The sequence below is a fragment of the Dasypus novemcinctus genome, chromosome 6 (assembly GCF_030445035.2).
Source record: "Dasypus novemcinctus isolate mDasNov1 chromosome 6, mDasNov1.1.hap2, whole genome shotgun sequence".
Lineage (NCBI taxonomy): Eukaryota > Metazoa > Chordata > Mammalia > Cingulata > Dasypodidae > Dasypus > Dasypus novemcinctus.
The window spans coordinates 105500918-105645096 of NC_080678.1; the positions used below are offsets into that span (position 1 = coordinate 105500918).

At 41.6% G+C, this 144179-nt stretch overlaps 1 protein-coding gene, 1 long non-coding RNA gene and 2 pseudogenes across 2 annotated transcripts; 2 read left to right on the top strand and 2 right to left on the bottom strand.

Annotated features, from left to right (window-relative positions):
* Window positions 1-7412: 7412 nt before the first annotated feature.
* LOC131278780 (uncharacterized) lies at window positions 7413-15583 on the top strand. Its single transcript, XR_009186214.2, has 3 exons — window positions 7413-7543; window positions 8081-8119; window positions 14210-15583. It is a non-coding gene; the product is annotated as an uncharacterized lncRNA (long non-coding RNA).
* A 10302-nt stretch (window positions 15584-25885) lies between these two features.
* LOC131278779 (putative zinc finger protein 487) lies at window positions 25886-82984 on the top strand. The gene is given in 7 exon segments (XM_058299244.2): window positions 25886-26154; window positions 27394-27453; window positions 29867-29902; window positions 75536-75628; window positions 80123-80470; window positions 80473-80568; window positions 80571-82984. Coding segments are annotated over 6 exon segments (1236 nt in total). The 5' UTR covers window positions 25886-26154; window positions 27394-27416; the 3' UTR covers window positions 81197-82984.
* Window positions 57200-57703, bottom strand: LOC139439182 (transmembrane protein 144 pseudogene; annotated as a pseudogene).
* On the bottom strand, window positions 61057-65201 carry LOC139439183 (RNA polymerase II elongation factor ELL2 pseudogene; annotated as a pseudogene).
* Window positions 82985-144179: the final 61195 nt, after the last annotated feature.

Here is a 144179-nt window from a genome sequence, read left to right on the forward strand (position 1 = left end):
CATCTATGAACACAGCATGTCTCTTCATTTACTGAGATCTTCTTGGATATCTTTCATAAGCTTTTTGTAGCTTCCAGCATGCAAGTCCCATCTATATTTTATTAGATTTATATCTAAGTTTTTAGTTTTTTTGAGCAATTGAAAATGGTTTTGTATTTTTAGTTTAGATTTACACATACTTTATTGCTAATAGAAATACAATTGGTTTCTGTACATTGATGTTGACACCTTAGTTCCCTAGGGCTGCCTAACTTAAGTATCACAAAATGGGTGGTGCTGCTGAAGGCGGCTTAAAACAACAGGAATTTCTGGTCCCACAGTCTGGAGGCTTGAAGTCCAAACCCAGGTGCTGCTGGCAGAGCCAGGCTCCCCTGAAGTCGGTAGGGTTCTGCCCGGCTGGTGGCATAACTCCATCCCTGCCTCCGTCACATGGCTCTCTTCTCTCTGTCAGAGCCTGATCCAGATTGGTCTCATCTTAAGAAATCATATCTTCAAAATCCTGTATCCAAATAGGGTCACGTTCATGAGACTGGGGGTTGGGATATGAATATGTCCTTTTGGAGGACACAACTCAATCTGTAACAGTTGATCTTGTATCCAGTGACCTTGCTTAACTTATTTGTTCCAGGGGGTTTTTGTAGTTTCTTTGGGATTTTCTATGTAGTACAAGGGGCTCTCTAATGTCTTCTGTTCCAATCTGCCTTTTCATTCCTTTACTTGCCTAATTTGGCTGACAGGGACTTCCAGTACAATGTTGAATAAGAGTGGTGAAGTGGACAGCCTTCCCTTATTCCCAACCTGGGGGGAAGCATGCAGTTTTTCACCATTAACTATGTTAGATGCTCTTTATCAAGCTATCAAGTCGAGGTGGTCCCTCTAATCCTAACTCGTTTGGGGTTATCATGAAAGCTTGTTGGATTTTGTCAGATGTATTTTCAGTGTCAACTGATATGATTATATGATTTCTCCTTTTTAGCCTGTTGATCCTCTAGATTACATTGATTATTTTTAAAAAATTTTTAGTTTATTCATTCCCTGTTCCCCCCCCCCCCCTGTTGTTTGCACTCACTGTCTGCTGCTGTCCGCTCTCTATATCCATTTGCTGTGTGCTCTGTGTCTGCTCATCTTCTTTAGAAGATGCATTGGGAACTGGTTCTGTGACCTCTGATGTGGGAGGGAGGTGCTCAAACACTTGAGCCACCTCAGCTCTCTGCTTTTCTTATATCTTTCCTCTTTGTGTCTCCTGCGTTGCGTCATCTTGTTGAGTCAGCTCGCCACATCTGCCCATTGCTCCAGCTCACTGTCTTGCTGGTCTTCTCCAGGAGGCACTGGGAACCTAACCCAGGACCTCCTATGTGGTAGGCAGGAGCTCAATCACTTGAGCCACATCTGCTTCCCTGCATTGATTTTTTTTTAAGGTTTATTTTTTATTTATTTTTCTCCCCTTCCCCGCTCCCCCCTAGTTGTCTGCTCTCTGTGTCCATTTGCTCTGTGTTCTTCTGTATCTGCCTGTGTCAGCGGCACCCAGAATCAGTGTCTTGTTTTTGTTGTGTCATCTTGTTGTTTCAGCTCTCCGTATGTGCAGCACCATTCCTGGGCAGGCTGCACTTTTTTCACGCTTGGTGACTCTCCTTACAGGGTGCACTCCTTGCATGTGGGGCACCCCTATGTGGGGGTGCCCCTGTGTGGCACGGCATTCCTTGCACACAGCAGCACTGCGCATGGGCCAGCTCCATACAGGTCAGGAAGCCCTGAGGATTGAACCCTGGACCCTCCATATGGTAGACCGACGCTCTATCAGTTGAGCTACATCTGCTTCCCTCTATTGGGAATTTTTGCCCCCTTTTTTCCATTTTCTGGAGTAGATTGCATAAAATTGGTTTAATTGTTTTTTAAATATTTGGTGTAATTCTCTAGTGAAACCATCTGGGTCTGGAGATTTTTGGGGGAGTTTTTAAAATTACAAGTAAATTTGTTAGTAACTTGAGGGCTATTTAAATGATCTATCACATGTTGGTTATAGTAGCTTTTTTTTTAAGATTTATTTATTTATTTCTCTCCCCTCCCCCCCTCTGCCCCCGCCCTGGTTGTCTGTTCTCTGTGTCTATTTGCTGTATGTTCTTCTGTATCTGCTTCTGTTGTTGTCAGCGGAACGGGAATCTGTGTTTCTTTTTGTTGCGTCATCTTGTTGTGTCAGCTCTCTGTGTGTGTGGCACCATTCCTGGGCAGGCTGCACTTTGTCGCTGGGCGGCTCTCCTTACAGGGCGTACTCCTTGTGCGTGGGGCTCCCCTATGCGGGGGACACCCCTGCATGGCAGGGCACTCCTTGCGCGCATCAGCACTGCGCATGGGCCAGCTCCACACGGGTCAAGGAGTCCTAGGGTTTGAACCGCCATCCTCCCATGTGGTAGATGGACGCCCTATCCACTGGGCCAAGTCCGCTTCCCATATAGTAGCTTTTGAAGTGTTGGTAAATTTCACCAGAATTGTCTAATTATGTAGAAATTGTCATAGTTTTCCCATATTACCCCTTGAAGTCTTTTTCCAAAATTGGAAAATTTTCTGCTATTATTTCTTTGAATAATTTTCTAGCCCCATGTTCTTCCTCCTTCCCTTCTGGGACTCTGATGACATGAATGTTAGATGTTTTGTTGTAGTCATACAATTCTTTAAGGCTCTGTTCATTTTTCCTTTCTATTTTTGCTGTTCAGATTGGGTAATTTTATTTTTCTATTTTTCACTGATTTTTTTTTTTTCCTCCAGCCTCCATCCTGTTTTTAAGCTCATCCAGAGACTTTTTTTATTTCAGGAAAATTTTCAGTCCTAGAATTTCTGTTCAATGCTTCCTAAAATCTTGTATCTTTGCTGCGGTGATCAATTTTTTTTCATTTGTTTCAAGCATGTTTATAATTGCATTGCTCATTAAAGCATTTTTATTATGGCTGCTTTTAGAATCCTCAGGTATTCTAATATCTTGGTGTTGATGACTGTTGATTTTCTTTTCTCATTTAAGTTTTCCTTCTTCTTGGTATGATGAGTGATTTTCATCTCAACTTTCTAGTTTTCTTTTCTAAACATTTGACTTGGGTCTTTTTGTATTTTCCAAGCCTGTACTTAACTTTTTGAGTATATAGAATATAGTTGTAATAACTGTCTTTATAAGTCTTTTTCTGCTAATTCTAGCACCTGCATCTGTCTGGATCTGTTTTGATTCATTCATTATTCCCCTCACTAAAGGTTATGTTTTCTTGTCAGTTTGCATGCTTCATAATCCTTTGTTGGATGCTAGACATTGTGAATTTTACTTTGTTAGATGCTGGATATTTTTGTATTACAAAAAATCTTCTTGAGCTTTATTTTGGGACATAGTTAAGTTACCTAAAAACGGTTTTGTCCTCTTCGGTCTTCCTAGTCTTTGTATGATTTCTTAGGGAAGTCCAGTGCATTGCTCAGGTGAAAGTTATTTTCCCCCACCTCTGAGGCAAGCTCTTCCTGCAAACTCTACCCAGTGGCCTATGAATTATGAAGTTCTCCCACTGCAGGCACTGTTCCAGGTCCTCCAAGAGTCCTGGGTATTGTTTCCTCCAATCCTTTTGGATGGGTCTTTGCCTGAGCCTGAGTAATTTCCTGATCAGTACCGTGCTAAATGAATATTCAAGGGGACCCTCTGCAGATCTCTGGGGGCTCCTCTCTGTGCAACACTCTCCCCTTTGATACTTTATCCTATGAACACTGGGTAGCTGTATTGATCTCCCCACACTCTCAATTCCATCTCCTTAACCCAGGGAGTCCTCCAGGCTCCATCTTAACTGTCTACCCTGGTACCACAGGCTAAAATCTCTCTCCAGGAAGTATGCTGGGCCAGTTGTAGGGCTCATCTTATTTGTTTCCCATTTATCAGTGATATTACTATCCTTCATTGCCTGAAAACTGTTGTTTCGTGTTTTGTCAATTTTGCGACTATTTCAGGTGGGTAGGTTAACCTGGGCCCTGAAACTCCATCTTGCCCAGAAGTGGAAGACTTCCATATTTGTTTTAATATAAATAAATACGTTCTTTATTTAGCTATTACATGTATTTTTTTTTATTTGAGCCTCAGTTGTATAGACAGTGAGGAAATTTTTTTCCTTAATTTAAAAATACTTATGGTCATTTTGTTGTATTTATGTTCTTAGTTCCATTAATTCCCGTATCTTACTTCCATTCCCTGAACTCATATAGGCAGCAATTCTAATGTGTATTGTGGATATCCTTTTATTTATATGTGAACTTGTAAAATGTATAATTTTTTTAAAACATACTTTTAGTTTTACTTCAGCCATGTTAGGTTATTCGTGAGCTGTGAATACTGGCTATGCTACTTAGTAATAAGCCCATCGGTTCTACAAACTACATTGTAAGCTTGATCTCTAGTTATAATTTTTTTTTAAGATTTATTTTATTTCTCTCCCCTTCCCCTCCGTTGTCTGCTCTCTGTGTCCATTTGCTGTGTGTTCTTCTGTGTCCACTTGCATCTTGTCATGTGGCACTGGGAAACTGTCACTTTTTTTGTTGTATCATCTTGCTGCGTCAATTCTCCGTGTGTGTGGTGCCACTCCTGAGTGGGCTATGCTTTTTTTACGTGGAGTGGCTCTCCTGGAGGGATGCAGTCCTTGCGCATGGGGCACCCCTACGTGGTGGACACCCCTGCTTGGCATGGCACTCCTTGCATGTGACAGCACTGCACATGGGCCAGCTCACCACATGAGTCAGGAGGCCCTGGGTATCGAACCCTGGACCCTCTATATGGTAGGCAGATGCTCTATCAGTTGAGCCACAACTGCTTCCCATCTAGTTATAATTTTTTATGACCACTTATTTGTAATGAACATAACCAAGATTCTACTGGTGGTTTTTTGTTCTTTTGTCACTTATGTTGCTCTATGTGTATTCATTCCATTCAGACTGCTTCTAATTGATTCTTTCTCTGTCTACCACTTTTAATTGATGCTCTTTTATCTGCCTCCTGCCTTTCACTTGTGAGAATTCCTCTTGGGCACATTCACAGCAGCAGGATTACTAGGTCTCATATTACACACATGCCTGCTCTACATTCTATTTGATAGCTTCCATGTGGAAATTATTTGCAATCTTAGTTTTGGAATTTTATTTTTAAAAATCTATATTTTAGACTTGTCAATATCTTTTTTTTTACATTTATGGCATCACTGTTGTTTAATGCCATGTCTTCCTTTTAGAATCAGGTTTTTAAAAAATTTCATTGGTTTAAAAATGTATAGTAGAGAATAAAACAATTTAAAGTCATTATAAATTTACAGCACATTTTAATGATTCTAAATGATTTATTTTGGTGATCCTAAGTGCAAAAACCTGAGAGTTAACAGTTTTCATGTTGGCTACCCAATCTATCCAGCCTTAAAATCCAATAATGTTTAAAGTGTGCAAATGCTATGAAGGTGGAAAGACAGATTCCCATTTACTGAAAAGAAAATTAAGGCACAGACGAGACTCAAGATCATAGCACTTGATCAGTGGCACAACTACATTTATAAACACTCTTCGTATACAGGACAGGAATTCCTGTTGGCAGATTTACTTTCTTAACTGCATTTATATATGATCCAAGCATTAAAAAACAAATGTGAATTCTTGAAGTCTGGAAAACAGACTCCCAACTATAAGAATGATGAGGAAAATTCACAGTGTAACCTGGAATGGAGAGGGGGTCGATGCTAGGTGTATTAGTCAGCCAAAGGGGTGCTGATGCAAAATACCAGAAATTGGTTTTATAAAGTATTTATCTGGGGTAGGAGCTTACAGATACCAGGCCATAAAGCATAAGTTACTTCCCTCACCAAAGTCTACTGTCACGTGTTGGAGCAAGATGGCTGCCACGTCTGCAAGGGTCCAGGCTTCCTGGGTTCCTCTGGCTCAGCTCCTGTTTGCTCCACAAGGACAGCTGTAGATTATAAGGCTCTCTAGGCTTTGCGTCCCTCCACAAGGACAGCTGTGGACTATCAGGCAAACGGCTCTGTCTCTTTCCATGGGGCTCTTACACTAGACTTCAGCATCAAACTCCAACATCAAAATCCCAACATTAAGAAACCCCCAACTCTGTTCTTTGCCATGCTTTTTATCTCAACTCCCTAATCATAACTCAGTTTTGCACAGGTACAGATCAGAATGCAAACATAATCCAATACCTATTTTTGGAATTCTTAACTATATCAAACTGCTACACTAGGAAAGGGGAAAAATGATTTGAAAGATCATAATATGGCAAAGTTCTGCCAAACATAACCTAAACTAGGAGAAAGAAAGGTGGCCTACGCTGGAAAGCCAATATTCAGACAAAGGGGGAGAGAAAGGTGTTAAAATAGGATAGGAACTTATTTATCTCAGTATCTCCCAAGTGTTTGGCACACATCTCCATATGAATAATCCTCCTATTGAGGTAGAAAAATATTGGAAGTGAACTGAGTTTATGTTAAAAAAAAAAAAAAAAGAAACAACAAGCCCTATTTTTAATGCTATCCGTAACATTCACATTATCTGGAGGAATCCCTTTCAGGAAAGTAATTAGATGCCATTTTATTCCTACATTTACAGGTTTTGATATTAAGTAGTATCTTATAACCGAAGGAACAAAGCCAAGTTGGATTTAAAAACAAAAAACAAAAACCCACCGAAGTTCTCAGCAGGTCTGTGACACACGGTGCCTAAGGACCCTGCTTCCCTCCTCAGGGCCTAGCAGGCTCCTGCTGGGGTTCCCGCCTCCCGCCTGGCTCGGGGCAGCGCTCCTCCTGCCCAGGGCCGGCCGGCGCCCTCGGGGCCGCGATCGCAGCTGGCCTCCCCGTGGCTGACAGCCACTCAGGGCCGAGGTGGCCTGCCTTTCCTCTTTACCTCTAAAGGACCTAGCGCTCAGAGGGAACGCAAGTTACACAGCACGTCTGACTCGTCTCCAGCAGTTCATTTTACCTAAGGTGAAAAAACGTTTCCAGTTTTTCTTTCACACTTTTAAAATGAAAGTTAATAGAGCACAAAGAACGTTACATTAAAAAACATACAAAAACCATGAGGTTCCCATATACCCCACTCCCCACCCCCACCCCATCATTTCTGTAAATTGTATTTTTTTAAAGATACACACATCACAAAAAAATGTTACATTGAGAAATATAAGAGCGAGGAGCGTGTTAAAGGGCCAAGATCGTTCGTGGCTAACCGCGCCGGGCGCTAAACTTGCTTTGCCCCCTGGAGGGGCCGCCCACGCGGCGCTGCCTGGGGCTGGCCGCGGCGGCACGGTGGCGTCGCGGGACCAGCCCACGGGCCCGCGCCGAGCGCGCGGCCCCGCCCTCCCATGTGCGCGTGCGCGCCGGGCCGCGTGGCCGCCCCAGCCAGGCTGGAGAGGGCCGAGGCTGGGGGAGGACCGAGGTTGGGGGAGGGCCGAGGTTGGGGGAGGTCCGGGTTCGCGGAGGCGGCCTTTCAGCGGGACCGCGGGGAAGGGGTCCGGCAGTGGGAACAGGCAGGCGCGAAGTGGGAGGTGCGTGGGGAGGCGGGAAGGGAGCCCGGGTCCTGGAGGGTGGGCAGCAGAGGGGCAGGGAGGGCGCGGGCCCTGGGGGGGTGGGCGGCAGGGGGGCGGGGAGGGCGCGGGCCCTGCGGGCTTGTTCTTCGCGCACCGGGCTTCCCGGGCTGGGGGTGGGGGAATGAAAAAAATGTTCTGTATCCCCCACACCCCACTCCTCCCGCACCAACAACCTCCCTCATCATTGTGGCACACTCATCGCACACCGCCAACACATTTTGGGGCACTGCTGCGCCACATAGATAATAGTTTACCCTGTAGTTCACCCTCTCTCCCAGTCCATCCAGTGGGTTATGGCAGGATATAAAATCTAGCATCTGACCCTGCCATATCATTCAGGACAACTCCAAGTCCTGAAAATGCCCCCACATCACATCTCTTCTTTCATCTCCCTGCCCTCAGCAACTACTGTGGCCACTTTCTCCACATCAGTAAGTTTGCAGTTCTTCCAATCAAATATCCTCTCAACCTATTTTTGTTCCCATTTTCCCCCAGGAAGAATTAGTCGACCAGGAAGAATTAGCAGTTATCTAGGTGAGTCCCTCTTTCTAACCTCATTTTTCCAGAATTACATTTATTTCATTAAAATATCCTTGGGGTGCAGATGTGGCTGAAGCAGTTGCGTGTCTGGCTCCCACATGCCTTCCCGCGGGTGCCTCCTAAAGGAGAGAAAGGGAGCAGACAACTACCGTGAACAGTGAGCAGACGGATGAGAGGCCACGGGGGACAGGGACGTGGAATATCCTCACGTATTTACAAGTAACAGTCCCCCGAAGGCAACAAAACGTGCTTCTTAATAATACAAAAACAAATCTTTATGATATTAGATTAGGTAAAAATAAACATTCTTGTAGCTGAATTTCATTTTTAAGAACCTGACCATGAATTTGAGACTAAACTTCCACTTGAAAGACCTCCAAGAAAAAACTCATGAATCAAATGAAGGAAAATAGCTACTCAAAGGAACGTCCTTTTGTGCTTGTTTTGCCTCCGTTTCTGCCATGCAGATTGCTCGAGTCTTGCTACCCACATCTAAGAAATGAGATGAGTGGACAGGGTGCAGCTCGGTGCTGAGCGTGACCTCCTAGGAAAAAAGAAGAGATGAGGTGAAACTTGAGCCGCAAGCTGGCTGGTGCGCACAGAACAGACGCCAGTGCGTCCCACTGGGGCACGGCCACGAGTAAGATCAGCTGTGCCATCACCCAGTACTTCCCATCCGGTGAATGGGACCCAAGAAGGTCCCTTTCCTGTGAAACAGCCCAGGCTCCTAACCATTCCGCAGTGTCTCTATCAAACACTTGGGTTCTTTATTTCCTAGGTCATTTGTAAAGATCTCCTGTGCCCTCCACATATAATTCTGCAGGGTTGTCAAGTAGCAGGGGATTCAAACTCAAACCAGTGCCCCCACCCCTTTCTTTTTTGAGACCCCGGAGCTGGGGATTGAGCCTCGGACCTCGAACAACCACCCCACCCCCCCCACCCCCCAGCCACAGGGGCTCTTCTGAGTTGTTTCCCTCATTGCTTTGCTCCTTTTGTTCTTGGAGGCACCGGGGCCTGAATCGCACCTTCCAGGTGGGAAGCAGGCGCGCCACCCTTTGCGCCACCTCCTCCCCCCAGGGCCCTTTTGCCCGGCGTGCCCGACACCTGAACAAAATCACCAAAGGAATCGTACTTTAACAGCGCGGCCGGAGGGGCCTTCCACCAGCCGTGCTCCAGACGGAACGCCCACGCGGGGCGCCAGCCGGAGTGTCCAGGCTCGGGAGTGTCCAGGCCTCCGCGGGCACGAACGCCCCCGGGCGCTGGCCAGTGTGCCCCGGGCCGGCCGGGGAGGGAGCCAGCTGCCGCACCAACCCGGCTCCGGCGAAGGCTCAGTGCTCAGGCCAGCCCCCGCCCCGCGGCCAGGGAGGCTTTCAGTTCCACAGGGAGTGTTAGGAGCAGGGCTCGGTAAATCTTAGGGCCGCAGCACCGCGGCGGCAGGGCGGGCGGCGCCACGAGGCCGGCACCGCCGGGAAGCCCCGCCGCCGCGCACGCTCCGGGCCTCCCGCGGGGCTGGCGGGGCGCGCGGGACCGCGGGGCGCGTGGGCTGGCGGGGCGCGGGGCGGCGGGGCGGCGGGGGCGCGGGGGCTGGCGGGGCACGGGGCGGCGGGGGCGCGGGGCGGCGGGGGCGCAGGGGCAGCGGGGGCGCGGGGCTGACGGGGGCGGCAGGGAGCCTGGCAACGCCCACTCAGCCCGCGCCGCCCCCAGCCTTGAGCGCCCTTAGAATCAGTTTTCAGTTTTGGTACTTTACATCATCTAATGATTCTTTCAAGTAGTGCTCATGGGTTGAAATAAATCTGCGTTTATAGGCCTTATACTTAATTTTTTTTTTTTCTAATTGAGAATTTTAGGATCCAAATTACATTCCCTTAGCAGATGGAAGCCATTGCTCTCTTGGATTCCCGGAAAAATTGTTGCTGCCTTATTTTGGTTCCTTTCTATTTTATTGTTATGTTTTTATCAGAAAGTTATATCCATTTACAGTTGAGAATAGGTTGAAATCGTGGTTCCTTTCTAGAGCTGCCCAAAAGTCCTGTTGTAGTCGTCATTCATTTTCACCTTAACCAAAATTTCTTAAAAGGGTAAAGCAGGTGGTTGCTCCTGTCCACAAGGCACATTATTTTATTGGTTCTGTTAATTATGACATGATAAAAAGTCCTAGACCGTAGGTAAAAATTGAAAAGGTTTGATCAAGGTGAAATTCAACTTCCATCACCAATTATATTCTGTGAAAATATTCCTCCTAACATAAAATATGGAAGCAAGTATTATTAACTGCAAGTTTTATTATACTTAACAATTATAATTAAGACTATCACAGAAGAATAAAATTATCAAAAAATTTTTTGATGATAATATATGGAATGAATATAAACCTAACAAGAAAGCACCCTTGTCTTAACCTGACTTGTATATTCCTACTATGTTCAATAGTCTCCTGTTTTAATATAATAGTACATATAATCCAGGGGATCATATTTTTTCTCCAGTTTGGAGAAATTATCTTACTATTAAAGTACTGCCCCAGTGCATTCTCTTCTCTCTGCTTCTAAAACATTTAGTAGTTGGCCACTAGAAACCTAGCTCAGTCCCTTAAAACTATAACTCATGCTTACTCTTCTTTCGCACTGCATTCTGGAACATTGACCAGATCTTCCAGCTCACTGTCTTATGCTTCAAATTTTCTTCTTCTTTGCTATTTCGTTAATATTATCTAAATTTTTTTTTCGTATTTTGACCTTTTTAACATCTCAGACTCCTATTTTTTTTTTTTTTTTTTTTTGAGTTAACCGGGCTGGGGATTGATAACCTCATATGTGGGAAGCCAGTGCTCAACCACTAATCTATACCAGCTCCCCAGAGGTTTTTTTTCCCTCCTCCATTTGTTTGCTTTTTGTTATTGTTTTAGGAGGTACTGGGGATCCAACCTGGGCAGGCGCTCAACCACTTAAGCCACATCCGCTCCCCCTAATTCGTTCTTTTTCATAATAGGCATTTCTCCTTTTATAGATGTCTTGTCTCTCATTTCTTTGGCTATGTCAGGTAAACATCTTTCAAAATCCCCATTTTTCTGTACTGGCTACGTGTTTTCGGTGTTAGCTCTTGTCCTTCTGATTGGCAGCCGCCCTTTGGGGTGCTGGTTTTCCTCGGATGTTGTGCTTGCATTTCTTGACTGGAAAGTCCTGCCACTGACTCCAAGTCCTCTATTTACCTGTTTTCTTCTTCTTTTTTTATCTTTCTATGGAATTAATTCATTACTTTAATATATTTAAAAATTTACTTTCAAGGGGTTAAAAACAACCAAGAAAATAGAATAGGAAGAAGAGGCCATGTCCAGGGGAGCAGATGTGGCTCAAGTGGTTGAGCATCCACTTCCCACATATGAAGTCTCAGGTTCAATCCCTGCTACCTCAAAAGAAAAAAAGAAAGAAAATTGGTGCACTGATGGCCTTCATCTACTAAATTATTTTTATTTTTAATTTTCAAATTTACTTTTGAGGTACTGGGGCTGGGGTTTAAACCTGGGACCTCATTTGTAGGAAGCCAGCACTCAACCACTGAGCCACGTTGGCTCCCCGAATTATTTTTAATCAATTTTACTGATACATATTCATAAAGCATACAATCCATCCAAAATGTATAGTCAGTGGTATTTCTTGTGATCACAGAGTTGTGCATTCATCACTTCAATCAATATTAGAGTGTTTTCATTATTCCAATAATAATAATAAAAAACAGACAAACCAAAAACTCTACCCCTTAATCTCTCTTTCCATCCCCTGCCGTACATAGCTGCTATTCTGTTTCCATCTCTCTAATTTATTTGTATTTATATTTTGTATAGATGGAGTCAAACAATTTGTAGTACCTTTTTTTCTTTTTACCCTTAATAGAAGATTGTTAATAGATTACTACACACTATTTTATTTCTTTATTCCCCCTCATTGTTTACGCTCGCTGTCTGCTTCTGTGTCTCTTTGCTGTGTGCTCTTTGTCTCCTCCTCTTCTCTTTAGGAGGCACCAGAACCGAACTTGGCATCTCCCACGTGGGACAGAGGCACTCAGTTGTTGGAGCCATCTCACTTCCCTGGTTTGTGGTGTCTCTCATTGTCTTTCCTCTTTGTGTCTCATTGTTGAATCATCTTGTTGCATCAGCTCACTGTGCCTGCCCATCACACTAGCTCGCCTTTTTCAGGAGGCACCGCAAACCAAACCTGGGACTTCCCATGTGGTAGGTGAGAGCCCAATCACTTGAGCCACATCCACTTCCCCTATTAACATTTTGCATCCTTTTTTTTTTTTTCTTTTTTACCCTTAATGGAAAATTTTAAGTATATTAGTATACACTATTGCCCATAGTTGGCATTGGTTGTATTTTTGTCTAGTAACATCTTTTTTTTTTTTTAAGATTTATTTTTTTTTATTTATTTCTCTCCCCTCCCCCTCCCCACCCTGGTTGTCTGTTCTCTGTGTCTATTTTGCTGTGTCGTCTTCTTTGTCTGCTTCTGTTGTCAGCGGCATGAGAATCTGTGTTTCTTGTTGTTGCATCATCCTGTTGTGTCAGCTCTCTGTGTGTGCGGCACCATTCTTGGGCAGGCTGTACTTTCTTTCATGCTGGGCGGCTCTCCTTTGGGGCGCACTCCTTGCGCATGGGGCTCCCCTACATGGGGGACACCCCTGCGTGGCAGGGCACTCTTTGTGCACATCAGCACTGCATGTGGGCCAGCTCCACATGGGTCAAGGAGGCCCGGGGTTTGAACCGAGGACCTCCCATGTGGTAGATGGATGCCCTACCCACTGGGCCAAGTCCACCGCCTCTATTAACATCTTGTAATATTAATATATATTTGTTCTGTTTCAAAGAAAAATAGTGATATATACGCAATGTTAACCCATACTCCTATTTCACATGAGGTTTTGCTACGCAACACAGTCCTGTGTTACTTTTTTTAGCTTTCTTTCTAGTAATGTATATGACCTTAGACTTTCTCTTTCAACCACTATCATACCCATATTAACACCGCTAGTTACACAAATGCTATGATGTGCTTTCACCATTTCTGCACATTTCCAAAGATTTACAAAAACTTTTTAGCAATTCTGTGCAGATTAAACCTCAACTTTCATTCTCTAACCTCATTCTCTTTTCTGGTGACCTATATTCTAATTATTAACTCCATGAGTTTGCAGTCATTACCTGGGTTGTTGAATAGCAGGATGGGACATTCAGTGGGGTGTGGGGTGCCAGGGGGCAGTGTAATGGCATGGGACTCCCAAGGTGCCTGGCTGCTGGGGGAGAGGGGGCCACTGCCGCTGCCTCATTGGCCACCCTCAGCCTGCGAGTGAGCAGACAGCTGCCTCTCCAGGCTCAGGGAGGAGGGAGCCTCAGGGCTCGGACCGCCCATGGAGCTTCTCGCAGCTTTTCAACTGTCATCTCCTACAGCGTTCTGGGTGATGGGTCTAACCCTATGGTCATCCTATCTGAATTCTTCAAAATTTTATGTACATTGAGGGTGACCTTTCTCATTTTCCAGCTATGATACCCATTTATATTTTTAAAATATCTTTTGTCATTTCTATGAATTTTTGTCAGAGAGGGGACTGCAGTATGTGCTCTGAAAGTCACTTTGATTCTGTTTAATTGTGCACATCTATGAGAAGTGTTAGGTAGTTCTTGGGGGTGGGGTAAGAATGGTTGTACAAGCTTTGGAATCAGGGAGACCTGGAATTAAATCTCAGCTCTAAAATGTCTTTTTTTTTTCTTAAAGATTTATTTTCATTTATTTATTTCTCTCTCCATTGCATTGTTTGCGCTCGCTGTCTGCTCTCTGTGTCTATTCACTGTGTACTTGTCTTCTTAGGAGGTATGGGGAACAGAACCCGGGACCTCTGGTGTGTTTGGTGGTCGCCCAACTTCTTGAGCCACATCTGCTTCCCTAAAATGTCTTCTTTAAGGCCTTTGTTTAATATCACTCAAACTTACCTTCCCCACCTGTAAATGAGGAAAATAGTGTTTATTATTTCTTCTTATTAAATTTCCATTATTAAATGGAAAAGTTTGTAAGGTAGTTTTCTCTTTCTTTTCAGCCACAGGAACCTGCACACTGAGCTGGTTGACACCTGCCCTGTCAAGTCTCCATGATGCTGGGTCCCGAGGGAGGCGAAGGATTCGTGGTCAAGCTCCGTGGCTTGCCCTGGCCTTGCTCTATTGAGGATGTGCAGAATTTCCTCTCCAACTGCTAAATTCAAGATGGAGCGTCAGGCTTTCATTTCATCTGCACCAGGGAAGGCAGATGGAGTGGTGAGGCTTTTGTTGAACTCACATCAGAAGATTATACCAAGTGGCCTTGAAAAAAGGACAGAGAAACCAGAGGACACAGATGTACTGACATATTCAAGTCTTAAACAGAACCAAAATGGGTGCTGAAGTACAGTGCTGCATTTAGTACTAGTTAAGACAGTTCAAGTTAATACAGCTTATTTTCTAGGAAAACCCTTCTTTTGTCTATGCAAGGAACAGTAAGTGGTTATTTTTTATTTTTTTAAAAAAATATTTGTGTATTTTTAAAGATACATAGAGTACACAAAATATTATTTTTTACAGAAGTCTGTACTTTATGCAGTTACTCACAGTTACTATGCTATCATAACTGAAATTTCAGTTGTGTTGTTGGGAGACTGATATTTAATTGATGCCTTCTCTGATGTGGGAGTCCACTCTAGCAGGCCCCTTCAAGCATTCTGTCAACCCTGGATGTTGACTTGCCACCTGTTAGCTATAACTTGGATATTTACATTTCTTAGCGCTTTGAGACTGTGTATTTTTTTGTATAAAGAAAGCAAGTTTTTATTCAATAAACTTCTCCTAATATTGAAAAAAAAACCCAAAATCCTGAGAAAGCAAGGATTACCTCTGTAATATAGTGCTGTCACATTTTATGGAATTTAAATCAGGATTCACTCAAATTTAAAATAATAAGAATAAATGTTTGAAAGTTGTAGGTAGTTCTCTTAATCTTTTAAAAATTGTCAGGAATCAGAATTTCAAAACACTCTTGAATAGTAAAATGGGGGCTATGTTGTTACTATATTTGGTCCCTTTAACTAGCACTCAAAACTTCAGTTCATTGCTTGCCTGTATCCTGTAAATGTTTTGTATGGCTTTGACAATTCTGTGACTGATCTGGTGACTTGTGTTGCTATTTTACTACTCAGTGTTGTTATAATTCAGAATCTTTTAAAGGTATCCATTATTATGATTTGTTGGAAGAAAATATTTCTCTTTAATAAAATTCTTATTTATTATGAAAACTAAAAAATAATTCAGAATCTTTTTTTGAAAACCGAGCTCACCCAAGTATTCATTTAGTAGTGATGTTAATGATGATTTTGTAAAATGTGAAAATTGATAACTCTGGAATAGATTTTGATTTTTAATAAAATTTGATTTTGTATATGGTGCTGTTAAAATGATAGTCAACTGGGAAATCCTGGGGAAATAAAAAGCAGATTAAAACAAAATTTCTTTACAACATTTGTAGATTTATGTTCTTTGAGGGTGCAGCCTCTCTACATTATTCCCAATAGGAAAATTAATAAGTACATAGGGAGTGACTCTTGCCATGTCTTCAGTTACACATTCTGTACTTTGCTGCTGTGTATTGTAACATGGGTTTTGTTGTTGTTTTTTTCATTTTGGTTTTAGACTTTAGAATATGCATGTAATTTTCACAAGAATGGGAGCATGCCTTAATTATTCATGTGTAATATTCTACATGATCCAGTGAAACTGTCTCTTTTAAAAATTAATTAAAAATTTTTTTCTGAATCATAAACTGAAACAATGTTTATAGATCTTTGGACAATTATGTTTGTATATAATCTTAGAAATAGACTTGGCAGGTTAAAAGTCCATTTATATTTTGATACCCAGTAGCCTCCCAAAGTTGGAGATGGTTATGGCCAGGAATAGTTGCCCAAACCTATACCAACCATAGATAATGATTATTCTTTTTAAACTTTTCTAATAAGTCAAAATGGTATTTTTGTGGCTTTTTTACATTTGCATTTAGTTTTCAATAATGAAATTTATCAGTCATTAACTTTATTGTTTCTGCCTTGAATATTAGGCACATTCCACCTAAATACTAATATTTTACATTATTCACTTTAAGAACAATAATTTACTTAAAAACTTCAAAAACTGAACTGATATAAAATTCTTTTTTATTATGGATGAGGTACAGGTACAATCTTATTCCAGATGGTTTGTTGTCCTAACAAGATTAATTGAATTCTTTCCCCATAGCTTTGAAATACTTTTATCAAGTAAGAAATTCCAGTGTTCTTCATTCTGGTACTTTTCTTCTATGGAAGCACTACCAAACAGGTTGGAATCTTACAGTAGTATATTTACATACCTACATATCATTGTATACATCATTCATATCTCACCATTATTTTATATTTTTTTCTTCTGATGAAGATTATAATTGTTCTATTTAATAATTTCACTAAAGTTGCTTTTAAAAATTTTGCCATTATATTTGGAAACTGAAATTTAAAATACAGTGACATTGATAATCACTCAAATAAGATGAACTACTTAGGTATAAACCTAAGGTGTAAACAAAACAAACCTTAGGTGTAAACAAAACAAACATACCCCAGGACTTTTATGCTGAAAACTACAAAACAGTGATTGAAAGATATCAAAGAAATTCTACAGAAATGGATCTAAATACTGTGTTTGTGGTTTGGAATACTCAACACAGTAAAGATGTCAATTTTCCTCAAACTGATATACAGTTTAATACTGTTCTCATAAGTCTGGCAAGAGATTTTGTAGCCATCAACAAGATTATTCTGAAGTTTATATGAAACACAAAGAAATTAGAATAGCTAAAATAATTTTGAAAAAAGAAGAATAAAGTAGGAGGAATCACTTTACTCAATTTCAAGACTTATTACATAAGTATAATAATAAAAACTGTGATTTTGGCAAAGGGAGAGATATATTGATCAATGGACAGAATAGAGAACCCAGAAAGAAGCCCCATAAAAAAAGTGCAAACGCATGGAAGGATAGGATTTTATCATGGTGCTGAAGCAATTGGTTATCCAGAGGCAAAACAAACGAGAACAGCAACCCCAAAGTGTCAACTTAAACCTTATTATACCTTATTCAAGAAATAACAAAATGGATCAAAGACTTAAATGTAAACTGTAAAACTGAAAAGTTTGGAAAAAATCTAGGAGAAAATCTTTGGAACCTAGAACTTGGTGAGTAGTTTGTAGAAATGACACCAAAAGCTTAACTCATAAAAGAAAAACTAAATAAGTTTGACTTTGTCAAAATAAAATACTTTTGCTCTGTGAAGGACCCTATTAAGAAGATGAATAGAGAAGCTACTGATGGGGAAAAACAGTTGTATGTCAAATATCTGACAATAGACTCATATCTAGAATATATTAATCATTCTTAAAACTTAACAGTAAAAATCCAATTAGAAAATGTGCAAAAGACACAAAGAGACATTTCACCAAAGAGGATATAAAGATGTCAAATAAGCATGTAAATAGATGTTCAACATCATTAGCCATTAGAGAAATGCAAATTAAGACCACAGGAGTTATCATTACATACCTATTAGCATAGCTAAAAAAACAACAGTGACAACATGAAATGCTGGGAAGGATGTGAAGAAACTGGATTTCATATGTTGCTGGTAAGAATGTAAAATAGTACAACCACTTTGGAAAATTGGTGTTTCTTAAACAACAAAACATGAAATTACCATGTGACCAAACAACTGCTCTTCTATGCATTTACCCCAGAGAAATGAAAACTCAAGTCCTCCCCAAAACCTGTATTTGATTGTTCCTGGCAGCTTTGACTGTAATACCTAAAAACTGGAAACAACCAAAATCCATTCAAGAGGTGAAAGGTTAAACAAACTGGTATATCCATACCATGGAATCCTACCCAGCAATAAAAAGAAATGAACTATTGATACATGCAACAAATTGGAAGGATTTCAAGGGCATTATGCTGAGTGAAAAACAGCCAATTTCAAGCAGTCACATAATGTGTGAGTCCATTTGTATAACATTCTCAAAATGACAAAATTAGAGCTGGAGAACAGAAGAGTGTATGCCAGGGATTAGGGAGGGTGGAGGGTGGGTGTGACCAAAAAGGGGACCCAAGGGAGATCTTTGTGGTGATGGAAGAGTTCTGGATCTGGATTGTAGTGTTAACAGAAATCTATACATGCGGTAAAATGACACAGAACTACACTCATACTTTATACCAGTGTCAGTTTCCTGGTTTCAATAATGTACTCCAGTTAGGAAAATTGTAAACTATGGGGAAGTGGGTCCTGAAAGACCAATAACTGAGACTCAATATCCCTCCCAGAGATGGCTCCCTTGCCTGTTTGCTTGTTGTCTGTTTTTGTTTTTTTGTTTTCCCCTTTAGGAGGCACTGGGAACTGAACCTGGGACCTCCAATTGGGAGGTGGGTACACAACTGCTTGAGAACATCTGCCTCCTGCTCGTTTGTTTTTGCTCATTGTCTTGCTTGTTGTTTTTGTCCTTTTTTTCTCCTTGTCTGTTCTCATTGTCCACTTGTTTTTGCTCAATGTCTGCTTGTCTGCTCACTGTTTGTCTTCCTTAGGAGGCACTGGGAACCAAACCTGGGACGTCCCATGTGGGAGATGAGTGCTCAACTGCTTGAGTCACATCTACTCCCCCTCAGTATATATTTTTAAAAGTAGTTTTATTCACACACCATACAATCCACCCAAAATGTACAATCAATGGCTTTCAGTATAATCACAGTGTGCTTTCATCACCACAATCAATTTTAGAACACTGTCATAGCTCCAAAAAGAAGAAATTCTCACCCCTGATTCTCTCCTGTTATTGACACTTAGCACTGGTGTGGTACCTTTGTTACAATTGATGGAGGAATATTAAAAATCACTGTTAACTCTAGACCATAGTTTGCATTAGGTGTATCTTTTTCCGTATACCACCCTATATTAACACCTTATAATTTGTTCCAGTTCATCTAAAAGTCAATATTAAGTGCTGCCTTCACATCTGGTAAAACCAGGAGGGCCTGGAAAGACCTAACCTAACTCTGTTCCTGTGGATAAGATCCTAGCCAAGCAACTCTCCTTATCACGAGACCAGTCACGGCATCTGCTTATCCCCCAGTAATGGGCTCCAGTCCCCTGCCAGTCCAGGGAATTTTCCCAACAAAACAATTACACATCCAGCAGGAACCAAACAGAGCCTGCCCCCCACAGCCCCTCCTTGCTCACTTTGCTCCCTAGTGCATCCCCCAGGTAGCCCTGTGTAGAACCTGATATTCTCTTGCCCAGTCTGTGTATATATGGCCCAATAAGCTGCCACTGATGGCGTCTGTCCAGTGGGAGGTGTCGTGTATTCTGCCTTCCCTATAACCTGAGGCAGGAAGCCATACCTCACCTAAAGAGTGAAGGGAGGTGAAGGACACAACTGGGTAAGGGTATGAGGGAGCTCTGGTTACAATCTCTGTAATTCCCTGTGAATCTATAATTATTTCAAAAATAAGTTAAATCTATCATTTAGACTATTTGGAAAAGAGGAGCATATACAGTGTTTGCTAGAGCTAGCTTGTCCTGACAGGCTTGTATTGATTCCTGTAATTAATTTCAGGAATTTTGTTGGTTGCTAACCAGCCATTATTAAAATGTTAATGAGGGCATATGGGAATCTCCTCTATTTTTTCAAGGTAACATTTTGTGTGATCTATGTATCTTTTAAAAATAAATAAAAAATATACTAAAAATGTTAATGATATAAATTTACCATGGAATAAATTATATTTAAAAACATTTTTACAAAATAAAATGAAACAGCAAGGTGCAAAAACATATACAAAAACCGAAAACCCTGAAGACATTTGATTGGATTAAAACAGTCTTTTCATTTAGGAAAGTGGTATGTATTTCTATTCATTCAAGACTTCCCCCCCCCCCCCCATGTAGCACAGTCCAGCTTATAATTTTCTTTGGAGGTTTAAAAAAATTTTAATGCTAACTAATGTATATGTTTGATGCTACTGTGAATGAGAATTTATATTCTGGCTTTTCTTAAAGTAGAAGAAATGATAGATGTTATATTGGTCATCTCTCAATAATACTATGTTTGATTAATTGTTTTATGATATTTTCCATCAGAAAGATACTTTGTTTCCCTTTGAAATTAGGGGCGATCCTTGACATTTTGAGAATGACTTATTCTCCAATAAATTTTACTCTGATACTTTACGCTTATATCAATGATACTTTCCTCAATCAATTATTACATTGGAGATTGCAAAGTGGTGTTTTCTCATTTTGTCTTCCTTTTGCATGCATTAGCTGGTGTTCTTTCAAGAAGAGGTGTTCTTTATTTTCTTTCTCATGTGTATCACTATAGACTTATGGATTTAAAAAATTTATTTATATTCAATATGTTACAATCAAATGTAGTCTTCATTTTTAAAAAGTCTGTTATTTTATGTAATTGTCTTAAATATCTCTACATAAATTGAGAAACACATGGAACAATATTATAATTATTGCTTCAACCATCAAAATCAATTTAGAAAACTTGAAAGGAAAGTCTGTTGTACTTAATCATATTTTTACTCCTTTTTTCCCTTCTTTTTTTCACTTCCTTTTGCTTTCAAAAACTTACTTTAGTTATTTTTTTAGGTTAGGTCTTCTGGTGACAAATTCTCTTGGTTTACCTTTGTCTAAGAATTTATTAAATTTCCATTTATTCTTTTTTTCTCTCTATTTTATTCTTTAATGAATTGTTTTTTTCTTGATGCTTTCAATAATTTTTTTCTTTATTTCATTTTCAGTGATGTGTTCTTCACTATGATATGTGTTGGCATGGATTTCTTTAGGTTTTTCCTGTCTGTGGTTCAGGCTGTAGACTTATGTCTTTTGTCAAATTTGAGAATTTTTCAGCCACTATTTTGCCAAATGATTTTTTAGCTCTACCTTTTTCTCGTTTTGGGACTCCAATGATGTAAATGCTATTATTTTTCCACATTGTCCTAGTAATTTTTTCAGTCTACTCTCTTTTCAGATTGGGCAATTTCTACTGTTCTGTCTTCAAGTTCACTGGTTTTTTCAGCTGTCCTCTCTATTCTACTGTTGAAACCACCACTGAGTATTTTATTGCACTTGTATTTTTTTCAGTTCTAAAATTACCATTTGTTTCTTCTTTATATCTTCTCTTTCTTTATCAAGACTTAATTGTTCATAATTATTCATTGAAGCATTTTATGATAGTTGCTTTAAAATCCTTGTCAGATAATTCCAACCTCTGGTTCATCCCACTGTTGGTGTCAGCCTTGATTGCATTTCTCATTCAAGTTGTGATTTCCCTCATTCTTGGCATGATGGGTGATTTTTTACTGTATCCTGGGTATTATGTTACCAGACTTTGGCTCTTATTTAAATCTTTGTTACACAAGCCCCCTCTGATGCAGCACAGGCCAGAGAGAGGGGTGCTGGTAGGGGTGAAAGTTGGGGTTCTCCTCTTAGCCTCCATCGACAGCAGGGCAATAAATATTCCTCAGTCAGACAGGGCAGGAGTGTGAGTCCAGGCTCTTCCCTGAGGACACCACATGGATGGGAGAGGGAGAGGGGCCTAGTCGCTCCTCCGCAAGTCATCTACACTGACATTTTAGAGGAGGTGTGGGGCTTATTGCTAGAAGCTCATGAAAATCCTAGCTTTACACTCAGCCTTTCTTGACACTGTTGGAGGAGGGAGCTAGCTATAATTATGTAAAAGGATGGAAGGCTAAGCTCCCCACTGGGTGGAGGTAGGTCTGCAGCTTTTATTATTATTATTACTACTACTACTATTGTGTATAGTTGAATATATCAGCTATTGTCTAAATGTTTTCTGTCTTACTATGTTGACCTTTTCCTTGTCCTCTGGTTAGAGAACTATGACTTTTGTTGGGGATGGTCTTATCTGTACCTGTCAGTGTTTCCAGATTGCCTGCTTCTCCAGGCCCCAGTTTGGGATATATGATGCAAAAAGAAAATGCTTGGAACTCACTGCTATGTTTTTCCTGTTTTTTATTTGAAACAAGTCAATTTTATTGATGCATATTATTTCCTGGGGTTTTCAGGTCCCTGGCCATCTGCCTTCTTATCCCTGACTTTCAGTCTTATTGTATATAATGTCCATGACTATTAGCTTAGTTAGAGGAATAGGAGAAGTGTGTCTACTTAATTTCCTATACTTTCTACTTAATGCTCAAATTTTGTCCAGTGGGAGCCACTTCAAATTGGGTCTGATTTCTTATTTATTTATTTATTTATTTATTTATTTAATCTTCCCTTGCCCCCCCCAATTGTCTGCTCCCTGTGACCATTTGCTGCATGATCTTCTGTGTTCAATTCCATTCTTGTCAGTGGCATGGGGAATCTGTGTCTCTTTTTGTTGCATCATCTTGCTGTGTCAGCTCTCTGTGTGTGTGGCGCCATTCCTGGGCAGGCTGAACTTCCTTTTGCGCTGGGCGACTCTCCTTATAGGGCACACTCCTTGCACGTGGGGCTCCCCTACTTGGGGCACACCCCTGCGTGGCATGGCACTCCCTGTGTGTATCAGCACTGCACGTGGGCCAGCTCCACACTGGTCGAGGAGGCCCTGGGTTTGAACTGTGGACCTCCCATGTGGTAGGCAGATGCTCTATCCGTTGAGCCAAGTCCGCTTCCAGGTCTGATGCCCTTTTGACGTGACATTGTTATTCTTTTTTGCACTTCCCTGTACTTTGTCAAATCACAATGTCTCAGGCACACCTTCTACTTTCTTTGTCCTCCTGAACAAGATAAAGGAATGTCACAAAAGACAAAGCAGGGTGGTGATGGTAGCACAACACTGTGAATATAATTAGCAGCACTAAATTATATATTTGAAAGTGGTTAAAAGGGGAGATTTTAGGTTGTATATAAGTTACTAGAATAAAAATAAAATAGCCCAAAAAAACCATAGGACTGTACAACACCAACAGTGAACCCTAATGTAAACTATGGACTATAGATAATAGTACAATTATAATATTCTTTTAGCAATTATAACAAAGCTTCCACACTAATGCAATATGTCAATAATGGGAGGGAAGTATATGGGAACTTGGTATTTTCTCCATGATTTTTCTGTAAACCTACAACTTCTCTAATAAAAATTTTATTAAAAAAATAAAGCAGTGGTAGCAGAGTGAGGACTGTTTGGAATTTAAAAAGGGTAAAATGATAAGTAAACCAAGTACAATGTATAATTCTTTTTTTTTTAATGTATAATTCTTGACTTGATCCTGTTTTTTAAAATAACTTCAAACATCTTAATAAAAGTGTTGTAATAGAAATTCTTGGGATAACTGGGGAAATTTGAACAGGAACTTGATAGACTTTTTTTTTAATTTCTGTTCAATTTTATAGGTGTGATAATGGTATTGTGATTATGAAGGAATATGTCCTTAATTGTAAAAGATTCATGATGACATATTTAGGGCTGAAGTGTCATCATGTCTGCAATTTATTGACCAAGATTGGTTTTCTCTTGAACAGGCTGCCGGCCTTGCTCCTTGCATGCCCCTACAGTCTCCCTCCTCCAACCTGACTACTTTGAAATTTATCTGGCAACTGAAGGACTGCAGAGAAAAACAACTCAGACTGCAGGGGAAAAAGGAGGGGAAAGACAAGTTCAGATACTAGCTATTCCAAGCTATCAACCTTGGCCCTTCCTTCCCCCTCTTCCCTTCCTCTGTCCCAGCTCTTACAGATGACAGGTGGCCTAATTACTGCAGAGTAAAACAATCTAACCAAGTGCTCCTAACTCCACTCTCATTAAACTACTGCCAATGTCAAAGATCAAACCTCTACCGTCCTCCAAGCCACACGCAGCCCTTGAAAAGCTTGCTGTCCTTTTTATCAATGGAGTTGAGGTTTACTCTCTCTCCCCTTCCTTGGTAGCTATGAATAAAGTCATCCTTGCCTGTTTCCCACAGTCCAGTACAGCTTTTTTTTTTTTAATATTTCTTTCAAATGGCTCAGCACAAATAAAAATTAGTATATACAAATAAAGAAAATATGTCAAAATATTAACAACTGGTGACTCTAGGTAAGGTATGAATACATCTATTGCTCATTGAATTCTATTGCATTTCTATTTGAAACGTTTGTAAGAAAATGCCAGGTTTTGTTTGACCAAGAAAAAGATAGTTGTTTACTGAAACAAGCTACGTAACACTTATGCCCTTCAAATCGCGTTTTTTGTGAAATGCTAAAAGGTTGTATACAGTCCTTTTAAGAGTGACAAGGCTGTGTGAAAATTTTCTCATAAAACAGACTAAGTAAACTACAGGAGTGTGTGTGATAAGCTCATGTGTCAACTTGGTCAGGTGATGGTGTCCCGTTGTTTGGTCAAGGCAAGCACTGGCTTGCCTTGTTACTGTGAGGATATTTCATGGACTTAAATAATCAGTAAGATGATTGCATCTATGGCTGATTAGATCTACAATCAACTGAGATAGCTTTCAATGAGGAGAGAAGTTTGAGCCAATCAGTCAGCGGCCTGAAAAGGAGAGGTAATGGGAAGCAGATGTGGCTCAGGCGATGGGACTCCAGTCTACCATACAGGAGGTGCAGGGTTCGATCCCCTGTGCCTTCTGGTGAAGGTGATCCGGCTGGAGTGGCAAGCTTGCCCAAGAAGAGAACTGACTTGCATGGCATGCTGGCCTGTGCAAGAGTGCTGGCCTGTGCAGGAGTGCTGACGCAGCAAGATGATGCAACAAAAAGAGATGCAGAGGAGAGACAGTAAGAGATGCAGCAGACCGGGAGCTGATTTGGCATAGGAGAATGAGCACCTCTTTCCCACTCCGGAAGGTCCCAGAATTGGTTCTCAGTGCCACCTAAAGAAAAAACAAGCAGACACAGAAAAACACATAGTAAATGCACACAGAAAGCAGAGAGCCAGCACAAAAACAATGAGGGGGCTAGAAAAAAAAAAAAGTATAAATATAAAAAAGGAGATGTGATGATTTTAGCAGCCAGAAGAGAGAACTCCCATTTCTATTTCTGCCAGCCTGGGAAATTCATTGAAAAACTTTCATCAGAGTTCCCAGCCTGCCCTACAGAATTGTGCATCCCACAGTCACTTGAGACAATTCATATAAAACTCTAATATTTACACATATTACCTGTTGGTTCTGTCTCCCTAGAAAACTCTAATACAAGGAAGGATCCTTTCAGTTGGTGTGCATGAGACACTATACTAGCTTTACAATATTTTATCAACTCCACTACTTCTGCTACCCCACCAGCCTTGTGCGCTTTACTGCCAGGAGCAAAGCCCTGCTGTCACCGCGCTGTTCCTCCTTCCAGCTCTTTCCGCTTATAGAGTCCGAATAAGGCTTTCCACGTGGGGTCCCGCCCGCTCCCTGCCGCCCCCTGCCGCCCTCTGCCGCTTCCCTGACGGCCCCTGCCGCCCCCTGCCGCCCCCTGCCGGCCCCTGCGGGCTCCTGGCAGTCCCTGCCGCACACCGCACCGCGCCGAGCCCAGGGCGCCAATCAGCCGCTGGGGCTGACGGGAAATGGGCCTTGGTCCCCGTTGCGCCGGAAACGGGTAAGGCCCCTCTGCGCATGCACCATCTCGCTCGATCTCGCGGGCGCTGGCGCGGGCGCTGGCGCGAGCGGGGTGGCGCATGCGCGGAAGAGCTCGCGGAGGCTGGAGAGGGCCCTGCGGCTGAGCCGGAGGCGGAGCCGGGCTCTCAGGAGAGGCCGCCGCGGGGCGCTCTCGGGCTTCTTTCGGGTGCTCTTCGCTATGCCCTCCGCCCCTTTCCGGAAGGACCCTGCGTGCCTCAGAGAGGTGTCGCGTTGAGCCCTCGCCCACCGGGAGGTCGGGAGAGTCCCTTGCCACAAGTCGAGGGCCGAAGCGCGTTCCCCCGGAGCCCCCAGCCGCAGGGGACGGGCTCCGGTGAGCGCGTCCACGGCGACCTCCCTTCCCGTTTCCTCCTTCCAAACAGCGATTCTACCCAAACTCAGCATTGTGTGCTTCAGGGCAGGAGCTCAAGGACGGCACTGTCCTGTGTCAGATGTGGCCTCTGTTTCATTATGTGACCATTGTGTTTCTAGGTCCTTGGTGTCCTATCAGAGCGCTACTATCCAAGGGTTCTGGGCCTGAGCGGAACCGGCCAGTCTGTGTATCCCCAGAGGTCCGGGTTTATTTGCTTTTTTTGAAAGACTAGCCTGAGATCCTGGGGTCAGAGAGCTCCAAGGTTTGGAGCTCTGATACCTGTTCCGACTCAAATAATTTTGTCGCTTAGGCCCAGGTCCTGGTTCCTGGGAACAAAGCAGCTCTTGTGCGGCCAAGAGGGAACCTTAGGAAGAGAAATCCCACCTGGAAGATGGCCCACCCTCAGAGCTTCAGAGCAGAGGCAGAAGAGCCAGAGAAAGCGAAACCTACCTGTGAATGGCTAGAAGCAATTTGCAATCCTTGAGCTCCATCCAGAAGCCACCCCAAACTATAATAGGAGCTTTGAGCCAGATTTCAGAAGAGACATGTGAGCTGGGGCCAAGGCAGAGGGGCCGGCCTGCCCAGGAAGTGTTGCTTCATTTGAGGATTTGAGAGGGTGTGGTCTGGGGGTGGAAAAGAAGTGCCACCTACTCTAAGGAATTTCCTCTCAGGCCTCCCTAACTGCCCTCGACTCCTTTCAAACGCCCCACTATTTGCAGGTGACCAGGGGGCCTGGCTCCATGCCCCTTAGCAGACGGGGCGCTGAGAGATGCTGCTTCCATCCTGACTCCTGGGCTCAGAAGGTCGTGGGGGAAGGGCATCCTGGATTGCCAATTTCTGCCTAACATGAAAGATGAGAACTGCTGAGTCCAAGAGGGTGAATGTGCAGTCAGGTTTTCTGGTATAGTTAAGTAAAAAACCAGTTTCTTTTCTTTTCATTTTTATTTAAAGGTGGTACCAGGGATTGAACCCAGGACCTGGCACATGGGAAGCAGGCGCTCAGCCACTGAACTACATCAAAACTGGTTTCTGTCAAAAGATGGAGAAACTGCTACCAACATAGAGAAGGGCCAAAGGACATTTTCCTATGGGAGGGCGTTCTATTCACCTGGCAGGTGGAGCTTTTTAGGCAAGAGAATCCAGGAGGGGAAAGGCAGGTTAGATTTCTTGTGGTCTCATTCTTTCTTTTTTCTTCCCCAGCTCCCCCCTTCATTATTCTCTACATGTTTCCCAGAGCAGCAGAAAATGGACAGATCTCAGGTGAGCTGTTTATTTTATTCCTTACTTTGTTTACTGTGTCTTGTACGAGGTCTTTAAGGTCTGTAGTTGAGAATGGGAATGCAGAAATGGATGGAAATTAACATCAGGAATAATACACGGAAGGCTATCAATATCAGGACAAAGTGGAATACAGAACTATATAGGCGCTATGATGTTATAGCTGATTTGTCTGATCTTTTTCAGGGCATAGCAATAATGCAGACATTATCTGGGATGTGCTTTGCATTGACCATGGAAAGAAATCATGCTAAATCCTCATGAGGCATTTAGAGCTCTTGGCATTGAAGTCTAGACAATGTTCCTTTCCTGGTTTTTGTAAAGGTAACATAGACATGCTTTCTAAGTGAGTACCTGAAATCAGCGCAGCCTGCAGCCTGCCATTGATCCTCAGGGGAAGCATGGCACTGTGTCAGAGGTGAACTCAGCCAATCCAGGTTTCCAGGGGCCAAAACACCTTGGTCCCGTGGATTGCTTTCTGATGGTCCTAGTTGAGCCAGGCATAGAATTTAGAATATCTCTGAAAAGAAAGACTTGTATCACCTTCAGATAATCTCTGTAAATATTATGTATACATGGTGCAGGAGATAGATTTCAAGTTGTGCGTTCTGGCAGATGTTTTCCCATTTCCCTTTGGCATTTTAAACTGCTTCACTTTGTGGATCTGTCTGATGAGGGACACCAGTGACCTTATTATGGCAAGGTTGTGGATACTTTAGTGCTTGCTTTAATTGAGCTTTCTGTCCAGTTGGTGCTCATGTCCAGTCTCTCCTAGAGTGTTGTCTTGGCTGGTTTCTGGTTTTTTCCTCTCTCTGTGATTATTTCTTTTCACTTCTCTCCACGGAGCTATCTTCCTCTTGTGCCTTTCTTAATTGCTTCTCCCAAGGTGTCCATTCTTGATCCTCTTTCATCCTTACTCTCCCTGATTCGCCTCTATGGGAAGGCATTATTTGCCGGACTGCTTGGCTCTGTCTTTCCCCTACTTTTAGACCCTAAAGGCCACCACTCTGCTGTATATCTCTGTAAGTATCCAAAGGCTCTTTAAACTCCATCGATTCAAATAAAAGTATTATAGCCCCCGACTCTTTCCCTTTATTTCCCATCCAATATGATCACCAACCAGCCTGTCATCCAAGTGAAGAATGGCATTTATCCTAATGGATGTCTTTTACCTGCTACACAGCCAGTGATCAAGTTTTATTACTTTCAAGTTATTAATTTTTGTTTTTTTGATTGAGTTAAAGGGCACAAGGCCCAGGTGAACTACTTGACAAATTTTTCTTGTACATAGATAGCTGTCACTCAGTTCAAGATATGGGGCAGAAAACTATTTTGTGTTCTCTCCAAGACCTTACTTCCCCCATTGCCACTCAAGGGTAACCATTATTTTGCCCTCTATCGTTATATATTATTTTGTCTGATTTTAAACTTCATATAAATAGAATCATACAATATATATTCTTTTTAAAAAATATACTTTTTCTTTTTTCTTTTTCTCCCCTTTCCTACCCTGCTGTTTTTTGCTGTCTATGTCCATTCGCTGTATGATCTTTTGTATCTGTTTCTCTTTTGGTCTTCTCTTTTTTCTCCTCTAAGATTCACTTGGATTCGATCCTGGGGACCTCTGATATGGAGAGGGGTTCCCTGTCGCTTGTGCAACCTCAGTTCCTGGTTTCTCTTGCGCCTCACCTTCATTCTCCTCTTTGTCTCTCTTTTGTTGCATCATCACCTTGCTGCGTGACTCACTTGCGTAGGCACTGACTCGCTGCACGGGCACTCAGCTTGCTGTGTGGGCACTGGCTTGCCAGGCAGGCCTGCTTTTTTTTTTTTTAACCAGGCTTTAACCTGGGTCTTCCCATGTGGTAGGCTGAAGCCCAGTCACTTGAGCCACATCTGCTTCCCAATAGATATTCTTTTTGTGTCTGATTCCTTTTATTCGACATTACATCTGTGAGATAGCCATGTTGTTGCATGTTGCAGGAGGTTTTTTCCCCCATCATGTGACGATACCTCAATTTATCCATTCTAGTCTTGATGGACATTTGGGCTGTTTGTAATTTGGGTGTTTGCACATGTTCTTTGGTGTACATGTGCATTTGATTCTGAGGGATGTAAATCTGGAAGTAGAATTGATGGCTTATTGCACATATATATGCTTAGCTTTGATAGATTCCACCAAACATTTTCCAAAGTAATTGTATTATTTGATACAAATGATATAGTCAGCCATATGCAAGAGATCCTGTTGCTCTATAGCCTAGTCAGCACTTGGTTTTGTTGGTGATGCTTTTTTTTTTTTAAATTTATTTATTTCCTCCCCCCATTGTTTGCATTTGCTGTCTGTTTGCTGTGTCTGTTCATTGTGTGCTCTCTATGTCTCCTCGTTTTCTTTTAGGAGGCACTGGAAACCCAACCTGGGACCTCCCATATGGTAGGCAGGTACTCAACTGCTTGAGTCACATCTGGCCTTAGGCTTTCTCTCTCTCTCTACCCCCTTCCCCTCCCCCTCCACCTCCCCCCCCAAACTTGTGAGTGTAGTGGTATCTCTCTCTCTCTTTTATTTTAGGTAGATACTGGGGATCAAACCTGTTACCTCATACATGGGAAGCAAGTACTCAACCACGTGTGCTACATCTCCTCCCCTCATTTTGTTTTTTTCGTTCTTTTTTAAAAAATTTTATTTTATTTCTTAATTATCTTCTTTAAAGTTAATAGATCACACAAAATATTACATTAAAAAACATAAGATGTTCCCATATACCCCACTCCCCACCCCCACCCCCATCATTTTTTTAAGTTGTATTTTTTTGAAGATACAAGGTCACAAAAAATGTTATATTAAAAAATGTACGAGGTTCCCATATACCCCCCCCCCACTCCTCCCACATCAACAACCTCTTTCATCATTGTGGCACATTCATTGCAATTGGTGAATACATTTTAGAGCACTGCTGTACCACATGGATAATAGTTTACATTGTAGTTTACACTCTCCCCCAGTACATTCAGTGGGTTATGGCAGGATATATAATGTCCATTATCTGTCCCTGCAATATCGTTTAGGAAAACTCCAAGTCCTGAAAACGCCCCCACATTACATCTCTTCTTCCCTCTCTCTGCCCTCAGCAACTACCATGGCCACTTTCTCCATAACAATGCTACAATTTCTTCCATTACTAGTCACAATAGTTCTATAGTAGAGTATCAGTAAGTCCACTCTAATCCATATTTTGTTCCTCCATCCTGTGGCCCCTGGGAGGTGATGTCCAGTCCACCTCTATATTGAGAGGGGGCTTAGATCCCACATGGATGATCGTTGCAGTTCTTCTGCTTGTGGTTGTAGGCACTCTCGTTTCCCTTGTGTGGTTGTTGACCATCTTCACCTCCCTGTTAGCTGATCTGGGTAAATCCAACGAACCAGAGAGTAAGAGTTGAAACTCTGCTGAGGCTCAGGGCCCAGCTGGCACATGGACAGTCCAGAGATTCAAGTCTCCTGAGTATACACCAACCCCAGCACCAACCACAGGTTCAATAAGTGACAGAAGAGCTCATTTTGGTTTTGATTTGCATCTTTCTGATGCCTGATAGTATCAAACATGCTTTCATATATTTCCTGGCCATTATTTTATCTTTATCTGATTTTTGGTTAAAAAAAAAATCTATTCCGGTCTTTTGCCTATTAAAAAAAAAATGGTGTTTGTCTCTGCCATATTAACTTGTAGGAGATCTTTATATATTCTTTATATGAGTCCTTTGTCAGATAGAGGTATTGGAAATATCTTCTTTGAGTCTGATACTTGTTCTGAATTTTAATGAAGTCCAATTTATTTTTTTTATGTGCTCTTAGTCTAGTCTTTACTTCTGTGTGCTCTTTATGTTCTGTTTAAAAAAACTTTACACCAAATGCAATGAACGTTTCATGATGATGGAGGAGATTGTTGTTATGGGGGGAGGAGTGGGGTGAGGGTCGTTGGTGGTGTATGGGGACCTCATATTTTTTGAATGTAATATTAAAAAAATAAATAAGAAAGGAGAAAAAAAAACTTTACCTATTCCTAACTCAAAAATTCTATTTTCATCTAGAATTTGAATGTTTTAACTTTCACATTTAAGTATGATACATCTTAAAGTATTTTATATACATATACACATATGCATATGTATACTTAGATACACATATACATATGTACATACATATTTTGATATGAGCTATGGCTATCCATTTCCTCCAGGACCATTTATTGAAAGACATTCCTTTCAAATTTGCAGTGGCGTCTTTGTTGAAAATCAGGTAGCCATCTACTTGTGGGTCTCTTTTTGGATTCTCAGTTCTATTGCAGTTGTCTCTTTGTCTAGCATTGTGCCAATATTTCCAGCCCCTGTTACTGTAGCTTTATAACATAAATAATATGTGTAACATATTGAATGATTAAAAAAATTTATGTGTCCAGTACATTTAATTGAGAAATGTATGTTTTTATTCAACTGTTTTCTTTTTCAAGTTATTGTCTATATTTTCAATTATTAAATGTACAAATATATTGAAAAAGGAAAAGCATTTGCAGGGAACTGATATGGCTCAAGTAATTGAGACCTGCTTCCCATATGGGAGGTCCTGGTTTGTTTCCCAGTGCCTCCTAAGAAAAACAAACAAATGATAAAACCAAGCAAACATGAAAAGAAACACTTCAGCTTAGGGGCCGAAGTGGCTCAGTGGTTGAGCACCGGTTTCCCACGTGCAAGGTTCCGGGTTCAATCCCTGGCCCCTGGGTACTTGAAAAAAAAAAAAAAGGGAAAAAGAAAGAGGTAATTGCAGTAGTTCAGATGATGCAAGGTGGTGGTGGTGGCTGGAGGGCAGAGAGAAGCCTGGAATGTTAGCAGAGCCAGGTCCACTGTAGGCCCAGCTCAAGTGTTCTTTTCACTCCCCTTCACATAATATCTTCAGAACCATAATTACTGGCACCGCAGTCTTAGACCTGCCCTTCTGCCTTCTCCTTGCCCTTCCATTTGACGTCAATGTCTGAACTAGGTCAGAGGAAAAAAATTATAATTTTTTGAGACTTTGTCCATATCCCAAATTCTCTGCAGAATGTAAAGAAGTAGGCAAACTAAATTTATGCAAATGCCATTATTTTTTTCTTGAGATATAATTCACATATCCAAGTATTCACCCTTTTAAAGTGTACAATTCAGTGACTTTATTATATTCACAGCTATGTACAACCATCACCACTATTTAATCCCAGAACATTTCATCACCCCAAAAAAGCCAACCCAGTGTTACCATCACCACCATCCACTACCAAAACTTAGTGAATGTAATTAATATCACTGAAATGTATACTTAAAATGAGAAATGTTAATCCTGTGTGTATGTTACCACAATAAAAATTAAAGGAAAGAAGCCCCATATCCATTCATAGCCGTTAACCATGCCCCTGTCTCTAGCTCCTGGCAACCACTAATCTACTTTGTCTCTATGGATTTGCCTATTCTGGGTGATTCAAATAAATGCAATCATACCAAAAAAAAGTGTTCATATCTGTGGATATAAGTTCCCCACCTTTGTTTTTCAAGATAGCTTTGGCTTGGGGGAGTGGATGTCACTCAGTGATTGAGCACCTGCCTCCCACACATGAGGTCCCAGGTTCAATCCCCAGTACCTCCTGAAAGTAAAAAGTAAAACAACAGCAGCAACAAAAAAGATTGCTTTGGCTATTTTAAGTTCTTCGTATTTCTACATAAATTTTATGATCATCTTATAAATTTCTCCCCCAAAAACTTGCTGGAATTTGGTATTGCTTTGAAAACCAAATTGATCTGTAGATAGTATAGGTCATATTAATATTGACCTTTCAATTTATGAACATGGTATTTCTCTCTATTAGGTCTTTAATTTTTCTCAGCAAGGTTTGATAATTTTTCATGTGGAGTCCTTGTACTTCTTTTGTTAGATTTATTAATAGGTACTTGAAAACTTTTTCCCTATTTGTGTGTTGCTTGTATGTAGAAATGTGGTTGATTTTTTTGTATATATATATATATATTTTTAAAGATTTATTTATTTATTTAATTTCCCCCCCTCCCCTGGTTGTCTGTTCTTGGTGTCTATTTGCTGCGTCTTGTTTCTTTGTCCACTTCTGTTGTCGTCAGCGGCACGGGAAGTGTGGGCAGCGCCATTCCTGGGCAGGCTGCTCTTTTCTTTTCACGCTGGGCGGCTTTTCCTCACGGGTGCACTCCTTGCGCGTGGGGCTCCCCCACGCGGGGGACACCCTTGCGTGGCACGGCACTCCTTGCACGCATCAGCGCTGCGCATGGCCAGCTCCACACGGGTCAAGGAGGCCCGGGGTTTGAACCGCGGGCCTCCCGTATGGTAGACGGATGCCCTAACCACTGGGCCAAAGTCCGTTTTCCGATTTTTTTTGTATATTGACCTTGTATTCGGTGACTTTACCATTTATTAATTTTATTATTTTATCTGTAGAATATTTTGGATTTTCTACTTATGCAATTATCTATTAATAGATGGAAATTGCTTCCTTTCTAGTCCTTAAACTTTTATTTTTTTTTCTTTCCTTCTTGCAGTGCCTAGGAGTTTTAATATACCATGAACTAGAAGTAGTACGTCCTTGTTTTCTTCCCAGTCTCAAGGGAAACTTTTCAATATTTTATCATTATGTGTGATTTTTGCTGTAATTTTTTTGGTGCATATTTTTTGGGAAGTTTCATTATTTTCCTAGTTTGCAAGGAGTTTTTATCATCCAAGGGATGCTGCATTACTTATTATTAAGATGAATATATAGTTTTCTCCTTTATTCTTTTAATGGATTAAATAATATTGACATATTAATTGAGGTAATTCTACTAATTTTTTTTTTTAGATTTTTTTATTTGTTTCTCTCCCATTCTCCCTCACCCCCCTTTGTCTGCATTCTGTATCCATTCACTGTGTGTTCTTCTGTGTCCACTTGCATTCTTGTCAGGTGGCACTGGGAATCTGTGTCTCTTTTTGTTGTGTCATCATCTTACTGCATCAGCTCTCCGTGTGTGCGGTGCCATGCCTGGGTGGACTGCGTTTTCTGTGCATGGTGGCTCTCCTTGTGGGGCGCACTCCTTGAGTGTGGGCACCCCTACACAGGGGTCATCCCTGTGTGACACGGCACTCCTTGTGCATGGCAGCACTGCTCATGGGCCAGCTCACCACACAGGCCAGGAGGCCCTGGGAATCAAACCCTGGACCTCTTATATGGTAGGCGGACATTCTATCAGTTGAGCCACATCCGCTTCCCTCTATTAATGTTTTGATTTTCAAATGTTAAACCAATCTTATTTTCCAGGAAAAAATCCAACTTGATTTTTGATGTTTAAAAAAAAATGTAATTCATGATTATTGGTTTAGAATTTTTGTCTTTATTCATGAGATAAAGTGTAATTTTCCTTTCCTATGTTTTTGTCAGATTTTATCTTAATTTTATACTAACCTTGGAATACATCTTAAGTGTTTTCTCTTTCTCTATTCTCTGGAAGCATTTGTGTAAGACCAATGTTATTTATTTTTTAATTGTTCCTAAAATTTCACCAGTGATCTCATCTGGATCTGGATTTTCTTTGTGGAAAGTTTTAAAATTATTGATTGCATTTCTTTATATTAGGGAAATTATCCTTTAGAATATGATATAAGTTCAGTTCCTTCTCAGCTCATCTTTTCTCATCCCCAGGTGTGGGAGCAGGTGCTCTTTGTTCCAGGGAAAGCTTGGGAAAAAACAATGTTGTCTATCAGTATACCTGCCTACACCTCCAGGCCAAAGCCATGGCTGTACACATGACAGTTCAAAAATAACCACATTGGCACCCAGGATTTCTGTTTGCTTTGCTCTCTTTCTTTACATTTCTCTGGATTGCACTTGTGCTAATTTAGCATCTTGATAGGAACTAAAAGTTTTAGTCCTGTCCTACTCTTAATATTTTAGTCAAGGGCAGCAGTGACTTCCACGTCGCTAAATGCTAAATCCAGTGGTGAATTCTCAGGCTTCGTCTTGCTTGACCAGTTAGCTGCATTTGACATTGTTGATCACTTTTTTCCTTCTGATTTAACTTTCTTCATTTGGCTTCCAGAATACAACATTCTTTTAATTTTCCTTCTCTGATTGCTTGCTCCTTTTCCTTTGCTGGCTCCTCCTTTTCTTCCTACCTCTTGATGTTGGAGAGTCCCGAAGCTCAGCCCTTGCTCCTCATCCTTTCTCTATCTGTGACCTACCCTTTGGTGTTCTTGTTGATTCTCATAAGTATTTCTGTGGCCAATGATTCCTCATACTCTTTTAGTTTCCTAGGCTGCTTAAGCAAATACCATGAAATTATTTGGCTTAAACAATGGGAATTTATTTGCTTAAAGTTTTGAGGCTAAAAAAAGTCCAGATCAAGACATCATCAAGGTGATGCTTTCTTCCCAAAGACTGGCTGCTGGTGTTCCTTGGCTCCTCTGCAACATGGCGAAGCACATGGCTGCATGTGCTGGTCTCTCCCTTCTTTTCTGGGCTTCATTGATTTCATCTTCTTGCTTCTGTGGCTTTCTCTCTCTCTGTCTGAATTTCATTCTCTTATAAAGGTCTCTAGTAACAGGAATAAGACCCATCCTGATTGAGGTGGGCCACACCTTAACTGAAGTAACCTCATCAGAAGGACCTACTTACGATGGATTTACATCCACAGGAATGGATTAGATTTAAGAACATGTTTTTCTGGGGAATATACAGCTTAAAACCACCATACCCAGACCTCTTCCTGCACTTAAGAGTCATATATCTAACGGTCTACTCTACATCTCTATTTGAATGTTTAATAGACACAGCTGAACATGACTGCAACTGACTTACTGGCCACTTCCTTCCCAAACCTGTTTTATCACAGCCTTCCCCTTCTTGATTGATAGCTAACCCTTTGGAATCATCCCTGACTTGTTTTTCCTTCATGCTGTACATCTTACTTATCAGCAGAACCTCTTGGCTCTAGATCCAAAATATATCCAGAATCTGACCTCTTCTAATCACCTGCAATTACCCAAAACAACCCTCAGGCATCTCTTGCCTGGATGATGTCAGGGGACACAGAGCAGTTCTCGCTACCTGGGGAATGAGTCAGGTATGGCACTCCTCTGCCCAGCATTTCATTTTCCTCTGAGTAAAAGCCAGAGTTCTTCCAAAGGGTTATGTGGCTCATTACTTCTGTATCTCGCCTCCTCCTCAGCCCTTGATCACTCTGCACCAGCCCCACTGGCCTTCTTGCTGTTCTAGAAACATACTGGGCACAATGCCATCTCCATCCTTGTGTGAGATTTACCTGCTGCCCGGAGTGTGCTCTCCCCAGGGACCTTGTGGCCAACTCCCTCTCCTCCTCTGGACCATGTTCAGAGCCCACAGCTCAGGCAGGTCTACCTGGACCCCGAGTTCAAAACTGCTGCACTAATCCCTAGCATTCCCACCCCCCGTACCTTCATCTGTTTTGTATTTTTGCCATAGCACTTCTCACATGAAGTTTGCTCATTACTCTTTTTATTGTTTTTTTTTTTTTGGTAAGATTTATTTATTTATTTTTTTATCTTTATTTATCCCTTCCCCCACCTAGATGGTTCTCTCATCTTCTACTCATTGTTTGCTGGCCTTCTCCAGGGGGCACTGGGAACCGAACCAGGGACCTCCCACATGAGAGGCCAGTGTCCAGTGTCCTGAACTACATCTGCACCCCATGGGCTGTGGTGTCTGCTGGCTTGTGGCAGGGGTGGCATTCTAGCTTTTTGTGGTGAGGGTCGCATCTGCTCGTCTTCTTCTAGGAGGCACTGGGACCTGAACCTAGGACCTCCCATGTGGTAGGAGGGTGCCCATCTGGTTGAGCCACATGACTTCCCTGTTTATTGTTTATCATCTCTTATTCCCCTCTTGAATGACTATAACCTTCCTGAAATCTAAGGGAGGGGGGTAAGAAGCTGTTGTTCACTGATGTTTCCCAAGTATCCAGGACAGTTCCTGGCACATAGAAAGTATTCAGAAGTTGTTGAATGAATGAATGAATGAGTTTTTGTGTGCCATTTATTTTCCTTTGTAAGTACGATGTAGCTTAATTTTAAAATCTTAACCTAATTTTTTTTTTTGCCTTTAGGATTTTTTTATTGAAGTATATCACTCATACATAAACATACATAAACAATAAGTGAATAGTAGTAGTTTAAACTTACAAAACAAACATATATAAGATCATACAGGACTCTCACTGCCTCACCCTACCACCAATACCTTGCATTGTTGTTAAACATTTTTAACTAATGATTAAAGAGCATCGTCAAAATGTTACTACTAACCAAAGTATTTTTCCCCCAATCCACCCTATTATTATTATCTTTACCTAATTTTTATATGAATATACATAAACAATAAGTGTATAGTAAAGTTGTGAACTTAAAAGCAAACACGCATAACATTATACAGGGGTCCCAACACCTTGCATTGTTGTGAGACATTTGTTACAAATTATGAAAGAATATTGTCAAAATCTTATTACTAATTATAGTCCTTATCTTACATTTGGTGTATTTTTCCCCCAATCCACCCTATTATTATTTTTTAAATATATTTTTATGACAGAAGTTGTAAACCTACAAAACAGCCATGCACATTTGCAGAATTCCCAAACAACACACCTCTATCAATATACCACACTATAGTGACACAGTTGTTACAGGTTATAGATAATATCATCCGATTGTTACCATGTCCATAGTGTAAATTTCTCACACATTGTACATACTGCCTCATTATCAACACACTATATCTTTGGCATAGATGCAAGAATATCATATTATTACTGTTAACCACAGTCCATAGGTCACTCCAGTTATATCTTTCCCATGCTTTTCCACATTCCCAGCATGCTTCAATAGTGATGTACATTTGCTCTAGCTAAAAAAGGACACTCTTGTATCTGTACCCTTAACCACAGTTCTCATCCACCTCTCGGTTTACTGTGCTATTCAGTTCCTAGATTATTCTCTAGCATTCTGTCAATTGGCATTTATATTCCTAGACTATCATTTTCAGTCACATCCCCATTTATGAACTAGCTGTTACTCACTATGTGTTACCATCCACTCTATACATTTCCACACTTTTACAGTAAAGCTAATTAAAACTTCTATATATTTTAAACATCAGTAGTCCATTTCAGTCCTCCTCTTATCTCCTTTAAGAATCCACCACCTACCACCACGTTTTGAAGATATTTTCCTACATTTTCTTCTAGAAGCTTTATGGTTCTTTTATATTTAGGTTTTTGATCCATTTTGAGTTAATTTTTGGATAAGATGTGAGATAGGGGTCCTCTTTCCTTCTTTTGGCTATGGATACCCAGTTCTCTCAGCACCATTTGTTGAATGGGCTGTTTTGCCCAAGCTGGGGATGTGGGTTTGACAGACTTGTCAAAAATCACTTGACCATACATAAGAGGATCTGTTTCTGAACCATCAGTTTGATTCCATTGGTCTATGTGTCTGTCTTCATGCCAGTACCATGCTGTTTTTACCACTGTAGCTAGGTAAAATGATTTAAAGTCTGGAGATGAGTCCTCCAATTTCACTTTTCCTTTTTAAGATGTTTCTGGCTGTTCAGAACCCCTTACCCTTCCAAATAAATTTGATGTTCATGTTTTCAATTTATTTTAAAAATGCTGGTGGAATTTGTATTGGGATTGTGTTGAATCTGTTTATCAGTTTGAGTAGAATTAACATCTTAATGATATTTAGTCTTCTAATCTGTGAGCATGGAATGTTCTTCCAATTATTTAGGCCTTTTAAAATTTCTTTTAACAGTCAGTTATAGTTTTCTGAATACAGGTGCTTCACATTATTGGTTAAGTTTATTATAGATTATTTGGATTTTATCTGTCATATTTTATTTTTACCACTCTTTTGACCCTTTTAGTTACTTTTATTGATATAATAATCTTCATTTTTAGACTCTCTTTCAGGTCTCTCTTCTGTCTTTTCTTTTCAGGCTCTAGCACACCCTTTAGTATTTCTGAAAATCTGGTCTCTTGGTTAGAAATTCTCTAATTTTCTGTTTATCTGTGAATATTCTAGACTCGTCCTCATATTTGAAAGATTATCTTGCTCGATATAAGATCCTTGACTGGAAGTTTTCCTCTTGCAGTATCTTAAATATATCATACCATTGTCTTCTTACCTCCATGGTTTCTGGTGAGAAATCAGCAATTAATCTTATTGGGTATCCCTTATATGTTATACATTGCTCTTCTTTCTCTGTTCTCAGAATTCTCTCTTTGTCTTTGGCATTTGATATTCTGATGAGTATGTGTTTCAGAGTTGTTCTATTCAGATTTTCCTCAGATAGGAGCTGTTGTGCTTCTTGGACATGGATATCTATGTCCTTCCATAGGGTTGGGAAATTTTCTACCATTATTTCTTGAAATATTCCCTTTGCCCCTTTTCCCTTCCCTTCTTCCTCTGGCACACCCATGACACATATGTTTGCACATCTTTTGCTGTCATTTAGTTCCCTGAGGCCTTGTTCAATTTTTTCCATTCTTTTCTTCATCTGTTCTTTGGTATGCTCACTTTCAGAGGCCATTTCCTCAAGCTCACCAATCCCTTCTTCTGCCTCCTCAAATCTGCTACTATATGATTCCAATGTATTTTTTTAAGATTTCTCTTACCTCCCCCCCAAGTTGTCTGCTCTCAGTGTCCATTTGCTGTGTGTTCTTCTGTGTCTACTTGTATTCTTGTCAGCGGCAGCCAGAATCTGTGTCTCCTTTTGTTGGGTCATCTTGCTGTGTCAGCTCTCCGTGTGTGCAGAGCCATTCCCAGGCAGGCTGCATTTTTTTCTCACTGGATGACTCTCCTTACAGGGTGTATTCCTTGTGCATGGAGCCCCCCTTGCGGGGGACACCCCTGCGTGGCACGGCACTCCTTGCGCACATCAGTATGCAGTGTTGGCCAGCTCATCACATGGGTCAGGAGGCCCTGGATTTGAAACTTGGGTCTTCCATGTGGTAGGTGGATGCTCTGTCTGTTGGGCCAAATCTGCTTCCCCCAATGTATTTTTAATTTCATTTATTGTGCCTTTCATTCCCATTAGGCCTGCTATTTTTCTATGTATGCTTTCTTTCAAATTCTTCTTTGTGCTCATCCAGGGTCTTCTTTTTTTTTTTTTTTAAGATTTACTTATTTTCCCCCTTCCCCTCCTCCTACCCTGCTGTTTTTGTTGTCTGTGTTGTCTTCTCATTTTCTCTCCTCTAGGACTCACTGTGATTTGATCCTGGAGACCTCTGATGGGGAAAGAGGTTTCCTGTCAATTGCACCACCTCATTCCTGGTTTCTGCTGTGCTTCACCTTGACTCTCCCCTTGTTTCTCTTTTGATGCATCATCATCTTGCTGTAATCACTTGCGTGGGCACTGACTCACCATGCGGACACTTGCATGGGCACTCGCACGGGCACTGGCTTACCACATGGGCATTTGTACTCTCCACGTGGGCAGTTGCGCTCACCGGTTCACCATGTGGGCACTTGTGTGGGCACTGGTTCGCTGTGTGGGCACGCCTTCTCTTCTTTTTCACCAGGAGGCCCCAGGGATTAAACCCAGGTCCTCCCATATGGTAGGAGGAAGCTCTGTCACTTCAGCCACATCTGCTTCCCCCAATATCTTCTTAATATCTGTAATCTCTTTAGCCATCTTATTGAATTTATTAAGGAGATTTGTTTGAACATCTATGCTTAGTTGTTTCAACTCCTTTATGTCATTTGGAGACTTATCTTGTTCCTTTAACTGGGCCACATCTTTGTGTTTCTTGGTGTGGATTTTAATTTTTTGTTGGCGTCTTGGCATCTGGCTTACTAGAGTATGTATTCTGGGTGCAGTTTTTCTCTTTAGTTTAGGGCTTCCTGCCCCTTCTCCCTTGCTGGTTGTGCAGTAGGAGCCAAAGATGTAGTTGGTGCTATTAGCTGTAGCGGCACAAGCAGCTGTCATTGCCTCAGGGACTGATGAAGTTTCTCCCAACTTTCTCCTTTGCCAGTGATAGGGGCAGAGTCACAGCTGTGTGGAATAATCGAAGTTGTGCAGGGCTAGACTGTAGTTGCCCAGAAAGACTGATGAAACTTCATGTTCCTTTCTGCCCTCCCTGGAGAGGGGATGGAGCTGCAGTCTATGCAGTGTGGGTCCAAGATGACTGCAGTTACCCCAGTAGACTTCCGACTGTTCAGTCTGTGCCAGCCAAAGGGACCTGGATAGGCTGGTGCAGGGCCTGCTGGCTTCCTCTCTGCCAGAGGTGGGACTGAAGTCTAGGCTAGGGCTGCAGGCTGATCTGGGTGAGAGAAACTGGTCTCTACCATCACTGCGATTTTCAGTCAGCCTGGCTTCCCCTTGAGCTGGGGGTGGAGTCAAATGGCAGCTACTGGCCTCTTTCCAACTTGGAGAGGTTCAAACTTCAGCTGTTCTTAGGACTATACTTTAGCCAGCCAAGTTTACTAATCAGTAGCTGAAATTGGTGGCCAACTGTCTCTTTCTTCCCTGTTTTTGGGAAATGGAGCTTCCAATTCCAGCCATAGAATAGCTCCTGGGGTTGCTTGTGCTGCCAAAGTAGGGTGATCATTGGTCTCTGCAGCATGACCTGGAGTTTCCTGGAGAGTCTGGTTCCGGTCCCCCCAGATTCCTCCCTCCCAGAGGTGGGGCTGGGGCTTAGGCTAGAGCTGCAATCTGATCTGGGTGGAAAGAAGCCAGTCCCCAGCAGCATTGTGATTTTCAGCCCTCCCTGCTTCCCCTCATGCCAGGCACAGAGTTAAAATGGCAGCTACTGGCCTCTTTCTGACTTGGACAGGCTCAAAGTTTAGCTGTTTTTAGGATTATACCTTAGCCAGCCAAATTTACTCATCAGTAACTGAAGTTGGTTCCCAGCTGCCTCTTCCTTCCTCGTTTTTGGGAATTGGGACTTCCAATTCCAGCTGCGGAACAGCTCCCGAGGTGGTTTATGCCTCCAGTGGAGGATGTGGCATGGAGCGCTCTACCAATGAATCTTCTCTGCAGATGGGCAGTCTCCTCCTTCCATTCCTTTTAGGATGTTGCAGGATCCTCTTCTGGTCTCCTGGAGCCCAAACAGGTGCTGCAGATAGGTCTGAGTGTTTACTAACTGCCCTGTAGCACAAGCTGACCTTAAGAGCCCCTTACTCTGCTGCCATCTTGCTGGTTGTCCTTTATCTAATATTTTTATCTTTTAATAGTAGATTTAAATGTCTTTACTTTGAGTGTTTCTTTGTTTTTTGTTTTACGTTTCATACCTATTTTGCTCAAACTTTTAAAATTCGTTATGTCAACTATATTTAATAAATTAATCATCCTGTGCATTTCTAAATTGAAGTTGTGATTTTATTGTATATTAAGGTACTATATATATATTTGAATCTATTTCTGGACTTTTTTCCCTCACTGACCTAATTTTCTTTCAATCAAAACAGCTTTATGATAAATAGTTAATGCCTAGTAAGGCAAAAGCCCACTCTGCAGTTTTGTTTGGAGATTTACTTGTCTCTTTTTCCTCCTGAATTAAAAAAAATATATATCTAGTGAAATCTCTTCCCTCTTGTAAAAACTTTAAGAAAAACAAACAAAATAATTGGCTTGCTAAATATTTACCTTAAAATTTTATTGTTAATTATTTTATTTGTTTCTCTCCCCTTCTCCTCCCTGCCCCAGTTGTCTGTTCCCTGTGTCCATTTGCTGCGTGCTCTTCTTTTGTCTGCTTCTGTTGTTGTCAGCGGCATGGGAATCTGTGTCTCTTTTTGTTGCATCATCTTGCTGTGTCAGCTCTCCGTGTGTGCGCCTCCATTCTTGGGCAGGCTGTACTTTCTTTCACGCTGGGTGGCTCTCCTTATGGGGAGCACTCCTTGTGCATGGGGCTCCCCTACGCAGGGGACACCTCTGCATGGCACAGCACTCCTTGCACGCATCAACACTGCGCATGGGCCAGCTTGACACGGGTCAGGGAGGCCCGGGGTTTGAACCATGGACCTCCCACGTGGTAGACGGACACCCTATCCACTGGGCCATGTCCGTTTCCCTTATTGTTAATTTTGATGGCTCAATATTTTGATAAGTCGTAATTCTCAAAAACATTGTTTTATGTCCTTCAGTAATACTTAAAAAACAATAGCTTTATTGAGATATAATTCATAATTTAAAAAAAGAGATTTATTTATTTATTTCCCTCTCTCCCCCCCTCCCCAGTTGTCTGCTCTCTGTGTCCATTCACTGTCTGTTCTTCTGTGACTGCTTCTATCCTTATCAGTGGCACCAGGAATCTGTGTCTCTTTTTGTTGCATCAACTTGTTGTGTCAGCTCTCCATGTGTGCGGTGCCACACCTGGGCAGCTGCATTTTCTTTTGCGCTGGGTGGCTCTCCTTATGGGGCACACTCCTTGCGCATGGGGCTCCCCTATTCGGGGGACTCCCCTGCATGGCACAGCACTCCTTGCGCACATCAGCACTATGCATGGGCCAGCTCCGCATGGGTCAAGGGGGCCCAGGGTTTGAACCTTGGACCTCCCATGTGGTAGGTGGATGCTCTATCCATTGGACCAAGTCCGCCTTCCATAATTTTTAAAGTGTACGCTTCAGTGTGCACTTCACTTTAGTATATTTACAGAGTTGTGCAGCTATACTACTGTCTAATTTTAGAGCATTTTCATCACTCGCAAAAGAAGCCCTGAACTTGTTAGCAATCACTGTCCACCCTTCTTTATCCCCATTGCCTGGCAACCACTATCTACTTTTTGTCTGTATAGATTGGCTTATTCTTGGCATTTCATATAAAGGGAATCATAAAGCATGTGGCCTTTGTGTCTGTCTTCTTTTACTTGGCATGTTTCCATCGTTCAGCCATGTTGTAGTGTGTCAGTACTTTGTTCTCTTTTATGACCAAGTAATATTCCATTGTGTGGATATGCCATACTTTTTTAATCCATGCATCAGTTTGTGGACATTTGGGTTTCCATTTTTTGGCTGTTATCAATAATGCTACCGTGAATATTCACGTACAAGTTTTTATGTAGACATATGTTTGAAGTTCTCTTGGGTGTATACCAACGAGTAGAACTGCTGGATCATATGGTAGGTAACTCTGTGTTTAGCATTTTGAAGAACTCTTAAAACCATTTTCTATGGCAGTTACACTAATTTACATTCCCACCAGAATTATATGAAGGTTCCAGTTTCTTCACATCTTTACTGACACTAGTAATTTTCCATTTTTTAAATAATAGCCATCCTAGTAGGTATATTTCTGTGTGGTTTTGATTTGCATTTTCCTGATGATTAATGATGTTGAGTGTCTTTTCATGTGCTTATTGACATTTGTGTATCTTCTTTGGAGATTTATCTATTCATATTCTTTGCCCCTTTTTAAATTGGATTATTTGTCTTTTTATTATTGCGTTGTTACAGTATTTTACACTAGACGCATTACCAGATGTATGATCTCTTCCCTAACGTTTTACATGATTTTTAATCTAAGTCATATACCTTTGTAGCTATTTGTCATTTTCAACATTGCTCCAGGTTGTTATGTTTTCCTCCCTTTTCCATTATTAAATCAATATTGCTAATGTGTAGTTAAAATTCTGCATCTAATTGCTCATTAGCTAGTGATTTTCTTCTTGCACACAAGATTAAGGTATGGTGTAATGATTCATCATTGAGAATAAATTGGATAAGTTTTCTATTTTCAGTTGGCCTTATGTTATTGAAATAAACCCTATTTGTCCTTCCATTTACTTAAAAAATTTATTGAGCACCTACTGTGTTTTAGATGAAAAGACTGCTGTGAACAAAAGAAAGCTACCACTTTCATAGAGAGAATTTTCCAATGGATCATGATGTTTTTTTTTTTTTTTTGAGAAGGAAAAATGGTTTATTGACGGCCGGCCAGACTCGGGAGCTTTCTGTTTCAATCTCAAGCCCTGAACAAGATTTTTGAATCCCTTTTATACAGAGATAAAAGGCCAAATGGTCCATTTGTTTCAGTTCTCAGTAGGCTTGAATTAGCATATATATCTTCCACATCTTAGGTAAATGATGTATTATTTTAATAATAATCTTCTGTACTTTGTTTGCTAACATTTCATTAGGAACATTTGCATCCAAACTATAAGAGAAATTGTCCTGTAGTTTTCTTTTGTTGTACTGCTTCATAAGGTTTTAATTTTAAGATTACCATAGTTCAGTAATGACTTGGGGAGCATTCCATATTTTTTGGAAGAGTATATGGCAATGCCAGACTCATCTGTTCCTGAAAGACTGACTAGAATTTACTTTAAAGATTCCAGTGCTGCTGGTTTTTAAATCATCAGTAGATTTGCAAATCTCATCTTCAGTTATTGATCTGATTATCTTGTTTGGGGATGAGTTTTGTTAAAATTTTACTAGTAAACAATCTGTTTCCTCTATATTCTGAAAACGTATTGCTGTGAAACGTCACATATGATTCTTCTATAATTTATTACTCTTCCATCTTTGTGGATATATGCCTTTCCTCAACTCTGTTATATAATTTTGCTGTTTTACTTTTCCCCTCGAATTTGCCCATTGGGTATATAATGTCTTTTTTAGGATATACTGAAAAAGTGCATTTGGTTTTATTTAGCCTTCCTCATTTATTTTGGCTTTAATTTCATTCATTTAGAATTTTATCCTTACTTTTCATGCTTTCTTTTTATTTTGTTATTTTTCAAAATTCTTTTAGCTAAATATAGAGTTTATAATTATTTTCAGTCTTTCAATTTAAAAATCAGTTAAAGACAATTTTTCTCTGTAGTAGCTTTAATTGTGGCTCTCAAGTTTTCATGTAACTTATTCCCTTCTGTTTCTTTCTAGGAAATTGTAAATTGGATGTTGATTGTTTTTTCTTTGATCTAAAGTTTTTGTTTGTACACTGTATCTCATTTCACGAATCAATAACTTTTGGGTGAATTTTTTTTTCCATTTTAGTTTTATAGCCCACAGTCAAGACAGTGTAGCTTGTAAAACTTCTGACTTTTAGAATTCAGTAACAGTTTCTCTCTAAGCAAAGCACAGCATAATGATTATGAGTAGAGCCTTGTCAGATGAGCAGGGTGACCTTGGGAAGTTGGTAACCATTCTCTGCCTTGATTTTCACATCTGTTAAATGGGGAAAATATATCTGTTATAGGTTTATAGTGTTATAAGAGGAAAAATATATTTATAATATCCTTTAAAAGTCGCTCTTCTAAATAAAAGTATCCACTAAATTTTAGTTATTATTATTACCTGACCAGTTTTTGCAAAATTTTCTAAAACATAAGAGTTAAATGATCTCTATTTGATAGTTGAGCTTTCTTCTATATAGATATACATTTTCTCCCACTGTAATGTGGTTTTGTTTTCTTTAAACAAATTCTCTTATAATTGTAGCAGCTTTTCCTACCTCTATTTGGATACACACAGATTTGTCTTTTCTTGATTAATTTTGCCGTTTATCATTACATGCCACCTTTCTTTGCCCCATTGAAAGATTAAGGCTGCACATTCCACTTTATATAATATAATAATGCCACGCTTGCTTCCCTTTATTTGCATTTTCCTGAAATTTTTGTCCATTCCTTCATTTTCACCATTCTTTTTTATTTTTATTTTTTTGTAATGATCCAGTGAAATTTTATTTACAAAAGAGGCAGCTAGATTTAATCTCTGCCTTCTTGCCTCTATGGTTTTTTTTTTTAACTTAAAAATTTTTGAAACATATTTCTATTACATAAATCTTACAGAGAGACTTTATAGGGCAATTTTCACCATTCTTTATCACTTTGTTTTAGATTTATATTTTATAAACAACAAATGGCAAGATTTTTTTAAACCAATATGACAGTCTTTCTTAGATAAATTCATCCAGTCATATTTTCTGCAATTATTCATATATTTGATTATATTTATCCATCTTAGTTTACTGACTCTGTAAGAATATAATAATATATGTTATATACATTAATCATACTCTTTTAATATGCCTGTTCTGGCTTGTTCAGATTTCTCATTTATTCATTTTTCTTCTGTTAATCGGGTAATTTTCTGATTTTCAGTTCTTATAGTTACCAGCTGATCCTTAATTATAACTAAGCCTTTATCTAGTAATATCAGGATTAGCTACTTGTTCTTCTGCTGCTTCATGGTGTGGTTGTCACTCCTTCTCCAGATCTCCTTAGATGACCTTCACAAAGCTTCAATCCCCCCACCTTGATACCCATACTCCTTCATTTTGCTAGTTGGTTTCCCCTTCTCTTCTGTTTCAATTACTCTACTCTAACATTACATTATAAATGTCAAATCATGTTAATACCATCCATTTAGTTGTAACCATCTATCTATAACAAGATTTTTTTGTTTCCCATTTCTTCCCTACCTTTCATATTCCCCTGGCTTGAGAGGTGTTTGCGTGCTTGTTAGAGCACCTCCTCAGGTGTTTTCTCTACAGAAGTTACCTGGGTGATGTATTCCTCCTGAGGCCCTGCTGTCTGAATACATCTGATTTTTGCCTTTGAAAAACTGTTTATGTGTAGAATTTCTAGATTGAAATTTATTTTTTTCATGATCTTAAACAATCTTTTTCCTTCTAGCATTGCAGTTGAGACATGTAAAGCTAGGATAGTTCTCTTCTTTATGAATAACCTTTTGTTTTCATTTGGAAGGTTTTCAGATTGATTCATTGTCATCAGAATTAAACAAAGATAAGCTTCAGTGTGTCTTTTTCATTAATCATTAATTCTAGATTAGTGTTTTTTTTTCTTTCAAGACTTTTAATATTATTCACTCTTCTCTCTTTTTTAAAGTTTTATTGAGATATATTCACATACCATAAAATCTATCCAGAGTATATAATCAATGGCTTTTGGTATAATCACAATGTTGTGCATTTGTCACCACAAAAAAATTTCAGAACAATTTTATTACTCCAAAAAGAAAAACCCTGTACCACTTAGCAATCGCCTCTTGACCCTTTATCCTTCCCCAGCCCTACATAACCACTAATCTGATTCCGTACTTATAAATTGATTTATACTTACATTTTATATAAATAGAATCATATAATATTTAGTACTTTGTATCTGGTTTCTTTCATTTAGCATAATGTGTTGTGTTTTTTTTGCCTGATATTAGCATATTGTATCATTAACATACATTTGTTCAGTTTCAAAGAAAAGCAGTGTTATATATACAGTATTACTCATATTCATATTTCACATGATCCCCTCTCTTCCTGCTTGTATGGTTTTTGATGAGAAGTCTACTGTCATTCTTATCTTAGTTCCCCTCTAGGTAAGATGTGTTTTTCCCTTCTGTATTCTTTCAAGATTTTTCCCTTTGTCTTTGGTTTTCTGCACTTCAATATGATATTCTTAGATGTGGTTTTCTTGGTAGTTATTCTCTTTGATGTTCTCTGAGCTCCCTTTATCTGTCATTAATTTTACAATGTTTTCAGCTATTATTACTTCCAGTATTTCTTCTGGTCCATTCTCTTTCTTTTTCTGGTATTTCAGTCATGCATTTATTATACCTTTTGATGTCCCCAAGTTCTTGAATGCTCTCTTTTTTAATTCTTCTCTTTGCATTTTAGTTTGTGACATTTCTGTTGACACCTTTTCAAGTTCACTGGTTCTTTCCTTGGCTTTGTGTGATGAACCTGTCAATGGCATTCTTCTTTTCTGTCACTATGCTTTTGATTTCTAGCGTTTCTGGTTGAGTTTTTCTGCTTACATTATCCATCTGCTCTTTTTTTCTCCCCTCCCCTCTTTTGCCCTACTGTTTTTTCTGTCTGTATCCATTCGCTGTGTGATCTTCTGTATCTATTTCTCATTTTGTCTTCCATCTTTCTCCTCTAGGATTCACTGGGATTCAATTCTGGAGACCTGTGATGTGGAGAGAGGTTCCCTGTCAATTGTGCCACCTCAGTTCCTGTTCTCTGCCATGCTTCACCTTGACTCTCCCTTTCGTTTCTCTTTGGTTGTGTCATCCTCTTGCTGTGTGACTCACTTGTGTGGGCATTGGCTCCCTGCTCGGGGGCTCAGCTTATCACCTGGGCACTGGTTTGTCACGCATGCACTGGCTTACCATGTGGGCACACACGTGGGCACTCGACTCACTACATGGGCACTGGCTTACCACACGGGCACCTTTGTGGGCACTCGGCTCACCATGTGGGCACTTACTCGGCTTACTGCATGGGTACTTGACTCACCATGTGGGCACTCAGCTCACCATGCAGGACTTGCGTGAGCACTTGGCTCACCACATGGGCACTCAGCTCACCTCATGAGCACTCGGCTCACCTCATGGGCACTCGGCTCACTGTGTGGGCACTTGGCTCACCATGCTGGCACTTGACTTGCCATGGGGACACTGGCTCACTGTGCAGGCACGCTTTCTCGTCTTTTTCACCAGGAGGCCCTAGGGATTGAACCCATGTCTTCCCATAAGGTAGTCGGAGGCCTTATCACTTGAACCACATCACTTCCCTCCATCTGTTCTTCAAGTATTAATCGTAATTATTTTAAAGTCCCTGTGTAATAATTCCAACATCTGTACCACACCTGAGTTTGATTCTGATTGCTTGCATCTTCAGGGTAAGTTTTTCTTTCCTTTTGGCATGTCCTGTCATTTTTTGTTGAAAGCTGAACATGTTGTATCTGGTAATAAGAACTGAGATAATAGGCTTTAGTGTGAGGATTTATGTGAAATCTGCCTAGGAGTTGGGCTCTGTTTAATGTTTGTTGGACCTATAGGTGGGAGAGGCTTCAGATTCCTCGAGTGTCCTTGTTTTTCCTTCCCTCTTGACTTTGCACTTCCCTCTGTACTTCCCAAGACTGTTGAGAAGTCTGTCTCGCAGCTCTTGGAGCTGACAGCCACTGTTCCTGCACTGAGCCCTGCTGGTGTGCTGTAAGGTGGGGCAGGGGAGCATTCTACAGCTCACGCTTCACTCCGCCCTCTGGTGGCCATGCCCCTGGGTGGTGACCTTCACAGTGTTACTGATAAGCTGAAAACTTCCTCCTAGCACCTCCTATGTGGACTTTTGTCCTGTGTTCTAGAAGTCTGTTCTTTATTTTAGTAATTTTCTTCTCAGTATATGTAAGAGTATCATTGAAATTAAAAGCTGATTTTCTTCCATTTCTTGCTGTAATTTTGTTTTCTCCATGTTCAGTTGTTTTGATTATCTTAGTTCTTATTGTTCTATTTCTAATTTCCCTAAAATATCTGCTTCATTTTCTATTCATTTTCTGTAAGTGAAAAACTAGTGGTTGTTTGGGTTCCTACTAAACTCTTCTCTCCTGGGTTTAGTGTTCCCTTTCAGAGAATTTTTTTCTCATTCTTCATGGCCTGGGCTTCTCCCAGGCTCCTGAGGAGGGCTCTTTCAGATCCGGTACCTGCTCTTCTGCCCCCACAGGCTCTTCCCTTGGGAGCCGTCTGACTCACTGCTGGCTTCAGCTACCACTGAGATGCCAGCAACTCCCCCAGGCCTTAACTTCATCCTGGGCTTCTGTTCTGAGCCCCAGAAGCATCCCTCCAGCTGCCTCCTGGGGAGCCTGCCCTGCTTTTCCCAGAAACACTTGAAGCCCAGCCTCTTTCTCTCCACTTTCTGGTTTTGCAAATGGTACTGGGTTTTACCTGGATGCTCATAAAGATACCCTTGGTGATCATTTCCCCATATTCCCTTTATAGCATGAGTCAGGCGCCTGATTTTTGGTGACTGATGCATCATATCCCTGTGTATCATCTTTCCTCTGCCCCTCCATTATTACTGCCTGAATCAGCTCTCTTACTGTCCTTTGCCCTCTCTTTTCCCTTAAGCCAATCTCCACTGTCCTTCTGGCTCAGCGCTGACCAATAGAAATATAACATGAGCCCACACATTAAAAAAAGGAGTGAAAAAGAAGCAAGTGAAATTAGTTTTAATAACCTATTTAATTTAAATCAGGATACAGAAAATAATACATTTCAACATGTAATCGATATTTGAAAAGGCACTCTCAGTGAAATATTTCCTTTTTTTGAACTAAGCTTCTGAAATCTGCTGTGTATTTTATACGTATGGCACTCTCAGTTTAGCCTAACGACATTTCAGTTGTTCAATAGCCCATGTAGCTAGGTGCTACTGTATTGGTTACCACAATTATACATCATTGCTCCTGCAATGCAAGTGTGGACATGGAAGTCCAGTGTTTATTTCATGTCTTTACTGGTGCTAATATTTGTACCTATGATTTGAGATGTGGGGCTGTATACCCTAAGGCCGTAAATCCTAAGGCGAAGATAGTCTGAAAGCATGGTTTCTGGATCAGCCGCAGCATGAGCATCACCTGCTAACTCGTTAGAAATGCTTGTTCAGTTATTCACGAGGCAGTCCCTTTGGTTCTTTAGGGCCCATTTTATGGGATCAGTTTTGATATGATCGTATTTTATCTTGTTTGCCTAGTCTATAGATAGGTCAAACCTGATCTGCCTCTTTTAAAAAAATTTAATTTTTCAATTTTTAATTTTTTCTTTACTAGAGAAGTTGTGGGTTTACAGAACAATCATGCATAAAATACAGGATTCCCATATACCAGCCCACCACCACCACCTTGCATTGGTGTGGAAAATTCATTACAACTGATGATAGGACATGTTAATAATTGTACTGTTAAAGTCCGTGGTTGAACTTAGGGTTCTCTGTTCATATAATACAGTTCTTTAATTTTTAATTTTACTTGAGATCTTGGGGCTGGGGATTGAACCTGGGACCTCAAATGTGGGAAGCTGGCACTCAACCACTGAGCCATATCGATCTCCCCTGAGTTAGTTTTTTCATTCATTTATTTATTTATTTTTAGGAGGCACTGGAAACTGAACTCCAGCTCTCCCATGTGGGAAGCAGGGGCTCAACTGCTTGAATCACATCTGCTCCCTCCCCCCTTATTTTTTTTTTAAGGATTTTTTTTTATTTAATTCCCCTCCCCTCCCCCGGTTGCCTGTTTTCTGTGTCTTTTTGCTGCATCTTGTTTCTTTTCCTTTGTCCGCTTCTGTGTCTTGTTTCTTTTCCTTTGTCCGCTTCTGTTGTCAGTGGCACGGGAAGTGTGGGCGGTGCCTTTCCTGGGCAGGCTGCACTTTTCTTTCGTGCTGGGCGGCTCTCCTGAACGGGTGCACTCCTTGCACGTGGGGCTCCCCTTCGCAGGGAACACCCCTGTGTGGCAGGGCACTCCTTGCGCCCATCAGCACTGGGCATGGGCCAGCTGATCAGCTCCACACGGGTCAAGGAGGCCCGGGGTTTGAACCGCGGACCTCCCATGTGGTAGACAGATGCCCTAACCACTCGGCCAAAGTCCGTTTCCCCCTCCCCCCTCCCCCCCCTTATTTTTGTTCTTCTCTTAGTCTTGAGGGATTTGGGATGATGCCTGCTCTGACTGCTTCAGGCTGAGAGGGGTCTTAGATATCATGGGGAAGAGGAAATACATCTCTGAGAAACATATTTGACAAGTGCATTGAAAATTACAGGTTTGTATAAAAAGAGTAGAAGAATCATGATTAGGGGAATTTTAAATAAGTATAACTGTTATATTTGGGAAATAGATTTTCATATTTTCCTAAATAGGGCCCACCAAGGGTTGATTGCATGAGTCTTTGTGGCTTGCCTATGGTGTCTGGATGTCCCTAGAGCCCTCAGGAGCACTTTTTTTTTTTTAAACATATTTTTTTATGAAGTTGCAAACCTACAAAACAATCATACAGGTGTATAAAATCTGAGGAGCACTTTTGATTGAGGCTTTGTTTAAAAACTCTGTTTTATTTAATATTTTCCCCTTTTGGTAAAGGTCTTTTTCCAGATGCACTGCTGATTAACACTTGGTAATAATCCCTCGATGCCAGGGAGGCTCATGCCCAGAAGTCATGTCCCACTTTGGGAGCAGGTGGTGAGTTTATTTGCAGAGCTTGGCTTACAGGGAAGTCCTCCACAAGGAGGTTTTCAGGAGGTAACTCTTAGGCATTGATTATAATTAGGCTTAGTTTCATTATTACAGGAGTAAGTTTCATAAGTGCAAGCATTAAGATTGAGGGCTTGGCATATTGGACTGTTTTCTTTTATTAGGTAAGGCTTATGTAGTCCAGAGTTTGTTTTTTGTTTTTTTTACCATCTCATTTGAGAAAGAAGCAGGACTTCCCCAGGATGAAAGTTTAATATTTTGATAGCTACTGTATGAGCTTCTACCTATCCAGAGAACATACCTATGACAACAAGAATACAGTTATACCCCATTCAGGTATACTTGTACTTATGGCATATATTTGTTTTATAGCTCCTGAACAACCTTTTTTTTTTTAAAGATTTATTTGTTTATTTGCCCCCCGCCCCCCATTTGTGTTCACTGTCTGCTCTCTGTGTCCATTTGCTGTGTGTGCTGTGTCTTCCTGTCTTCTCTTTAGGAAGCACTGGGAACTGAACCTGAGACCTCCCATGTTGGAGAGAGGCATTCAATCACTTGAGCCACCTCAGCTCCCTGCTTTGTTGTATCTCTCATTGTCTTTCCTCTTTGTGTCGCCTTGTTGCATCATTTTGTTGTGTCCGCTCACCATGCCTGCCCATTGGGCCAATTTTGCTGTCTTGCTTGCCTTCTCCAGGGGCACCAGGAACCAAACCCGGACCCCCCCATGTGGTAGGTGGGAGCTCAATCACTTGAGCCACATTTGCTTCCCCAAACTTTTAAAAAATCATGTCAGTTTATTCCATTTATCAGCATAATCAATGACATATCAATTTGAAATTATTTTTTTTAAAGATTTATTTTTCATTTATTTCTCTCCCCTTCCCCCTTCAACCCCCGTGTTGTCTGCTCTCTGTGTCCATTTGCTGCATGTTCTTTCTTTGTCTGCTTCTGTTGTTGTCAGCAGCACAGGAATCTGTGTTTCTTTTTGTTGCATCATCTTGTGTGTCAGCTCTCTGTGTGTGCGACGCCATTCCTGGGCAGGCTGAATTTTCTTTTGTGCTGGGCGGCTCTCCTTACAGGGTGCACTTCTTGTGCGTGGGGCTCCCCTTCGCGGGGACACCTCTGCGTGGCATGGCACTCCTTGTGCGCATGAGCACTGCGTGTGGGCCTGCTCCACACGGGTCAAGGAGGCCTGGGGTTTGAACCGCGGACCTCCCATGTGGTAGACAGATGCCTTATCTACTGGGCCAAGTCTGCTTTCTCAATTTGAAATTAAAATGAATTTTATTTATAAAATGTTACAAATATTTTATTTATATAAGCAAATCAGTATTAAAACAGGGACACCAGTATCATTGTTATGTTGAATTCATAGCTAGAGGAAGAAGTATAATTGTTTGGATGAGAGGTGAGACAACTTCTTAAAAGGTATTCTCCAATCCATAGATACATGTTTACCTTCTCAAGCAACACATATTAACAGCGAACAATTATATAGTGTTTGCCAAGTGCCGGATACTCTTGAACTTATTTTACAGATTTTAATTTGAACCTCTCATGGGAGATAGATACTATCATTATTCCAATTTAGAGATAAAGAATCTGATATAGGGAGGCTCAAAAACTTGTTCAAAGTCAAAACTAAGAAGAGGCAGAGATAAGATTCAAACCAGGAGACTAATCTGAGGCTCCTTGCTGGCCAACCAGGCTATAAACTCTTTCTTTTCTTGGAAAAAAAAAAAGATTTAAACCAGAGTCCATTCATTTAAGCAGAATGCTGTTCTATCTCTCCTGCACAGCAATTACTGTACTAACAGGTGAGAGCTTGTAGAATTTTGATTTCTTATGAGTATGGAAAGCATTGTGATAAACATTGCACTAGCGTTTCCAGTTTAGTTTTCATAAATAAATAAAGCCAGCTTTCTGTCATTTTCTTTGCCTAGTGGAAATGACAAATCAATACAAGAGAAAAACAGGAAAACTACCAGTTAACAACAGAGATTCTAGGAATTTCAGAAAAAAAATAATAAATGATACATCCAAACACGTGTTGGTCCATTTAAAATTCTCATTCTGATAAGCTAGAACTCACTTCAGTATCTCTAGAATGTTCCCCCAAATTTTGAATGATATATTTCTGTATACCATGTGTGTATGTGTGTATACGTACGCAATTATGTGTGTGTGTATACGTACGCAATTATATATATACACACATATATAATAGAGGTTCAAATGGTGAAAACTTTTTGTTCTTTGAGGATGGATTTTATCTAGGGATAATAAAAATCTTTAGAGCTAAGGTGGGTGGGTGAGGTAGAGTTGGGCAATACTGATTTGAAGTGAATTTAAGTTTTCACTAAAAATAACGAAATGGACTTTTGAACATTCAGTTACCACCCTTGACATTTTCTTTATCTAGGATCCAGATCATTTGGAATTGATTCTATTATAAAGTAAGTTTTTCTCTGCTAAATTATTTCTGCCTCTCTCAATTAATGAGGATAGTAAGTTGGAAATTTGGACTGTAAGTTCTTTGTAAATGGACTCCATATGGTTTTCTGGATTATGCAATAATGTTTACATATTGTGGTAAAAGGAGCCCTCTCAAATAATGCTGTGAAAATGTAGACATTTTAATCACTTGGTTAAGTCCTTCATATACAGTTCATCAGAAGAATTTTCCCTTTTCTACTTGACTGCAACTCAGTTTTCCATGTTTCTCACATTTGTGGGGAACAATCATTTACACACTTGAAGAATGGTTGAGGGAAGCAGATGTGGTTCAAGTGATAGGGCTTCTGCCTACCATATGGTTAGATCCCTGGGGCCTCCTGGTGAAAAAGAAGAAGAGAAAGTGTGCCTCCGTGGCAAGCCAGCACCCACATAGTAAGCCAGTGCCCACATGGCAAGCCAGTTCCTGCATGGCAAGCTGAGTGCCAGTGCGGTGAGCCAGAAACCAGGAAATGAGGTGGCGCAGCTAACAGGGAACCTCTCACATCAGAGGTCCCAGAATTGAATCCTGGTGAATCCTAGAAGAGAAAAAAAAATGAGAAGACCAAAAAAAGAAATAGAAGCAGATGTGGCTCAACTGATAAGAGTGTCCACCTACCATATAGGAGGTCCAGGGTTCGAACCCAGGGCCTCCTGGCCTGTGTGGTGAGCTGACCCAAGTGCAGTACTGCCGCACAAGGTGTGCCATCTCATGTGGGAGTGTCCCGCACATAGGGGAAACCCAAACACAGGGAGTGTGCCCTGCAAGGAGAGCCTGTCCGGCACGAAAAAAAGCGCAGCCTGCCCAGAAGTGTGGTGCTGCACACACAGAGAGCTGACACAGCAAGATGATGCAACAAAATGAGACACAGATTCCCAGTGCCGTCGAGAATGCAACTGGACACAGAAGAATGCACCGCAAATGGACATGAGTGCAGACAACTGTGGGGGGGGGGGGGTAGGGAGCCAGAAGGGGAGAGAAATAAAAATACATCTTAAAAAACAAAAAGATACAGACTACCACACAGTGAATGGATACAGACAGCAAAAGCAGGGTGGGGGGGAGGGGGACAGGAAGGGAATACATAAATATATATTGTGAAAAAAGAATGATTGAGGTCCATTTATAATTTGAAAATGAACTCTTTAAGGAACATTGTTGCTGTACTGGCAGAGATGGCCTTTTAACCACTGCTGCCATCTGCTGGTCTTTTGATTGTTAGATCTTAGAAAGAGCAGGGCCTAATCCTCCCATCAAGATGATACAAAATATAAATATCATTAACAGGTAGTATTTTAGACTCTGTATTTCCTTAAACAGGAAGATATCCCACACTGGAGTTATGAATCCTGGATCAGCAATGATGATTGGAAAACTGACCACACACTTAAGAGAGTGATTAGTTAGCGATTAGCTAACAGCAGGTAGCTATTGCCCAGAGGATTCCTCAAAGGAATCCTCCTAAGATTGCTTCAGAATATAGTTTAGGACTATTTTTCATGGCTATGTAGTAAGCCAAAAAGTAGACTGTACTTGTGAGAAAGATGCCACTGAAGCGTACGAAGACATAGTCAAAATCGTATTGACTTGCCCCTACATATTTACCACCATTTTGTCTACTGTGGTCCTTGATATAAATGACTGGCAAATGTGGATCCAGAGTATTCCAGCTATCACTGTGAGACTACAGCCCACTGTGTGGTGTAGCACTGTAGAAGGTTTTTTTTAGAACCTATTTATTTCTCCCCCCTTCTTCCCCTGTTGTCTGCTCTGTGTCCACTCGCTGTGTATTATTCTGTGTCCGCTTGCATTCTTGTCAGGCAGCATCGGGAATCTGTGTCTCTTTTTGTTGCTTCATCTTGCTGTGTCGGCTCTGCATATGTGTGGTGCCACTCCTGGGCAGGTTGTACTTCTTTCATGCAGGGTGGCTCTCCTTGTGGGGCGCAGTCCTTGTTAGTGGGGCTCCACTACATGGGGGACACCCCTGCGTGGCACGGTACTCATTGTGTGTGGCAGCACTGCACTTGGGCCAGCTCACCATAGGGCCAGGAAGCCCTGGGTACTGAACCCTGGACCTCTTATATGGTAAGCAGATGCTCTATCAGTTGAGCCACATCTGTTTCCCACTGTAGGAAGTTTATCCACCCAGTAATATTCATACCAGTTATCTTGAGTTGGTTGATTGCATGTTCTGTGATTAACGTGTGGTATCTGTGGTATGTCTGTTACTTGGTATTTCACTTTTGACAAACAAAAATATGAAAGCATTTCCTACTGATAGCCCAGCTCCAATGTAATTAGCAGGGGTTTTGATATTCTTGTGCAGCCATTCCAAACCAGCCAAGCCTTGAGCTTGCCCAGCCAGTTAATCCATTACATGATCCTTAGATTAAGATTCCAAGGCTTAAACTAATTTTTTTTTTGAGGTACCAGGGCTGGGGACTGAACCCAGAACTTCGTAACTGCTGAGTCATGTTGGTAACCCTGAGTTGGTTTTTTCATTTATTTTGCTTATTGTTTGTTTTTTTTTTTTTAGGAGGCACCGGAAACCAAACCCGGGACCTCTTGTGTGGGAAGCAGGTGCTCAACTACTTGAGCCACATCTGCTCTGTAAACCAGTGGTTTTGATAATTGGGACAACAGCTCTGTTCTCTGTTGCCCAAATGCAGCTGCCAAGCTTTGCAAAAGGCCAAAATTTAGGGCTAGGTAATATCAGAAATTGACCATCTAAGGCAATCAACCATATGGCAGCACAAAGAACCCACTGAAGAAACATTCCATTGCCATTATCACATTTTTATGGTGCTAGAAAGTTTGAGCCAAACAAAATGACAGCTACAGAAGAAGCGATGAAACCAGTGGCCGGAGCTGTGGCTTATTGCTCAGGGGTCCTGTAGTGCCCCCAGGGAGCTGGTTCACTGTAGTCTCGCTGTCCTTTCAAGAGCGTTGGGCTGCAGGCAGGCAGTGGTGAGGCTTGCTCTCGACCGGCACACCTGAGCTCCGCCTCCAGAGCGCCGGTGGGGAGCCAGCACTCTCACTCCCTTTGCTCCCTGGGGCAGCCTCACCAGGCTTTCTCTGAACAAACTTCCTTGTATTTGTATTACTAACCACACACCTGAGTTCACTGTGGTTTCAGTCCCTTGTTTTATACTCTAGCTTTCCTTCTAGGAACATGTACATCCCAAGATGCAAAAATAAATTTTTAAAAATTATTATTAAGGAAGTTGCTACTTGAAAGAAAGAAGCTAGTTTTATTTATTTATTTAAGGAGGTACTAGGAATTGAACCTGTGACCTTTTATATGGAAAGCAGGCACTCATCCACTGAGCAATGCCCACTCCTCTGTCACTTTTTAAAAAGTTATTGTTTTTGGATGCTGGAGACAAACATCTTTATTAAAGATACTGCCCCAAATTTGACAAACATTTCAAAACAGATTTGTAAACATAATGCTTGCCTTTACAACTGGCAGCACTTTGGAAAGACAATACTAAATGACAGTACAACTTGAATTAACATTACTTCAAAGTCCTTATATTTTTAACCACATAATTTATGTTCCCACATGATGAAACAAGTGATAATTTAAGTCACATATATGCCCCATGAAATGAAAATGTGTGCTGTTTTGATGAATCACAGTATGATATGTTTAACTATATCTGCTTTTTAATAATCCTGGTGCCCAGGATAAAACAAACAAACAAACCAAAAAAAAACCTCAGATATATATTACATGTAGGTAATAACCTCTTTGCATATGTGTCTTCAAAAAATACTTTGTAGAAGTGGATGTGGTGCAAGCAATTGAGCCTGCTTCCCACATGGGAGGTCCAGGGCTCATTTTCTGGTACCTCCTAAGGAAAACCAACAAAACATTATAGCAGTATGTAAGTAGGTACCTGCATGTTTAATTTTATACTTTTGTTCCCAAACTGTAGGCCTCTTTCATTTTAATAACATAATGATTTTACCTAACATTATTAAAGCTGACAAACTGTTGAAATGGAAATGCATTGTCTTCTGCAATAAAGTAACAATTTGACAGAAAAAAGCCCTTGTAGTAGCATCTGTCAGTTATTTAACCTTAGCATTTGGTCTTCTAGGAGTTGCAGCTTTTTTTCTGATGCTTGCTCACATCCACATAACCTGTACACACACAGTTCAAGCACATGCTTCAGACGCTGGTAGGTGTGCTTCCTGTTGCTCTAATCAAGTGGGAAGCGGTGTAGCTTATGTTTAACCACACTATGTACTCAACTAGTAAACACCTTAAGGCAACCATTGCAATGAGGAGTTAACTTGCAGGCAGATTTACTGTTCTAGATCAAGTAAGCCTGTATATACATATGTGTATGTATATCTACGTACGTACATATATACTTAGTTTTTTGTATTTTGTGCGCAATTCTAATCATTCTACAACTTATGGCAAAGAGTTCACATTAAGAAGGGTCAGAAAATCGGTTTATGTTTATCCTGAAGCATTTGACTTTGGATATTATTATTATTATTTTTTATGCACACAACATTGAAGTGTGAGAATTGGGTTCCCAATATGTTACAAAAAAATTCCTAGTGACAAACATAAGTTTTTGATGAAAAAAAATGACTTGACGTATAGATACTGTATCTCCCCTATCTGCCTAAAATAAAAGATTTCTTATTGACATAAACACAAGTCTTTAGGGGAAAAACAGCACCAGAGAAAGCTTCAAAAATACAGGGAAGTGAAGTAAAGTGGAAAAAAAAAAGGGAACTCAAGTTTACTAATACTGAAACTTTCAACAGGTGAAATTTCATCCTTTTGGAATCTTCATGCAACTCATTTGGAATTTTAATTAAATAAACTTAACTTTATTCTCATCTTCTGGCCCCAGCAGAGTTCTAGTGCCGTGACTCTGCTTGCTGTTGGTCAAATTTGCCTATTAGTCTTTTAATATGAGCCAGCTTATTATGAAAATTCATCTGTATTTTTCTTCCTGGTAATTAGGACTAGACTGCTTGATCTTCTGATACTCTTGTAAAACTTCATGAACATTCTGATGCTTTTTTGAGCTCAGAGAAAGGTACTTTCATTTTGCACCAAGTCTGATAAATCTAGCGACAGTCTCCATCCTGGTCTGCAAGGCCCTGTACTCATAATACTTGGCATTGAAGTCATCCCTGTAATTCTGGCATTGCTCATAGGAGACAATAACAATATATTTTATCAAATAATCTGGGAGTGCCGGTGTTGAGGAAGACTCTTTTGAGGCAGCACAGCTCTCTTTAACTCCTTCATTGGAACGTGACTGGAGTTATTTAACTTGGCAAGTTCCCTCAACAGTCTCAGTGTCATTTCTTTATTTTTTTCCAAACAAATCAGTTTTATTGGTACGTACCGATAAAGCATACAGTTCATCCAAAGTGTATAATTATTGGTATTTGGTGTAATCATGTAGTTGCGCATTTATCATTTCAGTCATTATTGGAGAATTTTCATCATTCCAATAATAATAATAATAATGAAAAAAAAAAAAAAGGAAAAAAGCTCTACCCCTTAAAAATTACCTCTCAATCGTTCTATGCTTCCCCTGGCATACACATCTGCTATTCTGTTTCTGTTTTTCAATTTATTTCTATTTCTATTTTCCATAGATGGAGTCAAACAATATGTAGTACCTGTTGTCTAGTTTCTTTCTCTTAGTAGATACTACTGTTTTTTTAATTTAAAAATTTATTTTTATATAAATTGTTACAATTACTCAGTTAAAATAAGATAACCACAATAACAATAAATCTACTTTAGTTAGCAGTTACACTCCCCCCACCACCTTATTTTTGTTCATTCCTCAGTCTTGAGGCATTTGGGATGATGTGCCCTCTGACTGCTTCAGGCTGAGAAAGGATATAGATATTATGGGGCAGAGGAATGAAATCGTTTTGCTTGCAGTTGGAGATATCCCTTGTTTTGGGGCTGGGACTGGTCAATCACTGTCATTTTGTTAGATGTCCAGGAAAGGCCCTAAGAACAGGAGAGTAGGAGTTGGCCACATAACTTGTAGGATTTCAAGGCTCAACCAGCATAGGAGCAATTGGAAGGCTTTAAGTCTTAGAGAAATAAACTTAACAAGTAAGTGGAAGGTAGAAGAGTCATGATGAGGGGGTTTATAAATGGATAACTACCATTTTGACTAAAACTATCAGAAGGTAGTCTTGAGTCTTCTGGCCTTCTGAGTGCTAGGGGAATTGGAGTTAGAATTCATAGTCTAATAACTCAGCACTACCTCAGTTGTCGTTTGTAACTCTAACTAGTATGAAAATACCCAATGAATATCTGAACATTTTTATATACCCTATATACATGGAACAGCAACAATCCCCCAAGTGCAAGGGCAATGACCAGTGAAGAAGGATGGTCCAAAGATGAGCCCTTGATACTGATGACTATGCTTATGAGCCTGCATGCCTGAAGTTTTGACTAGGCCTAGAGCTGCAGAGTGCCTAAGAGTTACCTCCTGAGAGCTTCCGTGTTGCTCAAATGTGGCCACTCTCTAAGCCAAACTTAGCGTGTAAATGCATTATCTTACCCCCAGCATGGGACTTGACTCTCGGGGATGAGCCTCCCTGGTACCAAGGGATTACTACCAATCACTAGCTAATGATGCAATTAGAAAAAGACCTTGAATAAAAGGGGAATATTGATAAAGACAAATGAGATTATATGGCTAAGAGTCTTCAAAAAAGAGTTGGGAGGTCATCAGAGGGGTCGTGCTTATGCACGTCTCAGCAGAATCCCAGAGAGAGCCAAAGTAGATACAATTAGATAGAATCCCAGGTACTGTTGCTCCTGAGAGCTATGGAGACACACAGGCTCTATGGTCATGGCAGATGGCCCTGGAGTTCAGTGCCTTGTCAGTGGGCCCTACTTTGTAATTTGTGTTCCTGAGTGTGATAGAGTTGGACTCAGATGTGACCTTTCTACACATGCCTCTTCTGTCACTTTTACTGAACCTGTGGTTGGTACTGGGGTTGGTGTATACTCAGGAACTTGAAGCTCTGGACTGGGCATGTGCCAGCTGGGTCCTGAGCCTGAGCAGAGTTGTAACTCCTACTCTCTGGTTCATTGGACTTACCCAGGCCAACTAACAGGGAGGTGAATATGGTCAACCCCCACAACAGGGAACTGAGAGTGCCTACAACTGCAAGCAGGAGAATCACATCCATCAGCCATGTGGGATCTAAGCCCCCTCTAGATTTCAAGGTGAAGTGGACATTACTATCCCAGGGTCCACAGGATGGAGGAATAAAATATTGATTAGAGTGGACTTACTGGTATTCTATTATAGAGCTGTTGTAACTCTAGCAATGAAATTTTATCATTGATGTATGTGGAGAAAATGGCCTTAGTAGGTGCTGAGGGCAGGGAGAGGGAAGAAGAGATGTGATGTGGGGGCATTTTCGAGACTTGGAGTTGTCCTAAATGATATTGTAGGGACAGAAGCTGGACATTATATATCCTGCCATAACCAACTGAATAGACTGGGGAGAATGTAAACTACAATGTAAACTAATACCCATGTGATGCAGCAGTACTCCAAAATGTATTCACCAAATGCAATGAATGTGCCACAATGATGAAAGAGGTTGTTAATGTGGGAGGAGTGTGGTGTGGTGTGGTGTGGGATATATGGGAACCTCTTATATATATATATATATATTTTTTTTTTTAAAGATTTATTTCTTCATTTATTTCTCTCTCCTCCCCCCTCCCACCCCGGTTGTCTGTTCTCTGTGTCTATTTGCTGTGTCTTCTTTGTCTGCTTCTATTGTCAGCGGCACAGTAATGTGTGTTTCTTTTTTTGTTGCATCATTTGTTGTGTGAGCTCTCCATGTATGTGGTGCCATTCCTGGGCAGGCTGCACTTTCTTTTCACGGTGGGCGGCTCTCCTTATGGGGCGCACTCCTTGTGTGTGGGGCTCCCCTACATAGGGGACAACCCAGTGTGGCAGGGCACTCCTTGCATGCATCAGCGCTGTGCGTGGTCGAGCTCCACACGGGTCAAGGTGGCCCGGGGTTTGAACCGCGGACCTCCCATATGGTAAACAGACGCCCTAACCACTGGGCCAAGTCCGCTTCCCTCTTTGAGGCTCTTTAAAACATAATCTTTTAAGGTATATGAGAGGACATTAGGATTCAGATTGGCTACCTATTTCAGAATTGCTCTGAGGAAGTTCTTGTCTTTTTAATTGATGCCATCTTTCTGCAGTGGAGCAAGCAGCTCAGGTTTCTTGTAGGCCTTCAGTGCCAGTAAATGAATCACTTTGTCCCTTTATGGCTGCTGAGAAGCACTGCTGCTGCTGTGTGTCTTTTGAATTGTATTTGTAGGGTTCATGGGAGTTGACCTTTTTCTCTTAGGTACTGCATCTGAAACATCTTGAGCTGCTTTCTGAATTTGCACTCTTTTTCCTACGTATATGGCTTGATAACCATATATGGTTTGATAACTTCTGTGCTATGGTTGTGGGATTTCTTCTCTGCCTGGATCATTCTTTCTTGTGTCATCTGATACCAGTTGTTTGTTGCACAAATTAAATTTTTTAAATCTTGTTTAAATCCCATACATTTGAGCTGGGAGGCTCCAGAGCTGGAGAATGTTTGCTGGATGCAGTTGAAACTGCCTTGAGGGTTATCTTTACCCACATTTGACAAATAAAAGCTAAAGTTATGTACTTCTTTGGGGAGATTGCTTGTTAGGAATTTTGACGAGTCCTTGGAGCCCTTGGAACTGAATCGAAGGTGAAAAAGGAATTAAATTTTTGTGGCCCTGGTAGGTCTCTGGTGCCCCGATCGCCGTCTCAGTGAGGTTCATGTGAGTACAGTGATACTGTCCTGCTCCACATGCCTGCATGGCAACCTAAAGTGGTCCTCCTCCTGCAGGCCCGCTGCCATCTTAAAGGCCACAGTGTGCCACAGCCGTCACTGTGACAGCCATCCCACTTCTGGCATACTGTAATTTAGTGCCACTTGTTTTTGTAAATAAAGTTTTATTGGCACACAGAAAAACCCCCGTGTTTATGTGTTGTCTGTGGCTGCTTTCATGTTGTAATGACAGAGCTAATTAATTTTGACAAGAACTATATGGCTTTTAAGATATAACTTACTGTATGGCTCTTTATGGAAGTTTTTCAACCCCATCTCTGGGTCTAGTTTTCAAACTTTAGTGTCTATCTGAATCACCTGGAGGGCTTGTTAAAACACTCATTGCTAGGCCCTATTCCCAGAATAATGGATTATGTAGCTGTATTATTAATTAATTAATTTTAAGATTTATTTTTCTTTCTCTCCCCCTCCCAGTTGTCTGCTCTTTGTGTCCATTCACTGTGTGTTCTTCTGTGACTGCTTCTATCCTTATCAGTGGCACCAGGAATCTGTGTTTCCTTTTGTTGTGTCATCTTGTTGTGTCAGACCTCCATGTGTGCGGCACCATTCTCGGGCAGGCTGCACTTTCTTTCGTGCTGGGCAGCTCTCCTTACGGGGTGCACTCCTTGTGTGTGAGGCTCCCCTACACGGGGGCACCCCTGCGTGGCACGGCACTCCTTGCGTGTATCAGCACTGTGCATGGGCCAGCTCCACACGGGTCAAGGTGGCCCGGGGTTTGAACCGTGGACCTCCATGTGGTAGATGGGCGCCCTATCTACTGGGCCATGTCCACTTCCTGTATATTAGTTATTTAATGCTGTGTAAAAAAATTACCCAAGAAATTAGTGGATTAAAACAACAAATATTTATTATCTCATGTAGTTTTTTTTTTAATTTATATTTTTTATTAGAGTAGTTGTAGGTTTGCAGAAAAATAATGCATCGCATACCATTTTTGTGGGCCTGGTATTTACAGGTGGCCTAGCAGGGTGGTTCTGGTTGTGGTCTCGTGGTCAGCTGGGGCTGCAGCCATTTTGTAGTTTGACTGGTTTGAAGGATGCACTGCTAAGATGACTGACTTGCATCACTGGCAAGTTAGTGCTGGCCTTTGACAGGAGGCCTCTGTTCCTCATCATGTGGACCTTGCTGTGGTGATTGAGTGACCTCATGGCATGGCAGCTGGCTTTTCATAGAGAAAGCAAACAGGAGGGAACTAAGTGAAAGGGAACAATGTCTTTTCTGACCTGGCCTCAGAAATCACACTCTGTTGTGATGGTTTGAATTTTGTGAATCCTAGAAAAGATTATGTTCTTAAATAATCCATTCCTGTGAGTGTGGGGTCCTTTGATTGCATCAAATTCAGTTAAGGGGCCTTTGATTAGAGCGCTTGATTAGATTGCTTTCAGGTTTTTGATTAGAGTATATGTCAGTGAGGCATGACCCAGGTTGGGTCTCTGCCCTCTTGCTGGGTCTTATATAAACTGAGAACACACAGAAAAGACACAGAGAAAGGGTGCTCTGCCATTTTGACCCTGCCATGTGAAGGAAAGGACTCCAGGTTCACCTACAGCTGCAGAAAGATAGAGAAGCCCCAAGAGGCTCCAGGAGCTATGCCTAGGGAGAGAAGCCAGATTGCCCACAGCTGAGCTTGAGGAGAAAGTAGAGGGAGATTGGCAGACCCTCCAGGATCTGCTGGCAGCCAGCCTTTGGTGAGAAAGCATCTCTGATGGTGCCTTGAATTGGACTTTTCACTGTCTCAGAACTGTAAGCTTTTACCTCAAATTAATTTCCTTTATAAAAGTCAACCCATTTCTGGTAATTTTGTATTGGCAGCTTTAGCAACATCCTATTGGTTTAAAAATTCATCCCTATTTAATGTGGGAGGAGATTGCACCAAGGCATGAATTCTAGGAGGCCAGAATCTTTGGAGGCCATCTTGGAAGCTGGCTGCCCCAGTAGGTCTGTGGCAAGACCTGAGAACGTGGTTTTCTAACAAGTTCCCAGGTGATGCTAATTTTGTTGACCTGGGGACCCTTAGAGAACACTACCTCAAGGAGTGCCCAAGAAAATCCACTGAATGTATGAAGGAAATACTAGCATATTTATACACGGGTATCTGTATTTTACAAAAATATGAATGAGATTTCACATATATATCAATGTATAAATAACTGTGCTGGGTGAGTGCTCAAATTTTAGTTAAGGGGTAAATGATCAAACATTATGGAACATCTAAACTGTGGGATAAGTCCCCAATTACTTATAATCTTGTTCCTGATTATGTCTGTGAGGCTTTTTATTTTTTTCTTTATTAGAGAAATTGTGGGTTTAACGAACAATGGCGCATAAAAGCATTAGAAAAGGATTCCCATATACCACCGCACCACCAACACCTTGCATTGGTATGCAACATTTGTTACAATTGATGATAGCACATTTTTATAATTCTGTTAATTAAAGTCCATGGTTTAATTTAGGTTTCCTATTTGTGTAGTGTAGTCACATGGATTAAAAATTTTTTAATTCTATTGTCATATATACAATCTAACATTTCCCTTTTAATCATATTCAGATATATATTTGAGTGCTATTTGCATTTACAATGTTGTGTTACCATCATTACCATCCATTACCAAAATGTTTCCATCATTCCAAATAGGAACCCTGTACATTTTAAGCCTTAACTTCCCATTCTCTATCCCAATCCCATCCCCTGGTAACCTATATTCTAGATTCTGATTCTTTGAGTTTGCTTTATTGTTTTGAGTCAGATCATACAATATTTGTCCCTTTGTTTCTGCTTTATTTCACTCAAAGTGATATCTTCTAGGTTCCTGTTGTCATATGTATCAGGACTTCATTCCTTTTTATGACTGAATAATATTCCATTGTATGTATATACCACACTTTATTTTTTCATTCATCAGTTGATGGACATCTGGGCTGCCTCCATCTTTTGGCAATTGTGAATAATGGTTCTATGAACATTGGTTCGAATCCCTCCTTTCAGTTCTTTTAGGTATATATCTAGAAGTGGGATTACTGAGTCATATAGTAGTTCTATACTTACTTTTCTGAGGAACTGCCAATCTGTCCCCCACAGTGGTGCTACCATTTTACATTGCCACTAGCAATGAATGACTGTTCCTATTTCCCTGCATCCTCTCCAACGTTTGTTATTGTCCATTTTATTAGTAGCAGCCATTCTAGTGGGTGTGAAATGTTATCTCATTATGGTTTTGATTTGCCTTTCCTTGATGGCTAATAATGTTCAGCATATTTTCATGCACTTTCTTGCCATTTGTATATCTTCTTTGGAGAGCTGTCTATTCAAGCCTTTACCCATTTTAAAATTGGGTTGTCTTTTTGTTGTTAAGCTGAAGGTTTATATATTCTGGATACTAATCCTTTATATCAGATATATGGTTTCCAAATATTTTCTCCTATTGTGTAGGTTGTTTTACTTTCATGATAAAGTACTTTGAGTAAGAAAAATTTTAATTTTGATAAGGTCCCATTTACCTATTTTTTCTTTGTTGCTTGTGCTTTGGTATGAAATCTAAGAAACCATTTTCTGCACAAGGTCCTGAAGATGCTTCCCAACATTTTCTTCTAAAAGTTTGATAGTTCTAGTTCCTGTATTAAGTTTTTGATCCATTTTGAGTTGATTTTTGCATATTGTATGAGGTGGTGGTCCTGCTCCCTTTTTTTGCAAATGGAGATTCAGTTTTCCCAGCACCCTTTGTTGAAGATACTGTTGTTTCCCAAATGAGTGATTTTTGCCACCTCGTTGAATTCTATTCCAGTGGTCTATATGTCTGACTTTGTGCCAAGACCATGTTGTACTGGTTACTGTGGCTTTATAACAAGTTTCAAGATTGGGAAGTGTGAGTAGTCTGACTTCATTCTTTTTCAAGATGCTTTTAGCTATTTGGGGCCCCTTACCCTTCCATATGAATTTGATGATTGCCTTTTCCATATCTGCAAAGAAGGTTGTTGGAATTTTATCTGGGACTACATTGAATCTATAAATTGCTTTGAGTAGTATTGACATCTTTTTGTAAATTTTATTTTCATTCTTAAAGATGTATTTTATTTATTTATTCGCACCCCCCTCATTGGCACTTGCTGTCTGCTCTCTGTGTCTGCTGGTCTTCTCTTTTGGAGGCATCGGGAACTGAACCTGGGATCTCCCATGTGGGAGAGAAGTGCTCAATTGCTTGAGCCACTGCAGCTCCCAGGTTTGTTGTGACTCTCATCGACTTTCCTGTTTGTATCTCTTTGTTGTGTTATCTTGTATCAGCTCTCTGCACTTGCCCATCACACCAACTCACCTTCTCCAGGAGGCCCCAGGAACCAAACCCAGGACCTCCCATGTGGTATTTGGGAGCTCAATCACTTGAGCCGCATCTGCTTCCGAGTATGGACATCTTAGTAATGTTTTGTCTTCTAATCCATGATTATGGACTATCTTTCCATTTATTTATGTCTTTAATTTCTTTCAGTAATGTTTTGTAGTTTTCTGTGTACAAGTCCTTTGCATCCTTGGTCAGATTTATTCCTAAACATTTGATTGTTATCATAAATGGAATATTTTTCTTGATTTCTTCTTCTGATTATTAATTGCCTGTGTATAGAAACACTATTGTTATTTTTGGATGTTGATCTTGTACCTTGCCACTTTGCTGAAGTCATTTATTAGGTCTGAGAGCTTTGTTGTGGATTTTTCAGGATTTTCTGTATATAGGATCATACCATCTGCAAATAGGGAAAGTTTTACTTCTTCCCTTCCAAATTGGATGCCTTTTATTTCTATTTCCTACCTAATTGTGCTGGCAAGAACTTTCAGTACAATGTAGAATAACAATGGAGGCAGTGGGCATTCTTGTCTTATTTCTGATCTTAGAGGGAAAGGTTTCAGTCTTTCACCATTAAGATGTTAGCTGTGGGTTTTTCATATTTGCCTTTTATCATGTTGAGGTTGTTTTCTTTTATTCCTAGTGATATAAATTTTTTTAAAATCAAGAAGTGGTACTGCTTTTGTCAGTTGTTTTTTCTGCATCAATTGATATGATCATGTGGTTATTTTCCTTCATTCTGTTAATGTGGTATATTACATTAATTGATTTTCTTATGTTGAGCCAACCTTGCATATCAGGGATAAATCCCACTTGCCATTGGCATATAATTCCTTCAGTATGCTATTGGATTTGGTCTCCTAGTATTTTGTTGAGGATTTTTGCATCTACATTCACAAGAGATATTAGTCTGTAGTTTTCTTGTATCTTTATTCAGCTTTGGTTTAATGGTAAGAGTTTGAGCAGAATTGAAGTTATCTTCTTGGAATGTTTGGTAGAATTCCCTGTGAGGCTATCTGGTCCTGAGCTTTTCTTTTCGTTTGTGTGATTTTTTGGTTTGTTTATTATTATTATTATTGTAATGAAAATGAAAATACCTTGGGTTTTTCTTTGTTGGGAGGTTTTTGATGACTGATTCAATCTCTTTACTAGTTATTGGTTTGCTGAGATGTTCTATTTTTTCTTGAGTTAATGTAGGTAGTTTGTGTGTTTCTACGAATTTGTCCATTTCATTTATATTATCTAATTTATTGGCATACAGTTGTTCATATTATCCTTTTAATTTCGGCAGGGGTCAGTAGTGTTGTTCCCCTTTTCATTTCTGATTTTTGTTATACATATCCTTTCTCATTTTTTTCTTTGTCTAGCTAAAGATCAGCTTTATTGATCTTTTCAAAGCGCCAACTTTTGGTTTTATTGTTTCCTTTGTATTTTTGTTTTCTATTTCATTTATTCCCCCTATCTTTATTTCCTTCCTTCTATTCACTTTGGGTTTGGTGTACTCTTCCTTTTCTAGCTCTTCTAATTTTGAGGTTGGGTTTCTAATTTGAAGTGTTTTTTAATGTAAGGATTTAAAGCTATAAATTTCCCTCTCAGCACTGCCTTTGCTGGATCCTGTCAGTTTGAGTATGTTACATTTTCATTTTCATTCACTTCAAGAGATATCCAAATTTTGCTTTTGATTTTCTCTTTAACCCATTGATTGTTTAAGAGTATGTTGTTTAGTTTCCACATACTTGAAATTTCCATTTCTCCCTGTTATTGATTTCTAGTTTTAGTCCATTGTGTTCAGAGCGCATACATTGAATGATTTCAATATTTTTGAATTTACTGAGACTTTTGACCCAACATAGAGGCTATCCATGGGAGAATGACCCATGTGTGCTTGAAATATGTATATTCTGTTTTTATTGGGTGAAGTGTTCTATATATGTCTGTTAGGTCTAGTTGTTTTAATATATCATTCCAAGTTCAGTACTTATAGATCTTCTGACTGTATGTTCTATTCATTATTGAGAGTGGTATGTTAAATCTCCTACTATTAATGTAGAACTGTCAATTTCTTCCTTCAAATCTGTCAGTATTTAGTTCACATATTTTGGGGCTCTGCTGTTTGGTTCATATATATTTATAATTGTTACATCTTCCTGTTGAATTGTCCAAGATCTTTATAAGTATGTAATGACCATTGTAATCCCTTATAACTTTTTTTAAAGATCTATTTATTTATTCATCACCACCACCCCCATTGTTTGTGCTCACTGCCTGCTCTCTGTGTCTGCTCGTTTCCACTAGGAGGCACTGGGAACCAAACCTGGGACCTCCCATGTGGGAGAGAAGTGCTCAATCACTTGAGCCACCTCAGCTCCCTGGTATGTTGTATCTTTCATTGTCTTTCCTCTTTGTGTCTCTTTGTTGCATCAGCTCACCTTGCCTGCCCATCATGCCAGCTCGCCTTCTCCAGGAGTCCTCAGGAACTGAACCTATGACCTCCCTTGTATTTAGATGGGAGCTCAGTCTCTTGAACCACATCTGCTTCGCACCTCATAACTGTTTTTGACTTAAAGTTTACTTCATCTGGTAGTTGTATAGCCACCCTAGCTCACTTTGGTCACTACTTGCGTGGTATATATTTTTTCATCCTTTCACCCTCAACCTACTTGCATCTTTGACTTTTTGGTGAGTGTCTTGCAGATAGCTTACAGTTGAGTCATCCTTCTTTATTCATTCTGCCAATTTCTGCCTTTTGACTGGAGAGTTTTATCCATTTACATTTAAAGTCACTATTGATAATACAGGACTTTTTTCTCCCATATTGCTATTTGGCCTTTGTAAGTCTTCTACCATTTCCCCCCAGTTCCATTAAAGCCTACTTTTATATTTATTATCTTTCTTCTCTTGTACCATATTGAGTGCCTTCTTTCTATCTAGATAAATTTTCATCTGTTTTCCTTTTGCTTACCATAGGGTTAAAATTGAACATCTTAAAGGTACAATAATCATGTTTGGTTTGATACCAACTTAACTTCAATAGCATGCATATATATTTTTCCTATTCCCCTTTGTCATCCCCCCAGTTTTTTGTACTTGTTACCACTTATATCTTTGCACATTTTATGTCCAAAACCATAGATTTATCATAACTTTTTTTGCATTTGCATTTTAGCACGTTATACTAATGGATGTGCATATTCATATCTTTTGTTAAGTTTGGGAAGTTCTCTGTCATTATTTCATTGAATATCCCTTCTGCCGCTTTCTCTCCTTCTTTCCCTTCTGGGACCCCCATAATGTGTATATTGATATGCTGGATGGTGTCCCACACTTAATATTTCTTTTTTCTTTCTATTCCTCAACTGACTCATTTCAGGTGACTTGTCTTCAAGTTCAGTGATTCTTTCTTCTGCCAGAAATCCTGGGCATTTTTTATTTTAGTTATTGAGTTCTTCAACCTGAGTAATTTTGTTTGGTTCCTTTTCAAAATTTCTATCTCTCTGCTTAGACTCTCATATTGTTCATTCATGGTTTTCTTGATATCCTTTAGTTCTTTCTCTGTACTTTCCTTTATTTCCTTGAGTATTTTTATTTTTTTATTTGTTTAAATATTTATTTTATTTATTTCTCTCCCCTTCTCCCCATTGTCTGCTCTCTGTGTCCATTTTGCTGTGTGTTCTTCTGTGTCCACTTGCATTCTTGTCACTTGGCACGAGGAAACTGTGTCGCTTTCTTTGTTGCATCATCTTGCTGTATCAGCACTCCGTGTGCGGCACCACTCCTGGGTGGGCTGTGCTTTTTTCACGTGGGGCAGCTGTCCTTGCAGGGCACACTCCTTGCACGTGGGGCACCTCTATGTGGAGGACACTCCTGTGTGAACGGCACTTCTTGCATGCAGCAGCACTACGCATGGGCAAGCTCACCACACAGGTCTGGAGGCCCTGGGTATTAAACCCTAGACCCTCCATATGGTAGGCAGACACTCTGTCAGTTGAGCCACAACTGCTTCCCATCCTTGAGTATTTTTGAATTTTTTTTAAAGGCTTTGTTCAATATGTCCACATTCTTATTTTCTTTGTTGATGTTTTTTGGATTTTTGTCCTCATCCTTTTGATGGGCCATCATTTCCTGTTTCTTTTCTTGTACTCTTTTTTCCCATGGTACATTTTAATATTTTAAATGTTAAATTTGAAATTTACTCCCTTGGATGTCTGTTTCTTGCTTTCGTAACCAAATGGTGATCAGACATATGTTTTGAACTTCAGCCCTCTTGTAAGGCAGGCATCTAGCCAAGGCAAAAGCAGCATGCATTGTTTTTCCTGTTGTTCTGGGTCTCTGTTCTGTTTTGGGCTCTTGCTTGTTAGTTGTTTTGGAGTTTACCTGTTTATAGGAGTTTGGTTGTCCGAGAGGGGACATACTTCCCTTTCCTGGATATTTCAAGTTGGCAGGACTTTGTCCCAGACTTTCTGCCTTTGTAGTTTCCTGCATTGTTTCATTGTCTCATGCTACTTTTGCCTGGAGCAAATTCTGGTAGGAGGGTCACCCCACAGAGGACTTTCCCAAGTCGGTCTTTACTAACCAAAACAGGGTCAGGGATCCACAGAACGGGTGCAGGCTGCCTCCGCATGCCCTATAGAGGGGATAAGGAAGGATGCTAAGAGCTTCTCCGATGTCCCCAAAGCTGAACATTTCCGGCCTGCCCAGCAAATATAGCCCATCAGCTAATTGTCTCCTGCAGCCCCTGAGGAGGCGCTCCATGTTTAAATCTCCTCTGTCTGGGGAGGGTTGAAACAATGCCTGCTGCAGTCTTTGGGTTTGGGGGAGGCTGTAATGGGAGTTGAACAGTGGCTGCCACCACCTTTGTCCTGGGCTGGGTTGAAATAATAGCTGCCCTCAAGGCCAGGACCCAGTGATCAATCCAAATTGCTAATCACAGGCCATGATCCATTGATCAGCCGTGCCCAGCCCTCTTCTTGGTGAGGAGGATTTTTATGTCTCTTTCTGTCAACACCGTATAGCCAGGGGCTGGACCCCATGGCGGCCTGCAGTGAGAATGGGGAGTGCGCACTGATAGATGCTGTGAGTGGAGAGGGTGATTTACAGTTCTTTACTGTAATTTTTTAGCCTCGTCCTCCCACTCTTCCCTGGATGCTGTACATAGTTCTTTTGGTCTCTGGGATTTCAAAATTCTTGTTTCAGACAGTTTCTGCCTCTTTAATAGTTGTTTTGGTAGAAGGACTGAGCCCTGGAATTCTACTCCCTGCCATCTCTCCTGAAGTTCTGTGAGGCTTTATCTTAATACATCTGAAACCCTATTCTCCTATCATCTTGTGCTATTTTTAGTTCCATTAATTTATCAAGTATTTTTATGCCTCCAAGCCCTTGTTGATGTAGTCAGTCCATATTTATAAGGAACACAAGATTTATGGGTCAAGACTCAAAGCTTTTTTTCTCAATGGAGCTCAGTCTGATAGTTCAAAATAGAACTTTTCTTCTTCCTTTGCAATTATTTGTCCACCTTTCAGATATTTTTAGCATTCTACTGTAATAATTATTGCTGATATTTATGCCTCTGACCAGATTATTTTCTTAATCATCTTTATATTTTTAGGAATTGGGACAGCTTGTGGCATGATGACAGGACCTAGTGTGAAAATGTGTAAATAAAATTAGTGCCCTGGAAGAATCCTTATACTATGTTATATGTTGTGGGGAGCGATTTCTCATTTTCCACAACATATAATATTTGTAGTAGGCATCCTATGTCGCAGTTTCTCTTCATCTATGAACAGTTAACGTGACAAGTGTTAATTACCAAACATATGTTGTATGTAATCCAGGTTCAGTCAGTTTACATTGAATATGAATGTGCTGTTCCAGGGGTCACTGTCATTCAGGGACATGACCGTGGGCTCCACCCAGGAGGAGTGGCAGCACCTGGACCCTGCTCACAGGACCCTGTACAGGGACATGATGCTGGAGAACTACAGCCACCTCCTTTCAGTGGGTAGAGGTTGTGTTTTATCTAACTCCCAATAACATTTGTTTCCTTTTTTAGTTGCAGATATATACATGGTTTCTTTGTAGAGATAATGATTTATAAGCTTGAAATTCAGGAGTCAGAAACTGATTGATTCCTTTTGGACACTATAAAAACTTTGTGTTCTTCTCTCCAGTGAAATGTTCAAGTGGGCCTATTTTTGTTAAGCTTCTATCTTCTTGGGGCATGCCCTGTCCTCTTTTAAAAATCCTGAACTTCAGGCCACCTGGCCCAAACACTGTCATTTCCCATCCACAGGGTATTGTGTAACCAAAGCAGAAGTGATCTTCAAGTTGGAGCAAGGAGAGGAGCCATGGTTAGAGGAAGAGAGCCAAAGCCAGAGCCTCCCAGGTGAGTTAGTGAGTACACAGGGAGCCACAACCAGGGAGTTCATTCAGACACTGGCATCTCTGAATTTTCAGGAACCTTTTCTTAGAATTACCAGAACTTTGGAGGTGACTGAGAATAATTGGCCTGCCTGCCTCAGATGCATGTATCACATTTGCAGATAATAGCTAAATGCTCTTTTTTTCCCTTCCAAAAATCCAGTCCTTGCTTATCTCATTACAGGTATTTTTTTATTCTTTCTGTATCCATTTTATTTGCCTTTAAAAAATTGTTGTAACATATATACCTCAAAAAATTTCCCATTTTAACCACTTTCATGTGTACGAATCAGTGATGTTAATTATTTTTACAATATTGTTCTTTGAGCACCACCATCTATTACCAGAACTTTTTCATCACCCCAAATAGAAACTCTGTACGCATTAAGCAGTAACTCCCAATTTACCCCAATTCCCCAGCACTGGTAACTTCTAATCTGTCTTCTGTCTCTCTGTATTTACTTATTCTAGGTATTTCATAGATGTGGATGCATACAATACTTGTCCTCTTGTGTCTGTCTTATTTCACTCAACATGATGTCTTTGAGGTTCATCCATGTTGTCACATGTCTCAGAATTCCACTCCTTTTTTATGGCTGAGTGATATTCCACAGTGTGTATATACTACACACAGTGTATACTCCTTTTGTCTATCCATTTACTTTTTGATGGACACTTGGGTTGCTTCCACCTTTTGGCTATGTACATTGGTGTATCAGTCAGTTGTCCTGTTTTAACTGTTAATGTATTCATTCAACAAGTATTTAATACCTAACGCCTGCCAGCTATATCTGTGTGCTAGGGAGATAGCTGCTGACAATATCATGACTCTGCTGTTGTGAAGCCTGCATTCTAATGGTAGAAGATAATGTAATGTGGTGTGTTGTTTATGAAAGTGCAATTAGGAAAAGGCCTCTTAGAGGTCACTGTGATGATTAACACAAATTTGGGTGAAGTGAGCCAGTGGGTTCTGAATATTCTGGCTAGATGGTATACCCCCTGCCACCAAGCTGAGATCAGAGTGTAGAATAGCAATGAACAAGGCTGTATATTGAAGTGAGTGTGTCTGGGGAGCGTGTAAGAGATGATATCAGTAGTAGTTGGGGCTCAGTTATGCTTGGTCTTACTGGCCATTGTGAATTCAGTAATTTTATCCTAATGAGGTAAAGTCTTTGGAAGGTTTTGAGCAAGCGAGCACATGCTCTGATTGATATAAATCTCTAGCTATTGGGCAGTGGAAATGCTGGCAGAGGGTTGGGGAAAGAGGGTAAGAGTAAAACCAGGGAGATCAGTTAGCCAGAGTCAATGGGAAGGATGATTGTGGATTGTATTAGTTGGGAAATTGTGAAAGTTAGGCGATATGATTGAACTCTTGATATATTGTGAAGTTGTAGCCAAATAGGATTTGCTGTTAGATTGGGTTATGGGTATATGAAAAAGAATAATCAAGGATAATCTGAGAGGTTTTATCCTGAGACACTGGATACATGGTGATACTTTTGACTGAGATGGGGGAAATGGGAAGCAGCAGTTTTGGGAGGAAATAAGCAAACATATAGGTTATCTAATCAAATATTGTCATATAAAATGGTAGTAATATTCTGTTCAGTATAGAAAGGACACAAATAAACATAAAATGTTGAAAAATGGTAGCATATAAGCCAATCAGAATCGTGTTCTAACATCCTCTAATTGTTTAGAAGAAATTTTATTGTTAAATAGGAATGATAAAATTTAATTGGAAAATGATACAAGTTTGTAACATGTACAGCTTTAAAACTTGATTGATTGATTGATTGATTTTTAGAGAGGTCGAACCCAGGACCTTGTACTTGGGAAACTAGTGCTCAAACCATTGAGCTGCACCTGCTTGCTCCCACAACTTTAAACTTTCATTTTATTTTTCTGGGTGACAATGGTCTTTGTATAGGGTTGATCCCTTGGTTCAGCCATATGTGTACAAATGTATAATTTAAAAGCCCTGGAATGTGGGGGGTAGAGGTCATTTCTGGGCTGCTTCTGCCCAGGTTGCTAAATCTGCCTCTTTCTAGCAGCCAGAAATATGGCTCACTTCTTCTGGAAAGCTGCCAGTTCCTTCACCACAGGAAAGCCCAGGGAATAGGCAGAGTCGATGAGGGAGTGGACAACCGAGGACAAGGGCATGTCTGCAGGGAAGGGCATTGTCCTGAGCTTTGATGTGGGCAACCTCATTCCTGTGCTTCAAGGTCACCAGGCCTGCCACCTTTCTCTTTCTGCCGGGCCCCTTCTCAATTCCAGAAGGCAGGAAACAGTGGGTTGTCCAGCCTTGATTTCAAATGTCCTGTCAGGCTTTGCAGAAATCTTAGTGGCAGAGGAATGCCTTCTGCGGTGTCGTTTGTCTTCTTGTTGAATTCCTTGCAGACCTGGCTGATGGAGGTGCCTCGCTGACCCGCGCCTGGCCTGATGGCGGTGCCTCGCTGACCCGCGCCTGGCCTGATGGAGGTGCCTCACTGACCCGCGCCTGGCCTGGCCTGGCCTGCCTGGCAGTGGGCGGGATCACAGCTCCGGCCTCGGGCTCCCGAGTGGCCCGACTTAGTTTTGACAGATGTGGGGCTCGGGGACACAGTTCACCCCACAGGAGCAGCAAGAGTGCTTTAAAAGTTTTAAAGAGAAGAAAATGGAAAAGAAAGGAAATCACCACGTATATTGGATCAGACTAAAAAAAGATAATGAAACAATGGAAATGAACAATGGGATGAACACATGGAAACTGTAAATGAAACAGGAAACCAAATCCAGATATTTTAGTAATTACAGTATACTGAAAGGGTCTAAACTCTCTTATTAAAAGATATTGTCAGATTGGACTTTTAAAAATCTAGCTGCATGGTGTTTGAGAGCCATACCACCAGGGCTCCAGTGTGACCAATTTTAGTTTTTGAGGTTTTTTTTTTTTTTTTGAGCAATTCTGTGTAATGATTGTGGTTTCTTGACTTTTATATTTTTTTATAATTCATAAAAATTTAATTTGAATGAACAAAGGAAATTTACTTATGGTTTTTTAATTGAATAAAACCTATCTTGCAATTACCATATGAGCCACTTGGTCCCATTTATAATCTAAGAAACATTGTAAGATTGTAGTTGATCTTATTTTTCCTAAATTTGAAACAGTTTGCTATTTTATCACCTTAGCAGCTATTTAAACACCACTCATTAATTATGTCCAACAATGTGAAAATAGACTGAAATGCTAAGAAAATAGAAGAATGATGAATTTCCTTAGAAAGATAATGCAGGAGCTGATGTAGCTCAGTAGTTGAGTACTGGCTTCTTCCCACAAGCGAGGTCCTGGGTTCAATCCCCTGCCGATACCTAAAAAAATTATAATATTTACAATAGGGAAGTAAATTATCATTATTAAATCATCCTTCCGCTTTCTTATTGAATTTCCTAAAATATTGTGACGGCTATGATGAAGGTATAAAAGAAGCCTGGAGCAGAGCAGGTGTAGCTCAGTGACTGAGCATCTGCTTTGCATGCATGTGGCCCTGGGTTCACTCCCCAGTACATCCTCAAAAAAATTATAAAAAAAGAGAAGCCTGGAGACAACATCTTTATAGTTTTTCTTTCTTTTTGAGATTTCATTGAACACAGTTGAGAATTCAGAATTTTTCATTTTCTGCCCTTAATGTCAAAGAGCAGAAAATTGACAAGAGGAAGACTTTTGACAATTATTACACAAATCAGAAGACAAATGCAAAGAGAAGTACCCTACACTCTAATGATGATGACTTAATTGGTTGTATAAGTGATCCTCAGACTGAGTTTTAGATGATATACTAGATGACTCAAGGTATGCATCTGACCCTGTTGTAAGAACAGCCTGAATGTGTACTTACATTGGTCATTAGTGCTTTTTGTGAATTGCAGCTGGAATGCATATGTAGCCCACATAGTAGAATTTTCCTTTGAATGTGTGTATTAGTTATTTTTGAAATTTAATTTGGTGGTTGTATGTAAAATAGATAAGAGGGGATGAGGTCCCCATCTAGATCTCCATCTAATTGTTGCTTTGAGATCTCCCCTTACATTATTATCTACTATTTTCCTTGTGCTTCTACTTACTATTTTTTGACTTGTTGGGCTGATTCTGTTTTCTGTGAGGTTCCCCATTCCAGGACCAAGCAGTTAGTCAAACATTTGTTTTATTGTTGTTTATGTTTATTTCAAATTCTCTATCCATTTTTTTAAGTTACATTGGCAAAAGGTCAGATTATTGTGTTTTATTGCTGGATGCCCTGTAATTTTCCCCTACTGCAAGTTATTTGTTTTTTTCCACACATACGGGAGCCAAGAAGGATGATGCCTTTGGGATCACTTTCACAACCAAAGGCTGGGTTATAATAAGACATTTGAGTATACATTTCCTTTTCCTGTGTTAACATTTATAAACTATGATAAATTATTCTCATTCTAGATTTCTTCATAGTTGATGACCTGGTGGAGAAGAGCCAGGAAAACCAAGACCAGCATCTGCAGGAAGTCGAGTTCATCAACAGCAAAACATTGTCTCAGGCAAGGAGTAGTACATTAGGAAAAACATTTTATCTGGACACAAACCCTGCTTCATCAAGAATATCTGGTAAATGTGACCCATATGGAATGAGTTTGAATTATATTTCAGAATTAATTATTAGTAATAGAAACTCTTTTGTAAATAAACCAGAGGAGTTTAATACACATGGGAAATTGCACCTCTGTACCAAGCATGAGAATCCTCATTCCAGAGAGGAACCTTTTGCATATGATGGAATTGGAAAAGCCATCGTGGAAACGAGGACCTGTTTCAGCATCACAATATTCAGACTTGGAAGCAGTCTTCTGAATATAATGAATGCAGGAAAGCCTTCCATGAGGAGGCAGCCCTCATACCCATAAAAGAGCATGCTCATGGGAGAAGCCCTGTGAGTATAATAAATATGCGAAAACCTTTTCTAATAATTTGACCCTTCTTGTCCACCACAGACCTTGCATAAGGGAGAGTCGCTGTGAATTTAATGACTGTGGGAGGAGGTCTGTTGGGGAAAAGTCAGCTCTAATTAATCACCGTAGAGTTCTGGTGGGGGAGAAATACGTTGAGTGTAACGTGAGTGAGAAGAGTTTCAGCAGAAAGTCACTCTCCACTCACACTCAGAGAACTTATAAAGGAGAGAGTACATTTGACTCTAATGAAAACTGGGAGATATTCTGCAAGAAGCCAGATTTCACTGAGCATCAACAGACACATATAGGAAAGAAAGCCTATAAAACTAATCAGTATACTGGTGCATTTTGCAAGAAGCCAAACCTTCCTACATATCAGGAAACAGATATAGTAGAAAAATTTTATGAATGTAGTGAATGTGAGATAACCTTTGGCCATAAATATTCTCTTATCTTATCTGAAGGAAACTATGTTAGTTTGGGATTTGGGTTTAATTTGGGAATTAAAACTTTGATCTTAAAGTATTATCTTAGAATACCTGTTTCAGATATGATGCATTTTTGTTGAAGGTATTCTGCTATAGACATACTGTGGAAAGGAATCTTTTATGGTTCCTTTTGAATCATGAAATGTATAAGGTTTCCCATACTTAATATCTATGTATTTTTTTGTTTTAATGGAAATTTTTGATAAGATTATTTTAGATTGTAAACTGCATTTGTAAGAAATCATAGTAATCCCATGTACCCTTTACCTAATTTTTCCAAAGATAACTTCTTGCAAAACTATAGCACAGTATCACAAACAGGATAATGGCATTGATGCAATGCACTGATCATGTTCACATTTTCCTAATTTTACTATTCTCATTTATGTGTGTGTGTATTTAGTCCTGTACAGCTTTATCACATGTAGGTTTGTGTATCCACCACCATAGTCAGGATAAAGAACTATTCCATTACCACAAGGATTTTGTGTGCTGTCCTTTTATAATGATCACCCACCTCCCTCTTGTGCCCCTCATCCATCCCTAACTCCTGGCAGCCAGGAATGTGTGCTTCATTTCTAAATGTTGTCACTTTAAAAATGCTGTATGAATGGGAACATACAGCATGTAACTTTTTAAAAGTGGCTTTTTTCACTCAGCATAATTCCCTGGAGATTCATCCAAGTTTTTATGTATATCAATAATTTGTTCCTTCTTACTGCTGAGTAATATGCCATGGTATGGGTGTACTGCAGTTTATTGGCTATTCACCCGCCGAAGGACATCTGGGCTATTTCCATTTTTTGTCTATGATGAATAAAGCTGGTATAACATGGTTAGAGATTTTTGTGTGAACATAAGTCTTCATTTCTCTGAGATGCATGCCCAAGAGTGCAGTTGCTGCATGGTAGGGTAGTGCATGTGTATTTTTTGAGAAATTACCATACTTTTCCAGAGTGGCTGCACTATTTTACATTTCCACCAGCAATATATTAGTGATCCAGTTTCTCCATATCCTCACCAGCATTTGATATTGTCACTATTTTTAAATTTTAGCCATTCTGATAGGTGTGTAGTAATATATCATTGTGGTTTTAATTTGCAGTTCCCTGATAGCTGATGGTGTTGAACATCTTTTCATGTGATTATTGCCAGCTGTAAATATTCTTCGGTGAAATGTCTCTTCATGCAACCCTCTTTCTAATTGGATTTCCCCCCCTTTTTTAATATCTTTTTTTTAAAGATACATAGATAACACAAAATGTTACATTAAAAAATATGAGGTTCCCATACATCCCACTCCCCACACCCCCACTCCTCCCACATAGATAACTTCTTTCATTAGTGTGGTACATTCATTGCATTTAATGAGTTTTAATGGTTGAATTTTGAGAGTTCTTTATTCTAAATACTAGTATTTTGCCAGATATGTGATTTGCAAATAATTTTCTCCTAGTCTGTAGCCTGTCTTTTCATTCTCTTCACATGATCTTTTGCAGAGTGAAAGATTTTTGGCTCCGCTGAGCTGGTATTTTGTTTTGCTTGTTGTTGTGGTGGTTGCTTTTTAGGAGGCACTGGGAACTGAACCTGGGACCTCCCATGTGGGAACCAGGTGCTCAACCACTTGAGCCATGTCCACTCCCCAGAATGAAAGTTTTTAATTTTGATGAAGTCCAGTTTATTAATTTTTCCTTTTATGGATTGTACTTTGGTGTCAAGTATAAGAATTTTTTGCCTCTTGCTTGATTGTGAAGATTTTCTCCCATTTTTTTCTAAAAGTTTATATCTTTATTTTCTCTTAAAAATTTTTTTAGCAAATCAATTTTGTTGATACGTATTAATAAAGCATACAGTTCATTCAAAGTGTACAATCATTGGTATTTGGTATAATCACATAGTTGTGCATTCATCACTTCAGTCGTTATTAGAGCATTTTCATTATTTCAGTAATAATAATTGACAAAAAACAGACAAACAAGAAAATTCTTCAGCTCTCAATTGCTCTTGTTTCCCCTGCTGTACATAGCTGCTATTTCTAGCTATTCTTTCAGTAGTCAGAAATAGTTTTATTGAGATATATTTACATAGCATATGATCTACCCAAAGTGTATAATCAATGGATTTTAGTATAATCACAATATTGTGCATTCATCACCACAAGAAACTTTAGAACAGTTTTATTCCAAAAAGAAAAACTCCATACCCATTGGCATTTCTTCCCCAGCCCTACCTAACTACTAATCTAATTTCATCTTTATAAATTGATTTATATTTACATTTTATATAAATGGAATCATACAATATTTTGCTCAATATATTTAGTTCATAGTAACATAATCATACAATATTTGTCCTTTTGTGTCTGGCTTTTCTCAACCTAATGTCATCTTGGTTCATCCATGTTGTCATATGCTTTATGACATTTCTTCTTACAGCTGTGTAATTTTCATCATGTGAAATATCAGTTTGTTTATCCGTTCGATGGTTGATGGACACTTGGGTTGTTTCCAGCTTTTGGCAATCATGAATAACGCTGCTGTGTACTTCGGTGTGCAGATGTCTGTTCGTGTCACTGCTCTTAGTTCTTCCAGGCATATATCCAGTGGTGGTATTGTAGGGCCACATGGCAAATCTATATTCAACTTCTTTAGGAACTTCCAAACAGTTCTCCACAGTGGCTGTACCATTCTGCATTCCCACCAACAGTGAATAAGTGTTCTTATCTTTCCACATCCTCTCCAACTCTTGTAGATCTCTGTCTTTTTAAATAGTGGCCATTCTCACAGGTGTGAAATAACTCGTTTTTATCTCTGACTTGCATTTCTCTGATTGCTAGTGATGTTGAACATTTTTTCATGTTTTTTTTTTTCCAATTGTATTTCTTCTTTGTACATATGTCTGTTAAGTCTTTTGCCCATTTTTAAATTGGGTTATTGGTCTTTTTATTGTTGAGTTGTAACATCTCTTTATGTCATGGATATTAAATCCTTATCAGATGTGATTTCCAAATATTTTCTCCTATTGAGTTGCCAACCTTTTTACCCTTTTGACATAGTACTGTGAGATGCAAAAGTGTTTAATTCTGAGGATCTCCCATTTATTTATTTTTTTGTTGCTTGTGCTTCAGTGTAAGGTCCAATAAACCACCACCTACTACACAATCTTTGAGATGCTTCCCTATGTTATCTTCTAGGGGTTTTATGGTCCTGGCTTTTATATTTAGGTCTTTGATCCATTTTGAGTTGATTCTTATATAGGGAGAAGCTATAGATATCCAGTTCTCCCAGCACCATTTGTTGAAGAGACTGTTTTGTCCTGTTAACATGGCTTTAGTATGTTTGTCAAAAACCAGTTGGCCATAGAGATGAAGGTTTATTTCTGTTTGTCAATTCTATTCCACTGATGGATGTGTCTGTCATAATGCCAATACCATGCTGTTTTGACCACTGTTGCTTTGTAGTATGTTTCAAGGTCAGGCAGTGAAATTCCTCCCATGTCACTCTTCTTTTGTAGAATGCTCTTGGCTATTTGGGTACACTATCCCTTCCAAATAAATTTGGTATTTGCCTTTTCTATTTCTTTAAAGTAGGTTATTGGGATTTTGATTGGTGTTGCATTGAATCTATAAATCAGTTTGGGTAGGATTACCATCTTCAAGATACTTAGTCATCCAGTCCACAAACATGGAATGTCCTTTTTTTTGGCCAATAACTTAATAGTGTATTAGTTAACAATATTGTAAATATTTAAAAATTACTTAATATAAATAATTGGCAACAAACTATTCCATTACAGAGTTAAATTACAAGTACAACAGACAGACTGGAGATTTAGACACCTGGAAGATAACAATAAAGTAAAATATTTAGCCAAAATTTTAAGCTGAAGGTGTTTACCTAGTGTCCATAAAAGCGTGGGTTCTCTTTTCCTTTAGGAAAAAAACAAAAGACAAAATGGCTTTAACATCCCATTAGGAATATAAAATAAAATCAACTGAGAATACTAACTTGCATATCAAAAATCATTTATAATTGCAATCCAAATACTCCATAAACCACTTGTGTGATTCTATGCAGAAACTGGAAATTAGAAATTAGTTGCTTTAATAGTACAAAGATTTCAGCTCCAAAAATAGTTCATGGTATGTCTTTCTGTTTGTTTAGGTCTCTGTTGATTTCTTTTAGCATTGTTTTGTAGTTTTCTGAATACAGGTCCTGTACTACTTTGGTGAAATTGATTCTTAAGTTTTTGAGTCTGTTCATTGCTATTGTAAATGGAATTTCCCCCCTGAATTCCTGCTCAGATTGTTCAGTACTAGTTTAGAGAAACATTATTGATTTTTGCATGTTGATCTTGTATCCTACCACTTTGCTGAACTCATTTATTAGCTCAAGTAGCTTTATCATAGACATTCCAGAATTTTCTAAATATAGGGTCATGTCATCTACAAATAGTGAATGTTTTACATCCTCTTTTCCTTTTTGGATACCTTTTATTTATTTATTTTTTCTTGTCTCATTGCTGTAGCTAGAACTTCTAGTGTAGTGATGAATAACAGTGGTGACAGTGGGCATCCTTGTTTTGTTCCTGATCTTAAAGGGAAAGCTTTCATCCTTTTCCTATTGAGGACAATGCTGGCTGTGGGTTTTTCACATATGCCTCTTAGCATATTGAGGAATAATCCTTCTGTTTCTTTTTTTTCCAAAGATTTATTATTTATTTCTCTCCCCTTCCCCGCTCCCCCCCCACCCCAGTTGTCTGCCCTCCGTGTCCATTTGCTGTGTGTTGTTCTGTGTCTGCCTGTATTCTTGTCAGCAGCACCAGGAATGTGTGTCTCTTTGTTGCGTCATCTTGCTGCATCAGCTCTCCATGTGTGTGGTGCCATTCCTGGGCAGGCTGCACGTTTTTTGTGCTGGGTGACTCTCCTTTGAACCTTGGGCCTCCCATTTGGTAGGCGGATGCCCTACCCATTGGGCCACATCTGCTTCCCATATCCTTCTATTTCTATCATTTGAAGTGTTTTTATCAAGGAAGGGTGCTGGACTTTGTTGAATGTCTTTTCTGCATCAATTGAGATGATCATATGTTTTTTTTTTCCCCTTCAATTTGTGTGGTGTATTACTTTGATTGATTTTCTTATGTTAAACCAGCCTTGCATACCAGAAATAAATCCCACTTGATTGCAAAGTATAAGTCTTTTGATAAGCTGTTGGATTTGATTTGTAAGTATTTTGTTGAGAATTTTTGCATCTATGTTCATTAGAGAGATTTGTCTGTAATTTTTTGTACTGTCCTTATATTGCTTTGGGATTAGGGTGATGTTGGCTTCATGAAATGTGTTGGGTAATTTTCCTTCCACTTCAAGTTTTCAGAAGAGTTAAACAGGATTGGTGTTACTTCTTCATGAAATGCTTGGTGGAATTCTTTGTTGGGAGATTTTTGATGATGGATTTAATCTCTAAATGTGATTGGTTTGTTAAGTTCTAGTATTTGTATTAGCGTCAATGTAGATTGTACATTTCTAGGAATTTGTACATTCATCTAGGTTGTCTAGTTTGTTGGCATAAAATTTCTCATTATATCCTCTTATGATCCTTTTTATTTCTATGGTGTCAGTTGTAACTTCCCCCTTTTCATTTCTGATTGTATTTATTTGTATCTTCTCTTATTTTTCTTGTTGGTCTAGCTAAGGGTTTGTTATTTTTGATCTTCTCAAAGAACCAGCTTTTGGTTTTGTTGATTTTCTCTACTGTTTTTTTGTTCTCGATTTCATTTTTCCTGCTCTGATTTTTATTACTTCTTTCCTTCTGCTTGATTTGGGATTTGTTTGCTGTTTTTTTCCTAGTTTCTCCAGTTGTTCACTTAGGTCTTTGATTTTAGCTCTTCTTTCTTTTTTAATATAGGCATTTAGGGCTATAAATTTCCCTCTCAAGACTGTCTTCACTGTGTCCCATAATTTTTGATAACTTGAGTTCTCATTTTCATTTGTCTCAATATATTTACTGATTATACTTACATTTCTTCTTTGACCCACTGATTATTTAAAAGTATATTGTTTAGATCCATATATTTGTAAATTTACATCCTTCCTGTCAAATATTGATTTCCAGGTTCATTCCATTATGATCTGAAAAGGTGCTTTGTATAATTTCAATCTTTTTATATTTATTGAGAGCTGCATTGTTCCCAACATACGGTCTATCCTGGAAAAAGATCCATGGGCACTTGAGAAGAATGTATAACCCGCTGAGTTTAGGTGTAATGTTCTGTATATATCTGTTAGGTCTAACCTGTTTATCATGTTGTTCAATTTCTCTGTCTCCTTGTTGATCTTCTGTCTAGTTCTATCTACGATGTGAGTGGTCTGTTGAAATCTACTATTTTTCCCCCCTCCAGATGGCTCCCTTGTCTGTCTGCTTGTTGTTTGCTTGCTGTGTCTGCTTGTCTCTGCATGTTGTTTGCTAATCGTGTCTGATTATTGTCTGCTCATCTTCTGTAGAAGACACTGGGAACCAGACCCACACAGGACCTCCCATGACCTCCCATGTGGCAGGTGGGTGCCCAACTGCTTGAGCCACATCTCCTCCCTGCTTGTTGTGTCTACTTACTTGTCAGCTTGTTGCCTCAGTTTGTTGCATCATCTCATTGTGTCTGTTTGTCTTCTTTAGGAGGCACTGGGAACTGAATCCAGGACCTCCTTTGTGGGAGGTGGGTGCTCAACTGCTTGAGCCACATCTGCTCCCCCTCCTTTATTGTAGAGATGTCTATTTCTCCCTTCAGTTTTGTCAGTTTGTCTTATGTATTTTGGAGCACCCTGGTAGGTCCATAGATATTTACAACTGTTCTATATTCCTATGGACTGTCTCTTTTATTAATATATAATGGAAAAACATTTTTAAAAAGTCAATTTTAAAAAAAGACATGGACTGAAAAAAAGGTGCAGAGTTTTCTGTAAAAAATATATATATATTTATATATATAAAATGGCTTTCTTATCTCATAACTTTTTTGCAATGAAAGTCTGCTTTGTCTAATGTTAGTATAGCTAGCCCTGCTCTTTTTGGGTTATTATTTGTGGGAAGTATCTTTTTCCAACTTTTTACTTTTTTTTGTTTTTATCGCTGGGTCTAAGGTGAGTCTCTTGTAGGCAGCATATGGTTGGCTGATGTTTTTTTATCCATTCAGTCAGCCTATATCTTTTTTTTTTTTTCCTTTTTAGATACTGGGGTGAGTGTTGAACCTGGGACTTCGTATGTGGGAAGGCTGTGCTCAACCACTGAGCCACATGGGCTCCCCTAAGCTGTTTTTTTTTAAGGAGGCACGGGGAACTGAACCCAGGAACTCCCATGTGGGAAGCAGGCCCTCACTGCTTGAGCCACATTTGCTCCATAGCCTATTTTTTTTGAAGATTTATTTACTTTATTTTCCTTTTTTATCTACCCACCCCCTCCTTCAGATGGTTCTCTCCTCTGTCTCCTCACTGTTTGCTCACCTTCTCCAGGAGGCACTGGCAACTGAACCTGGGACCTCTCATAAGGAGGTGAGTGCCCAATAGCCTGAGCCACACTTGCTTCCCACAGGCTGCAGTGTCTGCTGGCTTGTGGCATCTACTTGTTGCAGTGAGGGTGGTGTCTGCTGGCTTGGGGCATCTACTCATTGCAGTGGGGCAGTGTCTGCTCATCTTCTTTTAGGAGGCACTGGGATCCAAACCTGGGACCTCCCATGTGGTAGGCAGGTGCCCAATTGGTTAACCCACATCTGCTTCCCAGCCTGTATCTTTTGATGGGGAGTTTAGTCCATTCATATAGTCAATGATATTACTGTAAATGCATTATTTAATTCCACCATTTTATTCTTTGTTTTTCATATGTCATATCTTATTTTCATCTGTTTACTCCTTTGATTATCCTTTAGCTTTTCTTCTATACTTCCCTCCAAGCCTCTCTCTTTTTTTTTAAAGATTTATTTCATTTCTTTCTCTCCCTTTCTCCTCCTACCCTCCTGTTGTCTGCTCTGTGTCCATTTGCTGTGTGTTCTTCTGCATCCACTTGTATTATCAGGTGGAACTGGGAATCTGGTCTCTTTTTTGTTGCGTCATCTTGCTGCGTCAGCTCTCCGTGTGTGTGGTGCCACTCCTGGGCAGGCTGTGCTTTTTTCATGTGGGGCAGCTCTCCTTGTGGGGCACACACCTTGCATGTGGGGCACCCCTACACAGGGGTGCCCTTGAGTGGCAAGACACTCCTTGTGCATGGCATGCTGCACATGGGCCAGCTCACCACATGGGTCAGGAAGCCCTGGGTTTGAACCCTGGACCTTCGTTGTGGTAGGTGGATGCTCTATCAGTTGAGCCATGTCTGCTTCCCTCAAGCCTCTCTCTTTTGTCTTTTTCTCTGAGGCCCTAGGCTTTCTTTAATATTCCCCACAAAGGTAGATCCTTTTTTACGAACTCTCTTAGTTTCTGTTTGTTTGTGAACATTTTAAGCTTGCCTTTATATTTGAAGGACAATTTTGTTGGATAAAGAATTTTCTTTTTTTTTAAAGATTTATTTTTTATTTATTTCTCTCCCCTCCCCTCCTCATTGTGTGCTCTCTGTGTCCATTCACTGTGTGTTCTTTCTGTGTCCGCTTCTATTCTTGTCAGGGGCCCAGGAATCTATGTCTATTTTTGTTGCGTCATCTTGCTACATCAGCTCTCTATGTGTGTGGCACCACTCCTGGCTGGGCTTTCTTTCGCGCTGGGTGGCTCTCCTTATGGGGCACACTCCTTGTGTGTGGGGCTTCCCTATGCGGGGGACACCCCTGGGTGGCACAGCATTCCTTGTGCACATCAGTACTGCGCATGGGTCAGCTCCACATGGGTCAAGGAGGCCCAGGGTTTGAACCCTGGACCTCCCATGTGGTAGGCAGATGCTCTATCCACTGAGCCAAGTGTGCTTCCCTTGTGTCATCTTGCTGCATCAGCTTTCTGAGTGTGTGACACCACTTTTGGGCAGGCTGTGCTTTTTTTGTGTAGGGTGGCTCTCCTTGCGGGGCACACTTCTTGTGTGTAGTGCTCCCCTATGCGGGGGACACCCCTGCATGGCACGGCATCAGCATTGTGTGTGGATGAGCTCACCAGATGGGTCAGGAGGCCCTGGGTTTGAATCCTGGACCTCCCATATGGTAGGTGGACACTCTATCAGTTGAGCCACATCTGCTTCCCTGGATAAAGAATTTTCAGCTGATAGGTTTTCTCTTTCAGTATCCTCATTGTATCATATCACTGTCTTCTTGCCTCCATGGTTTCTGATGAGAAATCCACCCAGTTTTACTGGGCATCCCTTGTGTGTGACGGTTTGCTTCTCATTTGCTACTCTCAGAATTTTCTCTTTATCTTTGACAGCTGACATTCTGAGTAGTATGTGTCTTGGACTAGGTCTCTTCTCGTTTGTTCTGATATACTCTGGACTTCTTGGAAATGTAAGTTCATTTCTTTTGTGAGAGTTGGCAAATTATCAGCTATTTCTGCAAATACTCTTTCTGTCCCCATTCCCTTTTCTTGTCCTTCTGGAACTCCCATGACATGTACTTTGTTGCATTTGTTATCACTGAACTACCTGAACCATGCTCAGTTTTTTCCATTCTTTTCTGTCTTTGTTCTTTTCTCTCTTTAATTTCAGCTGTTCTGTCTTTGGTATCACTTATTCTTTCTTCTATCATTTTGATATGTTGTTGTATGCTTCTAATTGTTTTTTTCTTTTAATATAATGAACTTTATTTTTAAAGAGGTTTTAGATCACAGAAAAGTTACGTTGAAAGTATGAGGGATTCCCATGTATGCCCCTTCCTCTCCCACATCATCCCCTATATATATTTTAAATGTATCAGTACAATTTATTATGATGTATCTGTAAAATCCACTCATTAAAAAAATGCACATTTAAAACATGACTCACTTGTGGTATCTAAACCCAATGTAATCTAAAAAATAAAACTATCATTGTGACACTTATCAGTACTTCACACATCTAACAAATACTGAAGGAGGCAACTGCCTTGTTATAACTTCTTTAATGCCAAGAACTTAAGCACAAATCAAAATTAAGAGAAACTTCAGAACGTTCAATTTGCATGCATTTTTGGCTGAGCTTTTGAAGATTCCACATGTAACAGAACCACAACTTTGAATCAAAATTAATATTAAAAACATTTAAGCCATGTGACAAACTTACTGCACAGAGGGAAGGAAAACAGAGTGTATAGTAACAGCACTATGTTTCTAGGAGAGAAAGCAATCACTTATTTCCTTTATCATAATACAAAAGTCAATGAGTCAGCGTTTTAATAACACTAAGTTACTTACTATTTAAGAATTTGCTTTTCAAGTTGTGTCTTTAAAATGTATTCATCCATATATTTGGATTAAATTAAATTTATACATCAATAACATTTTGCTCTTTTTTAATATTATATCTTTTATTTATTTTTAAAAGATACATAGGTCATACACAATATTACATTAAAAAATATAGGAGATTCCTCTTCCAGAATTCTAATCTTAACTATAAACCATAATTTACCAAAACATAGTCCAAACACTATATAATAATGCTACTGTTTCAATTTATATACTTCATCTGAAAAACTTACCTTACAAACAGGAATTTTGCCCTGTTCTTCCAGATTAAATGTCTCTATGTCTAAAACTTCAAACGATGAGAAAAAAAGATTCAAATAATTCATGCTATGCATTTTCCATCATCGGGCTTTGATAAAAACAGAGCCACCTGGTTTTGGGGCACCATCTCAGTGACAGTCTCTACAGTCTCTACAGAAGCAGACACAATAACCAGTGTTTTGTTTGTGGAAGCTGTCTTCTGTTTCGCAGCAATAGCTGCAGAAACAGGAATGATGTCTTCACTTTCAAAGTCATAGTTAGGAATTGACTTTGGTGAGAAATCTGTTACTTCTGATGACTCACTCTTTTCACTTTTTTATTTTTTAAACAATACTTTGATTACATAAATGTTACAGAGAATATATAGGGGATTCCCATATGCCCTTCTCCCCACACCTCTCACATTTTCCCATGTTAGCAACATCTTTCATCAGTGTGGTACATTCATTGCAATTCATCAACACATTTTGGAGCATTGTCACTAAGCATGGATAATAGTTTACATTGTAGTTTACACTCTCTCCCATTCGATTCTGTAAATTATGGCCAGATATATAATGGCTTATATCTGTCATCATCATGTCATTCAGGATGATTCCTAAGTCTCAAAAACACCCCCTATTACATGTGTTTTTCCCTCTCCCTAACCCCAGAACATTCATGGGTCACTGCCTCCAAAACAATGGTATTTCCTCTATTGCTAGAATCACAATAAGTCTATAGTAGAATTTTAGTAGGTTTATTTTAGTCCATAGTTCATTTCTCAATCCTGAGGACTCTGGGATGGTTTGCCCACTCCATTAATTGAGGGGCTTTGATTTCATACATCTGCTGGATGGGACACTCTTGCTTGCAATTGTAGGCACTCTTGGTTCCTTGGTATGTTGTTTGTCCATCATCTCCTCCCTGTTAGTTGTCCTGAGTGAGTCCATTGAATTGGAGAGTAGGTGTTGCAACTCCATTGAGATTCATGTCTCAGTTGGCACATGGACAGCTCAAAGATTTAAGTCTCTTGGATGTCCACCTACCAACTCTAGTACTAATTATAGGTTCAAATAGAAAGACAGAAGAACCTGCATAGGGAAACCACTGCTGGGTCTAACTCTGTCACACTGGGGAACATAAATACCAGATTAGGGCTTTCTGGCAAGAGGCCAAATTCCTGAGCTATCTGCCCTTACTACAGGGTCTGGATGTCTCCGTATCCCTGAGGAACTTCACTATTTGGGGTAGTACCTACTTTGGCTGTCAATGAAATCCTGTTGGTATGTGCATAAGCACTATCTCTGGGATGGCCTCCTGACTCACTTTCAAGTCTCAGCCATACAAGCTCATTTGTCTTTAGCTTTCCCCCATTTTGGTCAAGATTTTTTTTTTTTCCGGATGCATTGATTGTTTTCATCATGCCCCAAGCTGGGGGGGGGGGAGTTATTGCTTTTGATTCACTCTTTTTAATCTTCTATGCCACTTTCTGCTTCTCCTGAAGTGTTCTCACCTGAGAAAGGTCTTCTTTCCATACTTCAGGGTTCATCGGATAGATGTGAAGGGATACTTGATAACTTCAAATTGCTTCATCCATTTTATTCTTTGGCTCTCTGTTGTCATATTGTTCTATTGTCTGTCTTCTTATCCTTTAGTTTACACTCTTCCTAATAATCTTTATTTCTAAACTCTTCTCCAAATCTCTCACCCTTGATTTTTCCTTTCAGGCTGCAGCACCTCCTTTAGTATCTTTTGCAAATCTGGTCTTTTGGTATCATATTTTATCAGTTTTTATCTGTGAAGACTTTAAACTTACCCTCATTTTTAAAGGACAGCTTTGCTGGATACAGAATTCTTGCTGGCAGTTTTTTTCTTTCAGTACCTTAAATGCATAATACCACTCTTTTCTCTCTCCCATGGTTTCTGATGAGAGATCTGCACTTAATCTTATCTAGTTTTCCTTGTATGTGATGCTTTGCTTTTCTCTTGCTGCTTTCAGAATTCTCTCTCTCTGTTATTTGTCATTCTGAATAGTAGGTGTCTTGGGTAGGTCTATTTGGATTTATTCTGTTTGGGATGTGTTGTCCCTCTTGGATATTGATATTTGTATAAGGGTTGGGAAGTTCTCAGTCATTATTTCCTCAAATATTCTTTCTGCCCCCTTTCCATTCTTTTCTTCTTCTGGGACCCCAGTAATGCAAATGTTTATGCATTTTGCATTGTCATTCAGTTCCCTGGGACTCTGTTCCATTTTTTCCATTCTCTTCTCTTTGTGTTCTCCTGTCTTTTCCAGTTCTGATGTTCTGTCTTCAAAATCACTGATTCTGTCTTCAAGTAATTCAAATGTGCTCTTATGTGCCTCTAATGTATTTTTAATCTTGTCCATCATGACTTTCATTCCCATAAATTCTGTTACTTTTCTTTGCAGGCTTTCAAATTGTTCTTTGTGCTCTCCCAGTGTCTTCTTAATATCCTTTACTTCTTTCGTCATATATTCTTTAAATTCTTTGAAGCGATTTGGAGAGTTGTGTGATTATCACTGATTAATTGTATTAAATCCTATATCTCTTCAGGATATTTGGTTAGTTCTTTTGGCTGGGCCTAGTATGGCTTGTAATTTTTTGCTGATGTCAAGGCATCAGGCATCTGAATATCTTGGTGTATTTCCTCTGATGGCTAATTTCTCTCTCTTGCCTATTGTTCCCCCTCTCCCCCAACAGCTCTTCTTTGATATTTTGTTCAATTTATTCTCAGACTTTAAAATTTCCCAGCTTAGGCTTTCAAAACCAGGCCAGGGAATCACCAGTAGGGTGCAGGTTTTCTCCCAGGGACTGGATACAGAGAGCACAGTTTTTGTCAGTGCAGTTTCCAGAACCGCCAGCAGATGGCACTAGACAGTGCATCTTTCCACAGAGGTGTTTCAGTCTTGGCTTTCCTGTGTTCCTTTGTTGAATCTCCAGATCAGAGATTCAAAGAGGGCTCTGCTGGCCGAATTCACTGAAGGAAAGCAGCCCATCCTCCCCTCCCTTTTCCTTTGAAACATCTGACAGGGAGGAAGATGTCTGTTCCCCTCTCAGTTGGCTACAGTGAGCCAGGGGTTTTACCCCAGCTTAATATCTTGGGGGTGAGGGAGGAGAGCCTCTCCTGGCTGCCTCAGGGGCTCGGGAACTCAGGTTTGTCTTTTTGGCTTCTTCACCTCTCTGTCCCTCACCCTTCTGGGAGTTGTGTAGCACTGTCCTGGTCTTCAGACCCTCACAGCCGTTCCCATGCACAGCTTTTGACTCTTTCTCTGGAGTTTTTGTGAGAGTATCCAGCTCTGCCTGTTAGCCCATCACTATCTTCCCACAATTCCCTCTAAAGTATTTTTGATCTCACCTATCATTTCTTTCATTCCCATGAGCTGTTACTTTTCTATTCAGGTTTTCAAATTCTTCTTTGTGCTCTCTCAATGTCTTTTTTTTTCTCAAAGATTTATTTTATTTTTTTCTTTCCCCTTCCTCCCCCATTGTCTGCTCTCTGTGTCCGTTCTCTGTGTTCTTCTGTGCCTGCTTGCATTGTCAGGCAGCACTGGGAAACTGTGTCTCTTTTTTTTTGCTGTTGTTGCATCATCTTGCTGTGTCAGCTCTCTGTGTGTGCAGCGCCACTCCTGGGCGGGCTGTGTTTTTTTCACCCAGGGTGTTTATCCTTGCAGGGTGCAGTCCTTGCATGTGGGGCACCCCTACATGGGGACACCCCTACACAGGGACACCCCTACACAGGAACACCCCTGTGTGGCACGGTACTCCTTGCTAGCAGCAGCACTGCACATCAGCCAGCTTACCACATGGGTCAGGAGGCCCTGGGTATCGAGCCCTGGGCCCTCCATATGGTAGGAGGATGCTCTATCAGTTGAGCCATGTCTGCTTCTTGACTCAATGTCTTCTTTCTTTCTTCTTATTTTTATTTTTTCATTTCTCTACCCTTCCTCACCCTCCCCCCTCCCCAGTTGTCTGCTCTCTGTGTCCATTTGCTGTGTGTTCTTCCTTATCCACTTGTATTCTTGTCAGTGTCTTGTCTGTGTCTGTGTCTCATTTTTTTTGTTGTTGTTGCATCATCTTGCTGCTTCAGCTCTCCATGTGTGTGGCACCACTCCTGGGCAGGCTGTACTTTTTTTGTACTGGGCAGCTCTCCTTACAGGGCACACTCCTTGCATGTGGGGCTCCCCTACGTGGGACACCCCTGCATGGCAGGTCACTTCTTGTGCACATCAGCAGTGCATGTGGGTCAGTTCACAGCATGGATCAGGAGGCCCGGGGTTTGAACCTTGGACCTACCATGTGGTAGGGGGACTCCCTATCCATTGGGCCAAATCCGCTTCACTCAATGTTTTCTTGATATCATTTATCTCTTTAACCATACTGTCTTTCAACTCATTAATTTGATTTTGGGAATTTGTGTGCATCTCATTAGTTTTTGCAAATCCTGCATCTCTTCTGGAGCTTTGATATGTTCCTTTTCTTGGGCCACATCTTCCATTTTCTTAGTATGGCTCATAGTTCTTTGCTGATATCTAGGCATCTGATTAGGAAGTAGTTTGCTCAGATGCTCAATTTCTTTCTCTTTTGTAGGGATTTAGTGGAGGGAGGCTGTGTGTTACGGCTGTTCTTTGATTCTTGTTTCAACCTGGGTCTTTAGGATTGTCACTGTTAGTTGCTCAAAAGTGGGTTCTGGACCCAGTAATGGGCTGCAGACCTGCTTCCTAGAGCCTTGGGGAAGGAGGCTATAAAGGCCAGAAAAGCCTCTCTTATTTACTTTTGATTTCTTCATTGCAGATCTTTTGTCCTTCAGAAGATGGTGCTCTTTGGCAGTCCTCTCAGTTCAAAGACTGGTTGGAGTGTGTTTGCAGCAAGAGGGACTGGATCAATGTGATAGAGGATCTGCCTGGAGGCTAAGAGCCTCATAAATTAAACTTTCTCAGAGACAGTTCTCCAACCTTCACTGGCAGCCACCTCCCTTTTCCCAGGTAGGAAATAATTCCACTGCCCTCTGTGTCTTCAACAACTAGTCCCAGTTAGTAGGGAGGGTATTTGAGGGGTTGGGTCTCTTTAGCCCCTTGCCAACTCCCAAGGCAAAAACTGGCACAGCCACACCTGGCCTGGAAGGGCTCATGGGACACAGCAGACCAAATCTGTGGGTCAAGAGCTGAGTCAGCCTTAGGCTGTGCCCTCTCTTTCCTGCTTCCTGGGAGGTGGTTCCCTGGGGCCCCCTTTGCATCTGCTGGCCCCAAGGTGGAGAATTCAAAAGTGTCTGTTGTGTGGGCGAGGTTGCCAGCAGGAGCAGCTGCCTCTTTATAACTTGCAGTTTGGTTATCACGGTTCTTTTCTTCCGTCCCTCTCTCTCCTGGGCTGTGTCCGGCCTTCACCCAGTGTTCTAAACCCTAGAAGATTCCACCCCCCCTGACCCCCAGGCTGTTTCTGCCTGTCCTCTGGCTATTTTTCTGGGAGAGAAGAGAGTTTCATGTCTTTCTAGTTTGCCATCTTCCAGGAAGTGTATATATTAATAGCTTTATTCTATATTTAAGTCTGTGATTCATTCTGAGTTAGTTTGTGTATAAGGTGTGAAGTTTAACTTGAGGTTCAATTTTTGACCAGTTGGTCCAGCATCATTTGTTGAAAAGGCTATCCTTCCTTCATTGAGTTAATTTTGCACTTTAATAAAAAATTAATTATAACACTTGTGTGGGTCCATGTCTGGGTTTTCTTTTGTTTTATAGATCTGTGTCTGTCCGTCTGCTGATACTACACTGTCTTGATGGCCATAGTTCCACATAAAGCCTTAACTTCAAGTTTCCTCCACTTTATTTTCTTTGTCAAGATTGTTTTAGCTATGCTAGGACCTGTGTTTTTCCTCACAATTTTTAACAATAGGCTTATCTACATGTACAAAACCCTTGCTGAAATTTTGATAGGATGTGTATTAAATGTGTAGGTAAGTTTGGGGAGAATTGACATGCTTATTGTGTTGAATCTTTGAATCCATGAACATGGTACATTTCTCCATTTATTTAGTTCTTTGATTCTTTCATTAGTATTTTGTAATTTTCATCATGCATATCCTGTACATGTTAGTTTTATACTTAAGTATTTAATTTTCTTGGAATAAATAGTTTTGTGTTTTTACTTTTGGTTTCTGCCAGTTCATTTGTGGGTTGCAGAAATGCAATTATTTTTTTTGTGTGTGCTTTTTAAAATTGTCTTTTTTAAAAAAGATAAATAGATCACACAAAATGCAATTGATTTTTGCATGTTCATCTTGTATCTTGTGAACTTGCTGAACTCCTTTGAGTTTTTTTTTTGTAGATTCATTGGGATTTTGTGTGTAGACTTTCATGTTGTCTGCAAATAGGGACAGTTTAAAATTTTATGACTTTTTTTCTTTGCTCATTGCAGTTACTTAGAACTCAGTACAATGTTTAATAAGACTGATGAGAATAGACATCTTTGCTGGGTGAAAACATTGTCTTTTAACTTTAAGTATGACATTAGACTTTTTTGTAGATTCTTCATATCAAGTTTTGGTGATTTCTCTGTGTTGGGTGTCCCCATGACACTCCCAGGTTTGGTGATTTTATTGGAGAACTCACAGGGACTCAGCATGTAGTCAGAGTCATGACTAATACTGATAACCGTGAAAAGAATCAAAGCAAAACCAGCCAAGGGAACAGGTGCATGGAAGTGAAGGTCAGAGGGAAAGAGGCACACATTTCCAAGAGTCCTCTCCCAGTGGAATCACACAGGAGGCATTTACTTCCTCCTGCACCACACTGTGACCACCCATGTGAAGTGTTGTCTACTGAGGAAGGTCATTAGAGACTCAGTGTCCAAGGTGCTCTGTCTAGCACATACTAAAATTCTCTCTCTCTCTCTCTCTCCCCCCCCCTTCCTCCTCTCCCCCCACCCCGGTTGTCTGTTCTCTGTGTCTATTTGCTACGTCGTCTTCTTTGTCCACTTCTGTTGTCAGTGGCATGGGAATCTGTGTTTCTTTTTGTTGTGTCATCTCGCTCTCCATGTGGGCGGCACCATTCTTAGGCAGGCTGCACTTCCTTTCATGCTGGGTGGCTCTCCTTAGGGGGCACACTCCTTGCATGTGGGGCTCCCCTATCCGGGGGACACCCCTGCATGGCAGGGCACTCCTTGTGCACATCAGCACTGTGCATGGGCCAGCTCCACACAGGTCAAAGAGTCCTGAGGTTTGAACCACAGACCTTCCATGTGGTAGACGGACGCCCTAACCACTGGGCCAAGTCCGCTTCCCTAGGGAGCCATTCTTACCAGGGAATGGTGAGAATATTTCTGAAATTCATAGTCCCAGGTGCCAGCTAAGGGCCAAAATTGCAACCAGGCATTTTTAAGGCTATCAATCTCAGGCTTGCTGTGTTAACTCTTTTTTCTTTTTCTTTTGGTTTATCTTCTATTCCTAACTTGCCAACAGTTTGTTCAGGTGTCAGACTTTGTAAATGATTTTGTAATTTTGTGATTTTGTAATTTTCTACATCAGTTGATATGATCATGTTTTTTTCTCCATTAGCATGGATATATACATGGCTTACATTATGGATTTTTAATGTTAAAACCAGCCTTACTACTTGGAATAAATCCCTCTTGGTCATAATATATAATTCTCCTTATATATTGTTCAATTTGGTTTGCTATTATTTTGTTATGGATTTTTGTATCCATGGTCATGAGACATCTTGGTCTGCAGTTTTCTTTTTCTGTACTATCTTTATTTAGCTTTTTATTTTTATTTTATTTTTTGAGATACCGGGGCCAGGGATTGAACCCCAGACCTTGTATATGGGAAGCTGGTGCTCAGCCACTGAGTCGTTTTGGCTTCCCTGAGCTGGCTTTTTGGTTTGTTTGCTTGTTTTTTGTTTTCTTTTTAAAGAGGCACTGGGTTCCAAACCCAGGACCTCCCATGTGGGAAGCAGGCACTCAACTGCTTGAGCCACATCTACTCCCCTTTGTCTAGTTTTGATATCAGGCTAATACTAGCCTCATGAAATGAGCTGGAGGATGTCCCTTCTATTTTGTGAAAGAAACTGATATTAATTCTTTAAATATTTGGTAGATCTTCCATCAGATTCATCTGGACCAAGTGTATTAGGGTTTTCCAGGGAAACAACCGAAAGGATATATATGGTAAATATATTTATATATTATATATATATAATATATATATTTTATAATGTAAATACTATGAGATTTATTATAAAAATTGGCTCATTCAAGTGTAGAGATGGGCAAGTCTGAATTCTGTAGGGCAGGTTGAAACCTGGGAACTCCAGTGAGGATATTTGATGAATTTCACAGGAAAAGCTGACTGGCTGAAGTAGAGATGAAAATTCTTCCTTCTGACTGCTGAAATCATTAGTTCTCCCTTTAAAGTCTTCAACTGACTGGGTGAGACTTTTCTCATTTTTGAAGGCAATCTCCTTAATTGATGTAGATGTAATCAGCCATAGATGCAATCAATTTACTGATGATTTAAATCCAAGAAATATCCTTACAATAATGATCAGGCCTGTGCTTGTGTTGACCAAACAACTGTACACCATAAGTTAGCCAAGTTGACACATGAACTTAACAATCAAACCTGGTGATTTTTTTTGGAACCTTTGTAATTATGAAATCAATTTCTTTAATGATTATTCATTTCTTTCTGACTGAGTTTTAGTAGTTTGAAATCAATCAATTTCTTTTAAGTTGTCGATTTATCAACACAAAGTTCATCATAGTATTCCTTTGTTTCCTTTTAAAGGCTATTGCTTCTGTAGTGACATTCCTTATTTCATTCCTGTCATTGGTGATATGTGTCTTTCTTTTTCACTCTTATTACAGGTTTGTCAATTTTATTGTTTTTGTTGTTGTTGAAGAACCAGCTTTTAGTTTCATTGATCTTTTTTGCATTCTTTTTAATATATTTTATTAGAGAAGTTGTGAACTTACAAAACAATCATGCATGATGTGAAGATTTCCCATACAATAACCCATCCACCAATACCTTACATTGTTGTGGAACATTTGTTACAGATTATGAGAGAACATCATCAGACTATTACCACTAACTATGGTCTATAGTGTACCTTTGGTATATTTTTTTCCATATCCCCTCTATTATTAACACAGTACCTTCTTTGACATTGATGCACAAATGTTACAATATTGCTGTTAACTATAGTCCATCATAAGTTACATTAATCATGTTGTTCCCATGCATCTCCATATTATTACCATCTTGTAATAGTGATGTACATTTGTTCTAGCTCATAAAAGAACATTCTTGTATTTGTACTATTAACCACAATCCTAATCCACCTCTGGGTTCTCTGTATTATTCAGTCCTTAATTTATTCTCCAGCTTTCTTTCAATTGAAATTTTTTTCCATTTAAAAATTTATTAAAGTATATCATTCATACATGAACATAAACAATAAGTGTATAGTAAAGGTTGTGAACTTACAAAAGAACATGTGTAACATACAGTGCTCTCATACCTCATCCCACCACCAGTAGCTTGCATTATTTTAAAACATTTGTAACAAATTATGAAAGAGCATTGTCTGATGGAGGAGGTTGCTGTTATGGGGGAAGGAATGGGGTGAGGGGGGTGGGGGGTATATGGGGACCTCATAGTTTTTGAATGTAACATTAAAAGAAAAAAGAGCATTGTCAGAGTATTACTCCTAACTATAGTTCATATTTTACATTTGCTATATTTCCCCCTCAAACCACCCTATTATTTTTTCACAAACCATATAAGTTATCTAAAATATACAACCAATTACATTTGGTATAATCACAGAGTTGTGCATTCATCACTTCAAACAATATTAAAGTGTTTCCATTACTTTAAAAAAGAAAAAAAGAAAAACAAACACTATCATACCCATGTTAGCTTTACTAATTACAAATCCTATGATGGGCTTTCACTATTTCTTTTCATTTCCATTTACAAACAGTTTTTTAACCAATTCTGCATAGATTAAACCTCAGCTTTTGAAACATTCTCTAACCTCATTCTATTCTCTGGTGACTGATAGTCTAGCTATTAACTCCTTCAGCTTGTTCATTATATTTAGTTCATAATAATGAAATCATACAGTAATTGTCCTTTTATGCCTGACTTGCTTCATTCAAGATAATGTCCTCTATGGGAAAACGGACATGCCCCAGGGGTTAGGATGTCCATCTACCACATGGGAGGTCCGCGGTTCAAACCCCGGGCCTCCTTGACCCGTGTGGAGCTGGCCCATGCGCAGTGCTAATGGGTGCAAGGAGTGCCGCCCCACGCGGGGGGGGGGGGTGTCCCCCGCATAGGGGAGCCCCATGCGCAAGGAGTGTACCCCGTAAGGAGAGCCGCCCAGCACGAAAGAAAGTGTAGCCTGCCCAGGAATGGCGCCACCCACATTTCCTGTGCCACTGACGACAACAGAAGTGGACAAAGAAACAAGACGCAGCAAATAGACACAGAGAACAGACAACCGGGGGGAGGGGGATTAAATAAATCTTCTAAAAAATTTAAAAAAAAAAGATAATGTCCTCTAAGTTCATCCATGTTGTCATATGCTTCACAACTTCATTTCTTCTTACTGCTGCATAATATTCCATCATGTGAATACACCACAATTTTTTTTATCCATTCATCAGCTGATGGACACCTGGGTTGTTTCCATTTTTGGCAATCATGAATAATGCCACTATGAACATCGGTGTGCAGATGTCTGTTTGTGTCACTGTTCCTGGTTCTTCTGGGTATATACCTAGTAGTGGTATGCCAGGTCACATGGTCAATCTATATTCACCTTCCTTAGCAGCTGCCAAACAGGTTTCCACAGTGGCTGTACCATTCTACATTTCCACCAGCAGTGAATAAGCATTCATCTCTCCACATCCTCTCCAACACTTGCAGTTTTATTTTTTTTACAATGAATCAATTTTATTGATACACGGTAATAAAGCATAAATCCATCCACAGAGTACAATCTATGATATTTGGTGTATTCACATATATGTATATTCATTACCCCAATCATTCCCAAAGCACTTTCATTATTCTAATAATAATAAACAAAGAACAAAAATGAACAAACAAAATTCATCACCTCTCAATCTCTCTATGCCTCATCTGCCATACATATCTGCTATTTTTTCTTCTCTGTAGTATGTTTGTATTTATGTTTTGTAAAAGCAGTCTTATGTATGCAGTATCATCCATATTCATGTTTTACATGAGGTTTAACTAATACAGTCCCATGCTACAGTTTTTTGCTTTCCTTCTGGTAATATGAATGACCTTAGACTTTCCCTTTCAACCACTGTCATACCCATACAATAGCACTGCTAGTTACAAACACCATGATAAGCTTCCACCATATGTTTTTTCCTTTCAGGCTGCAGCACTCCCTTTAGTGTTTCTTGTAATTCTGGTCTTTGGTAACATATTCTATCCATTTTTGTCTGTGAAGACTTTCAACTCACCCTCATTTTTTTTTAAGTCACTGCTCCAGTGGCCACTCAAGGGAGAAGCCCGGGGGCTCACGCTGGCCTCACGGCTGCAGCCCACACAGCCACCGCTGCTGCTGCCCACTGGAGCATTCCTGAGGCCCCGCCCAGAGCTGCATGCTTACACCTGGGACTGGCAGCCCCAAAGCACCCCAAGTGGCGAGTGCCCAGCACAGCCCCCAGCGTGGCCACAGGGCTGCAGCGCCAGAACCAGACCAGTCCAGAAGGGAGCAGGGCAGGGGCGAAGGACCTCGCCCTCACTTCTGAGGGCAGGTTTGCTGGACACAGAGTTCTTGGCTGGCAGTTTTTCTCACTCAGTACCTTAAACACATCATACCACTTTCTTCTCACCTCCGTGGTTTCTGATGAGAGGTCAGCACTTGAGGGCCCAGGGACCTGAGGCACAGGGGAACGTCTCGTGAGGTGACGAGGGTGTCCTGGGCACGATGCTCAAACGGAGCAGGTCAGGGATGGAAGAGCCAGGTGTAAAGCACGGGCAGTCGCGCGTCTTCCCAGCACCGTTTGTAAGGGCAGATGCTTAAAGCCTTGCTACCAAACAGGGGCTCAAAAGTGTCTACGCAGCAATTAGAACAATTCTCAGATTTTGTTCAGCACACTTGCCCTTGGTTCCCAGAAGAAGGGACAGTAAAAGAGGAGATGTGGCGAAAGGTTGGACAATGACAGTATACGGCCAAGGGCCCACGACACATGGCTGTGCGTGCTTTCGCTGTGTGGGCTTTTGAGTCGAGGTCCTTAGATCCCACTGCTGAGGCTGATGAAGTGCTGCCGCCCTGCTTGTATCCTCCTCAACCTCAAGGGCCATGGCCATGACACTTCACAGTGGCCATCAGCCCCTGCGGAGGCAGGGAAGGAAGTGAGGGAGAAGGGCCTGAGGAAGGTCTTGAGTCGCCCCCAGTCACTGCGCGGCAACCTCAGTTGCCCCAACTGTCCTTAGAAGATAACGGGTTCTGCAGGCAGCTGCCCCTGTTTGTCAGAAAGGGCCCCCGTCCAGGGTCTCCTCCCCCTCTGTGTTTGAAGGTGAGGATGTGTCTGGGTTTACTCTTTTTCCCGGTCAGTTTATTTGTTCTCATGAACCAGTTCCTTTTAAACTATGGAAGGCTTTAGAAGTGGCCTGCAGCACTTACGGCCCTGCGTCTCACCTCTTTGTTGGAGACTTAGTACAGATCCCCTTTGTCCAAAAGATTGGACAGTATTAGCCAAAGCCTGTTTGACAGGCAGGAATTATCTGTTATGGAAAAGTGCGGTGGCTTGCTCGGTAGGTAGAGGTGGGGTCTGGCTGCGGACGAGGGGTCGGTCCCGCTTGGGATGAGGGGTCGGTCCCACTTGGGACGAGGGGTCAGTCCGGCAGCAGACGAGGGATCGGTCTTGCAAGGGGTTGCGTGGTTCGGCTGACGGGGTCGCCCGGCGAAGCCGGCGATGAAGGGGTCGCCCGGAGAAGCAGGCGACGAACTGGGGACAAGGGAGGCCAGGCCCTTGTCGGGGGCTCTCAGGACTGGAGGGCGCATGGCAGAAGAACTACCGCGGAGACAAGGTAAACATGCAAGTCCACTTTACTGAGGGAGAGGCAACAGTTTTATAGGGGCTGGGGAAGGCTGATTGGTCGAAGCCATGCCCTGTTCTGATTGGTTGCCAGCGAAAGGTCAGTGGGCGGTACTGGACAGGGGAGGGGTGGTGGTTAGGGATTGGCTGTCGCTGTTGCTGGGGGAAGGGGCAGGGTTTAGGGATTGGTGGCTGCTGTTGCTGGGGTGGAGGGGAGACTTGAGTTTCCCACCCACGCCTGGCTGTTGCTGCTGTCGGGGGAGGGGAAAAGGGCAGCCTGGATTTCTCCGCCCATGCCTGCGCAGGGAGAAGGAAGAAGAAGAGTGCCACCCCACAAGGCATCAGGTGGCGCCATCCGGGAGGAGGGGCGGCCGCGGAAGCATGGCTGCCGAGAAGGGGAGACCCGAGGGCACTCTGCGCCCATGCCAAGCTTCCTTCAGGGGTGGCGGTGGGCCCGACCAACCACCCTATTATGGGGGCAGCGGAATTAGGCCTACCGCGGCCGCTCCCCTTGCCAGGCCAGCAAACCACACTTCAGCCCGAGGGGTGACCGCAGAAAAGTAATGGGTTTGAAGAAGGCACTGCCCAGGCTGAGTGTAACTGGGCCCATGGAGTACCTTTTCCCTTAGATACACTTACTGGAACTGCAGCATGTGAACCCTTACAGCAGCAATGGTTGTATGGATTCAGGCCTATCAACAACTTAGCGTGTGTGTCTTGCGTGCTTGGAGACAGCTTCCCTCTCGGGGAGAGAAGTCTTCAGAGTTGTCCGAGGTGGTGCAGGGACCTGAAGAGCTGCATGCTGACTTGGTCGCCCATTTGTTTAAAGTTTTTGGACGTATGGTGGCAGATCATGAGGCTGGAGGGTTGTTGGTGAAACAGCTAGCCTTCGAAAATGCTAACAGTTTGTGCAAGGATGCTATTCGCCCTCCTAGGAAAACTGCTTCTATTACTGATTATATTTGTTTGTGTGCTGATATAGGCCCCGCAGGGGTCATGGCTGCCGCATCTAAGACAGCTACTGCCCGACCCGTGTCCCAATCACCTGTTGGCTTTCACTGTCATCAGCCAGGACATTTTAAGTGTGCATGTCCTGTAGGGACTGCTCTCCAGTGGCCTCGTGCAACTTCTATGACTCCGCCTGCACAAGCCGCACCAGGCATTTGTCCTCACTGCCAGCGTGGGCGGCACTGGGCTAATGAGTGTGGGTCTAAAACCGCCGTGACTGGAATCCCTCTTGAACGTTCGGGAAACGGAGGCCAGGGCCAGCCCTGACCCCAACAAATAGTGGGGGCATTTTTGCTGAGCACACTCCCATTTCACAAAGAGCAGAGTCTAAAGGTACAGAAAGAGTTCCCAGTTACTCGCCATGGATCATTTTACTCTTCAATGCCCAACCAGCCTTTTCTCCATGGACTGGACCTCTGTGCCTCCTCCAGGTGGTTTTAACCCCAGAAGTGGGGCCACGAGCCATCCCCAGGGTGCTGGTGGACCCAGTCCTTCGGGTGCCATGAGACTTGTTCCTGGGTGCCCCAAATGACCTCCTATGCACTACAAGTGCTCCCCTTTCTGACTACATCTTCCTTTTTCTCAATACATTTGCGTTCCTGTTTTGGCCCATGGTGTATCTTGGCAATTGAGAGGGCCAAGCCATTCGCTCGCTTGTCACTTCCGTCAGTTCCAGCAACCCCCTTACGTCCTTTGCTCAGACAGGGTGCAGCGGCATACTGGGCCCAAGTCATTCGCCCTGAGCGGCCTCCCCTCGCCTGGTTGTAAATGGAACGTCTTTTGAGGGCTCATTGATACTGGGGCTGGTATTTCAGTTTTTGCTTTACAGCATTGGCCTGCTCTGTGGCCCCTTGCCCCCACTTCCACCGACTTACAGGGGGTCGGTGCAGCCCACCGCCCTTCCTGTAGCTCTCAGCTCCTTAAAGGGAGGAAGAGGAGGGCTCCAACCTTCCATCCTACCTTCCTTGCCTATCGATCTCTAGGGATGGGATGTGCTCTCTGGGCTGGGCTTACTTCTAGTCAGCCGCTCATCAGCAGTAACTCAAAAAATGTTACATCAGAACTTTGATCCCACATGAGGCCTTGGAAAACAACAGCAGGGCACGGGTTTGGCTGTCAGCATCCCTTCACAAGCCGATCTTTGGGGCTTAGGTTATTCTTTTTTTCGGCAGGGGTCTCTGAAAGGTCTGTCCCCCAGAATACCGCTGCCGCTCTTGTGTGGTTAAGCGATTCTCCTGTCCGGGTGGATCAGTGGCACCTTCCTAGAGACACATTGTCTGCAGCTGAGTGGCTGGTAAGTGAACAAGAAGCTGCTGGCCATATTAGTCCATCCTTTAGGCCCTGGAATATCCCTATTTTTGTTATCAAAAAGAAATCAGGTCTTTGGATGCTCTTGCAAGACCTCCAAGCAGTCAATCGCTCAATGCAAGTCATGGGCCCTCTGCAGCCCGGTCTACCTTCACCCACGTAATCCCTCTTCATCGTGGGTTGATTGTGCTTGATTTGAAAGATGCATTTTTCACTATTCCCTTGCGTCCTAATGACCGCCCGTGTTTTGCCTTTTCAGTTCCCAGTTTAAATTTCAGGCAGCTATTGCAGCGGTATCTGTGGAACGTTTCACCCGAAGGCATGGCAAGTACCCCTAATTTGTGTCAAGATTTTGTTGGCCACGCCATTGCCTCAGTGCATGGCCAGTTTTCTACTGCCTCCATTATCCCTTACGTGGATGACATTCTCCTAGTGGCCACTGAGGAAACTGAACTGTTACGACTTTTCGCACAAATAGAGTTTGCCCTTTAAAATAAGGGCCTCATTGCCCCTGAGAAGGTCCGGCGTCAAGAACATTCTCATACCTTGGGCGTGTAACTGAGCATCGACCAAGTTGCCCCCAGCGCCCTCCAATTCCTGTCGATTCTCTGCGTACTCTTAATGATTTTCAAAATTTACTTGGTGCTATTGATGGCTTTGACTTCCCTATCTCTCACTGCTGGAGAGTTAAGCCCTCTATTGGATGTTTGGAAGGAAAATCCTGATCCTAGTTCTCGCAGGTCAACAGCTGACGCACATAGAGCTCTGCACCTACAAGAGTCTAAATTAGCGTCTGCACAATTAACGAGAGTGTCTGCTGGACAACCCGTTGGCCTGCTCGTTTGTGCTGCTCCTTTTCCCCTCACTGGGCTCCTCTGGCAAACAATTGGGTGGGGAACCCGACCGCATTGTCCTTCCCATGCAACAGAACAATGAAATCATCTATGGACTTTCTCCCCTGCTTGGCAAATAACTGTTGCCAGTTATCCTGGTTCCGTAGATAATCATTACCCTTCCCATAAGGCTGTGCTATTTCTTAAAACTCCCCTTGTTTTCCCGATGGTCACGCAGAGGGAGCCGGTCCCTACTGCTCTGACAGTTTCTATGCAAGGTTCAGCTGCAGGGCGGGCAGATGCGTGCCGCCCCCCCCCGCCCCCCCGCTGGCCGCCCCACCCCCACCCGCAGCGGGCCGCCACCTCCCCGCGGGGCGCCACCCCGCTTCCCCGTCGGCACAGCGTGCTGATCTCTGTGCAGTGACCCCTGCTTTCCAAACCTCGCAAGCACCGTTAGGTGTCTTCTCTGATAGCCATTATGTTGCAACCCGCTGGAACCAGCTCGAGCAACGTCGTGAACTCTGAAGACCCTTGCCACTTGTTTATGACCCTCCAAACCCTGGTTCTGCAGCGAAGGTTCCCCTGTTATTTCCGCCGTGGGGGTTCCCTGCACCGCTTGGCCAGGCCCTGCGGGAAGGCACGCACAGGCTGATCTTCTCGTTGCTCCTGTCCACCCCACCTCTATCCACCAAGCTTGGACATTTCACCAAAAAATTCACTTAAATGTCGCAGGCTTATGGCTCTTGTCCATTTAACCAGGGGCCAGGCACGTCACGTGGCAAAGCTCTGTCCCGCTCATGCTCCCTTCTTGCCTGAAGCACTGCCAGGGTTAAGCCCTTGCGGCATGCGACCCAGCCACGCGCGACAGGTGGATGTCACCCGTTATGCGCCCTTCGGCTGTGTGCGGGGGCACATGTCAATGTGTGCGGGGGCACATGTGTGCAGGGGCACATGTCAACGTGTGTGGTGGGCACATGTCAACGTGGATAACTTTCCTGGATACGTTTTTGCAACCTGCCAAGCAGGGGAAAGCAGCGTCATGTTATTAACCGTTGTTTTTCCGCCTCTGCAGTCTTGGGTCGCCCTCAGATTATTAAAACAGACAATGCTCCAGGGTACAGGGGTTCAGGCTTCCAATCCTTTGCGAGGGCTTAGGAATTTCCCGCATTACTGGCGTTCCAGTCGGTCCCCAAGGACAGGCTGCCGTTGACGTGCCAGTAACACTCTTAAAAACTGCCTGATGAAACAGAGGAGGGAAGAAGGCTGGAAGAGCTGTCAAGCCCACAGCGCCAAATACCCACTGCGTCTTCTCTCTTAATTTTAAAAATTGGGCGGATGATGGAATCACTGCCGTGGAGCGGCAGCTCCCTGGAAGGACAAAGCAAGGTAAGTGCGGTCTGGTCTATCGCAAGGACCTGCCGACCAAGCAGTGCCCAGGTCTGGCCCTGTGCTCCTGTGGGGAGGAGGGCATTGTTGTATTTTTCCAGAAACTGCGGATCGCCAATTGTGGGTTCCAGGGCGTGCAGCGCGCCCAGCTCCGAGAACAGCCCCCGACCCTCACGGCTGCGCACGGAGACTGATCTGCCCCCGTGGCTTCGCCGCCTGTTCCGGGGCCTCCCCTGCGTGGCCGCAGCTCCAGTCACGCTCCCGCTGCGGTCCCCGCACACCGTCATGCCTGTTGACGTGCTTCCTGCTCCCACGCGCCCGCACCCGCTCACGTGGGGAGACCCATCTGTCCCAGGGTGGGTGAGCAATACCGCCTTGCTTGGTGGGTTTTCTGGTAGCCACGTAACCCCACAGGTGATCCAGCTATTTAACTTTCCGGGTCTAACCCCAGCTGTCCACCTCTGCCTCTCTCCCCGTGGCAGTCACGGCTGCCTGCGTGGGCGACGGGAAAATCAAACCGCCTTTGGAGGCGGTAGGGCAGACCCCCGGGACTTGAACAAACTTATTCAAACTATTCGCAAATGGGGTTTCTCTAATGACACGCCTGGTGCCCACCACTCGCGGCCCCCTTTGCCGCTGTGCTCCAGTGAAACAGACCTGGAACCTCAGGGGCTCCCCTTGGCGGCAAGCGCTTCCGTTCCTACTCAACGCTGCCACCCGGGACCACCCGGCGTGTGCCCCGTGCCCACCTGCTGGCCGCGCACCTGCGCTTCTAGTTTTTGTCGGCGGAGGTTTTGCTGGCAATGTCTTCACCAGCCCGGAGCGAGTACCTCACCAGACCTGAGGCGACTGGTAGCTGCCACGCATCACGTTAACTTTACTAATCCTGGAACTGCGGACTTGTGGCTCCTGTTTGCCTAGGGACTTCCGGCCTGTGCGCCCGCCTGTTATGCTATTGGAGCAGGAACTGTTCACATTACAGAGGTGGAAGGGTATTTTTATGTACACTGTTCGCATTGTAATTTAACTGTGTTACCGCTGCTAATTGGGATGATGATCTTTTGATAGTTCATCGGCCTCCTTTTGTTATGCTTCCCGCACTGTTTAAATACCCCCGGTATAGTGACACCGGAGACAGAGGGCTGCAAATTGTCCAACAACAATTGCATCCCCCTTCCCCCCCCCGCGCCCTCGAGCCTTAGGTGTAACTGTGGCCGCATTAGTACCCTTGTAACAGTCATTGCATCCTCTATTACTGCTGGGCTTGTGGTTTCTCAGAGTATTCAAACTGCGCATTTCATCAATTCTTTAGCACAAAATACGTCTTTGGCCCTTCAGGACCAAGAACAGATTGATCACAAATTGGAACGAAAATTAAATGCTTTGGAAGAAACTGTTATCTCCTTGGGTAATCAACTCGATGCTTTACAACATCAGATGCGCCTCCAGTGCCATCCTCGGTATGCTTTTATCTGTGTTACCCCTGTGGTAGGCAATGATACAAAGTGGAACTGGACAACTATCTGTTTTCACTTACAAGGGGTTTGGAACCCTGAAATTATTAGTATAGATTTGCAAAGCCTACATGATGAGGTCCTTGCCCTCCAATCGGCTCATCTCGCTAGTTTAGATCCTGAAGCTATTGCTAACAGTCTGTTAAATAGTTTGCAAAATTTCGCCCCTTTGGGACCGCCTCCGTCACAGCTTTTGGTATCTGTTAGCCCTGGCCTGTCTTTTGCTACTTCTCTGGTGCCTGTCGCCCATAGCATGTGCACAACTACAGCGCCAAATATACCACTTGCAAATAGAACGCACCCAATTGTGTCTGACTCAAAAGGCCTTGCCACGCAATGAGTTGTGCACAATTCCCCTTGAAAAAGCACCTCCTGGGTCAGACTCATGTCCCTGCTGGCTGGTGGGCAATAATGGGTAAGAACCCCAGAGGGGGCCAACCTAAGACAGGCACAGTCATAGCTGGCAGCCTTTTTCCTATTGTTAAAAGAAAGGGGGATATGTGGAGAACCCTGCAAAGCAGGGTCCCCAGAAGCAGGCTCCAAGGTTCACAAAAAGATTGTAGATAATGAAGGAGGGGCCCCTGGGCAAGGTTATGTGCTGAACAAAATCTCCTGAGTATGAATAAGAATTCCAAGAAAACTGTGTTATCAGAGGGCTAATAAGAGCAAAGAGTTACTTTGATATTTGTAGTGACCTAGAAACAAGAACTTCCTGTGAAAACCGCTGAATGCGCTCTTTGTACTTGTGGTATAAAATAAAATGAGCAAACAGCTCAGATACCTGAAGTTGCCATCCGCTCCTTCAGGTCCACCTGGTCCCCGCTATCTTTGTGTGTTTCTTTTTCTAAAACCTCCCACCGCCCCTCCTCAGGGACCTTCTGCTGCGCTGGCCGCAGCACTTTATCGTATCGAGTTTCCCTTGTATGTGATGCTTTCCTCTTCTTTTGCTTCTTTCAGAACTCTCTCTTTATCTCTGGTATTTGCCATTATGAATAGAAGGTGTCTCATGGTAGGTCTGTTTGGGTTTATTTATTCTGTTTGGGGTGTGTTGTCCTGCTTGGATATTCATATTTATGTCCTTCATAAGGGTTGGGAAGTTTTCAGTCATTATCTCTTCAAACATTCTTTCTGCTGCTTTTCCATTCTCTTCTTCTGGGACACCAATAATGCGAATGTTTGTGCATTTTGCACTATCATTCAATTCCCTGAGGTTCTGTTCCTTTTTTTCCCCAATCTCTTCTCTTTCTCTTCTTTGTATTTTCTAGGTCAGGTGTTCTGTCTTCAAAATCACCAATTCAAATCTGCTCTTATGAGCTTCTAATATATTTTTTGTTTGTATTTTGTTTATTTAAATTTCTTTGTCTTTATTTATTTATTTTTAATGTTACCTTCAAAAAATATGAGGTTCCCATATACCTCCCCACCCCCCTCACCCCACTCCTCCCATAACAACAATCTCCTCCATCATCATGGGACATTCATTGCACTCGGTGAGCACATCTCTGAGCGCTGCTGCACCACATGGTCAATGGTCCACATTTAAGTTCATACTCTCCCCCAGTCCACCCAGTGGGCCATGGGAGGACACACAATGTCCAGTAACTGTCCCTGCAGTACCACCCAGGACAACTCCAAGTCCTGAAAATGCCCCCACATCATATCTCTTCTTCCCACTCCCCACCTCAGCGGCTACCATGGCCACTTTCTCCACATCAATGCTACATTTACTTCCATTACTAATCACAATAGTTCTGGAATAGAATATCAGTAAACCCACTCTAATCCATACTCTATTCCTCCATTCTGTGGATCTTGGGATGGTTATGTCCACTCCACCTCTGTACTGAGAGGGTGCTTTGATTACACATGGATGATGAATGCAATTTTCCTGCTTTCAGTTGTGGGCACTCTTGGCTCCCTGGTGTGGTGGTTTACCTTCTTCACCTCCCTGTTAGCTGGCTGGGGTAAGTCCAATAAACTAGTAACTTGGGGGATTGTTGCTGTTCCATTAGGGAATGCGACAGAGCTCCCCTGGCCAGGAACTCAGCACTCCCCCAGCCATTGTTCCCAACTGTAACCAGTGAAAAATATCCAAACATTTTTATGCACCCCACACATATGCCCTGGAGAACTCCCTCCCAACCATGTACCCCCCCACCAATAACACCCCACACCAGAATTCCTCCCCTGCCACCATTGAACCCCTCTGCTAACATATTTTTAATCTTATCCATTGTGTCTTTCATTTCTATAAGGTCTTCATGCTCTCTCAGTGTCTTCTTAATATCCTTTATTTCTTTAGTCCTGTTTTCTTTAAATTCTTTGAAGTGATTTAGGAGAGTTGTGTAATTATCAATGATTAATTGTATTAAATACTGTATTTCTTCATGATATTTGGTTAGCTCTTTTGGCTGAACCATATCTTCCTGTTTCCAAGTATGGCTTGTAATTTTTTGTTGATGTCTAGGCATCTGAATATGTTGATGAATTTATTCTGATGTCCAATTTCTCTCTTTATTGCCTATTTTTTACCCCCACAGCTCTTCTTTGATATTTGGTTCAACTTATTCTTTTTTTTTTCTTTTCTCTTTTTTGTCTTTATTTTTTTAAATGTTATATTAAAAAAATATGAGGTCCCATATACCCTTCACCCCCCTTACCCCACTCCCCCCCCATAGCAACAATCTCCTCCATCATCATGAGACATTCATTGCATTTGGTGAATACATCTCTAAGCACTGCTGTACCTCATGGTCAATGGTTCACACCATAGCCCACCCTCTCCCACAGTCCACCCAGTGGGCCATGGGAGGTGTATGTCCTCTTTAAAGAAATGTCTATTTAAGTCTTCTGCCCATTTTTTAAATTTTGAAAATTTATTATTTTTTATTATATTTTTATTTTTAAATGATACTTTGATTACATAAAATGTTACATTAAAATATAAGGAATTCCCATATGCCCCACTTCCCACACCTCCTACTTTTCCCCACATTAACAACTTCTTTCATTAGTGTGGCATATTCATTGCAATTGATGGACACATTTTGGAGCTTTGCCACTAAGCACGGATTATAGTTTACATTGTAGTTTACACTCTCTCCCACTCCATTCTGTAGGTTATGGCAGGATATATAACGGCCTGTGTATTAGCCAAAGGTGTGCTGATGCAAAATATCAGAAGCCTGCTGGCTTTTATAAAGGGTATTTATTACAGATACCAGGTCATAAAGCATAAGTTATTCCCTCAATAAAGTCTATTTCCATGTGTAGGAGCAAGATGGCTGCCAATATCAGCCAGGATTCAGGCTTCCTGGGTTCCTCTCTTCCAGGATCTTGCTTCTCTCTGGGCTCAGATCCTCTGTTTTCTCCACAAAGTCAGCTGTAGACTATCAGATGAATGGCTCGGTCTCTCTCCTTGAGGTTTCTGCCATGTCTAAGGAGCTGTTTCTATCCCTTTGTGTTCTTCTGGCTCAGGCCTTCTCTTCCTGGATATTGCTTCTCTTCCTGTGTGGTTGCTTCCAGGGGCTCCAGCTCAGGACTCCAGCATCAAACTCCAAATTGAAACTCCAACATCAAAATCTCCAACTTTGTCCTTTACCATGCCTTTTACCTTGCTGATGTGAGCCAATCAAAGCCCTAATCATAATTTAATCATGCCCAGGTACAGTACAGTTTACAAACATAACCCAATATCTATGTTTGGAATTCATAACTATATCAAACTGCTACAGCCTGTTTCTCTCATTGCAATGTCATTCAGGACAATACCAAGTCCTGAAAATGCCCCTGTTACACCTATTTTTCCCTCTCCCTGCCTTCAGCACCTCCAGTGGCCACTTTCTCTACATCAATGATATAATTTTTTCCATTGCTAGAATCATAATAAGTCTATAGTAGAATACCAATAAATTCTCTCTAGTCCATATTTTATTCCCCATTCCTGAGGGTTCTGGGATGGTGATGCGCATTCCACCTCTAACTGAGAGGGGCTTTTGCCCATTTTTAAATTGGATTGCTTGTGCTTTTATTGTTGAGTTGTCATAGAGCATGGAAATCAAACCTTTATCAGATATGTGGTTTCCAAATATTTTCTCCCATTGAGTAGGCTGCCTTTTCACTTTCTTGACAAAGTCCTTTGAATCACAAAAGTGTTTAAGTTTGAGGAGGTCCCATTTATCCATTTTTTTCTTTCATTGCTTCTGCTTTCAGTGTAAGGTTTAAAAATCCATCACCTACTACCAGGTCTTGATGTTTCCCTACTTTTCTTCTCAGAGTTTTATTGTTCTAGCTTTTATATTTTAGGTCTTTGATCCATTTTGAGTTAATTTTGTATAAGGTGTGAGATAGGGGTCCTCTTTCTTTCTTTTGGATATGGATATCTAGTTCTCCAACACCATTTGTTGAATATATTGTTCTGCCCCAGCTGGGTGTGCTTGATAGCCTTGTCAAAAATCACTTGATCATAAATGCGAGGGTTTGTTTCTGAACCATCAGTTCGGTTCCATTGGTGTACATGTATGCTTTTATGCCAGCACCATGTTGTTTTAACCACTGTAACTAGGTAATATTTAGAGCCTGGAAATGAGAGTCTTCATATTAAGATATTTAAGTCCTTTTTAAGATGTTTCCAGCTCTTCGGGGCACCTTACCCTTCCAAGCAAATTTGATAATTGCGTTTTCCATTTCTTTAAAAAAGACTTTTGGAATTTTTATCAGGATTGCATTGACTCTATATATCAATTTGGGTAGAATTGACATCATAATGATATTTAGTCTTCCAATCCATGAACGCTGCGTATTCTTCCATTTACTTAGGTCTTTGATTTCTTTTAGCAGTGCATTGTAGTTTTCTGAATACAAGTGCTTTACATCCATTTTTTTTTAAAGATTTATTTATGTATTTCTCTCCCCTTCCCCCCTGCCCCAGTTGTCTGTTCTCTGTGTCTATTTGCTGCATCTTCTTCTTTGTCTGCTTCTGTTGTTGTCAGTGGCATGGGAATCTGTATTTCTTTTTGTTGCATCATCTTGTTGTGTCAGCTCTCCATGTGTGTGGCACCATTCCTGGGCAGGCTGCACTTTATTTTGTGCTGGGTGGCTCTCCTTATGGGGTGCACTCCTTGCGCATGGGGATCCCCTACACAGGGGACACACTGCGTGGCAGGGCATTCCTTGTGTGCATCAGCACTGTGCATGGGCCAGCTCCACATGGGTCAAGGAGGCCTGGGGTTTGAACCGTGGACCTCCCACGTGGTAGATGGATGCCCTAACAACTGGGCCAAGTCTGCTTCCCATACATCCTTGATTAAGTTTTTTTTTTGCCTAAAAATTGATTCATTTAGTTGCTATTTTAAATGGAATCTTTTCTTGACTTCTCCTCAGATCTCTCACTGCTAGTGTATAGAAACACTACGGATCTTCATGTATTAATTTTTTTATCCTGCCCCTCTGCTGAACTCCTTTATTAGCTCTAGTAGACTTGTTGTAGATTTTTTGGGACTTTCTAGGTATCACATGCAAATAGAGAAAGTTTTACTTCTTCCTTTCCAATGTGGATGACTTTTATTTCTTTTTCTTGACTGATTGCTCTAGCTAGAACTTCTAGTACTTTACTGAACAATGATGGTGACAGTGGGCATGCTTTTCTTGTTCCTGATCTCAACAGGAAGTCTTTCAATCTTTCACCTTTGAGTACTGTGTTGGCTGTGGGTTTTTCATATATACTCATTATTGTGTTGAAGATGTTTCCTTCAATTGTAGTATTTTTATCAAGAAAGGATGCTGTATTTTGCCAAATGCCTTTTCTACATCAATTGAGATCATGTGGTTTTTCCTCTTTGATTTATTAATGTGGTGTATTACACTGATTAATTTTCTTGTGGTGAACTCCCCTCACAGGCCTGGTATAAAATCCACTTGATCATGATAAATAATTCTTTTAATGTGTTGTTGTATTTGATTAGAAAGTATTTTTCTGAGAATTTTTGCATCTGTATTCATTTGAGAAATGGGTCCATAATTTTATTTTTCCTTAATATCTTTATCTGGCTTTGGTATTAGGGTGGTATTGGCTTTATAGAATGAGTTTTGTAGCATTCCTTCTTGTTCAATTTTTTTTGGAAGAGCTTAAGATTCATATTAAATCTTTTATGAATGCTGAGTAGAATTCACCTGCGAAGCCACTGGTCCTGGGTTTTTCATTTTGGGGAACTGTTTGATGACTGTTCCAATCTCTTTATTTGTGATTGGTTTGTTGAGGTCTTCTATTTGTACTAGGATAAATGTATTCATGTTCCTAGGAATTTTTCCATTTCATCTACATTGTCTAGTTTGTTGATGTGCAGTTGTTCATACTATCCTCCTATGATCTCTTTTATTTCTGTGGGATCAGTAGTAATGTCCCCATTTTCATATCTGATTTTATTTATATGCATTTTCTCTCCTTTTTTTCTTTGTCAATGTAGCTAAAGTTTTGTCAATTTTATTATCTTCTCAAAGAGCCAACTTTTGGTTTTGTTAGTTCTCTCTATTCTTTTTGTTTGTTTGTTTTCAATTTCATTTGTTTCTTATCTGGTCTTTGTTTTTTCAATCCTTCTGTTTGCTTTGGGAATAGTTCACTGTTCTTTTTCTAGTTTCTCCAGCTGTGTAGTTAGGTCATTGATTTTAACTCTTTCCTCTCTTTTAGTGTAAGCATTGGTGCTACAATTTTCTTTCTTAGTACTGCCTTTGCTACATCCTATAGATCCTAATATGTTCTGTTCTAGTTTTCATTCATCTTAAGATATTTCTTGATTTTGCTCACAGTTTCTTCTTTGACCACTAATTAAGAATGTGTTGTTTAATCTCCATATATATGTGAATTTTCCCTTTTTTTTTTTGCCTGTTGTTGACTTCCAGCTTTATTCCATTATGATCAGAGAAAGTCTTTGTATAATATCAGTGTTGTTAAATGTATTGAGGTTTACTTTGTGACACAACATATGGTATGTCCTGGAGAAATATCTATGAGGACTTGAATATATCCTGCTGTTTTGGGGTGCAATGTTTTGAATATGTCTATTGGGTTTAGTTCTTTTATCATATTATTCAAGCTCTGTTTATGTTTTTCCATACATATGTTCTAACCAATGATGACAATGGTGTACTGAATTCTCCAACTACTATTGTAGAGGATTCTCCAGGGAACCTCAGGGTTCTCTAGGGAAACAGAATCAACAAGAGATATCTGTCAATGGTATGTGATTCTATAAGAGACTCTCATGCAACTGTGGGGATGCACAAGTCCAGGTTCTGCAGGCAGGCTGCAACCAAGGGCTGCAATGAAAGTCCAGTGAAGGTTCTTGACAAGTTCTGGGAGATGTTGGCTGTCTAAAGACAAGCTGGGAAATTCTCTGTCAATGCTGGAATCACTTCCCCTTTTAAGGCATTCAAATGCTTGGGTTAAGCATCACTCATTGCTGATGGCACTCTTCCTGATTGATGTAATTATAACCAGCTATCTATGATTTACCGCTACAGTATAGTCAATGGTGACTAAAGTCCATAAATGCCCTTGTATTACAGTTAGCCCAGTGCTTGTTTGACCAAACAACTGGGCACAATTACCTGGCCAACTTGACCCAATAGCCTAACCACCATATAGAGACATCTATTTCTCCCTTTAGTTTTGCCAGTGTATGCCTCATTGTAATTTGTGGCATCCTGAATAGGTGCATATACATTTTTTTTAAAGGAGGTGCTAGGGATTGAACCCAGGACCTCCCACATGGGAAGCAGGTACCCAACCACTGAGCCACATCCACTCCCCAATGAGAGCTGGCCCTTTTGCTTGTTTGTTAGTTCTTAGGAGGCACTGGAGATTGAATCCAGGACCTCATACATGGGAAGCAGACACCCAATCACTTGAGCTACATCTCCTCCCCACGTATATACATTTATGATTATTTCTTTCTGGGGAATTACCCTTTTATTAATATATAATGTCCTTCCTTGTCTCTAGTAACAGCTTTGCTTTTAAAGTCTATTTCATCAGATATAAGCATAGCCACTTCAGCCTTTTTTTTTTTTTTTTTGGTTAGTATTTGAGTGGAATATCTTTTTCTAGACTTTCACTTTCAATCTATTTGTATCCTTGGGTCTAAGATGAGTCTCTTGTAGACTGCAAGTAGATGGCTGATATTTTGTTATCCATTTGACCAGTTTTTGCCTTTTAATTGGTGGAGTTTAGTCCATTAACATTCAATTTTATTACTGTAAAGGCAGTTCTTCACCCCTTTTGCCTTTTTGTATTTTATCTGTTGTATCTTATTTTCACCCCCCTTTTTTTGCATGTTTATTTACTTTTGCTGGTATAATCTCCAATTTTAGATTCTCTTCTAAGCCTCTCTCTCCTGTCTTTTCTTTTCAGGTTGTAGCACTTCCTTTAGTGTTTCCTGCAAAGCTGGTCTTTTGGTTACAAACTCTCTCAGTTTCTGTTTATCTGTGAATATTCTAAATGCACCCTCATTTTTGAAAGACAATCTTGCTGGATATGATCTTGGTTAGCAGTTTTTCTCTTTCAGTATATTAAACATATTGTAGTAGTACCTTCTTGCCCCCATGGTTTCTGATGAGCAGTCAGCACTTAATCTTATTGGGCATCTCTTGTATGTGATACATTACTTTAAAAAAAATTATTCCACTCGCAACTTGCTTGCTGACTGTTCTCTGTGCTCATTCACTGCACATTCTTCTGTGTTTGTTTCTCTCCCTTTGTTGCATCATCTTGCGGTGCCAGCTTTCTGTGGTGTTTGGGCCATAAGCTCTCCACAGCACACAGGCCAGCTTCCCTTCACAAGGAGGCCCCAGGACGTGAACCCAGGGCCTCCTATATGGTAGATGGAAACCCAATCAATTGAGTCACAGCTGCTTCCCTGATACATTACTTTTCTCTTGCTGCTCTCAGGATTTTCTCTTTAACTTTGACATTTGACATTCTGATTAGTATGTGTGTTGGAGTGTATCTATTTGGATTTATTTGATTGGGAGTATGCTGTACTTCTTGGACATGGATATCTATGTCCTCAAATAGGATTGGGAAATTTTCTACTATCATTTCCTCATATATTCCTTCTGCCCCTTTTCCCTTCTCTTCTCCTTCTGGGACACCTATGACACATTTGTTTGCATGTCTTTTGCTATAGTTTGCTACTTGCTGTAGTTCCCTGAGGCCCTGATCAATTTTTTCCCCATTCTTTTCTTCATCTGTTCTTTTCTATATTTGTTTTTGGAGGCCATGTCTTGAAGCACACTGATCCTTTATTATGCCTCTTCAAATTTGCTGTTATATACTTCCAGTGTATTTTTAATTTCATTTATTGTGACTTTCATTGCTCTAAGATCTCCTATTCTTCTATGTATGCATTCAAATTCTTCTTCCTGCTCATCCAATATCTTTATAATATCCTTAATCTCTTTAGCCATCTCATTGAATTTATTAAGGTGATTTCTTTGAGCATATGATTAGTTGTCTCAGCTTCTTTAAACTGAAGACTTAGTTTTTTCCTTGACTGGGCCATCTTCCTGTTTCTTGGCATGGACTGTAATTTTTTGTTGGTGTCTTGGCACCTGGTTTACTAGATATATTTATTCTAGATAGTTTCTCTCTTTACTCTAGGGCTTCTATTTGATTGACTTTGTGTTACAACCCATCTTTGATACTTGGTTCAACTTAATTTGGAATTTTATAGTTTCACATTTAGCTAATCTGAAAATTTTCAGCTCTTTTTCATCTGTTTCTTGCCCTTTCTCCCTTGCTGGTTGCATAATAGGAGCCAAGGATGCAGTTGGTACTGTAAGCCATGGAGGCTGAAGCTTCCCATGTTGCCCAGGAACCAGTGAAGCCTCTCCCACATTTCTACCCTGCCAGGGTAGGAACAGAGCAGCAGACATGTGCAGTAGTCCAAGATATGCAGGCCAAGACTCTAGTTGCCCAAAGAGACTGATGAACCTTTATACCTCTTCCTCCCATGCTCAGGGTGGGTATGGTGCTGCAGGTATGCATGGAAAACTAAGCTCTGCCGGTTAAAACTAACCGCAGTTGCCCAGGTAGACTGGTGAAGAATTGTCCCCTCCCCCCCAACTCCCCTGCTAGGAGTGGAGATGGAGCTCTAGGAGTGCCCAATAATCTAGTCCATGCAGACCAAAGTGCCTGCAGTTGCCCAGAGAGGCTGAGGAAACACTGCCTCACTCCTGTCCTATCATGGGCAGGAATGGAGCCACAGTTGTCTAACAATCCAGTCTGTGCTGGCCAAAAGCACCTGCTGCTTCCTGGAGAAGCTAAGGAAACACCCCCCCCTGCCCCTCCTATTCTATCAGGGGGTGGTAATGGAGCCCACAGGTCTCCAACAATCTAGTCTGTTCAGGCTGAAACTTTCTATAGTTGCCTGGAGAGGCTAGTGCAGGTCCCCTCAGCTTCTTTCCTGCTGGAGGTGGGGCTGGAGCCCAGGCTGGAGCAGCAATCTGACCTGGATGGAAAGAAGCTGATCCTTCCCATCACTGTGATTTTTCAATCAGCCCTGGTTTCCCTTATGCCAGAGGCAGAGTTGAAATGGAGGCTACCAGTCTCTTTCTGACTTGGGCAGGTTCAAACTTTAGGTGTTCTGAGGATGAGACTTTAAACAGTCAGATTTACTAATCAGTAGCTGAAGTTGATGCCCAACTGTATCTTCCTTCCCCATTTTTGGGAAATGGAGGTTCCAACTTCAGCCAGAGAATAGCTCCTGAGGCAGCTTGCACTGTTGGTGGGGGATGGGCACCAATCTCCATAGCATGGAGTGCTCTACTCATGAATCATCACTGCAGATGGGCAGTCTCCTTCTTCCATTCTTCCAAGGATTTTGCAGGATACTTTAGATAGTTCTGGGTGATTACTAACTGCATTGTAGGTTAAGCTGACTCTTGAAGCTCCTTACTCTGATGTCATGTTGCCCCTCCTCCTGTTTCATTGATTTTTCTGTTGTTTTCTTCTGGAAAACAATTTAATTAGTTGACTTATATAAACATTTTACCCCATATCATGACATATGGAATCCTTACTTCCATTTAGTTCCCTTTACCTTCCCTGGTTTTAAATATCACTATCCAAGAATCAGATAGTGGTATGATTTTTGTTTTATTCATAAAATATGATTTATAAAGCCTATGGAGAAAAGGATTCCTTTTTGTTTATATTCATATTCCTGCTCTTTCCATTGCTTTTCCTTCCTGATGCTTCTTTTTGCTCATTTCCTATCTGTTTGAAGAACTTTATTTAGCCAATCTTTAACAGTGGGTCTTCTAGTAACAAAGTCTTGTAATTTCCATTCATCTGAGAATGCCTTTATTTTCTCTTTATTCCTGAAGGATATTTTCACTGGGAATAGAGTTTGCTGATGATGGTACTTTTCTTTCAACACTTGAAAAATGTGCCACTTCTTTCTGGCTTTCATAGTTTCTGGTGAGAAATCTATCATTCAAATTGTTGTCCTGTGGTTAATGTGTCATTTCTAACTACTTTCATGATATTTTATGTTGTCTTTAGTTTTCAGAAATTTAATTATTATGTGTCCAGGTGTTGATTTCTTTGGAGTTTGCTCAGCTTCTTCAATCTGTAGGTTTGTGTCTTGTGTAACATTTGGGAGGTTTTCAGCCAAGTGTTTCCTTGAATACTCTTTTCAGTTCCATTCTTTTTGTTCTCTTCTTCTGGAACTCCTATAACACAAATGTTAGATTCTTTGTGCCCTGAGACTCTGTTCATTTTCTTTTTAATTTTGAAATAATTTCAAGTGTAGAAAAATAATACAAAATACAAACTTACAAAAGTAATACAAACTCCATACCATACAGAGAACTTCTGCACCCCAGATACCCAGATTCACCTATTTTAACATTATGCCATCTTCATTGTACCATTCTGTGTGCCTGCCTGTCTGCCTGCCTACCTATCTATTAGGCTAGCTCATTGCAGCAGGACGCAGTGTGGAGCTCATTGTGGCAAGCGGTGGTGCCTGGCTTATTGTGGTGGGTGGCAGCATGTAGCTTATTGCAGCAGGAGGCAGAATCTAGCACGTTGCAGTGTCCAGTTCATGGTAGGAGGAGGCATCTAGCTCATTGTGGTGGGAGGTTGTGTCTGCTTAGGTGCTTGTATCTGAACTTGGGACCTCCTATGTGGCAGGCAGTTGCCCAACTAGTTGAATCACCTCCATTTCCCAAAATTTTTTTAATTTCAAAATTTTAAAGGACAATCAGTGCATACCATACAGGATTCCCATACATCATTCCACTACCAACACCTTAAATTGTTATGACACAATTGTTACAAATGATGAAAGAACATCATCACAATATTACTTCTATCTATAGTCCATAGCCTAGTTTGGTGTAGTTTTCCATTCTTTTTTCTAATTATGTTAGCAAATATACACCATAAATATTTCCATCTTAAACCACTCCAACATACCATTCAGTGGGATTAATCACATTTTCAATGTTGTGGTATTCTCAACACTATCCATTACTAGAACTTTCCCTTAATCTCAAACAGAAACCCTACACATTTTTTTCTTTCTTTTTTTTTAAAAAAAAGATTTATTTATTTATTTATTTGTCTCTGCATCCCTCCCCGCCCAAAGTTATTGGCTCTCTGTGTCCATTTGCTGTGTGTTCTTCTGTGACTGCTTCTATCCTTATCAGCAGCACTGGGAATCTGTGTTTCTTTTTGTTGTGTCATCTTGTCATGTCAGCTGTCTGTGTGTGGGGCACCATTCTGCCCCCCATTCCTGATAACCTGTACTCTATTTTTTGTCTCCTTGAGTTTGCATATTATCTAATATTTTCTTAATGGTTACCATAAGGATTAAATTTAACATCCTAAAACTGTAACAATCTTGTTTTCTTTGATACCAACTTAACTTTAATAGTATACACACACTATGTTCCTATAGTCTTTCATCTCCCTCTCCCTTTATGTAGTTCTTATCACAAGTTACATGTTTATGTATTATGAGTCCCAATCCACTGATTTATCGTTACATTTTATGCATTTGTTTCTTAGATCCTGTAAGAAGTAACAATTGAAGTTACCCACTAAAAAATGCAATAGTCCTGGTGTTTATATTTATCCCTGTCATTATCTTTACTGGAGATCTTTATTTCTTTTTATTGCTTCAGTCAATTAATGAGTGTCTATTCCTTTTGTATTAGTCAGTCAAAGGGGTGCTGATTCAAAATACCAGAAATTGGTTGTTTTTTATAAAGGGCATTTATTTGGGGTAGGAGTTTGCAGATACCATGCCATAAGGCATAAGTTACTTCTCTCATCAAAGACTACTTTCATGTGTTGGAACAAGATGTCTGCTGATGTCTGCAAGGATTCAGGCTTCCTGGGTTCCTTCCTTCCTGGGGCTTGCTTCTCTTTCCTCTGTGTGCTTACTTTCTGGGGCTCTAGCTTAAGTCTTCAGCATCAAATTCCAACATAAAACTCCCACACCAAAAACCCCCAAACTCTGCCCTTTGCCATGTCTTTTTTGAAAAAAGATTTATTTTTTATCTATTTCTACCCCCCCCCCAGTTGTCTTCTCTCTGTGTCCATTTGCTATGTGTTCTTCTGTGACTGCTTCTATCCTTATCAGCGGCACCGGGAATCTGTGTTTCTTTTTGTTGCATCATCTTGTTGTGTCAGCTTGTTGTGTCAGCTTCTCTGTGTGTATGGCACCATTCCTGGGCAGGCTGCACTTTCTTTCATGCTGGGTGTCTCTCCTTACAGGATGCACTCCTTGTGTGTGGGGCTTCCCTACACGGGGGATGCCCCTACATGGATGGCATGGCAGTCCTTGCATTCATCAGCACTGTGCGTGGGCCAGCTCCACACAGGTCAAGGAGGCCTGGGGTTTGAACCACGGACCTCCCATGTGGTAGGCAGATGCCCTATCCATTGGGCCAAGTCCGCTTCCCTGCCATGTCTTTTTATCTGAGAGTTCCCACCCACTGTGGGGTGGGGACTCAATGCTCTATTGGCACAGGACATTTACCTGATTACTTAATCAAGTAAACCTCTGAATGCAATGCAATCTAATATGCCCAGAGGAGAAGATCAGTTTGCAAACATAATCCAATATTTCTTTTTGGAATTCATCAATAATGTCAAACTGCTACACCTTTCAACATGAACTCCCTTTACTTAGCCTTTCTAGTAGGGTCATTTAAGTGTTGATGAAATCCCTCAGCTTTTGTTTTTCTGGGAATGTCTTAATCCTATCCTCATTCTTGAAAAACAATTTTGCTGGATATAGAATTCATGGTTGGCAGTTTTTTGCTTTCAGCATTTGAAATATGTCTTACCAATATGTTCTTTCCTCCATGGTTTCTGAAGAGAAATGGGCACTTAATCTTATTGAGGCTCCCTTGCATGTGACTTGTTGCTTCTCTTTTGTGGCTTACAGAATTCTTTCTTATCTTAGGCAGTTGACAATCTGATTATAACATGGTGTGGTGTGGGTCTATTTGGGTTTATCCTCTTGAATTTTGATGAGTACCTTGGTTGTGTATATTTATGTCTTTCATGGGAAATTTTCAGCTGTTATTCCTTTGAATATTCCTTCTGTTCTTTTCTCTCTTTTCCTTCTGGGACTCCCACAATGCATATATTGGTATGCTTGGTGGTGTCCCACATGTTCTTCAGGCTGTGTTCACTTATTTTCATTCTTCCTTTTTCTTGGTCCTCTGATGAATGATTTCAACTGTTTTTAAGTTCACTGATTCTTCTTCCAGCTCCCATATGCTGTTGAACCCCTCTGGGGAATTTTTTTTATTATCGTTACTGTGGTCTTCAACTCTGGTTCCTTTTCATAATTTCCATCTCTAGTGATAATCTCTTTGTGTTCAGCTATTATTTTGCTGATTTCCTTTTGTTTTCTGACTATGTTTTCCTCTAGCTCTTTGAAAATATTTAGGACCATTAAAAAAAAAATCTTGGTCTGGTTTGTCCCTGGTGTGGTCTTACCCATTGATGGTTTCTAGTGCTTTAATCTTCTCCTTTGCCTGTTTCTCCATATGTTTTGAAATCTTTGGTTGAAACTGGGACATCTTGATAGTTTAAGTTGCTTTTGCTGGAATTCCATGAATGCGAGGAAGGGGGGGGAGAGAGAGAGACAGACAGAGAGAGAGAGACACAGAGAGAGAGAGGAAGAGAAGGGAAAAACACCATTTTGATGAGCGTGTAGTGATATCACATTGTGGTTTTAATTTACCTAATGACTAATCATGCTAAACATCTTTTCATGTGCTTATCTGCTTATCAGTCTATTGTGTCTCCTCTTTGGTGAAAAAGGTCTTTTCATGTTTTTTTGTCATTATTCTTTTGAGTTTTGAGAGTTCTTTTTTAATTTTAGATAATAGTCATTTGTTAGATATGTAGTTTGCAAATATTTTCCTCCATTGGGTAACTTTATTTTTATTACAGATTTGTTGAGATATAGTCAACATATCTTACTATAAAATTCACCCATTTAAAGAGAACTTTTGGGGAGCAAGTATAGCTCAGTGTTTGAACATGTATGGGGCCACAGGTTCAATCCCTGGTACCTCCTAAAAAATAAATAGAATTTCTCTCTTTAGAAGGGCAAAAAGTTTTAATTTTGATGAAGTCCAATTTATCAGTTGTTGCCGCCTTTCTCCACCCCTCCTCCCCTTCCAGCCCCCGCTGTCCTTCCCGCCAGTCCCACCCATATTGCCAACCCACAATCTGCCCTCTTCCCCAGTAACTGCTTACCTCAGGTCTATCCATCAGCTTCAGCCTGTCCACAGCCGCCCCTTAGCCAACCCTCCCTTCATCACGCCCCTCCCTCTACCCAACCCTATATAGCTAAGTGTACTTCCGTCATAAAGCAGACCTGTTCTTGCGCTCAAGCGGTCTCCGTGGTTTTTCCCCAACCGCACGTCCCCCACGCCTGGAGAACCGGTGCTCCCTCTTGGGGCACCCCCCGCCGGCTGATCGGCAGGAGCAAGCCCCCCCGACTCTTGGGCCTGAGCGAGGATGAAACCCCCACGCTCTGCTACAACTGGCGCCCAATATGGCAGCTCCTCCCCCGGCCCCTCTCTGCTGCTGCTGCTGCTGTGATCGTCCTCCTCTCCAGGTAGGGACCCCTCTCCCGGACGAGCCCCAAGGGACCCCTCGCCGTTGTCCCGTCCCTATCCCGTCATGGGCGCCTCTTTGTCATTGCGTCAGGCACCGCAAGTCAGAGCCCTTGCTGCCCTGCTCGATGCCAATGGAGTCCGCGTCTCCTTGCGGCAGCTCCAAAAGTACTGGGATCTCTTGCTCCCTTTTAATCCGTGGCTCGCCACATGCCAACTCTGGAGCCTGGACACATACTCGTGACTCATAGATCGAGTCACCTCCGCCATGGAACACGAGAAACGCACCTTCCCAGCAGGCCTCTTACCCGTTCTCGTTGCCATTCGCGCCTGTCTCCTTGGCGCTCCGACCGAGGCCATTTATGAAGCTTCTCCTAAACGGCCTCTAGACTGTGATCCCGATGAGTCCGCCGACACTGACTCTCTGTCTAACCAACTTGCTGCTGCTCTCGAGCGCGAACCTCCCCGCCCGAGCTCCCCGCAGCAGACAGAAACCACCCCTGCCGCTCCCCAAGATGGCGGACTTCCGCCTTCTTCCCCCACTTCTGCCCAAGATGGCGCACATCCGGCTTCTTCTCTGCCGGTGTCCTCCTCCTCCCACCTCTACCCGCCTCTTCCTGCCCAGTTAGCATCCTGTTCGTGCCTGGAAACTGCATGGTCGCCATCTTCCGCTAAACTGGAAATGCCCCTCGTGCCATTTTGTCCGCTGCCGGATGTGGCTGCTCCGCCATCTTGGCCGGTGCCCGAAAGGGTCCCGCCGCCATCTTGTTGCGCCTGGAAGCCGCTAAGCCACCATTTTCTCACCCGTGTTCCGCTTATCCCTTGCCGCCGCCGTACGGCAATAGCCCTTCACCTGCCTTGGCTGCTCCATCAGTCCCCGGTGCCACGTCTTCTCAAACCCCCCAGCTGTATCCGCTGAATCCGCAGCCCACGCCGCAGCGACCCCAAACTTGGCTACCCTTTACAGCAGAAGAGGTCAGGACCCTCCGCAAAGCTGTAAAGGAAGACGGAATTGGCAGCCCTTATGCGCAGCAACTACTTGAGGAGTTGGGGACCCAACTCGTTCTCCCATATGACTGGATTGCACTAGCCCATGCCATCCTTACACCGGGTCAATTTATTGAATGGCGCGCCCATTACCAAGCAGCTGTTGACCGGCAAATCGTGGAGAATGCCCAAGCTGGCGTCCTCGATCCCTCCGATGCATACACGGGGACCAACAATTATGCAGACCCTCATTCTTACCTCCAAATTGACCCAGGGTTTTGGCACCGGGTAAAAGTCCTCATCCAGCAGTCATTCCTTCTAGTTTCCACCAAGCAGCCCACCAAGCTCACGCAGCTGCTTCAGGACTCCAGTGAGACCTTCCCAGCATTTGTCGCCCGCGTCCTGGAAGCTTGTCAATGGAAAATTTCCAGTGAGGATGCCCAATTTGTGTTAGCCAAAGGGTTAGTCATTGACGGGTGCCTTGCGCCGTTCCGGGCCGTAGTCCTTCCCATACGCGACAAGGCTCTGCACGAATGGGTCCTTGCTTGCCGTGACGTCGACCCACAAGTCAAAACACTCACTACTGCCTTTGCCTCTGCCATGGCTGTTTCATCCGGCCCCACTTCCGTCTGCTTTTGGTGCGGCCAGCCCGGCCACTTCATCCGCGAGTGCTCCCAGCCAGGCCCAGCGCCTCGCTCAGACCCGCTGATGCGACGGCCAAGGGGCCCTTCTACGCCGTGTCCGCGTTGTGGGAAAGGATATCACTGGGCCCGCGACTGCTGTTCCACCCAAGGTTCCCAGCAGCCTTAAACTCCCAGCGGGGCAGGCCTCAGCCCCACCCCCAAGAGGCCCTCAGAAGAATTCCCAAGCCATAATGTGGACAATGCCCATCATGCACCGCCAGAGACCCTCATTAGAGCTCAAAATCGATGGGCAATGGCTCGATGGGCTCCTGGATTCCGGTGCTGAAGTCTCCTGTGTTCCCTTCGAAGTCGCTGCATTCAATCACTGGCCCCTGGAAACTGGCCCTCAAGTCATCGGTGCCACTGGGGCCGCCACCTCCTGGAAAACATCCCAGCCTCTGCATTGGAGCGACCGAGAAGGCCACGAAGGCCAAATTCACCCACTCGTCCTTTCGTCTGTCCAAACCATCTTATGGGGGAGAGATGTCCTCAGCCAGCTAAAGGCCCGAATCACCACAGAAGCCTTCTCAGCTGCGCTGCCCCCCCCCTTCTAGGGGCCACTGCTCCCATCTCAAAACCTGACCCTATCCCTCTGGAATGGGACACAGAGGAGCCCATCTGGGTCGAGCAGTGGCCCTTACCAGCTCACAAGCTGCAAGCTCTCTCTGCCCTCGTCCAAGAGCAGCTACAAGCAGGGCATATAGAGTCATCCACTAGTCCCTACAATTCACCAGTCTTTGTCATTAGCAAAAAGAACACCGGCAAATACCACCTTCTCCATGATCTCTGCGAAATCAACAAGCATATCAAGCCAATGGGGTCACCTCAGCCAGGATGCCCGCATCCCACCGCAGTCCCCCAGCATTTTCACACAGCGACCATCGACATCAAGGACTGCTTTTTCTCTATTCCTCTTCACCCGCGAGACTGTCCGCGATTTGCATTTACAGTCCCACGCACCAACAACCAGGGCGCAGCGCTTCGATTCCAATGGCGAGTGCTACCGCAAGCTATGTGGAACAGCCCAACCATATGTCAGCTATATGTCAACCATGCCATTGAGCCGCTGCGCTCAAAGTTTCATCCAGAGCAAACATACATTCTCCACTATATGGATGACCTTCTCTTAGCAGCGAGCTCCAGCGCGCTCCTCAATGACCTGCTCTCTGCAGTGATGACAAACCTTTCAAGCCTCGGACTTACCGTGCAATCAGACAAAATAAACCTCCAACCTCCTTTTCAATTTTTGGGCTTTCATTTTCATCACTTCATTCAGCCCACAAGCCCACAAATTCATGTCTCTCACAAGATGACGCTGACTGAACTCCAACAACTTTGCGGACAAATCAATTGGCTTCGCTCGGTGCTGCCCATCACAACAGCGCAGATGCAACCCCTCTTCGAGCTCTTGCAGACCAAAGACAGCCCACCAACTGCAGCCACCCGCAGCATCACCATCACTCCTGCTGCTTGAGAAGTCGTCCAGCAAGTTAGCACCGCTCTGCAGCAGTGCCGCCTGGAGCGGTTCTCCCCTAACCTTCCAATTTTGGCTTTAGTTCTGCCAACTCCAATCACTCCCACAGGTCTCTTGTGGCAAGATGGCCCTCTCCTTTTTCTGCATACGTCAAAGAGCAAACTCCCGAAAATCTGCCCTTTTACAAGGGCCTGGATCATGCTGGCCACTGACTTAGTACTTCTCTCCATACAAATGTATGGCATCCCGCCACACACCATTGTTTGGCCTTTAGATGCCAAGGAAGTTACCTCCCTCATCATGAACAATGCCCAAATGCAGAGCCTGGTAGAGCTCTTTCGCGGCTCCTTTGACAACCACTATCCTCATCACCGATTGCTGCAGGGAATGTCTCAATTGGCGTTTTCCAACCCGTTCCGTCCATTGCCCGCACGGAACCCGATCCCTTCTGCTATCACTGCCTTCACAGATGCCTCAAAAACGGCGTTTGCTGCCATCATATACACTCCTGAGAATCCTGAGCCACGGCAACTGCTGTTCGCAAATGACTCTTCTGTTCAAGTGGGCGAGCTTCTAGCTGTCGCTGCAGTCCTCAATTTCCACCCAGACCAGCCTCTCAACATCTTTACTGACAGCCTATACACTCTTCAGGTGTGTCGCAGCCTCCCGCTTGCTACTTTCCTACCAGGTGACTCAAACATCGATCAGGCGCTCGCTTTCGTACAGTGACTGCTTCAGGCAAGGCAGCAGCCCTGGTTCATTGCTCATATCAGAAGCCACTCTGGCCTACCAGGACCGCTGGCTCAAGGGAATGACCTCGCTGATGCTTCTGTGTCAAGCTGCCAGGTAAACCCGGTCCTCCTACATGAAAACCCTGCCGACGGGCCGCGGCTTGGAGACTTTGTTAATCAAGCCAAGCTCCTGCATTCCCAATTTCATTTCTCTGCGCGGTCCATCCGAAAGCTCTTTCCAGACATACCCATTGAGACTTGCAAGCACCTTGTGCGCGCGTGCCGAACTTGCGCGTCCTTGCTGCCACTTGGACCTTTGCAGCCTCAAGGTGTTAACCCCCGCGGCCTCCGCCCGAACTCAAGGTGGCAATTAGATGTCACTCATGTTAGTGCATTTGGCCCCCTCAAATATCTTCATGTAGCAATTGACACCTTCTCGCATCTGTGCTATGCAGTCCCTCTTGCGGGGGAAAGTGCTAAACACTGCATCCAAGCGCTTCGCCAAGCTATTTTGTTCATGGGAATTCCATGGGATCTCAAATCGGACAACGGACCAGCATATCACAGTGCCACCTTCGCCAGCTTCATGCAGATGTATCACATCACGCATCATTTTGGCATTCCATACAATCCACAGGGGCAAGGAATCGTCGAGCGCACTCACCAACAGCTCAAGCTACTCATTCAAAAAGAAAGGGCCTCCTCTCCCCACAAGGCCCCCGCCGACGTTGTGACTGCCTACCTCATTCATCACAATCTCCTAACCTTCGATGACCATGGACTCTCCCCTACCCATAAGCACTGGGGACCCATGTGGCAGCCCTCGCAAGTTCCCCTCGTCCATTGGAAAGACCCTGCCACAAATCGTTGGCAAGATCCAGCTCCCCTCCTAGCACAGGGGAGGGGCTTTGCTTGCATCTTTCCAGATTCTGAGCCACAGCCGCTCTGGGTTCCTGGGTGTTGCATTCGGCCTGCCACTAACCCATTAGTTCCACCGAATGATCAGCACCCTATACCTTCGGTGAGAGATAACATTGACAGTGGATATGGCCCAGAGGTCGCCCCGTTCACCCGGATCCAGCACCAGCCATCATCAAGGAACGCCCCCTGTTAAAGTGTTTCAAACCCTTACCCCGCTCTCTTTGCCCCCCTCATGCTGCCCGCTCGCCACGCATGGAGAGCGAGGAGTTTTCTCTTCTTTTGTCTTCACAGATGCCGCACCGTCAGATGATGCCTCTATACAGCCTCGCGACCATTTTCGTCGTCCTGGCTTCCCTCGCTCTCCCAGCTGCCGCCAACCCGAGTCACCAGCCCTTCAATTGGACTCTCTCCCTTTGGCAACAGGAAAAGCTTCTCCTCGCGAATGCGGTCAATCAAGATATTACCTATCTCCAAGAAGCTGTCGAGCATCTAAAAAACTCCCTTAACTCTCTCTCTGAGGTCGTTCTACAGAACCGCCGTGGCCTTGACCTCCTCCTGCTCAAAGAGGGGGGCCTCTGTGCCGCCCTTGGAGAAGAATGTTGTGTATACGCAAATACCACCGGCCTCACAGAAGATAGCCTACAAAAGGTCCGCGAAAGCCTGGAGCGATGCCAAAGAGAACCGGACAACGCGAGCTACTCCTCCGCATTCTTCCACTCTCTCCTCCCGTACCTGCTCCCATTCCTAGGCCCCCTTATCATTATCCTTTTAGCCCTCACTATAGGCCCCTGGGCCATCAGAAGGATAGTCCGCCTCGCCAAAGACCAAGCCAATGCAGTGTTCAGCTCCTTTGTACAAGTCCACTACCAACGCCTCGCCACCGCTGAGTCCCCCCCAGCTGTCCACCTCGCCCCTTCAGCCCGCACCACCTACTCCAGACCGCACGCCTATAGCTTCTTGTCTTCCTCCCCTCACTTCTCCCCAACTGTTCCTCCCCCTTGGGCGGGGGGTCCGGGGACATCACGAGCCCGTTTCGCTGGCAAGGCTCGGCGCGCGCCAGGCACCGGCGTGCGCCGACCCTAATGGCAGGCACATGCGTCCTGGCCAGATGCTATGTCGTCCGCTCACGGCCAGCCGGTCCTCCTGGTCTCCCCCCACCCCTTGTCCTATTCCAGTACCCGTCCTTATAACCTCCTTTTCCTCCTCCTCCTCATAATCCTTGTCTTTTGTTGCTGCGCACACCGAGTTATTCACACCCACAGTGCGCACCAAAACTTGTTGCCTCTATTTCCTTTTAAAAACAAAAGGAGCAATTGTTGCCGCCTTTCTCCACCCCTCCTCCCCTTCCAGCCCCTGCCGTCCTTCCCGCCAGTCCTGCCCATATTGCCAACCCACAATCTGCCCTCTTCCCCAGTAACTGCTTACCTCAGGTCTATCCATCAGCTTCAGCCTGTCCACAGCCGCCCCTTAGCCAACCCTCCCTTCATCACGCCCCTCCCTCTACCCAACCCTATATAGCTAAGTGTACTTCCATAATAAAGCAGACCTGTTCTTGCTCTCAAGCGGTCTCCGTGGTTTTTCCCCAACCGCGAGTCCCCCACACCTGGAGAACCGGTGCTCCCTCTTGGGGCACCCCCCGCTGGCTGATCGGCAATAGCAAGCCCCCCCGACTCTTGGGCCTGAGTGAGGACGAAACCCCCACGCTCTGCTACAATCAGTTTTTCCAATTATGTATTTTGCTTTTAGTGTCAAAAGTAAGAACTCTTTCCTATTATATTTTAAAGATTTTCTCCTTTTTTTTTCTAAAAATTTTATACTTTTATGTTCTACATGTAATCTGTGACCATTTTCAGTTAAATTTTGTAAAATGTGGGAGAAATAGGTTGAGGTTCATTTTTTGGCCTATGGATGTTCACTTGTTCCAGCACCGTTTTCTGAAAAGGCTTTTATTCCTCCATTGGATTAATTTTGCACCTGTGTTAAAAATCAATTGAGTGTATTTGTATTTTGTTCCATTGATCTATCTGTCTATCTTTATTCCAATCCTGCAATGTCTTGATTACCGTAGCTATATAATTGGTCCTTGAATATAAGCAAATTGATTCCTTCTATTTCATTCTTCTTTCTCAAAGCCGTTTTAATTCTTCTAGGCTGGTTGTCTTTCCCTACAAATTTTAGAGTAATCTTGTCTTTACCTACAAAGGATCTTTTTTTTTTTAAAGAGTTATTTATTTACCTCCTCCCTCCATTGTCTGTTCTTTGTGTCCATTTGTTGTGTGTTCTTCTGTATCTGCTTGTCTTCTCTTTAGGCGGCACCAGGAACCATCCTGGGACCTTCCGGAGTGGGAGAGAGGTGCTCAGTCTTTTGTGCCACCTCAGCTCCCTGGTCTGTTGCATCTCTTTTAAATATTTATTTATTTATTTATTTCCTCCCTTCCCTTCCCCCTCCCCCCACCTTGCTGCTTTTGCTGTGCCCATTTGCTGTGTGATCTTCCGTATCTATTTCTCTTTTTTTCTTCTCTTATTTTTTCTCCTCTAAGATTCACCAGGATTTGATCCTGGGGATCTCTGATGTGGAGAGAGGTTCCCTGTCAGCTGCACCACCTCAGTTCCTGGTTTCTGCTGCACTTCACCTTGACTCTTCCCGCTTTGTCTCTCATTTGTTGTGTCATCATCTTGCTGCATGACTCACTTGCATGGGCACTGGCTCACTGTGTGGGCACTCGGCTTGCCATGTGGGCACTGGCTCACCATGCAGGCACTGGCTCACTGTGCAGGCACTGACTCACTATGTGGGCACTCATGTGGGCACTTGGCTCACCACATGGGCACTTGGCTTGTTGTGTGGGCACTCAGCTCACTATGCAGGCATTTGGCTACTGTGTAAGCACTTGCCTCACTGTGTGGACACTCAGATCACCACGCAGGTAGTGGCTCCCAGCAGGCATGCTTTCTCTTCTTCCTCTTCACCAGGAGAACCCAGGGATCAAACCCGAGTCCTCCCATATGGTAGGTGGAAACCCTATCACTTGAACCACATCCACTTCCCTGCTGCTCTCTTATTGTCTCTCCTCTTTATCTCTTTTGGTTGTATCATCTTGCTGCACCAGCTCTCTGCTAGAGCCACCACTCCTGAGCAGGCCAGCAATCCTGTACAGACCATCACTCCACTTGGATCAGCTCACCACATGGGCCAGCACTCTGTGTGGGCCAGCTCTCTGCTCAGCCCAGCTTTTCTTAAGAGGCCCTGGGAATCAAACCATGGACCTCCCATGTGGTAGATGGGAGCCCAATCACTTGAGCCACATCTGCTTCCCCTACAACAGATCTTGCTGGGATTTTTATAACAATTGTGTTAAACCTGTATTTTAATTGGGGGGGGAATTAACATCTTTATAATACTGAATGTGTTATGTCTTTCCATTTTTTTAAAGAGTTTATTTGATTCCTTTATTAATATTTTGTAATTTTCAGCATACAAGTCCTGTGTGTTTTGTTAGATTTACACTTAATTTTTAAAAAGTGTATTTCTTATTTGTTTTTAAAAGATACTTAGATTCATAAAATGTTACATAAAAAATATAAGGGATTCCCATATGCCCTACTCCCCATACCTCTCACTTTTCCCCACATTAACTACTTCTTTCCTTAGTGTGGTACATTCATTTCAATTGATGAACACATTTTGGAGCATTGCCACTAAGCATGGATTATAGTTTACATTGTAGTTTACACTCTCTCCCACTCCATTCTGTAGGTTATGGTAGGATAGATAATGCCCTGTATCTGTCTTTGCAATGTCATTCAGGACAATTCAAGTCCTGAAAATGTCCCCTGATTTACAATTAAGCAGTTAAATTTTTTGAATGATGGTATTATATTTTCAATTTCAGTGTCTATGTGCCCACTGTTAGTACATAGAACTGCCATTGGTATTTTGCATGCTTTTCTTATATCCTGTGACCTTGCTGAAATCACTTATTAGACCTAGAGTATTTTTTGTAGATTCCATGTAATTTTCTATACAGATAATCCTATTATCTGCAAATAGGAGAAGTTTTATATCATCCTTTCTGATTGGCATGCCTTATGTTTCCTTTTCTTGATTTATTGCCTAGCTAGAACTTCCAGCACTATGTTGAATAAGAAAAGAGTGCCAATCTTGTATTTTCACTGATGTTAGGGAGAAGGCGTTCAGTACTTCACCATTAAGTGTAAGGTTACCTGTAGGTTTTTTTGTAGATGTCATTTATCAAGTTGAGGAAGTTCTCTCTTCCTATGTTTCTGAGAGCTTTTTTTCCCTCTGTCTGGTTGCACCATCATCTTTTTGGTGGGTTGCTTTGTCTCACGGGGGGTCTTGCACATCTCTGTGCCACATGGGGGCCTTGCACCTAACTGTGCAGGTCTGGGATGCCTCTTCTCTTTTCTACCAGGAGGGCCCGGGGATCAACCTCAGGTCCTCCATATGGTAAGTGGGAGCTCAATTGCTTGAGCCATAGCTGCTTCCCTATTTCTGGGAGCTTTTATCATGAACAGGAGTTGAATTTTGTCAAATGTTTTCTACATTGATTGTTACGATTATGTGATGTTTCTACTTCAGCCTGTTAATATGGTTGATGGTATTGATGGATTTTAAAATATTGAACCAGACTTGCACTTCTGAAATAAATGTCACATATGTTGTAAATCCTCATCATGTTTTGCTGAATTATATTTACTTTTATTTTGTTAAGGAATTTTGCATCTATATTCATGAGGGATATTGTACTATTTTTGCCTGGTTTTGATATCTGGGAAATATCATCTTCATCAAATGAAATGGGAAGTTTTCTATTTTCTGGAAGAGATTGTATGAAACTTGTGTTATTTCTCTTTAAAATGTGTGCTAGACATTGCCAGAAAAATATCTAGGCCTGGATTTTTTGTTTGGGGGGAAACTTTTAAAAACTATGAATTTATTTTCTTTGATAGTTAAAAGGCTATTAAAATTACCAATTTCATGTTGGGTGAGTTGTGGTAGTTTTTTCAAAAAGTTCTTCAAAAATTCAAGAAGTTTCAAAATTGTCAAGTTAATTTGTATAGAAATTTCATAGTATTATTCTTTGACATCTGAAGGTCTGTGGGATATCATCTGTTTCATTGCTGATACTAGTAATTTGGATCTGCTCTTGTTTTTCCTTTGTCAATCTTGCTGGAGTTTGTCAGTTTTATTGATCTTTTAAAAAAAAACCCAGCTCTTTGTTTCATTAATTTCCTCTACTGTTCTAATGCTTTCAGTTTCACTGATTTATGCTCTTATCTGTATTATTTCCTTCTTTCTGCTTACTTTAGGATTATTTTGCTCTTCTATTTATAGTTCCTTGAGGTGCAGACTTATATTATTGATTTGAAACTTTTTTTTAAAGATTTATTTTTTATTTCCCCCCACCCCAGGTGTCTGTTCTCTGTGTCTATTTGCTGCGTGTTCTTCTTTGTCTGCTTCTGTTGTTGTCAGTGGCACGGAAATCTGTGTTTCTTTTTGTTTCGTCATCTTGTTGTGTCAGCTCTCCATGTGTGCAGTGTCATTCCTGGGCAGGCTGAACTTTCTTTCACACTGGGCGGCTCTCCTTATGGGGTGCACTGCTTGCGCGTGGGCTCCCCTATGCAGGGATACCCTTGTGTGGCATGGCACTCCTTGCATGCATCAGCACTGTGCATGGGCCAGCTCCACACAGGTTAAGGGGGCCCGGAGTTTGAACTGCGGATCTCCCATGTGATAGGCGGACAACCTAACCACTGGGCCATGTCTGCTTCCCTTTTCTTTTTTAATATATGAATTTAGTGTTACAAATTTCTTTCTCAGTGAAGGGGCTACTTTAGGGAATGAAAAGGTGAGTACAGGATCTGGCAGAAAAGTATGGCCATGAAACACGTGGCCATGGAATTCCACCTGAAAATCCTCTGAGAGAAAGACTCCTACCAGAAAACATCTGGAAGAACCCATGAGAATTTTCCTTGATGGTCCAGGATTAAGGAAAAGCCCTGGATATTTTCAAGGGACCTTATCATTGCCTCCCCCCCCCCCCCCCCGCCACAGGGGAATTGATGGGTAGGATAATCAATGAAAATAGCAAACAATTGGGACTCCTCCCCTAAACATTAACAAGTGGGAGGAACAATTAATGGTTTAAAAATCAAGCACATAAGTTAAATTGTTCCTTTTTCCTCTCTCTACCTGGACCAATATGCAAGTATATCTGGGACCCATAATCTGTTATTTTCTCCCATTTCTATTCTCTTCTCCCATTTCCTCAATAAATTACTAGCCTAACTAAACTGGCATGTTCTTAAATTCTTTTATGCAGCATAGTCAAGAACCCGGAGGAAATCTGGCAACATCAGGATTACTTCAGCTATGTCCCAGAAAGTTTGATATGTTGTATTTTCACTTTCATTGATTTTAAAATGTATAATGTATTTTTTATTCCCCCTGAGATTTCCTTTTTTTTTTAAAGATTTATTTGTTTATTTCTCTCCCCTCCCTCCATTTGCTGTCTGTGTCCATTCACTCTGTGTTCTTCTCAGTCTGCTTGTATTCTCATTATGTGGCTCCAGGAATACATCTTGGGATCTTCCAGAGTGGGAGAGAGGCACCCATTCTCTTGCACCACCTCAGCTCCCTGGTCTTGTTGTGTCTCTTATTGTCTTTCCTCTGTGTCTCTTTTTGTTGTGTCATCCTGCTGCATCAGTTCTCCACGTGGATCAGCACTGCTGCGCGGGGTAGCACTCCTGTATGGGGCTGCACTCCTTGCACAGGGCAGCATTCTGCATGGGCCAGCTCATCACACAGGCCAGCTTGCCTTCACCAGGAGGCCCTGGGTATCGAACCCTGGGCCTCCTCTATGATAGACGGGAGCCCAATTGCTTGAGCCACATCAATATCCCAAGGATTCCTCTTTGACCCATGAATTTTGTACAAGTATGTTGCTGAGTTCCTAAGCATTTGGAAAATATTCTGTGGCATTTCTCTTGTTGATAGCTAATTGGATTCCATTGTGCTCAACAAACACATTCTGTATGATTTTAGTTCTTTCCATTTTTTTAAGATGTGTTTTATGGCCCAGATCTTGTCTATATTTGTACATGTTCCATGGGTACTTGAAGAGAATGTGTATTTGCTTTTATTGTGTAGTGTTCTATAAATACTGGTTAGATCTTGTTGATTGATGGTGATGTTGGGTTTTTTTATATCCTTGATGAGTTTTTGCCTGGTTTTGTCAATTGTTGAAGATGGCTATTGATGTCTTCAACTTTAATTGTGGATTTACCTATTTATCCATTCAGTTCTATCAGTTTCTGCCATACATATTGTGCAGTTTCTTGTTTGATGCATACATATTTAACTTTCCTATGTCTTCTTAGTGGATTAATACTTTTATCATTATATAATGTCCTTCTCTGTACTGGTAATCTTTGCTCTGAAGCCTACCTTATCTGATATTTATAGAGACAGTCCAGCTTTTCTTTGATTAATGTTTGCTTGATATATCATTTCCTATTCTTTTTTACTTGCCTCTATCATTATATTTGTAGTAAGATTATTTTAGATGGTATATAGTTATGTCATGTTTTAAAATGGACTCTGCTGTTCTTTTTATTCCCCTCCATTTTTTTCTAATTAGAGCAATTATAGGTTTACGGCAACAGAGTTTTCCTTATCATTAACATTTTGCATTAGCGTGGTACCTTTGTTACAATTGATGAAACATTAATGTTATAATTATATTAACTACAGTCCATAGTTTACATTAGAGTTCACTCTGTGTTGTACACATATCTACTACTTAATTTAGCCACTTTCAGAAATACCGTTACCAGAATACAATTGAAGTTGAAATACAGTTGAAATTGAAATTAGCCACTTTCAAGAATACAATTGAGTATTGTGCCTCTGTCACCACCAACCATTATCAAATTTTTCTTCACCACAAACAGAAACTCTGCACCAATAAAACATAAACTCCCCCATCACATCCATGGTAACCTGGATTCTAATTTCGGACTCTGAGTGCACATATTCTAATTAATTCAAATAAGTGAGATCATAAAATATTTATCCTTTTGTGTCTGGCTTATTTAACACAACGGGATGTCTTCTTTGTTCATCCATGTTGTCACATATATCAGAATGTCATTCATTTTCATGTGTGAACAATATTTCATTGTATGAGATATACCACATTTTAAAAATCCATTCGTCTGTTGATGGACATTTTGGTTCCATTCACCTTTTGGAAATTGTTATTAATGCTGCTGTGATCATAGGCATGAGAGCATCTGTCTGAATCTCTGCTTTATTTTCTTTGGAGTATATACCAAGAAGTGGTTGATGGGTCATAAGGTATTTCTGAGAAACTGCCAAACTGTTTCCAGGCTGCTGCAGCATTTTACATTTCCACAATGTAAGGGTGTTCCTATTACTCCACATCCTCACCAACGCCTATTTTCCATTTTTAAAGTAGTAGCCATTCTAGTGTGTGTGAAATGTTATCTCACTCTGGTTTTGATTTGCATTTCTCTTAATGTTAATGGTGTTGAGCATCTTTCCATGTGCTTGTTTTCCCACTTCTTAATTGAGTTGTCTTTTTGTTGTTGAGTTGTAAAAATTCTTTATATATTCTAGATAATAAACTCTTATCAGAAATATGGTTTCCAAATATTTTCTACCATTCTTTTGGTTGTGTTTTACTTGCATGATAAAGTCCTTTGAAGCACAAGAGATTTTAATTTTGTTTTTTTAGGAGGTACCAGGGATTGAATCCAGGGCCTCATACACTGGAAGTGGGTGCTCAACCACTGAGCTACATCCACTCCCCAATCAGAGCTGGTTTTTTCATTTGTTTGTTTTCAGGATGTACTGGGGATTGAACCCAGTACCTTGTACATCTGAAGCAGGTGCTCGACCACTTGAGCTCTATCTGTCCCGCAAAAGATTTTAATTTTGATGAAGTTCCATCTATTTTTTTTCTTTTTTTGTCTGAGTTTTGGTGTAAAGTCTAAGAAAATATTTCCTATCTTAAGGTCCTAAAGATGTTTCCCTACGTTTCATAATTTTGCATATGGCTATCCAGTTTCCCAACATCATTTGTTGAAGAGACTAACTTTTCCCAGTTGAGTGAATTGCCACTCTTGTAAAAAATCAGTTGGGGTAAGTGGATTTGGCTCAACTGATAGTGTCCGCCTACCACATGGGAGGTCCAGGTTCAAACCCAGGGCCTCCTGACCTGTATGCTGAGCTGGCCCATGTGCAGGGCTGATGCATGCAAGGAGTGCCATGCCATGCAGGGGTGTTCCCCATGTAGGGGAGCCCCATGCTCAAGGAGTGCACCCTGTAAGGAGAACTGCCCAGCACAAAAAAAGCACAGCCTGCCCAGAGAGAGCTGCCACAGCAAGATTACACAACAAAAAGAGACAGATTCCCAGTGCTGCTGACAAGAATCCAAGCGGACACAGAAGAACATGCAACAAATGAACACAGAGAGCAGACAATGGGGTGGAAGGAGAGAAGGGGAAATAAATAAGTAAATACATACATACATACATACATACATACATAAATCTTTTAAAAAAATCAATTGGCCAGAGTTGTAAGGATTGATTTCTGAACTCTTAATTCAATTCCATTCATCTATATGTTTGTCCTTGTGCCAGAACTATGCTGTTTTGCTTAATGTAGCTTTGTAATAAGTTTTAAAATTGGGAAGCATGAGTCCTCAAACTTTGTTCTTCTTTTTCAAGATGGTTTTGGCTATTTGGGCACCTTACCCTTCTATACAATTTAAAAGAAAATAAGTTTTATAATCAGTTTTAAGATTGGGAAGTCTTCCAACTTCATTCTTCTTTTTCAAGATAGCTTTAGTATCCAGGTCCACTTACCTTCCTTATAAATTTGTTGATTGGCTTTTCTAGTTCTGCAAAGAAGGCTATTAGAATTTTGATTGGGATGGTGTTGAATCTGTAAATCATTTTGGGTAGAATTGACATCTTAACATTAGTTAGTCTTCCTATTAATGAACACGAAATGTCCTTCCACTGATTTAGGTCTTTTATTTTTTATTTTATTTTATTTTTTGATTTAGGTCTTTTAAAAATTTCTTTCAACAATGTTTTATACTTTTCCATGCTCCAGACCTTTACATATTTGGTTATATTTATTCTTAGATATTTGACTATTTTAGTTGATGTTGTAATTTCTTGATTTCCTTTTCAGATTGTTCATTGTTAAAGATTTTTTTGTTTATTTATTTTTTACTGTTTTAAAATGACTTCTCAAATTTATTTAACTTGTGTATAACATGGTAGAGTATTACATAAAAAGAAAAACATAGCCACCACTCAATATTTACTAAGCCTTGCAGACAGCTCTTGTTTAGGCAGCATGTTGGGCAGAGACCACAGGATTTGCATTATCCCTTGAAAGATGGAACTCCAGCCACCACCAGAGTATTCTAGTTCAAAATTCAGTTTTTTTAAAAAGATTTATTTTATTTATTTCTCTCCTCTTCCCTGCATTGTCTGCTCTCTGAGTCCATTCGCTGTGTGTTCTTCTGTGTCCGCTTGCATTATCCAGCTGCACTGGGAAACTGCATCTCTTTTTGTTGTTGTGTCGTCTTGCTGCGTCAGCTCTCTGTGTGGGCGGCGCTACTCCTGGGTGGGCTGTGCTTTTTTCACGTGGGGTGGCTCTCCTTGCAGGGTGCACTCCTTGCATTTGAGGCACCCCTATGTGGTGTCACCCCTGCGTGGCATGGCACTCTTTGTGTGTGGCAGCACTGTGAATGGGCTAGCTTACCACATGGGTCAGGAGGCCCTGGGGATCGAACCCTGGCCCCTCCATATGGTAGACAGATGTTCTATCAGTTGAGCCATGTCTGCTTCCCAAAATTCAGTTTTATTAGAGATCTCAGCATAATAAAAAATGAGTGGATTCTTGCTTTTTCTTTAATTTTTCATTCCTATTTAGAAAAATGACTAGAGCAAAAACAACTATTTAACAGGGACTTGTCTCTAGAAATCATTTACAAAGGTTTAAATCCAGGCTTTCTATCCTCTCTCCATCTTTTTTATTTTAAAATGAAAGGGTTTTGAAATATTTCAACCTGTACTCAGCTTGCTACATAAAGCCACTGCTTTCTCAAGTCTTATACATAATGCTGATTCATTTCACAAGCCTCTGGTCTTAAGTCCACAGGGGTGCCAGGCTGAAGAGCCCAGGGTGATGGCTGTTACAGAATCTTGTATTAATTGCAAGGCCAGTCATAATCCTAACCTTCAACAGTGGACAGCTGATTGCATCATATATTGTGTACACCAGGCTAAGATGAGAGAGTATACCAGACATACTTTGTCTGCTACTTGTTACTTTATTTATTTTAAAAGAATCCAGATGACATAAATGTTACATAAAAAATATAGGGGATTCCCATATGTCCCATCTCTCCCCCTTCCATACTTTCCTATATTAACAATATCCTTCATTAGCGTGGTACATTTGTTACAATTGATGAACACATAGTGAACCATTGCCACTAACCATGGATTATAATTTACATTGTAGTTTAGACTTTGTTCCATGAAATTTTGTAAGTTATAACAAAATATATAATGGCCTGTATCTGTTATTGCAATGCCATGCAGGACAATTCCAATGTCCCCAAAATGCCCCCATATTACACCTATTTTTCCTTCTCACTCCTCTCAGAACGTCTGGTGGCCACCTCCTCTACATCAATGATAAAAGTTCTTCCATTGCCAGAATAACAATAAGTCTATAGTAGAATAATAGTAAGTTTACTTTAGTCCATTGTTCATTCCCCAGCCTTGAGGATTTTGGGATGGTGATGCCCACTCTGTCTCTAATTGCCCTGGGGCTTAGATCCCATGGGGCAGATGGGTGGAGCTATACTGAGACCAGCTCAGCAACAGGTTCGCTCAAATGGAAGGTGATGCAGTACTTAAGAAATAAAGGGACAGAAAGCAAGACACAAGAGAGAAAATAAAGTTGGAAGCAGGGGACTCACAGCTTCTGGAACTGAGAGCCTCGATCCTAGTTTCCACATCGTATTCATTAGAAATTACAAAGCAGTAGTTATCTATGTTTACTTTCAAGGCTGTTTGTTATTAGAACTGCCACATTTACAATAATAGGGAACAGGCCATACAAAGTTCAAATGCCTCCTCATGCAAACAGTTTTCCTGCTGACAAGACAGTGCTCTGTATAGTCAAGGCTGGTGTTCCTAAGCCCACACTTCTTATCTGCATCATGGAAACATTTTAACTTCAAGCCAAGT